At 38.8% G+C, this 144,179-nt stretch overlaps 5 protein-coding genes across 12 annotated transcripts; 2 read left to right on the top strand and 3 right to left on the bottom strand.

The window, feature by feature from the left end:
• The first annotated feature begins 34,841 nt into the window (after positions 1-34,841).
• glis3 (GLIS family zinc finger 3) lies at positions 34,842-64,173 on the top strand. Its single transcript, XM_053515673.1, has 11 exons — positions 34,842-34,965; positions 36,723-37,116; positions 38,265-38,442; positions 38,593-39,766; positions 49,242-49,403; positions 49,501-49,611; positions 51,840-51,972; positions 52,049-52,154; positions 56,433-56,581; positions 57,105-57,284; positions 61,798-64,173. Exons 2-11 carry the CDS (start codon positions 36,765-36,767, stop codon positions 61,935-61,937), a joined length of 2,685 nt encoding a protein of 894 aa, XP_053371648.1. The 5' UTR covers positions 34,842-34,965; positions 36,723-36,764; the 3' UTR covers positions 61,938-64,173.
• A 1,562-nt stretch (positions 64,174-65,735) lies between these two features.
• On the top strand, positions 65,736-81,510 carry rfx3 (regulatory factor X, 3 (influences HLA class II expression)). Of its 5 annotated transcripts, XR_008365861.1 has the most exons (18): positions 65,736-65,919; positions 70,646-70,773; positions 70,860-70,948; positions 73,177-73,444; positions 74,277-74,351; positions 74,798-74,979; positions 75,075-75,194; positions 75,352-75,476; positions 75,562-75,677; positions 75,832-75,947; positions 76,036-76,190; positions 76,534-76,631; positions 76,974-77,123; positions 77,251-77,459; positions 78,051-78,204; positions 78,825-78,867; positions 78,991-79,842; positions 79,927-81,510. XR_008365861.1 is itself a non-coding variant. In XM_053515618.1 (17 exons), the coding sequence occupies exons 2-17, from the start codon at positions 70,651-70,653 to the stop codon at positions 79,230-79,232; spliced, it is 2,265 nt and encodes a 754-aa protein (XP_053371593.1). In that variant the 5' UTR covers positions 65,736-65,919; positions 70,646-70,650; the 3' UTR covers positions 79,233-81,510. The 5 variants fall into 5 exon arrangements, 4 of the variants coding, with proteins under 4 accessions (XP_053371593.1, XP_053371596.1, XP_053371594.1 ...); XM_053515618.1 differs by having other exon boundaries at positions 78,991-81,510; XM_053515619.1 differs by lacking the exon at positions 65,736-65,919 and adding an exon at positions 66,335-66,424 and having other exon boundaries at positions 78,991-81,510.
• A 2,787-nt stretch (positions 81,511-84,297) lies between these two features.
• On the bottom strand, positions 84,298-96,874 carry smad4a (SMAD family member 4a). 4 transcript variants are annotated; one of them, XM_053515624.1, is made up of 12 exons: positions 96,548-96,874; positions 94,308-94,660; positions 93,639-93,807; positions 93,511-93,540; positions 90,426-90,635; positions 89,993-90,115; positions 89,638-89,745; positions 89,497-89,547; positions 88,277-88,460; positions 87,183-87,351; positions 86,807-86,945; positions 84,298-86,349 (listed from the first exon to the last, which is right to left on the bottom strand). In XM_053515624.1, the coding sequence occupies exons 2-12, from the start codon at positions 94,545-94,547 to the stop codon at positions 86,138-86,140; spliced, it is 1,635 nt and encodes a 544-aa protein (XP_053371599.1). In that variant the 5' UTR covers positions 94,548-94,660; positions 96,548-96,874; the 3' UTR covers positions 84,298-86,137. The 4 variants fall into 4 exon arrangements, with proteins under 4 accessions (XP_053371599.1, XP_053371597.1, XP_053371598.1 ...); XM_053515622.1 differs by having other exon boundaries at positions 93,633-93,807; XM_053515623.1 differs by having other exon boundaries at positions 93,633-93,807; positions 96,829-96,859.
• A 6,930-nt stretch (positions 96,875-103,804) lies between these two features.
• LOC128505577 (bone morphogenetic protein 10-like) lies at positions 103,805-106,118 on the bottom strand. The gene is made up of 2 exons (XM_053476084.1): positions 105,658-106,118; positions 103,805-105,196 (listed from the first exon to the last, which is right to left on the bottom strand). The coding sequence occupies exons 1-2, from the start codon at positions 105,998-106,000 to the stop codon at positions 104,208-104,210; spliced, it is 1,332 nt and encodes a 443-aa protein (XP_053332059.1). The 5' UTR covers positions 106,001-106,118; the 3' UTR covers positions 103,805-104,207.
• A 23,523-nt stretch (positions 106,119-129,641) lies between these two features.
• Positions 129,642-134,025, bottom strand: npffr1l3 (neuropeptide FF receptor 1 like 3). The gene is made up of 3 exons (XM_053475910.1): positions 133,650-134,025; positions 132,862-132,961; positions 129,642-130,593 (listed from the first exon to the last, which is right to left on the bottom strand). The coding sequence occupies exons 1-3, from the start codon at positions 133,978-133,980 to the stop codon at positions 129,642-129,644; spliced, it is 1,383 nt and encodes a 460-aa protein (XP_053331885.1). The 5' UTR covers positions 133,981-134,025.
• Between the last annotated feature and the right edge of the window lie 10,154 nt (positions 134,026-144,179).

Raw genomic sequence — 144,179 nt, forward strand, 5'->3', positions numbered from 1 at the left:
GCAGACGAACAAAACGGGGTCATGGGAGTTATAAAAACTAGCTTTATTTCTCTATATAATTGTCTGGAACGCTGGCCTCCCAGGAACTCCTTTAATGGGCCAAACATGTGGAAATGGCTTGGAGCAAAATCAGGACTCTGGCAATAACTTCTAGCCGAGTTCCTTTAATGTACAAGTGGTGTTAAAGAATAATTGTGTGTACAGTTCTCACAGACAAGTTATCTGTCTTTTTATTTTTTATTTTTTAGGATCAAGCATTCCACTCGCTGGATGACCATGAGTACATTCCACAAGTGGGCTCAGAGCCACATTGTCCCAAATTCAGGCGTCATTCAGGAATGTACAGGATTCTTTAAACTATTCGTACCATTTAAATGGTTTCCTGCGGTTAAGTTTTACTCGATTTTACGCCGCCTTCTTCATTCATGTGAAATATCATGAAAAATCCCGGTTTGACTTGAACGAACAATGTAATATTGTGTAGTAGTGTGGGATCTCCAGTAATTAGTGATTAGAAAGAATGTTTTAAAGTGGCTAAAGTTTTCGTATTGGGGGAAATTATCTCGACTTGCATATATAAAAAGTCACCTCGAGAAAGGCCACTTTAATAGGAACATCAATCAATCAGCCAGTCACATGACTTGGTGTCGGGGTTCAAACTGGAGCTGGGGTTGTTATTGCTAAAGCATTAGCAATAATAGGTGTTTATTTTTTTACCTTTCTTAAACACGGGCAATAAAAAGTAAAAATTTGCAACTAAAAAACTAAATAACTTTATCTGACTTATCTTCCAACTGAAAAGCGGTGATGACATTTGATGCTCTGAAGCCGCAGAATAGCGCACAGATGTATTAAGTTATATAAACAACATGAAGAAAATAAAATAAAACCCTTGAGCTGAGTAAAAATACAGATAAAGCATACTATTAAAGAGTCAATAAAAGTCAGCTTAGATGCCATGTGTTAATTATAAAAAAAAACCTCTTAGAAAAGTCGCTATTTCAAGGCCGGCTAGGAGCTTTCTGGTTTCTTCCCGCCGATCTTTTCTGAGCTAAGTAAACTGATTTATTGGAGTATTGACTCTGTGACATTATTGAACTATGGTTTAATGAGGCAGCCAGCTTTGGTAGCTGGTTTGCTGAAAATTGTTGTTTGTTAATGCGAAAGGAAGACCGTTTTCACACTAGACCACTAGCTAGCACTTCCGAGAAACTCATCTATAACCGTCGGTCTGTCCTTGCCTGTGAAAGTCCCTTAAGGGCCTGGCACAAATGTCACTTTCATTCCAGTAGCCTGCACACACACCTACGGAAAAAAACACACGGACACACACACACACGCAGAGAGAGAGGGAGAGAGACACCCAGGAGGTTAGTAAGGATATGATACAAAAGATGCCTACGGATATCTCCTTCGTGATAAGGCAGCATCAAGGTTATACGTCCATGCTTCAGAGGACTTTATCGTAAATCATTGTGAAATTGCTATGATGGGTATTCACAGAGGCCCGCTCTCCTGCCCGTTTGTGTGTGTGTGTGTGTCATAAATAACGCACCAACCTGACCGTTTCATCCATTATATTATGACTTGTGTGTCTCCGACATCTCTCCTCATTATCCTCCATCTCTCTTTCCTCATCAGTGTACAGTACGTTTCCTTTATTAAGGAGACACGCTTTTGTTAAGCGGTACTGTTGGGATTGATGGCGACGATGGAACAAAACAAACCTGGAATGTGAATTTTTTTAACTCTGTCTGAGCGCGATCCATGTGATCACCTTATCCATTGCCTTAGTCCATGAACACCCACACACTCACACACACACTCACATACTGTATACTCACCTGCCCTTATGTTTCGCAGCAGGGAACACCCGGTTACACTGGCAGCACGTGTGAGGCAATGACAAGGCGATCACATTGCACGTCAAATATAAATTGCTTTGACCCGTTCCCTCTCAGGCTCGTGGCACCGTGTCAGCAAGGGGCAGTTTTAATATGAACCAAAAATAGCGCTAAAGTCTGCAAAATATTAGCCAGACGAGGAAAAAATAAATAAAATAAGGTGCGCTTCGCCCCCAAACTCGTACACCCCGCACAAAGTTCACCTTGAACTATAAAATTTAATGCAGCATCAGCCAGAAGAGGATAAACATTAAATATGGCGTTATATATAATGAGAGAAACAAGAAATAAACAAAAAGAATTTGCTTACCAAACAATACCAAACCAATTAGAGTGACCGCAAAAAAAAAAAAAAAAAAAAAGGGAAAACAGTTTATTGATAGGCTTTGTGTCCAAATTGGTGGAGAGCACTTCTCCAAATGAAAGGCCATTTATTATGTATCTATATAGATCTATATTCTTTTCTTCTATTCTTATGAAAAATGCTTGCCCTTGATTTCCAGTCATATTCTCCTGAAACGAAGTCGCGTTTTAGAAGTCCATCGATTTGAGTGCTAGAAAAAAAGAAAAAAAAAGAAAATCCAATACTAGGCTACATGTTTAAAGGCTGCTGGAGAAGCCTTGAAAAACCAAGCGCACAATGTACAAATGGGCCATAATTTAGGAAATTGCAAGCCTTAAAACCTCTCGCAGGGCCATGATAAATTTTTATACTTTTTTTTTTTTTGGTCCGTTGTTTTGTGTTTTGGGTTATTCATGTGAAATTGAAGAAAATGTCAGACTAGGGCTTAAAAAGTGTCGGGAAAAAACGTTTTGGAAATCATTTAGGTTTAAATCTTATATTTGCAGCCGGGACTGAAAGAACAGAAATGTTGGTGAATAGGAATGACCTCTGGAACCTGGCAACAGAAACTTGCGTTAGCCTACGATTGTGACTGGATTAAATGTTCTGAGACGAGCTGGAATGTTGAAGCCTTGGGCGCAGATGAGACGAGCGAGGCAACGACTTGCCCAGGTGAGCCTTCTTTATTTTTTTTATTCCGAATCGTAATCCTCCATAATTAATACATAATACAGTACGTTGCTTCTGAAAGGGAGTCCGTCATCTCTTCAGACGAAGAGTGATTAATGCGCCACTTTTCTATTGAAGTCTTTTTTTTTTACTCTGATTACCTCTGATTAACTCTGATTTTACGCTTGTCTTCGTCATGTTCCAGGAGCATCTGGTATAAATTTGGCAGCAGAGTTTAAAAGAGACCAATAACAGGTTTCATCACGACGATCGCCAAATGAAGATTTAAAACCAAACTTTACCTTTCTGGTTCAGACTGAACATCGTAAGCCTCCAACGAGAACGTGTTCGAGTCAAACTGGGACTTGTGATGAAATTTCTTGTGAATGAAGACGTAGAAGCGATTGACATTTAAAAGAGAGTTCGACCACAATATGGTGATGAGACTCTTAGACGCAGTAAAACATCTGAACAGTGTAAACGATTTTAAAGGAGACTGTATCTCTGTAAATAACAATCCCTGCCGAAGTGGCTCGAGGCCCACTGCAGTCGTTCCAGTGAACATTCAGTGAGTGGAATTCCTGACCTCACTCCAAGCAATTTCCACATGTTTGACGCATTCCAGGAGTTCCTGGGAGGCCAGGGTTTTAGGCGTGAAGCATTCAGTACGATCATGGATCCAGGATACTGAGAATCTTCTACCTTGATTGTATCTAAGCACTAGAGAAACATTGGGATAAGTGCATTAGTGTAGCAGGGAATTACTGTATATAGAGGAATTATATAGAGTAAAGTGTTCTGTTTGGACCATTGTAGATCTGCTCTCCATTTCGAGGACGTACGTAATTCCATCAGCAGTGATTTCTTTTACTACCAAATCATCCCTTTCCATTCCACTAAAAATAAACACTAAACAAAGATTTTATATCCTCCATTTTACTGTACCTTTCTGAAGGTTGTAACATGTAGACATAAAAGAAAGATCCAAGTGCATTAAATCATCGTGGCTTCTATTTCAGTGAATCCAAATTCCAGGCAGAAGAACAGACAGACAACATAATCCAAGAGTAATCCATATTTATACATCAACGACGTGAAAGCAAGGAAGTAAGATACTGGAACTAGGAACGAGGGATCAGAGACGCACATTAACGATGACGTGACTTTGCAATAATGGAAACATGGGTATATAAATAGACAAAACAACTCACGAGCTAAACACAACAAGAAAGACACGAGAGCATGTGGTCAGACACTAATGCATGAAGGAAGACAAAACGTTGAATTTTTACATTTGTGACCACGGTGTCACCCAATCACTCACTCATCATCTATCCCACTTTATTCTGTGTCCAGTGGGCCTGGAGCCAATCCTAGGAGACTTAGGCTATGAGGCGGGGCACACCCAGGACAGGGAGCCAATCCATCCACAATGCGTGATCTTGAAATGCCAAGCCGCCTAATCTGCTTGTTTTTAGAGTGTGGGAGGAAACCGGAGTACCCAGAGGAAACCCAGCAAGCATGGGGAGAACATGCAAACTCCATGCACACAGACTGGAGGTGCAAGGCGACAGTGCTAACCACTAAGCCTCCGTGCCGCTGCATTTAAAATTTTTTATCATTAATGCAGGTTTTAAGTGCTTTGCATATTGGATAATTATGCTATCAATCGCAGCTCAAGATTTAATGCATTGCAAACTTATACAGTAGTTTAATTGTCGAGATACTGTATTAATAGATATTTCATTTCAGTCTCTAATATCTTGACCGGCTGTCACTGCACTTACGCTCTCCGTGCTCTACAGTTTGATATAATCTGCCAGTGTGTAGTGCTTTATGGCTAACAGACTTGACTTCACTAATGAAACATTGCAGAAGAAGAAGAGAGGGAAAGACATAGTGCACTTGACCAGTGGATGGCTGTTAAAGTGGCCATCACTCAAGCCTGGCTCTGCAATTACTAGTGTAAGTGTTGTTTTCACTCCCGAGCCCCTGTCCCCGAATACACAGCTATGCTTTTTCCCTCAGACATTTGTTCCATTAGACACAGTGCATACTCTCTTCTCTGTAGAAGTGCAGAAAGCTTGTGTGTTTTTTTTCTCTCTCTCTCTCTCTCTCTTTCTCTCTCTCTTTCTCTCTCTCTTTCTCTTTGCCATGTGTTGCCATGCCAACATAGCATCCCTCAACAATCTAGGGAAGATAGATTTGTGTAGAGTGTTTGGGCTGTGAAAAAGGTTTGCCTGCAAGGACAGGAGAAGAATTTGGGGCATTTGGTATTCAAAAAAATTATAATAATAATATTACGGAAAAGACACTTTCCTTTGGTTACTTTATTTGGATTTCACTCGTCTTTGTCACCATTGGGGGGAAAAACACGATGCACGATTTGATGTTGATATTAATGACACTCGCTTTGTCATTTATTGGTGTCCCCTTCCAAGTACCTCGTTACGACCAAGTTTAAGTTACTTGGTCATATAAGTCAATAAGACCGCGTGAACATTTCAACTGGCATACAGTAAGTAGCCAACTTAACAGTCCAGAAGGCCATGACAAGAAAGTCTTCAACAAGCCAACAAGTGTTGGCAGCCAACTCGTATCTTAAACTTTTATTCAAAGTCTCGTAAAGCTCTGACATAAGTGCACTCGGAGCCTTCTGTGGCCATCTGGTCCAGACGCCTCGGTATGAATCCATCCAGGCCTTGCTATGGCTGACACTGTATTTATCAGCTGCGATTACTGCCATGGCCTTATACAATATTCATGCAATAGACCAGACAGACGCCGTTGCTCTCTCTTTCTCTCCCTCCTCTTCTCGTGTTGCAGGCAGTAATTGAAATTTCTGAGGTGAAACGTGTTTAATAATGGAATTAATTTCCCATGAAAAGACTTCAGACTGACAGTCAAGAAGAAAAAATGCTCCCTAGACTATGCAAGGATTAGGAAGAAGCAGAGACATGTAAAGACTTTTGTGTTTTCTTCCCACCCTGTGATGATTTTTTTTTTTATGATTTTTTTTTCCCAGTCAATATTTTATAGCAGGGTTTCCTCATAAAAGGGTCAGAGGATGGACTTTAAGTGAACCATTTCTTTTCTTTCAACTTTTATTGTGTTAGCCTGTCTGCTAGGAAATGCTCGGTTCAACCTGGGAGTTTAGTGCGGATTTGCAGACAGCACATTAATACAACAGAATTTATGGTGAGTTCATCACCTGCTCACTCGCATCAAAAAGAGTCTCTTTAAAAAAAAAAAAAAAAAAAAAAACTGGGGCACAATGGAAGCATTCCCTCACCTTCACTCTCTTGTTGCTCTCTAGATGAAGATCCCTCACGCACCAGAGATACCCATGGGGACGCTTCAAAGACTGTAACACTAACTCTGGATACTAAACCCAGGATCTTCTTTTACTTTGCTCATATCGCACACTTCCATTGATCTCAGCAGCCACAGAACCGAATCCGATCTCCTAGTTACCCATGACCTCACGCTCACCAACTGGCCGTGTGACGAGAGACATCAGAATGTGAAATCTGATCTGATGGATAATCGGCGGCTAATGTAATGAGCGCAGGTCAGAATTTATATAAATGATGTGTTGAGGAAAGCTATGACTATTTCTTGAGCTTAACATTTTTGTGTTTGACATGGCTTACAGGATAGCACGCAAGGCTTTTCTGGAAACGGAGCGATTCTGCAGATAGAATATTCCTACACCTAATCCACACCAGGGCTCATGTTTGTGTTCATTTTTTTCTACTAACAATGGCAAAACGTGTCCCAATTCCAGGCCCCCAGTTAATCAGTTTCATCCATGATATATTGTGATGTAGGACTTAACCTCTCAAATACTCCACTCACAGTCCACTTGTTTCCATCCAGATTTTTTTTTTTTTTAGTTTAATTAAGTGATGGGAGGTGATGGGATGTGATGCGGTTTGTGCATTGGACTACAAATTGGAATGTCTCAGGTTCAAACCCCACCACCACCAAGGTATCACTTTTGGGCCCTTCAGCAAGGACCTTAACCCTGCTCTGGTGTAGAAGTCGTTCTGGATAAGGGTGTCTGCCAAATGCTATAAATGTATTGCATCATAATCATAAATGAATGTTTAATGAAAACCAGTGATTTGTCATAAATTATTAAAGCGTAAACAGGGTTGTTTAGATGTTCAACAAATTCTACATAACTTTGTACAAAGCTTGTATTTTGGCCCAGGCTTCAGCCAGCACATATTACTGTATAAGCGTCAGTAATGTACTCCATTTAAATGCCTTATGTAATGAGGTTCCTTATTTAGCCACAGATTGAATTAATGACTCATGGCTGTTTGAACAAATATGTCATTACTGGTATTCATTCGTAAATCTATTGTTCAAACTAATTTGCAAGCAAAACAGAATTCAGGAATGTAGCTTAGGGGGTCTGGCTTGTGACTCATTAGTGGCTCACTGCCAGTGTTAAATTAGTAAAGAAACATTAATGCCAAAGTTCTGTGATCTGACAATTGCAGCATTGGTAATAACACGATTTGTTGTTTCTGTTGATTTTTTCGCCCATTTTCTCCCTGATTTGGGTTTGGCCAATTCTCATCCACCAATCAATTTTCACAAATGCACAACATCTACCAACTGTTGTTTGGGAGGAAGAGGGCTCACACATGCTTCCTCGGGGACATGTAAAGCCAGCCAACAAGATCTTTTTTGAACTGCTGCTCATCTTGCATCACAGGAAAACAAATTATGAGGAGAAAATAGAAGCCATCCATCCATTCTGCCCAGGGTGCATGGTCAGTTTTGCTCTTTTGGACTCCTTGCTATGGTCAAGTGTGCTATTTCCTGGCTTCATTTTTATCACCTTTAGATTTTGATTATACAGTGTTGCTTAACAAACAAAAAATCTAATATAACTGGTCAGGTTGGAAATCGAAGTATAAAAACCTGCCAAAAGTTTTTCAGGACCTTATGAGAGTAAACACTAGCTTTATTTCTCTATACCGTGGACAAGTGCTGACTCACTATCTCCCCTGTTCACACACACACACACACACATTCTGTAGCTTTTATTTCTGTGAACGCTCATGGTTTTGCCCTGAAGTTTAAAAGTGATTCCTTTTTTGTTCCTGTTTAAGTTCTAAAGCTCATTCTATGGACCAGCAATTATGGTTTTATCTCTTGCTGACTTTATTGACACACAAGGGCTTCCAACAAGGCATGTGCAATGGGAGAATGACACAGTATAACCTGCTGCAATTACGCCACAGTCTCAGACAGGAACGAAATGAATAGAGATTCATTTTAGGTCAAACACAAACAAGAAAAAGAAAGAGATATTATAAGATTTAGCTAGGCTTATATATGCCATGGCTAGATCTTTGTCACTTTGAAAGCAGATAAATATTTCTTTGGTTGTGACTTTCTGTGGCGGGAAATGATGAGGCGAAATCCGAGAAACATTCTGTGTCAATACTGACACTTCTTATAAAGCTCAGAAAGACATATCGGCGCAGTTTTCATAAAATGCAATAAAGTCGACAGATATTTTATAAAGGGTGTTCAAGTCGAACCGGGATTTTGGCTGTGCAGGATATAAGGACACAGTTATGGGAGTAAAAACAACCCTAAAACATAGGTGATTTTAATGTTAATGTTTTAACGTTATGGCTAATATACAGTATACCCCACACTGCACCTTGTTCCCTCCGATCCTCCAGCACTGCCCGACTGGTCCCATCATTTCTCAGAATTAGAGGAAGACGTGCCATTCTATCACCTAGGTTGTGGATTTAACATCCTCCAAATGTCTGTACTGTACAGCTGAGTCACTGATAATCTTTAAGCAGCGACTAAAAACTTATGTTTCTTTGATATTTGGATTAACCCCCTACCCCCCCATAAAACAAACCCTTCCCAACAGTGTTTGACCGATGGTACTTAGTTTAGTAACCTAGTAAACAGTGTAAGGATCTATCCAATGATGGAAACTTCAAAGCACTTTTGTAAGTCGCTCTGTATAAAAGCGTCTGCCAAATGCCTATGCAGGGGTAGCTCAGTGGTTAAGGCATTTGACTACGGTTCGAAAGATCCCAGGTTCAAACCCCACAACCACCAAGTTGCCACTGTTGGGCCCTTGAGCAAGGCCCTTAACCCTCAACTGCTCACATGTGTGAAGAGATAAAAAAATGTAAGTCGCTCTGGATAAGAGCGTCTGCCAAATGCCCAAATGTAAATGTTGATACTGTATACAGTACCGATGTTAAAGGCTCTATACTGGATAAAGTATTTTTGCAAATTATGGTGGAAAATAAGTATTTGATCAATAACAACATTCCATCTCAATACTTTGTTATATACCCTTTGTTGTCAATAACAGAAGTCACATGTTTTCTGTAAGTCTTCACAAGGTTTTCACGTTTTGTTGCTGGTATTTTGGCCCATTCCTCCATGCAGATCTCCTCTAGAGCAGTGTTGTTTCGTGGTTGTCGCTGGGCAACACGGACTTTCAACTCCCTCCAAAGATATTCTATGGGGTTGAGATCTGGAGACTGGCTAGGCCACTCCAGGACCTTGAAATGCTTCTTAAGAAGCCACTCCTTTATTGCCCGGGCGGTGTGTTTTGGATCATTGTCATGCTGAAAGACCCAGCCACGTTTCATCTTCAATGCCCTTGCTGATGGAAAAAGGTTTTTACTTAAAATCTCACGATACATGGCCCCATTCATTCTTACCTTTACACGGATCAGTCCTCCTGGTCCCTTTGCAGAAAAACAGCCACAAAGCGTGATGTTTCCACCCCCAGGCTTCACCGTAGGTATGGTGTTCTTTGGATGCAACTCAGCATTCTTTCTTCTCCAAACATAAAGTTTTATTTTGGTTTTGTCTGACCATATGACATTCTCCCAATCCTCTCCTGGATCATCCAAATGCTCTCTAGCAAACTTCAGACGAGCCTGGACATGTACTGGCTTAAGCAGGGGATTCCAGGATTTGAGTCCCTGGCGCCGCAGTGTGTTACTGATGGTAACCTTTGGTACTTCGGTCCCAGCTCTCTACAGGTCATTCACTAGGTCCCACGTGTGGTTCTGGGATATTTGCTCACATTTCTTGTGATCATTTTGACCGCACCTGGTGAGATCTTGCGTGAAGCCCCAGATCGAGGGAGATTATCAGTGGTCTTGTATGTCTTTCATTTTCTAATAATTGCTCCCACAGTTGATTTCTTCACATCAAGCTTCTTACCTATTGCAGATTCAGTCTTCGCAGCCTGGTGCAGGTCTACAATTTGGTTTCTGGTGTCCTTTGACGCTTCTTTGGTCTTGGCCTTAGTGGAGTTCGGAGTGTGACTGTTTGGATTGTGGAGTTTTGGTAGAGGACAGGTGTCTTTTATACTGATAACAGATGCCATTAATACAGGTAACGAGAGGAGCCTCTTAAAGAAGAAGTTACAGATCTGTGAGAGCCAGAAATCTTGCTTGTTTGTAGGTGACCAAATACTTATTTTCCACCATAATTTGCAAATAAATTATTTAAAAATCCTACAATGTAATTTCCTGGATTTCTTTTTTCTTATTTTGTCTCTTATAGTTGAGGTTTACCTATGATGAAAATTACAGGCCTTTCTTATTTTTGGGAGAACTTGCATAATTAGTAGCTAACTAAATACTTTTTTGCCCCACTGTACATATACACGTACACTGATTGTAGCAGGTTTCCATATTAGGCAAATACAACCTCAGACATACAACATCATATAACTTTTATTTTACTGTGCCATTATTAAGTTCTAAGTGCGTAAAACTAAGTGCCTCATGATTCAATAGCTGGTAGATTCATCATTAGCAGCATGAACTTGAAGTTATCATTTACTGTATGACTTTATAAGTGTCTCACATAGTTGTGGAGAAATTTTGGCCCAATCTTCTTACATAATTTGGGTATTCGCTTATGCGCAGACGACCAGAGATTTTCAGTTGGGTTGAGGTCTGGACTTGAACTAGAATCAATAAAAGGATCAAGGGTTAGGAATGGTCTAGTCCAGACCTCAACCCAACTGAGAAGCTGTCTAAGGTTGTATTTGAATTTATATTATGTTTTTACACCAAAAAAAACTAATGGTCTGGTTACACACTTTTAAAAGTGTGTATGTGTGTGTGTGTGTGCATGTACTGTATACTCTGTGTGTGTGTGTGTGTGTGTGTGTGTGTGTGTATATGTATATATATATATATATATATATATATATATATATATATATATATATATATATATTGTATATACAGTACACAGTGGAACCTTGGATTACGAACATTATTCGTTCTGGAAGTGGGCTTGTATTTCAAAACACACGTAAACCAAATTGAATTTTCCCATAAGAAATAATAGAACCTAAAAAATAAATACATAAAAATAATTAACACTAAATATGAAGTAAAAGTCAAACTTAAACTGCACTTTACCTTAAAAAAAAAAAAGTCAAAATAAATCCCCACACATAAGTGTTACCGTTTGTGCGTGCAGGCGCTGTGTGTGTGTGTTTGTGTGTAAATCTAAAGTAAGCTCCCCTCTCCCCTTTCTCGACTTACACAGTTACCCTTCCTCCACTCTTTTCACAAACATGCGTGCACACAGCGGAAACACTGTTTTATCAGAAAAATAAATCTCTCTAATGACACTCGATTAAGCGACACACTAACGGAATCCCTGCTGTAAAGTAAAAAAATTAAACAAATTAACCTGCACTTTACCTTTCTGCGACAGAACAGTGTTTCTGTGTAGAGCAGAGAAAGTGTGTCTGTGTCTGTGTGTGTGTGTGTGTGGGGGGGGGGGTGATGGGGGGGTTTCACGGTGTCCAATGCATTTGGTTATATACAGTATATATGTATACATATATATATATACACACACACACATACGTTTGTACACACTTTCCTGTGGGTTTTTTTTTTTTGGAATATATATCACTTGCCTAGAAGCAATTCTTATGCAAAAAAAATAGTTATGTGAGAGAAAGCTTGCTTTGGTCCCCCACACCTGAAGCTAATAATCAAATTCACTTGACCTTTGAAATAGTTAATTCCAAGCAGCTTTTTTCTTCTGTGTGAGTGCCTGCGTTAAGTACAGTGCAAATTAAAGAGCATCAGCATCCTGCCAAGAAAAAGGAGTGCAGCCTGCGAAGGCTCTCAGCACAGCATGGTTTCTGAACAGAAGAAAATTCTGAGAGCAGATTGAAGAGGGTCAGGACCTGGGCCTGGTTTAAAAAATAATAATAAAAAATAGTACGAAACCTGGAGAATCAGTCTGGGTTCAATCATGTTCACGCCTTAGCTGGTTGGGAACCAGAGGAGGGAGGCTTTTTTTTTCTGCCTTTTGTTTGGTCACCACCTGTTATTTAGCCCCGATGGCTCGCCTAATGTGGCAGCATGGTTAAGCGGGCAACGGAGAAGAATAGGTTCCAACTGGGCGGTGTGTTCACAGCACTCTGATCCCGCACAGATATTAGTTTAATGAAATGTGCGCAGATTGTAATTGTGGTAATGGAGGGGCCTTGCCCCGAGGCGGCCGGGGAGACGAGGCAAAGGCGCCCATTCGGAAAAAACAAGAGATAGAGGGTGGAGTAGATATTGTGAGCATATGTGTATATGTATGTGTGTGTGTGAGTGTGTGAGGGAAAGAAAGCGAGAACGGATGTGAAAGTAATGCTAATGTACTGTAGAGAGTTTATTAACACCCTGCAAACACAATCAGCGAATGAATCATCTTGCTGGGATTCACCTATCACAGATTAATGCGAGGCACATGTAGAGAGCTCGAATCAAGTGCTTTCTCCTCGGTATTAAGATCTTTTGGCTTTAAACGTGAGCTTTTCACACTCAATTGAATCTTTTCTTAATGTTTAATAAAGCAGAGACGTATCTGATGTTCAACACTTGTCAGGGAGTAATAATAAAAGCATGTCGGCTTTTCTGGCTTTCTACAGCTATGGTACTGTACAGTACATGCCACAGTTTAAAAAAAAAAAAATAGTCGATGCTTGTTTTTTGTTTTTTTCTACACAGAAATGTGTTCTAAACACTCCCACACTCAGATTCAGTTAATGCAATATGGTTAATTTTTTTAATTAATTCTAAAAAAAACAACACAACATAGTGTATAAACCAGTATTGGTAGGATGAGGTGGAAGAAGTGGTGCAAAAAAAAGGGAGGAAGAGGGTGGGAAAGGGGCTGCGGGGGAAACACAAGGGCGAACCCGGCCGCATCCGAATGCAACATGATTGCATCTCTTCCTAAAATGTCAAGTGCATTTCCATTTAAAGTGCTTGGCTAAACACCCATGAAGTGGGACACACACACGCACACACACACACACATTTCCATGCATAAAAGCATTATTATGGAGTCTCTTAAGCCCCTGATGGTCATAAGCAAATTACCACTTTTCCCCTACTGAACAATGCCTGCTAAAGTTGCACATCTCTTTTAAGGTATATGAGGGAAGGTTCGCACTCCCGGATGCTCAGTGGACTGAAAGCAAATGACTAAAAATGTTCAGTAAATCTAAAACACAAGCACCGAGGGCAAGCTCTCAATCCGAGATGAATCATCCGTGTTGATTTTGTCACCCGGGGAAAAGGACATCTGTGGTCTTAAAACCATCTAACAACAAAGAGAACGGCTGGCACTGGGTCCGGGTCTGGTAAGGAATTCCATGAAATACTAGAAGCGTGACTGGAGACATATGCCGTTTGAGTAACAGTGGCTTAAAACAACTGCATTTAAAGCAATCAGTAATGCATGACATTAAACGCCCAGTCTTAGATCACGTGCGTCCGGAATGCAAAAAGGGCCTCGTGTGCCATCCATCACCCCACAATGTCCTTCCACCTTCCCTCCTGCAGCCCGTAAACAACATAAATAAGGCGCCATATGGACACATCATAATAGAGATTTATTCAGTGACACAATTCAGTCATGCATCAGCATCCTCGTTTGATTCGTTCCATTTAATTAGTTTCTGCGTGTAAGAAAATGTCGGGTGTAATGAAAAGGTAAAGAAGAGCACGCACGGGCTATAAATAAGGCAAATGGGGCTAAACAATGACAGGAGTTTAATGTTCAATTAGGTTAAAAGGCTCTGAGAAACAATGGCAGGATGGTGACGATGTAAGCACGTCGCTCGATGAGGCCCTGAGCGCCATTGATTAAAAGCTAAACGGATCCATTACTACCATCAGCGCATTGCTTATCAACACTCTGTCCATCTTAATCACCATCTTGCTCACATGTCTGCTGTGCTTCTGAGAAAGACACCGAGCTCTGCAGTAACGCTTTAACGCCTCGGGATCCCTTAAAATTTTGTAGCCCACGGAAGTAATTAACGCGCTCATCGACATGACTTCAGCGTTTTTAGAGTTTCTGGCAAGTTTGGAGGCAATCACAACCGCTTTATGAAAAGGGAAGGAGGTTGCTAGTCAGAGCTTTTGTTCCCTGTTTTGTACGCCGTGGTTCCCATGTGCTCGTGTTTGTTTTGGTTTCGGTCCTGTCATTGGTTTGCTGTCTGATTGTGTGCACCTGTTTTGTGTTAGTCCTTGATTAGCTTGTCTTTTATATGCTGTCTGTGTCAGAGCTTGTTTTTAGAGATTTGGGGCTTTCCAGCTCTCCAGAGTTTAATGCTGGACCGATGCAATCAGAGAGAGATCGTGGAAAATTGAAAGGCCTCGTTCAGAAAGTCCGTCGCCGTTCAGTACAGAGTGGAACAGTGTAGGAGAAACTGTAGACATGAAAATACATTTTTAACATAACCACAATTATAGGAAGGGCATTCAAATCAAACCAAGACTTTTGATCATGCAGAATAACTGAACACAAAGTAAAAACTACCTACAGTACATTAATGCAGTTTTTCCAGAGTTTCACTACTTGGATACAGAGGTGGGATACGAGTTACACTTTCTGAAAGATTTTACTTTTTACGAGTAGTTTTACTGCACCATTTTTTTTTTACTTTTACTTGAGTAGATTTGCGAAGAAGAATCGCTACTCTTACTCCGCTACCTTCGGCTCCACTCGACCCGTTACTGTTCTAAACATTTATTCTACACATTAGATGTTTTTTGTTTTTGCCAGAGAAACGCTGCATATAGTGGGGGGAAAAAATCTGTAGCTGTGGAAAAAGTGAAGGTTAGTTTAGCTGTTTTATTTAATGTTGCAATGTTAACATTTATAATTAGCAAATAAGCTAGGCTAAAACATATAAGTTTCTTACATTTGTTACACAGTTTATGGTAAAGCGAGAGATTTGGAAATTTGTGTTTCTTATAATTAAGATATTTCGTTTTATAATTTTTTAAAATTTGGAAATAAAATCATAAAATGTACATTATGTCATCATTTTGTCTGGCTGCTTACATAATTTCTAAAAAAATAATAATAATAATAAATCGGACATTATAATGAAACAGTTACTCAGTAGTTTTTTCATCGAATACTTTTTTATTCTAACTTTTTTATTTTCTTACTTGAGTCATATTTTGGATGACTACTTTTTATTTCTACTTTTGTAAGAGTAATATTATTTTGAAGTGCAGCTACTCTTGCTTGAGTACAGTTTTTGGCTACTCTACCCACCTCTGCTTGGATGCCATCAAGGTAGAAAGTTTTCTCAGGACACAAGAGCCATGATTCGACTGCCTGCTTCACGTCTGAAACCCTGGCCTCCCGGGAACTCCTTCTAATGACCCTTTGCTTAACACAGTATTAATTGAATTCTGCCTGTCTGCGTTTTGGCCCACGTTATGGACAAATAATTCTTGGATTTGCCCCAATAAATCATCTCTTGTCTGTCATATTTCTTATTAATTTTGCATGAGATCGACTGCATTCGCAAATATCTCTGCTTGTATTACATTTTCCAGCTATTGTACAACATATTCTCATTAATGTTCTGACCTCTAAGAAGTAGTGTCCTCTCCAGCGGCCATGGCTATTTCTTTAGCTTTCTACAACAACTTCTGAAAAAGAAAAAATATAAAAATTCTGTTTCTTCACATGACGTTAGCCTGCGGCCATTTCCCTCCAACAGCCACAGTCCACCAATCTGGAGGGTCAAGCTTGAAGCAGCTCGTATCGAGCATATGTCCCTCACCAGGGTGATGGGAAAGGAAATTGCATGGCCAAGTCTCTCTGCCCCTGCTCCTCCGGCTCCTCCGGCTCCGTCAGTCTCTTCTGTGCCCCTGCTGAGTGATCGCTGCCTCCCTGGTGCGGCCTGTCAACACCTCCCACTAATCAAACGGCTGCCTGCACTTCTCCAAGGAGAGCGCAGAGGAAGTGGACAGCATTTCCCAACAGCTCGGCAAAGGTGTCCAGAGCTTCCGCTGGGAGAGAGCGAATGAGCTGTGGGGTCCCTACAACGAAGAAGCTGATGACACATGTTGTGCTAACACATACTGCGCAGCATCTGCTTTAGCCCTGGAGGTAGCCTACAAGTTGATTAGAGAATTTCTGTCAGAAGTAGTCTTTGAAATTTGGGTCTACTTCCAAGCAATATCAATTATTTTTCTTTAACATAAGAAAATTTCTTTATTGCTTAAAAGCATTACAAGTTCTTACTCAGTTTTTAGTACCTTATCAGTTTAAAAGGATCAGTTCAAATCATGTTAAAGTATGTTGAGAGCATATATAGCTGTTACAGATTGTTTCCCCTTACTGGCCTCCTTTTGTCTTCATGACGTCCTTAATTCCTAATTACTTAGAGATGTTTTTCCATGTTGACATGATCGCATCATGAGACTCGACGTTTTTCCAATCTTCTGTCCGATTTTGACAAGCTCATGTAAATTGAACCCTCAGTTTCCTGTTCTTACTGACAGGCGCAACACCAGTGTGGTCATCTGCTACTGTAATAAATCTGCTTCAAGGTTTGACGTGTTATGGGTTCAGAGATGCTTTTTGGCATACCTGGGTTGTAACGAGATGTTATTTGAGTTATTTGCCTTTCTATATTATCTGCTTGAACCAGTCTGGCTGTTCTCCTCTGCCCTCTGGCATCAACAATGCATTTTTGCCCGGAGAACTGCCGTTCACTGGATATTTTCTCTTTTTAAGACTGTTCTCTGTAAACCCTAGAGATGGCTGTGTGTGAAAATCCCAGTAGATCAGCAGTTTCAGGAATACTCAAACTAACCGGTCTGACGGCAAATCACTTAAATCACCTTCCTTCTCAATTCTGATGCTCAGTTTGAACCTCGGCAGGTCTCCTTGACCATGTCTACATGCTTAAATGTATTAAGTTGCTGACATGTGATTAGCTGATTAGATATTTGCGTTAACAAGCAGTTGATATCTAAGGAAGTGGCCAGTGAGTGTTTTTATGATGTCCTGTGATGGATTGGATCCCAATTTACTCAAGCTCACTGTTCCCTTGGGTCCATCACCAGGATAGCCCTGACCAGTATAAAGCATATAAAAGAATAAATTAATCAAGTAATATGGTGTATATGTAACAAGGTAGACTCAAAAGAGGTTTTAAAATTCATGTGCAGCGGTTAATTAATTAAATTTAAAATCGCATAAGCTAAGAGGAAGTCTATTGATCAATATCATAAAGCCATAGACAAATCCAGAATCCAGGGAGTCATAATATGTGCTGGAGGAAGCAAGTTTAAAACCCAGGTAAAGCTGAAAAAGACCTTCCAGCCTTAGCACTTACTGAATACAGAGCCGAAGCTTTGTGTGCTGTTTGTGTGCGGGGGTGTGAAGTGAATAAACAGACCTATGCCTTATTATAAAAAAATAATATGGCACTGAGTATGCCAGGTGAATTGTATTTCCTGCACACAGGTTGGAATAAAAACAAAACTCCTTTATTGCTGTTGCTTTATAATAAATCAATCCAAAATATCACTTGCAAACAAAATCAAAACATTCCACCTTACTTAAACCCACATACATTGAGTTCTTATATCCATAACTTATATACAGCATATGGTTTAAAAAAACTGACCCTACTGTAGGCGTCCTTAGATCTAGGAATCCAAGTGCCACAGACTTGCGTAATGTCATGGCACACAGTGGTGTCTCGTTTTTGACGCTGTAAAATTGTGATTTGCCTTCCCTCAGTGAAATGATGAATCACGTAGCAGGTGTTTAAACTCAGCATTGGAGATGGTTGCAGACAGGAGAGAGGGAGAAGGAGAGAAGGATACACTTTTACTATGACGTAAGTAAAGTTGAGTACTTTTGTACTTTTACATAAGTATAAATATAAATAGAGGACTTCTACTTAAGTAATATTTTACCTAAAATATCTCTACTTTTACTCAATTATGGTAATTGCGTACATTGTCCACCATTGGATTAACCACAGATTGGGTCTGGTTGGTTGGTGATGGGAGTAAGCTGTTCCAGTGCCAGAATGTAGTCATGAACTAAGATCTGACCATAACAGCCTCACTCTTAGCTTAGCATGAGATTTGGGATAGTGACCACATGACTGAGGTCAATGAGGTAGAATCACTCTTACAAAGGAGTTCTGCAACAACGAGCCTGAAATATTTAACCTCATTCCAGACATTAAGAGGAGACCCTGTTTTGATTGGAAATTTCCTTTGTTGGGAGTATATCTCCCAAGGAGAAGCTGGGAGAAGTTTCCAGGGACAGATACATGTATAGCTGAGCCTTCGTGCCTCCATGACCCTAAATAATATTGGTTTGGAAGATGGTGATTGCTTGATGATCACAAATTTGAATAGCAACAGCTGGAGCTCAAGAGAGACATGCTGTCTAAGCAGGAATCATAATAGTGATGCTATCCAGTTACTGATGTCCAGTGGCAAAAAGGGGCTCGAGCACAGCCTTGGCTCACCAGGATGTAGTGTGAAAGAGGAGACTCATCCAGAGAGAGCCGGGTGGAATATTGGGGAATAATTAGCGAGCATTAAACAACATCCTTCTTTTCCTAAACCAATCAGTATTGGACTTTTATTAGATTATTAAATTAGATTATAACTTGTTATGCTTATAAGCTCAGAATCAGACATGAGCTATGAAGCTTAGAGATTCCATCATTTACACACCAAAGCATCACCATGGCAGTGTCTCTATGCATACTGTAAAATGGCATAAATCCACCAGGGTAAGATTTTGTCTTCAACCATGCACTTGCTGCTGGAAGTGCGTTGCATGTTCAAACTGCACCCCTGCATTTTTACATGTTTCCCGATTTAGACTACAGCCGAGCATATCTAATGGGACTTTTCTCTTTCCTTTTATCAGGACCTCGGCAATGACTCAAATTTCTAAAAATATCCTCAATCGTTATTAATTTTGTCATGTCAGAACACGAGCCCTTGGCACGAAATGAAATAACTCATTTCTAAAATTACCCCGTGATGAAATGTCTCATTATTCAAACGGATGAGTGTTCTGCGCAATGCCATAATCTTCACTTCAAAAGCAGATCTTCGCAGGACCCGGTACCAGAAGAGGCGAAGAGAGTTCTCTAATCGGGATATTATAGTAATTAAGCCACACGTCCCGTAGGACGCTCACTAAACAGTGCTTCATTAAACAAGCAACCTGGGCTCTGACGTGTCAGATCAATGCACAGATGCACATCATCTTTTTCCTTATGATTACTCATAATGGATATAAGAGCTGCAGGGGGACCTGTAGTACGGTTTAAATGCACCGTCAGTTAATTATTCCTGGTATAACAGCCTCATAGATGGCTCAAAACTACTTGTTAATAGCTGTGGAGGCTGCGGTGTGAAATGAGAATGTTGATTCAGTGAAGCACCTCCGCTGGGTTAATTACCACTCTTGCTTTATTCATTTCATCTCAGACAACAGGCCACTTCATAAATACTGTAAATGGCTTCCGCAAATAGCGTCATAGCGATTTTAGGGCTTCACTCGCAATCTTTGAGTGACTGGATAATTCAAGATGATAGATGAACTCGGATCCATCGGCACAACCTATTAAAGAGGCCTAGCACTCTTGAACTCGCATTCATCATCAATCAAACCTCTGTAAAGCAGCATGTGTACGCAGACAATTATACACCAGAATAATCCCTGTGTGGAAATAATGGTAAACGAATTGCATTTCATACTCCTGTTTGTTTCTTTAATGCCCTTGAATGAAAAATCATAAGCCGTGAATCACAAATGCCATCTCCTAATCAAAAATCCTGTCTTGTTAATCAGGCCTGACGATCAGGCATAAAAGACTCATTTCGCCGCGGGAGCAGAAGAAGGCAACTTGGGGATAGGAGGCGTCTTTGAGGCCTGCTAAAGCTCCATAGGGGATATCGAGCGTTTGAGATGGAGAAACGCGAGATTCAAAAGCCGGGAGGGGGAAAAAAGTTAATTACTCAGGTAAGCCTGGGGGTAAGCGCTAAACACCCGTGGCCGCGGGAGCAGCAGGCGGCGGATGACCCCGAGCTACCACGGCACTGCTTACCAAGTCAGAAAATTTGATTGCCTTTTTTTTTGTTGTGAATTTTACTACAAATGTTCTTATTTTAGCTCTGGGACATGGAGTCACGCAGAACATATTATAATAACTGCATGTTTCTGAAGTGGTCTTGGCGAAGAAATGGGAGAGCAGTGCTACTGTACAGTACCTTATGTGCAGGAGACGTGTGATGGGAATAGCAGTAAAATTGCAGTTATAAGGGAATAAAAGACAATTCAGAAATGTCAAATCAATCAGGATGTTCAATTTAATTCGATTTGTGTAGCTCTTTTAACAATGGTCATTGTCGCAAAAGGAGCTATACAGAATCAAAAGAAAATGCTGGATATGTTTATGAAATGCGAGAGCATGTGTATGAATCAAAATAATCAGATCGTCAATGATGAGCAAGCCGAGAGCGACAGTGGCAAGGAAAAACTCCCCGAGATGTCATTAGGAAGAAACCTTGAGACTCAACAGGGAACCCATCCTCATCTGGGTGATAAGGGATAGCAGGGATTGATCTGCAGTCATACTGTGTTAGTAGGCTGAAAGTTCAATGGTACAGTGGAACTGTCCCTAGTCACCACCTAGACCACATGTTCGACAGTATACTACATATTCCAATGCTTGTGTAATATATTGATTTTATTGTTTTACATCAACAGGAATCTAGGCCTATCCCAGGGAACTTATGCTATGAAGCAGACTATACCCTGGATGGGTTGCCAACCATTCACACACACACACTACAGGCAATTTGGAAACCCCAGTCAACCTAGATTTTAGATTGGAGAAAACTAGAGTACCTGAAGGAAACCAACCAAGCACATGGAGAAGGTGTGAGGTGACGGAGCTACCCACTAAGCCACTTTGCTGCTATCAATTTAACTAATCATGATTTTAGTATATTCTTTGTACTCTTAGGTGGTGCCATGGATGCAAAATGACTTACATTCTTTCTAATACATAATGTATTATGCTCAAATACGGGAGTGGTAGCTCAGAGGGTTAAGGCATTGAGTTACTCAACGGAAGGTCGGCGGTTCGAGCCCCAGCTTCTCCAGGTTGCCGCTGTTGGGCCCTTGAGCAAGGCCGTTAACCCTATCTGCCCCAGGGCGCTGTATCATCGCTGACCCTGTGCTCTGACCCTGCAGAAGAAGGAATTTCACTGTTCTGTAATGTATATGTGACAAATAAAGGCTTAACTTAACTTAACAAATAGGCCTATTAAAGGACCATGACCAGCAATAAGGCAATGATTTATAAGGCGAGAAACGTTCACCAATAAACCCTGTATGAGTTGGAAAGATATTATTTGTTGTGTAATTTATTTTAGCAAATGTAACTATTCAACACATAGAACGTGTTTTGTTTTTAAAAACAAAGAGGTATTTCACATCAAGGAGAAACCTGCCATCATACCGTAATGCGCTTCATCAAACCCTACTGTCATGAGTTCCTTGATTCACACTAAGCAACAACCGAGGGCTGAAAAAAATTCTAGTCAATATCCATTTCTTTGAGATGAAAACCTTTCTGCTGACGCCATGTCAGTGGGAAAAAAAAATTATTACCATTGTTCATACCCACAGCCACAACTTTTTTTTTTTTTTTTGCTGGAGAAAGGAATAATGGTAGGGCAAAATAAAAGGAAAAGAAAAAAGATAGCAACACGGGTAACAAATGACTACAGGCCGATTTGAACAGAAAGCTTTTCTTAAGTGTTTCCATTGCTAAGTCCATCTCATGAAAAAGATAGCAGTCCATTTCAGCCAGCATTGAAATCCACATTTAAGGCAAACACTTGAGGCAATCGCAAAATGATGGATGCAACGTGTAACCGGTGTAGCTCACATCAGCTTTGTATAACAAGAGCCTAAGCTGCTAGAGTATACAGTATATCTAACCTTTGTCTGTTTTCACATGTACAACAATATGATTCGAGTTTGATATAAATACATTTATACAGTAATGTCATCATATGCCTATGGGTGATGTGAGTAAAAAAAAGAAAGGAAAACTGATAGAAAACCACATCTCCTGGATGTGAAGGTTTCATCCTTCTAAGTTCTGTTTGGAACGTACCTCCTACTGCTCGAGATTCCCACAAGGCACTCAAAAGATTTTCACCTTCTGTAAAATCCTACCCTTGATTTAGTGTATGAAGTTATTGTACACCTGTAAAAGAGCAATGATTGATAATCTCAGTATCTAGTGTCACCAAGAAGAAGGTGGGTTCCCTATGAAATCCTTTCGAGATTTCTTCTTAACATCATCTCTGGGAGTTTTTTTGTTCGCCTCTGTTGGCCCTAATTTGCTTAGTTCAGATCTAGTGTAATCTGATGTAACAGATCTTTTCTTTATTTATCACAATAGATGTGCAACAAAAAAAAAGATGATGGGAAGAAAGCTTGGTGACTCCATTGCAAGTTATACCAAATGTTTGCACCATTGGTTCTAAAAATCAGTAAGAGAACACCAGATCAAACCCTACATAGGTTGACCTTTAGCTACTTTATATGTCAACTACTTCAACCATTTATTCTGTACCTCATAACTGGATGTTAACCATCCGTGCCACTGTGTTTATGTCTATGAGCGTGCCAGCTCTTGGTTGTCAATGTGACCCTACAATAGTTTTCCAGACATGTTCCTCAAACAGTACTACATAGCCAGGAGAACAGCGACTTGGATCTGTCTTGTCAAGCGTTATCAATTCTGAAAAGCCAAAGACTTCACATGCCCGTCGTCCATCACCGCAACAGTGCGCAGAGCAACGAGCAAAAAAAAAAAAAAAAAACATCAGCCTCATGGCCTCCCCTGCAGTGAGAACACTGACACCCAGCACTTTGGGAAGCCTTAACAAGCCGAGCTCGCCTCGTGCTGACCTCAAGAGTCTGTCAGCTTCTCTGGGATTTAAGCGTCACTCACTCGGGCTAATGCAGAGAAAGTACAGAGGACAGACTTCCATCTGCTGTAAACTAAAATAGCTGATTAAGATGGAAAGCTGACAGCAAGGGCGCCTCGGTCTCCACCGACTTACTGTATGATTGAATAAAAGAGAAAATCAAAACAGAATGCAAGCCTTCCAGGAGCTTTTAAGCACTTGCAACATTTGTAGTGATTAGTAGGAATGATTGAGGCTCAGCTCTCCACAAACATTTTGACATACACTCACTGGCCACTTCATTAGAAACGCAGGTGCACCTGCACATTCGTTGATTTATCCAATCAGCCGGCAGCACAGTGAATAAAACCCAGAGCTTCAGTTAATGTTCACATCAAGCATCAGAACGGGGGGAAATGTGGTCTCTGTGACTTTGCCTTCTAACTGTTTTTTGGACATTTTTAGATTGGTTTGAGTGTTTCTGCAATAAACACTCACATTAAAAACACAACAACAACAACAAATGCATCCGGGATCTAGCAGTTCTTAGGACAGGAATGCCTTTTTGATGAGAAAGGTCAGAAGAAAATGGACAGACTGCAGGTCTGAAGGCTGCAGTAAATCAAATAACCCACTCTTTAGAACTGCGATAAGCAGAAAAGCATCTCAGAATGTACAACGTCAAACCGTAAGGCAGAAGGTTTGTAGGACGGGTGGTAGGATATACGACGGTGACATATCTGTAATTGAAGGAAAAGCATAAATCATTGTAGGTGAGATGTAAATTAGCATCACGTTATGCTGACCCCGGAGAAGACTGCGGTCAGGCCAAACTGGGCAAAAAAGCAATTAGTCTTCCAGAAAAAGCCAGAGTTGATGAGTGAGGTGCCAAAAAATAGCATTCATTTAGCCATTACTCTTCAAGTATTGCCTTCACCCTGTGTGAACAATGTACTCTCATGGACTGGAACAGCCTTAGGGCCACTCATCATGCCTTAATTCAGTTCCTGCCCTTTCAGCTGGCCTCACACACCTGCCACACACGCAAGCCCATCAAACAGTAACAGAACGAGAGTGTGATCGAGATCAGAGATAAGAACATTATAAAATCCATCAGAAGACAGACAAAGTCTAGACAGACTCTATGCGCTTCCGTTAAGTCGTATAAAGTCTGCTTCTATCACTCATCCCCCTGAATTACAATAATACGGTCAAATTTTTACACGTCAGCACAAAGACAGGTAGATCAGGGTTTTTTTTTTTTTCTCATATATTTCCAATATTCTAGAAGACAACTGTGACTAAATGAAAGCACACCGCACTACATAATGTAGAAAGAAAATCAAGGCACATTATATCAAATTGTGTGTAATGTGTGAAATGGTTTTACACCACAGCGCTACTGAATTCATGAATCTTATTGGTCAAGAGTTATTGATTCTTTCTCTATGACAGCGGCGCGGGCTGTAATGAAAGTCACAGGCTTATATTAAAGCCTTCAGTCTAATACGCCAGCATTTCTATAGTCGCAGCTCATTCACATAGACTTGTATGGTGAAACAAATTTGAAAGAAATAGTTATTTAACAATATCTGGAAGGATAAAAAAAAAAAAAAAAGCCAAGATAGTAAATGCTGGTACAAATAAACAAAACAATGCATCTTTATAGACTGGTTGTTTTTAGTAGGATTTTTAAAAAATCTGTAATTAGCATGATGGCCATTTATGTACCACTTTAACTAGCATCACGGAGCGGTTTGAGTTTAGCTACTTCAGTGACAGACTTTGTGTAATGCTAATAATCTAGCTACATTACACTATAATAGCTTCCACTCTTCTCGGAAGGCTGTCCACCAGATTCTGGAGCGTTTCGGTTGGAATTCGTGCCCATTCATACCGTAGAGCATTTACGAGGTCGGGCACTGATGTTGGGGGAGAAGGCCAGGCTTGTAATCTCCGTTCCAGTTCATCCCAAAGGTGCTTGATGGGGTTTAGGTCAGCGCTCTAATTCAAGTTCTTCTACACCAAACTCATCAAACCATATCTTTATAATCGTTGCTTTGTGCACAGAGACACAGTCATGTTGGAATGGAAAAGGGCCAAACTGTTGCTAAAAAGTTGTAAGCATAGCATTGTCAGTTATGTCTTGGTATGCTTGGTATGCTAAGATTGTCCTTCAGTGAGGTTAAGGGGCCTGACTGAAGCACCTAAATTCAATAATAAACAGGTTCGTCCAAATAATTTTTTGTCCATATGGTGTATATTTAAGAGCTGTCACATTTGATGGTGTTATTAGCTATCTAGGTAGCTAGCTACTTGGTCTGGCAAGCTAGCAAGCAACATTTTCACAGCATTTCCAAAGCAACAAAAGTGAATGGACATTCTATAATGGAGCAGTTAAAGGTTAAGTGCCTTGCTTAAGGGCTCCGCGAGGGCTGCTTAGCAGTGCTGGGATCTGAACTTTCAACTTAATCACTGGGCTATAACCCGACAAACACATGCCACATTGTTTTCTTTCTAACACTGTGACTAGCTCAGTCTAAACAAACTGGATTTTTCGAAGCATTAGATTACGTACTTCAATGATACACAAGCGCTTATTTCAACTCTAGATAGTTTATTTAATAGCTAGCGGTGTTGGAACATAATGTCTGTTCAATACCACATGTGTTAATGTAAGTGCAGTTTCCATAACAATGATGGTGATTTCACCCAGTGGACAGGATCTACAAACTATTTACCATGTGGGGTGATGACCACCATAATTACCACCATCTAGGACCAAATTGATCAATGTAAGGGCTACTATATATCACCTACCAAATGAGGAAACTGCCTAAAAACATACTCTTCCCATTCTGTTTTTTTGTCAGATAAAGGAAGTTGACATTTTCTGTGTACACTTGAAAGGTCATAAAAGGTGTTTGACTTCATCTTAGCATTCATAAAACCATGCTTGAATCTGTTTAGCAGTGCGTACACTACGGAGGCATTATCATATTGAAATAGGGGAACAGCATGTCTGGCAGAAGCCGGTGTCAAGTCAAAAAGTGAAAGATTTCAATGCAGGTTCTTGTGCTCTTAGCTACGGCTTTTACAACGCGCCTGTATGGGGTTTCCGAAACTGAATTCCTGGCATAAATTTCAGCTTTGAAAATGAACCGTTTTTATCAGGGCTGAGTCACAGAGGTCTGGATTCAATATCATCATTATTTCTGAAGCTATAATTTTGTGTCATTTTCTTAAGTGACCATCTATTCCTGTCATCTGTTCGGGTTTTCTATAGACTCAAACCGGCTTTTTGCTTTGTTGTATTAAACACTGACAGTTTGGATCATTTTGCAGCGTTTTTTTTTTTTTTTTTTCAAATTACTATTATCTTTTTTTTTTCTTTTTTTTTTTTTTAAATAATAGAAGTTATAGCTTCTTACTTGCAAATTGATTGTCAGATAGCTTGTACAGACTGCTAATTAGCAGTCAACCCTGTATGACTCACCTGATTAGCCAGCCTGTAATTATGATTTAGCTACTTGGATCTTAGCACATTTTCTTTTATCATGTTTTAATTATTTTTTTTTTTTATGAACTGACAGAATGCAACTTTACCAAATGGAAACTTTTGATGATTATAAACGTTTGCATATAAATATACAGTAAAGTAAAACAATACTAATCAGCTCAGATATCTTCAATATTAGATATTTAGTAACCTAGTAACAAGCATAAGGATTCATCCAATAATGGAAACTTTAAAGCACTTATGTAAGTTGCTTAAGATAAAAGCATCTGCCAAATGCCTAAATGTAAATGTAAATGTGCGTGGTCCAATAAGTAAAGTTTTTACATGGTTTAAATGAGTCTAACACTCTGGCTCATGTGTCTGCTAATCAATGTTCCTTGGCTATGAATCCTGATGTACTTATACAAAACTGTATGGCTGTTGAATGTCTATGCAATATGTCACATGACCAGTATGCACATGACCTGGTTCCCAATTTATCCTAAGCGATTACCACCCCTAAATTCAAATCTGCCCCAAAGGTTTGTGGAGACAACAAGTTGTTTTGGCATCAGGTCAAAAAGGTGCATGTGTGTGAAGTCCACTTGCATTCCAGCGGTGATATGCCATGGTACTGCAGCGTTCTTGGGGTGACGTGTGACCTCCAGGTAGTGTCTCCTGGCCAGAGCGGACACGTTAATGACCATCTGCTCAGTAAGACCCAGTCAACATCTCTTTAATGAAGACGAATGGAAGGACCAGGAGGCGTCCAGCAGGGGGCTAATGACGCACCCTCAGCTGATAACCTAACTTGGCAATAAGGAACAAAAACAACAAGGCATGAACATTTAAAAAAATAGTCGAAGGATTAATAGGGCTAAAGAAGAAATAAAAACGCATGGCAAAACAAACACATGGAGTAAACTTAAACACTAAAGAGACAGGAATCGATCACGACACTTCCAGTGTAAGCGTGACCAGGTATTTTCCCGGCCTTGTTGTGGAATTAAGGTCATGATTGTAGGAAGGGCTTGAGGTCAAAAAAATTCTGTATTGCAAAACTACATGGTTTGAGTTGATGGATAAAGAACCAGCTGGCTAAGAATAGTGGTGGGTGTTTCAAACCGAACACGTCCTCAACATATGAACACAGCTGCTTTGCTTTCATGTCATTTTCAAACACTATGTTGATGTCGGAACACAGGAGTAGCAATTGCAAAACATTGTTACAGCTGGGTGCAAACTGATTGATTTTTTTTGTATTATGATTATTTTATTTTGAGCACCGGTTCACAGATTTGTATTGTTTGTAAAATAAACAAAAAAGAATCAATTGATTGCGAAGGGTGTTTAAGTCAAACTGGGACTTTTATTTCTTTATAAATATAATCCCCTACTACACTAACGCAATCATCCCTGTATTTCACTGGTGCTTGGATACCATCAAAGAAGAAAGTTTTCTCCGTAATGGCGGCGCCATGAACAGACTGCATAGTTCACATCTGAAATGCTGGCCTCCCAGGAACTCCTTTAATGGCCCAAATATATGGAAATGGCTTGGACCAGCGGAGTTCCTGTAATGTGCAAATGGTAAATAATTCCACCCGCTGAACCTTAACAAGAACGACTGTGACCACCTCGGATGGAATGGTTATTCACAGACGTACGGCCTTCTTTAAAATCTTTGCTCCATTTGAAATGTTTTGCATGATCATCACAAGTCCTGGTTTGACTTGAACGAACAGCAAAGAACTATTACATATTGCTGATCTGAAATCTCAGTTCAGGATGCACTAGCAACACTAACAATGTGGTCTGCGACACGTTTAACTAGAAATTAAAGAAATGAAATAGAGAGAGACAAAAAGGGATATCACCCCCCCACCCACACACACGTGCACACACACACACTATCACACACACAAACACAGATTCCCTATCTGTCCCATTTAAAATATCTGTCGACTTTATTGCATTTTATGAAAGCTGCACTGATGCGTCTTCCCGAGCTTTATGAGAAGTGTCAGTACTGACACGGGATGTTTCTCGGATTTCACCCTTATCGTTTCCCACCACAAAAAGTCACAACCAAAAAGTGACAGTGATCTAACCGTGGCATATAGAAGACTCGCTAAGTTTTATGATATCTCTATGTTTTTCTTCTTTTCGTGTTTGTGTTTGATCTAAAATGAATCTCTATTCATTTTGCTTCTGTCTGAGACTCTGGCGTGATCGCAGCAGGTTACTGTGCTATTTTCCCATCACTCACGTGTTGCTGCAAATCCTTACGTGTCAATAAAGTCAGCGAGAGATGAAACCGTAATCGCTGGTCCATTGAATGAGCTTTAGAACATAAAAATGGAGGAATTACTTTTAAACTTCAGGGCAAAACCTTGAGCGTTCACAGAATGAAAAGCGACGCCAGGGAGGCAGCACTTGTCCATCGGTGTCATACACTCGGGCAGATAAACAAAAATAATACATTAGGGAGCAAGTATAAGGGGATAGATATACGCCTTCATCAGTATGTCTTTTCACTGTGTCCAAAGACTGGCTGTTGTGGTCAGAATATATATATATTGATTAAAGAAAATCCTTCACCCTGACGAGATGCTAACAGGAAAGTTTGCAGAATGTAAACTGGATCGTATTACTTCTGTCTTTATTATCAAGCTTGTATTTTTCTTGCAGACTGACAAAAAAAGGAAAAGGCGGAGAAAGTTCCTCGTTTCTGTCTTGATGAGAATCTCTGAACAGAGCTGCTGCTGCTCATTACCTTGACATTCACACAGCGGGTGACATTAGCCATGGTAGAGAGAATTAAGCTCTCTGAACCTTTAAAAAGCGGGGGTTGCTCGTACTGCTAATCACTTTGAAACCTGCCGCTGTTTCTTCTTGAGAAAATGGTGCATCACAGCCACGCAGGTAATGAGGAGGAGACCTTTGGTTGCGAAAGGCCACGGCTTTAGACGGCGGTGATGGGGGACGTTGGAGAGGTCACTCCTGAAATCCACGGAGAATTTCACACACAATCTCTGTGATGAATCTCGGCGACACGTGACGCTGTCGGGAGCACGTTTCGGCGAGGGCTCCCAGCTCAGGTGCGATGAAAGAGAGCGAAATGAAGAAATTAATGAAACACAGAAATTGATTAGCCGCCTCGCCTCTAACGCCACATGCCCCCCAAAATAGACAATTTTTATTGTAACAATTTGCATTCGATGCGGACAGCGCTCCGGACTGACAATTTGCACTTGATGTGGACTGGGAAAAGAGGTGAATAATAACAGGCTGCAATTCTTGAAGTGAACTCCGCTGTTAGACGTGCCTGCCAATCACCAGGGTTCGTTTTCATTAGCACAGAAATAGATGAATAAGATGATTGGCCACTTTCAGAAATGATACATTAGCCGTAATGACCTCTTGCTGTCTTCGCCTTCGCTGTCTGTCACCCTAACACAATCAGAGCACCGTCATCCCCTGCTGAGGCATACGTGGAGCTCGGGATTAGACGCTTCAAAAAGCGATCCCAGACATCCATCTACAATTGGGCTGGTTTCTGTACTTATACTGCACTCTGCTGGACAAGGCCTTCAGTATCATCCTTCATATCCGAAGCCATGTAGACGTTAACGCCTCAAATGGAAGGAGTCGAGACATTTCATGATCTAGAAGTTTAAAAAAAATAAATAAAACAGGCTTCTGTTTTCCTACAACAAAGATTAAATCCATGTTTAGCAAAATTACAGAGAAAGCCTGGAAAACACGATTCAGCCCAGTGTAATCATAACTTCAAAGTAAAATCTGACAGCAACATGGCATCGCCTAAGAAAACCAACCATGAATCACTGCACACATAATAAACATTGAGCCTGGCAATTTCCACTAGAGGTCACCGTTTATTTCCAACCCATATCATCTTCAACAACATCATTATCATCATCATCATCAACTCTACAAGGCTTCAGGAATCCAGCACGCACATAACACGACTTTCTCCTGCAATCACGCTCGTCAAACCTCCTTCATATCAGTTACGTTGCCATGACGAGCCTGCGTTTGAGATGCCGGATTTTTTCTTTTTTTCTCTCCTCAAGATTTTTCACAGCCTTCGTTCGTGAACAAGTCCTCCCAAATCACCCTAGAATAAACAATGAAGTTGCCATGACAACAAGGAGCAGCACTCACTGTGCAAACATGCAGAAAGGCAACAGCAGCAGAAAGAATAGGACCGTTAAACAGGTATCACTTATGTTTCGCACATCAGTTATGCTTGGGGAAAAAAAATAACTTAAACAAAGCATGCTCAGAAGATTCTGAATGCAGTATGGTGGAAGAATATGTGACAGGTTATGAAATGTACTGTGAACTTTGCTGTTATGTTAACCATTAAGCACTGATGTGCAATGGTCTCTCGTTCAGTCAGACTTGAAATGTTTACATTAACTACAGTGTTGAATCACCACCCACAATGTTTATCTACAGTATATACTGTAGATCTATACTTATATACTGTATGACTAAGTGTATACTGTATGACTGAGTGTTAATTCAACTGTCTTTAAATGTCTCAGGCTATCAAACATTTACTCAATCCTTCATTCATCTTCAGTAACCTTTTCATCCTAGTCAGTGGATCCCAGAGTCAAGGAAAGATGCTTCCATTTATTTATACACACGCACACACACATTATGGTTAGCACTATGCCGTCACACCTTCAGGGTCGAGTGTTTAAGTCCCACCTTCAGGTCTGTGTGCAGGTTCTCCCTGTGCTTGGTACTGTAGGTTTAATCCTGGTCCTCCGGTTTCATCCTACAGTCCAAAGTCATACTGTTTAAACTAAATGGCATTTCCAAATTGCACGAAGAGTGTGGGTGAGTGTGTGAATGTGTGCATCCTTGTGTGTGTGGCCTGTGATGGATTGCCACTCTGCCCAGGGTGTTCCCTGCTTAGTGCCCCAAGTCACCCACGATAGGCGCCATATAACAATGCTATAACATTAAATCCACTTGCTCATTGTTTGGGTCCCCCTATGTGCTGCCAGGAAGACCTCTGAAGGTGTGCTGTGGTATCTGCCACTAACACAGTAGTAGCAGATCCTTTGGGTCCTGAAAGTTGCTACTGTATGTACTGTAGATTGTGACCAGCAAATCCCACAGATACTGAATTGGATTGAGGCCAAGTCAACACCTTGGGTACTTGTCATGTTTGTCATTATCTTTTTGAATGAGGCTACTCGCATCATAAAGGGGTGTACTGGTTTAGGTAGGTGATGTGTGTCAAAGTTAAATCCACCTGAATGGCAGAACATTACCCAGAGCATCACATTCCACTACTGGTGCCATCACTTCACCAGGTAGGCAACACACACACAAACACACGTGGTTGTCCATTTGATTTAAAAGAAAATGGTTTTTTTTAATAAATCAGACCACCTTCTTTCACTGCTCCATGGTCCAATGGTCCAGATATAGGCCCTTCAGCGATGTCCATGGACCATCATAGACACCCATGACCCTTTGAGTGGTTCACCAGCTGTCTTTCCTTTTGGAAGGTGTTATCCACTGCATATCTGAAAACCCAACAAGATTTGTTTCAAATCAAACAATTCGGCCATTGTTGAAGTCACTGAGCTCCTTACACTTCCCCGTTTTTACCTGCTTTCAACAACTTTGAGAGCTGCTAACATGCTCCCTGGTACAGTATATCCCACCCCCTGTCAGGTGCCAGAGGAACAACTTAGTCAATGTTATTTACTTCACCTCAGTGGTTATACTGTAATGTTATATGGGTTAGATGTTGATGTTACTTTAATACATACCAGCTAATTAACTACATCAAGTACACCATTTTGTGGCAAATGTATTCCCTAAAACCAGTGGCCTCTTTCAGCAGGATAATACACTTTGCCATGCTGCAGAAATTGTTCAGGAACAGACTGAGTGAGGAACATGACAAGGAGTTCAAGGTGTTGCTTTGGCCTACAAATTCATCACATCACAATCTGAGTATCTGTGGGATGTGCTGAACAAAGAAGTCTAACCCTTGGAAGCCCGAGCTAGCAACTTCCTGGACTTACAGGATCATCTGCCAGAAAACACATCACACCTTTCAGAGGGCTGCTGGAGTCCAGGCATTGAGGAGTCAGAGGTGTTTTGGCAGCACAAAGTCGATCTACACAATTTTAGACAGGTTGTTTTAATGTTATGACTTTGGTATATATTTATGTTATAATATATAATTCAGAAAATAATAAATTAAGACACATATAATGTGTGTGTGTGTGTGTGTGTATATGTATATATATGTATAGATATATATATATATATACACACACTACCGTTCAGAAGTTTTAGAACTATTTCTACATTCTACAACAATACTGGGGATTTCAAAACTATAAAATAACACATATGGGATTAGGTAATTACATAACAACAAGAAAAACAACAGTTAGTTGTTATTTTAAGACACAGAGGTCAATCTTTCTGTAATAGTTCTTGCAAGAACAGTATTGTCGAGTGCATTCGCAAAATCCGTCAAGCACAATAATGAAACTGGCTCTCATGAAGGCCGTCCCAGGAGGGCGAGACCAAAACCTACCTCTGCCGCAGACAAGAAGTTCATTTAGAGTTATCAGGCTGAAAAATGACCAATTAATAGCACCTCAGATTAGAGGCGTTATGAAGTCTTTACAGAGCAGAAGTAGCAGATACATCTCAATATCAACTGTTCAAAGGAGATTAATGCATTTTTTGGATGCCTTCAGTATTCCTTTACAATGTAGAAAGAAATAAAAATCAGGAACCATCATGGGGTTAGAAAGTGTTCTAAAACTTTTGAACGGTAGTGTATATAATATTAATGTTTTAAATTAGGAACATTTAATATACTGTATAATATACTGTATAACTGGATATTATTTCAAGGGATTTGGGACACAAGGCAGTTGGCAGGTGCCAGTTCATTGCAGGGCACACACACACACACACACACACACACATTCACTCATACACTATGGGCATTTTGGAAACACCAATTAGCCTAATCTGCATGTCTTTGGACTGTGGGAGGAAACCGGAGTACCTGGAGGAAACCAAGTACGGAGCGAACAAACTCCACGCAAACAGACTGGGCTTGAACCCCTGACTGGGAGGTGGGAGACCACAGTGTTAACCATTACACGAACATACTGCCATCAGTCAATCTTATAAAATAGACAGAACAACAACAACAACAACAACAAAATGACAATTGAGGCAAAAGAAAAAAATTGATGTCGGGTTATGAACTGAAATGTCATAAATTTGGAAACAGTGTGGACATTGACACACTTTCCTTTGGGTTCACCGGTTTCTTCCTACAAACAAAAAATACAAATAAATAAATGAAATAAAAGAAATAATAATAATAAAAAATAAATAACAATTATAAATAAATAAACAAACAAACAAACAAATAAATAAATGCAGGGCAGGTGAATACTTTGGCGCAAGATCCAACCTGACTCTGACGATAGATAGATAGATAGATAGATAGATAGATAGATAGATAGATAGATAGATAGATAGAAAACAAAAATAAATACATTTTAACAAACAAACAGAATAAAAATCAACAACTGAGATGTGACTAAGTAAAGAAAATGAGAAGCTAAACACAGGAGGTGCTCTCTTGGTTTCCAGTTATAGAGTAGAATTTATTTTGCAGCCTAATTAAATGTCAAGCATGTAATGCAAAAAATAAAGTTTTGCGGGTTAATGAAATAATAATAATTATTATAAAACACACACACACACACACACACACACACGTGAATGTCATTGTTAATTATTGAAAGTAGTGAGAATCAGTGAGACTAAACGTGTGTAAGGTGTGTGTACTGTAGAGTGTCCGGAGCGTCCGGAGCTCAAACACTCAACTCTTTACCCGCCCCTGGCAACGGCGCGCGCTCCCGAACACACACACATACACGAGCGCGCGCGCGCGCGCGGCTTAATGTTTCATTACGCGCGACCTCATCAGAGTTAGTCATAAAACAACGGCAGAACTTTTCCTCCTCCTAAGTTGCGCTCGTGTCCAAAGACGCGCCAGGACGCCAGTAACCGGCCGCATCATAACCACAGAGCGGAGCAGCGGAATGTGCCTGAGTCATCATGTGCTCTCACGCGCTGTCACTGCAGCTCCAGACTTCCTGAAGACTTTCACAGGTGAGACTCTCTTTGTTTGTTTGTTTGTTTGTTTTTAACCACTAAACTGTCATACAGTATGATACATGCATGTGTTTGTATTATCTTCTACAATCTCTTAAACATTAAGGTTAACTTATACCAGCTACTCATTATGCACTTCTTTTACCTGCCCTGCTAATGTACAGGTTTGGACTGTTTGGACATGAAATTTCTAGTTTCTTAAGTTCATTTTTTTTAAAATGAAGAAATCAAGCACAGGATTCCTGAAACTCCGTGGAAGTAATGAGGCACAGCGGGTGGTGTTGCTTCACAGCTTCAGTCCTGAGCTTGGGTTACTATCCATGTGAAGTTTCGCATGCCCTCCCACATGTTTCCTAGGGCTTGTCTGGTTTCTTCAATGATTGTGCGCATCATCCTCCAGGGTCTAAGTTCGGTTCCTGTGCTGCGTGCATGGAGTTTGTTTGTTTCCTCGTGATTGATGTTTTTTCTCCTTGTTCCTCTCACAGTCTAAAGACATGCGGATTACATTTAGGCATTTGGCAGATGCCCTTTTCCAGAGCAACTTACTGTACATACTTATCCCATTATACATCTGAGGAGTTGAGGGTTAAGGGCCTTGCACAAGGGCCCAACAGGGACAACATGGTGGTCATGGGATTTGAACCTGAGACCTTCCAACCCGTAATCCATGGGTGTGTATGTGTGCAGGGGTAGCTCGGTGGTAAGGGCGTTGGCCTATTGATCGGAAGGTTTCACGTTTAAACCCCAGCATCACCACCACAAAGTTGCCACTGACAGGCCCTTAAGCAAGGCCCTTTACTCTTAACAGCTCAGATGTATAATGAAATGAATTAAAAATGCAAGCCCTGATTCTCCTGAGATAGGCTCCGGGCCCAACGTGAACCAGTGCACAGGATAAGCAGCATAGAAGATGAATAAATGAATGTGTGCATCATGCCCTGTGATAACCCTGTCTCCTATCAGTGTGTTTTTCTCCCAGGCGTCCATGGAATCTTTCCTGTGACTCGCTCCAGATCCACCTGATCAGAATAAACCACTCACTCTCTCATCTTCTATACCGCTTTATCCTACATTCAGGGTTGCAGGTACCTGAAGCCTATACCAGGAGGTTTAGGGCACGAGGAGGGGTATCCCCTGGACAGGGTGCCAATCCATCTCAGGGCACACACACATGCACTCACACATTACAGACAATTTGGGAACGCCAATTAGACTAACCTGCATATCTTTGGACTGTGGAAGGAAACCGGAGTACCCGGAGGAAACCCACCAAGCACGGGGAGAACATGCAAACTCCACGCACACAGAGACAGGAATCGAGCTTGACTGTGCTAACCACTACACAATCTGCCGCCCAGAATAAACCAGTTCCTAAAAATAAGCGAATGAATGCACAAAATCATGATTCATGATGACTTTTCCTTATGTAAATATTGCTAGCAGGCATGTACACGCTAAATATATTCATTCATTCATTCATTCATTTTGGTCAGGGTCATGTTTGATTCGGATCCAATCCCAGAAAACCAAAGTGTAGACAGTCCAACTTCCGTGATGTTTTGAAAGGGGGATCTGGAGAATCCAGACTAAACCCAAGTGGGTATGAAGAAACAATACAGAACTCTGCACAGACAGTAGCTTAAGTTTGGGAACCGTGAAGGTGTGAAGCTGAAATGCTACCTGTTGCATCTTAAAATCACACCAGCATGTGCTACAATCACTGCTATTCTAACCATGCTGACCTGTGTTTACAGCAGGTCACCTCAGGCCCTTTGCTTGAAGCAGATTCGAGAGAAATGAATGAGAAATGCTGCAACCTGCTGGTCTCTCCCACGAGCGTGCCAAAGTCTTTGGGTGCTATAACGGGACAGCAGGTACCTCATATCCGAGTGCATGCTGGTACTTCCCGCTCCTTCTCCCACCAGCGAGCCACAGGTCCCGGAAGTGAAATGGTCACGGCAGATGTGGAACCAGGAAGTACGACGCTTCTACCTTCTCTTAGCCTGCGTAGGCAAGTGCTAACCAATGGAAAGCATCATGGCACCTTCACCATGCCACGATCATCATGGGAGCAAGGGTCTTCCCTTCCTGTGCCTCCTGGCAATTCCATTACAGCAAGATTAAATGGCACACAGATTGGCATCAAAGGTAATGACCTGAAACAGAAATGCTGCCATAAACATTCCTTTTACACATACTGTATATATGACAAGTTTTGTGAAAAAGGGGCTACCCTTACAAGTTTTCCCATTAATGATCAATGATATTTCTACAGGTGTGGTCACTTGAAAGTGTAGCTGATGTTCATAATTCATGCAATTCATTATTCAGCTGTGTGTAGTTTAAAAGAAAATTTGCAATTTTTCAGCCTTCACTGATTCCTCGCTGTTTCCACATTTCTCAGCCCAGTGATCTGGAACATAAGCCTTGATGGTCCCTAAGAAATACAGGACAGTTGAACATCCTTATCATTTTTTTTTTTAACAGCATAACTTTGCCATTAAATATGTTCCATAATAGAGTGCAACATAAATGTATGTCTGGCCACTGGCAAGCATGGTGGCTGACAAGCTACAGTTCAACATGTCCCGGTATATAAGGTTTGGAATGAAAATGTGCTAAAAAGCATTGAACGCTATAGAAAAAAAAAACATTGATATTTCTGCATTAATAGTTTAACTGTGGTTTAAAACGAGCGCACTTTTAAGTTACATACTTGAGTTTATATTTGACTTCACCTTAATCTTAGCACATTGTCCAGCTTCTTCTGCTCAAAATACTACGTGTCAAAGCTAACCAAGCAGAATGCCTTCTCTGTTTCTTCTCTGAGAAGGAAAATTGGTTATTGATTAACAGATCCGAAAGTGTTTGCAGGTTCTACAAGTCTGGGAATCTCATGTGTATTTGGGTTTCTTTTTAAACTCAAAAAGACATTTCGCCATTTAGAATTTTTTGCCAGTAACATTTATTTAAAAAGGAAATGAATAAAATACTTCCTGTAGCTGATTACCTTTTTTAAAGCCGGGGGTGGGGGGGTTTGTGGGGGATTGGAGTGGGGGGAGGGGGTGGGCGTAAATGCCTTATCCATTACTTTTGTAATGAAGATGCTTATTAAAAGCTGATGGTCGCATTTTATTTTAGGTGCATTAGGTTTATCATTAACTTCAATAGAACTACCAGGTTGTTTTTGTTCTTTATTCGTCTGCATTTTTAATCATTAATCTCTGGAAAGACAAAAAAAGGATGACCAAAATGAATATTGTGTGCAATAAATACAACTCCTCTGTTGCTTTCAGGTTCCCACTCATTGGGGACCAGTAGGAACCTGTTGAGCGAGTATGGCAGATCAAACCTGCAAGTGACAAGCAGTGCTATGGTTGTACAGAGTGTGAGTCCAGCGTCCACTATCCAAACCTGTGCTTCGCACTGTCCTGCTCCTTCTCTGGGCCTTTTTGTGCCCTTCACAGATGCCAGGTAAACTAGTTTAAATAGTAAAGGGATGTCAAAAGGACTAGCAAAAATTCATATTTTAATTGTTAAACCATATTCAGGTTATGAACGGAAGATCACTCATCGATGTAACTGAGGAACAGAGATTAAACTTGTGTTAATATGCTGGTACAGGTCTGTGTTGTCCAGAGAGTCCTTGGCTTCCACCACCCTCAGCATCGCAGAGAGCCAGTCAATAAGAAGCAGCAAGTTGGACTGGCCTTATGGTTACCGTGTGCTGCCACCCCTAGGTCAGCAGAGCAGCTTTAGCCAGACAGCTGAAGGTCCAGAACTTATGAGCCTCCCACCAGGTACCGCCATGTCTGGAGCCACCAGTGGCTCCAATCCAACTTCACTTCCTGCTTACCTGTTTAAGGACGACATCAACAGCCCCCGCCAATCCAGCCGTTCCAAAAAAAGAGCCCTATCCATCTCTCCTTTGTCTGATGGACTTGGCATTGACTTAAACTCCATTATTCGAACATCACCAACCTCTTTGGTGGCATACATAATCGGTTCCCAAAGTTCTCCGTTATCACAGCCAGCTCCATCACCACTGCAGTCTGACGTATGTGGGCATCTTTTGGGAGTTCGCGGAAGCTGTATCCCCAATCCAAGCTTTGTTTATCCAGGTCCCAAAGCCAGTTCCACTCTTGGTCAGACCTTAACAAGAAATCACCATTCTGAAAAAGTGAGTCTCTGCATGCAGAGATTAGAAGAACATGGTGCTAGTGATGGCCAAATAGGAGGAACTAATCTAGTAGTGGAGCACCAGCTTTTACCAAGACAGGAAATCCTGATAAACAACACTGCAGCAGGAAATAATGTTCCTCATTACAGTGTTGAAAGCAGTACACACCTTCAGTTTGAAATTTCAGCTATTGTTAGGTCCACAAGCCCACCTAGGGGACCTCCACCACCCTATCACTCCCACCATGTACACCAACTACCAGGTGGCCAGCTGGGATGTGCTCAGAATCCTGAACGTGCTCAGAACCCATCTATGCCTTCTATAGACAAACCTGGTGTTCTGCCTCTGGCTTTATGCCCAATGTTAGAGGAAGAAGAAGGAGAACTTGATGATTTTAATGGGGGACACTGTTGCCGTTGGCTGGATTGTAGTGCCACATACGGTCACCAAGAGGAGCTGGTCAAGCACATCGAGAAACTACATATTGATCAGCGCAAAGGAGAGGACTTTATTTGCTTCTGGGCAGGGTGTCCACGCAGACACAAGCCTTTCAATGCTCGTTACAAACTCCTTATCCACATGCGGGTACATTCGGGGGAGAAACCTAACAGATGTACGGTATGCAGTGTTAATAGAGTATTAGCGGAACACTTGTTTAATTCTCCTTTTCCTATTATTCACATTAGCATACATCAAGCCACAGATCCTAAAGATATCATGTGCAAATTTACTTTTAATGTCTCTGACTCATGTCTCTTGGAAAGGAGTTTAGAAATCTGACTTAAAAGGGTTTTTTTAGAGTTCTATTTTAACAGGGCTGCCAAAGCATCTCAAGGGGCTTTTATTTTAAATGAAAGTCTGCCACTCTACATCATTTAAGATGGCAGTTTAAAGTCCATTGTACACTTTGAAGTGTTGTCAGTGCTGGGCTCAGTAAGGATGATGCTTCAAATGTGAAGGTATTTTCCTCATGTAATTCTGGCCGTCAGCTTATTAAGAGCCTCTGCTAACTGACAAGAGAGTTTTGGCAATTATGTCATTATCCAAAAAAAAAAAAAAAAAAAAAGCACAAAGGGCCTCCACTTAGGTGCTGGCAGAAAAATGGTCTGCTTCCTGCTAGCAGCTTCTCTCAGCTGGATAAGCCGTCAGCAGTCAAGGGGCTTCCAAAGGGCGTGACACAGCCTGAGATGGACTGTTAGGTACAGTGCTAGTGTGAGGTTATGTCTATGACCGTACTTACTTGCACACTTTGAGTAAAAGCCTTGCCAAGACACTGGAGATTGACCCTGTAGCTGAGTCCCTGCTGTGACTGTCCACGGGGTCAGGTTAGGAAAGTGGCAATCTACAGCCGTTCCTTTTTTCGTCTGATCTTGGTAATCATTAATGCACATACCTATGGTCGACCTTTCACTCCAAACACTTACTCATTACTTAAAACTGTTCCTGTTGCCATGGAGCCCGGAACAGTTGAATGGTTTTGTCGGGCACGTAATTATAGACCGAAGAGGTAAAAAAATACATGGTCACAGCCAGTTCTTTCGGAAAATCTCAGCAAGATTTCATATCTGCCAACCTTGAAAACTTTTTAGAAACCTACTGCAACATGACTACATTTATGTAAGAAAAACAGTAAGTAATAAGGCAACAGGTTAAATATGATATTACTAACAACAGTCATGTCACTTGGCCTTAAAAGCGTTTCAAATGGCGATGTGGTCAGTGCACAAGAAAGGAGAAAAACATTCCACATACTGTACCAAGAAAAAAAATTGGTTGGCAACATAATGGGCATTTAGGTAAAGTTGAGTTATGTATTATTAAAAGCAATAAATACCAATGTATTTCCGAGAACACCGAACAGGAAAGCTTTTATTTCCAGTGCCATTTTGAGAGATTTACAACGAATACCATCTGTATTTTCAGTGTTTACTCTAGTGGTTTTGTTGCCAACAGGAGAATAATTATTCGATCCTCTGTAGATTTTGTAAGTTTGCCCACTTACAAGAAAATGAATTTCTATAATTTTCTGCTATAATTTTGTCTAATAGACAAAGAAATGTCTATTATTTTATCATAGGTTTATTGTAAAGGACAATAAAATAAAATAAAAATCCAGATTAAAAAAACACATTATATAAATGTTCTAAATTGAGTTGCATTTCAGTGAGGAAAATTACTATTTGATCCCCTACCAACCAACAATGATTCTGGCTCCCACAGACTAATTATGTGCTCATGTGGTACACAGATTAATTTAAAATGGTGCTCCTAAAAACAACGTTATACAGTATGTATAAAAGCCATCTGTCTACAGAATTTCTATCTTCTATTCAAGCCTCACCACCATAGGCGAGACCAAAGAGCTGTCAAAGGACATCATGGACAAGAGTGAAGACCTACACAAGGCTGGAATGGACTACAGGACCATCACCAAGAAGCTTGGTGAGGAGAAGACAACTGTTGGAGTGATTATTCGCAAATGGAAAAAAAAAAAAAAACATCAACCGTCCTCGGTCTGGAGCTTTTACATCATGGGGTAAGGGTAATCATGAGAAAAGTGAGGGATCAGTCCAGAACCACACGGAAGGAGCTTGTGAATGCTCTTAAGGCAGTTGGGGTCACAGTCACCAAACAAACCATTGGTAACACAATACACCTCCATGAATTGAAATCCCTCAGTGCACGAGCTCGTCTGAAGTTTGCCAATAAGTAGGGAAGATTTGGGAGAAAGTGCTGTGGTCAGATGAAACTAAAATTGAGCTTTTTGGCATTAACTTGACTCACCGTGTTTGGAGGGGAAAAAAATGCTGACTATGTCCCTAAGAACACATGTTTCTTTTGGGGCTGTTTCTCTGCTAAAGGGATAGGCCAACTTTGCCACATTGAGGGACCAATGGACAGAGCCATGTATTGTAAAATCTTGGATGAGAACTTCCTGAAGACGGGTCATGGATGGTTGACAATGAACCAAATCCTACTGGCAAGGCAAAGTGGAGTGGCACTCATGGAGTGGCCTAGCCAGTCTTCAGACCTTAATCCTATGGAACATTTGTGGAGGAAGGTGAAACTTCAATTTGGAAAGCGACAGGCACAAAACCGTAAGCATTTAGAAAAGATCTGTAAAGAGTAGTGGGCCAAAATCCATCCTGAGATTTGTCAAAACCTGGTAACCAGCTACAAAAAACGCCTTACATCTGTGCTTGCCAACAAGGGTTTCTCCACCAAATACTAAGTCATGTTTGCTTGGGGATCAAATACCTATTTTCTCATTGAATGCAAATCAATTTATAAGATTTATATTATGTGTTTTTTCCTGAATTTTTGGTTGATATTCTGTCCTAATCCTTTACAATAAATCTATGATAAAAAAAAAAATACAGACCATTCATTTCTTTGTAAGTGGGCAAACTTGAATCAAACTACAAAATCTGCAGGGGATCAAATAATTATTTTCTCCACTGTATACTGTATAATTAGCTTCAGAAAACAACCCAAACAACATCTGCAACTATCATTTAGCAGACTTGGTTTCCCCTGTATGGTGCCTTTTAATGTCTCCATGATAAAGCTATTGCATTTAGGTGACTATAAATTAAGAGGGCATGACTATAACTACTGCGAGCTTTCTTTTGCTCTGGAGCCAGAAGTTGTCATTGCACATGGCGATATGTTCATGGTTTGTCAATGTTATGCAAGCTGCTAATGATAGACTTGCGATAAAGAAAATTGCTGTGTTCAGTTTTACGTCATCAATCAGCACCGTACAGGCTCCTGCTGAAAATTGAATTGCACAAACCAAAACATTTTCAAAGTGGTCTTAATGTAATAATAATGTTTCTTCTGTCCAGTTGAATTTTCCTTATTTTCCAACTCTGTTAGTAGCTGTCCCATGAGTTTTGCATCATCAAATACAGTACCAGTCAAAAGTTTGGACACACTTTCTAATACTGTGTTTTGTTTAGTGATTTATTTTCTACATTCAAGAACAAAACTGGAGATTTCGAAACTATAAATGAACACATATGGCATTGGGTAATTAAGTATTTATATGTGGCATTAGGTAATTAGGTAATTAAGTAACAACAACAGTCAGTTGTTATTTTAAGACATGAAGGTCAGCTGTTCTGGAACAGTTCTTGCAAAAACAGTATTGTCAAGTGCATTTAAAAAATCCATCATGCACCATGATGAAACTCATGCTCTCATGGAGCTGCAGTTCGTCTAGATTCACCAGCCTCGGAAATCACCAAGTATCAAACAGCACCTCAGATTAGAGCCATTACGAAGGATTTACAGAGCATGAATAGCAGAAACATCTCAATATCAACTGTTCAAATGAGATTATAGCATATTTTGTATACCATCAGCGTCACAGAAAGCAAACAAAATCAGGAAAGACCATTGAATTAGAAGGTGTGTCCATACTTTTGACTGGTACTGTACCTTAATCTGAAATTTTTGATCCTGCCAGAATTTCGTTGTTGTCTGTCACGGATGAAAGGCACTAAACTGGCCTACACTGAGCATGTTTTAAGACCCGCCTTAGAGCAACAACTTGACCAAAGAATTTGTTCACGATGAGAGTTTTGGGTTGTTTTTTTTTCGTAGATGTACAGCAAAAACGAAGCTTCAGTCAGCCGGTAGCATTACGCTGATTGATCTGCTTTCATTTTCCTTCTAATGGGCTCAGTGAAGACAATAGGTTGGAGATGCAATTCGCAGTAACTAGATTTTAAATGACTTCAGATGCGTGCGTGATACTGTAGAAGACGCCTGGAACAACTTGCACTGCCCGGACAGAAAACATCAGACACTCTATTATCGAATTTGCCTAAATTTAGCATTGACTATAGCACATGCGATGGCCAGATTATTTGTGAAATTGATTCCTCGTGCTTCCAGAACCACTCTTTCACTATTTCTGGAGCCCTGAAATAACTCACCTAATAGGATTAACTGATATCCTGATGTGATAAGTTGGTCATTCAGTGCATTCAGGTCATCAGCTAACTTTAACCATTGCTGAGCCTACACCTGAGCAACTTAAGCAACCCAAGATCATAACACTGCCTCCAGAGGCTTGTACAGTGGGCAATACGCATGATGGGTGCATCGCTTCATGCGCTTCCCTTCTTACCAAGGCGCGCCCACCACTCTAGATTAGGGTCAGTCTGAACTCATTAGACCGCATGACCTAAAGTCCTGTCTTTATGCTCCCTAGTAAATTGGTGTTTTTATGCTTCTCTAGTAAATTGGTGGCTTTTGTCCAATTAGTCTTACTAACAAGTGGTTTTTTTATGGCCACACAGATGTTTAGCTCCAACCTTGTTAGTTCTCGTCAGATTGTGCATATAAAACTCCAAGCTGATAATTTGGCCCTTCTGAAATGAAAGATTTTTTCTTCTGGCAGTGTACCAGTATATTTCCTTATATACAGTAACTTGATAACCTAATACAACAAACCCGATAGTATATTTTAGTATTATGGGAAAAGTGCAAATTTTATTGGTGGTGTAGTGGTTAGCACTGTCGCCTTGCACCTCTAGGGTCCGGGTTCGATTCTCTGTGTCTCTGTGTGCATGGAGTTTGCATGTTCTCCCTGTGTTTGGTGTGTTTCCTACAGGTACTCTGTTTTCCTCCCACAGTCCAAAGACATGTAGGTTAGTCTAATTGGTGTTCTCAAATTGCCCGTAGTGTATAAATGGGGGAGTGTATGTGAGTGCCCTGCGATGGATTGGCACCATGTCCAGGGTGTACCCTGCTTCGTGCCTTAAGTCTCCCGGCATAGCCTCCAGGTCCCCGCGACCCTGAATACATGAATAAGCGGTAATGATTATGAGTGAGTGAGTAATTTCTTTCCAAAACATTGGTTTTGTGCTAAATAGTAAAGTCAGTTCTCTGAAGTTTGAGTGACAGACAAAGGCTACACGGAAGGCCAGACAGATTTACGGATATATGAGCTTTAGGATCATGGTCAAACAGATTATATTACACTACACAATTGTAGGGAGGCAGGTAAAGCATGTTTCAACTTGCTCTCAGCCGCTATGTTTTTTTAACCGTTTTTCCTACAGATGCAGTTTCCGTGTATTTCTGTGTATTAGGCGTGTGCACGCTCCGTTCTCTCCTGAATAGATTGTGGGGTTTTTTTTGCACTTTTCATTACTTTTACAAGAAACTTCTTTTTTTTTTTTTGGAAGGTGGTATTTAAGTTGTAAAATTATACATTCCGTTCACAGCAGAAATATCATATTAGTTATTATATTTGTTCCGTGTAGCCTTTATGAAATTATAGTGCAGCTGACAATAGACTGTAGTTAAGAACTGACAGCTGGAGTTTTGCACCCGAAGAGCAGGTATTCGTGTTCAGAGTTACCATAGTAGCAGGGAGAAACTCTGTTCTGTCCACCAGAAATAGCAGAAAGCAAAGATCTTTAAGGATTGCTTTTAAGTTGTTTGTCTCTTCCTGGAACTCTTATACTGAGTGCCTTGTGGATTTTTATCTGTCTTTCATCACTCTCAGGAGCTGTGGTTAGTTCTGTTTCTTCACCATTAACAAGAAAGAAAGCAGTCTTGCTTTTCTCAAGATTGCTAACCATAAAATATTTGTTGCAATGTTCCAGCTTTAGACACTTAAAACTCAAGCCCTGTTTGAAGTACTGAATACACTGATGATCATGTGACCTATTGAAAGTTTTGGCCGCTTTAAACAGTCGTACGGCTGGATGGTGAATGGCATCAACAGACGACGTTGTCCTTTTTGTCTCTGTAGTGATACGGGATACTTTATGCTCATGTCCGTGTTCTTCATTACACCAAATGTACTGTGAATGAGACAGCGTCCTTATTGTAAAATATAAGACTCGACTATTAACGTCTGGACAGTTCGACTCATTGTAATAGTCAGAATTTAAACACGAGCACGCAGTTATAAAAAAATAATCAGTGGCAGTGTGGCGTCTGTGCGGTCCGACATGAAGTTAGATGTTCTTGTTTAGACTTCTTATACTACAGCAATTTGTACAGCAGTTATACGTTTTTATCTATTTATATTATAACGTTTGTTTCAATTATCACATAAATGAAGGCTGGTTAAATATATCTTTATTTTAAAAGTAACAACATAAAAAAATCAGTTTGTAACATTACTGAGAATACATAAACAGAACAAATAAAAAAAAAAGGTTCTTGCGGTGGAAAATGTACCATCAAGTGCTGACACTGGATTTTAATTCCTTATAGAAAGCTTCACAATGACGGCTTTCTTTGTTAAATTGTAATAATAAAAGGAAAAATAATAATAATAATAATAATTATATATATATATATATATATATATATATATACACAATATACAGTGTATATTTTTTTTATTATTCTTAGATTATATATGTCTAAGTTCTTGAGAATTAAGATAAAATAAGATAAAACTTTATTAATCCCGAAAGAAATTCTTGTGCCAGCATTAATAAATTAAATAAATAAACATCAGTAGAAAAAATTAATGAAAGATGATGTGAATTAGCTGTTACTATAGAAACTCAAACTTATTATTATTATTCATGACAATTAAAGATCTAGAAACATAGAAAAAAAAATGTTGTTGTGACAGTAGAAAAAGGAGGAGAGGGAGAGATGTGACCAGGCCCGCTGCTGGCAGAAAGATGGCACTGGCATGGGGATGGCTCTGGCATTGTGTGGCAGCTTGTGGCCGACTGCCACCGTGTCTTGACCGACTGCAGCTTTGAGAAGACACGCTGCTGTCTTTTCAAACCTCCATTCTCTCAGAGGAGCCAGCACGGTCCAGAGCTTTATTAAATAACCCTGAAAGCCTACTCTGAGTACACATGTTTGTTGTCGCATCTGTTCTTGGCCATAGCGGTGAGCTGAATGCTGACCGATTTAAGTCGTTTTTTCTTCCACCTTGTGTTCCACTTAGGCAAGATGTGGTAGGAAATTGTGATTTAAAAATGTCAGTGTTGTTATTTCTATTCCTGATGCCATTTGAGGGATCTTCGAAAGAAAGAAGAAAGAGGTTTAAGAGACTTTTTTTAATATAGGTTCTTTAAATGTTTTGTTTTCTGAACATGTTATTTATTCAGTTTTGCAAATTAAACAGTTTGCAGTTATTATTTAGAAGTAGAGCTCAAGCACTCCTTTTCTTTAGCGGTGCTTTAAAAAATTACTGTGAAATAGCATGGCCTTTTCTTCCCTTGGCTCCTCCGATGACCAAGTGTTTAATCCTGGTCCAAGACACTCGGCTTCTCAAACAAACAGTGTAACGAGAGGCTGAGCCACAAGGAAAGGCTAAACTAAAAAAAATAAAAATGGCAAGTTGTCGTAGTACCCAATTCACATTCAATGCGCACATGGTGCTCAGTTATTATTTAATGTCAACAGCACAAGTGCTACTTTAAATCTGAAAATGTTGCACAATGCCATTTCTTTTCTTAAGGAAAAAAACAAAACAAAAACAGTTATGGACAACAGGATAAATGGATTATTCTTTTGAGTTATAATACAATTCAGGGTTAATTACTAAGTACTAAAGTAATTAAGCGATTATTCAAAGCTGTTGAGATAATAGGTGGCCAAAGCTATTGGTCTACTTTTGGCAAATGTTACAGAAAAATCTCACAAAAAGGTACAGGTGGATGTCAAGAGTGGCTCTGCTGTGTTGTTTTCATTTGTTCCCTTGGAGAGAAGTTTCAGTTCAAATCAGTGCAAACGTTTTCTAATTAATGGATCATTTCCATTCTGATAGGGTTGGTACCCTCCTATAGACTCCGCCACCTGGGTAGCTGGGTAGATCACGAGGGCTTACTTGTTGGGGTGCTGATATGAAACGGGCTTTAGAATCTCCAACAAGGGACATTTGATATTACCACCACCAAAAACTATAGGAATTATGGGAAAATCCTTTTGAATGATGGTGTTCGTCACTCCAGGAAATCTTTAGAAAATTGTAGAATTGACATCAAGAAGCATTGATGCTGGTTAGCCAACATGTAGTTTCCCAACACCCAAGTGTAGTTATGGTAGATTATGTTTTTATTTTTGCGACTCAGACAAAGGCCAATGCAGCGTCGAAGGTCCGTTGTCACTATCAATATATTAAATCGCAAAATAAATGAGGATTTGCAGAAATCTTTGCTGTGGATCTATCAGGATGTCTACGCGGCCTTTTAAACGGCTGTATAGAAATTAGCTTCGCCAAATGGGATTGACGGTTTCCAATCTAATCATGGTTTAAAGCCTTTCAAATCGACTCCAAACGTCAAACTGTGGTTTCTAACCCAATTACATCAACTAAATTGTATCTATCAGGACAAGGTTATTTGTGTCCGCACCAAGGGGATTAAGGATTTAATGCCATCGTTTGAATTTTCTCATTTCACCACACTCATCACAGTCGCTCGTGCTGCAGCGGAGTCTCGCATTCCAGAGTACTTGTTTATATTTAGCTCTCATTCTTATGAAAACAGGAAATCAAGAATATTTGACAAGAGATCAAAGTCCAAGCGAGCGACGACCGTGTAACGAACGAATGAGGAAAGAATCTCAGGCATCCTAAATGTGTCAGTGCGTATATTTAATAGCAGTAATGGTAATAGTAACAGTAAGTTCTGTTTCCATTGAAAATCTTAACATGGTCATCCATCCTCGAAAGCTTTTATGCACTCTCAGCCAAGTTAATAGACATTCCAGACTTGACCACGAAGAGGACAAAGAGCAGAGGCTTTGCATACCTTAAGGGTGAGCTCACTGCAAAATAAAGCGAATACCAGTTAATACTGTAGGCTATTTATAAGGAAAGGGAAAATCGCCAATGAGTTACTTGCATTAATGATAAATGGTGGGGTTTTTTATACAGCAAATCAGCAGATCTGTGGGAAGGGGGTAATAAAGTCAGTAAAGAGAATTGCAGAAAGACAGTTAATTGATTTGAACAGTAAAATACTGACCCCTCCTGGTTGAAGCATGTGGAGACAACAGTGGTGGTTGGTCCTCAGGTGAAGTACCTGTTCTGGAAAAAAACTATCCAGTTGCATTTCAATTGATATCTATGTTCTCATCTTGTTTTTATGGCCAGTTTGAAGGCTGTCAGAAGGCGTTCTCCCGCCTTGAGAACCTCAAAATCCACCTACGGAGCCACACAGGAGAGAAACCGTACGTGTGTCAGCACCACGGCTGTCAAAAAGCTTTCAGCAACTCCAGTGACCGCGCCAAGCACCAGCGCACACATGTCGACACGGTGAGTCTGCACTCGAAATACAGACTTGACTACTCTAACATTTCAGGTGGTGCAGGGTCACTTGTGAATTTCAGCATCTCCTGTCTGTGTGTTCCAGAAACCTTACGCGTGTCAGATTCAAGGCTGCCAAAAACGCTACACCGATCCCAGCTCTTTGCGAAAGCACGTCAAATCGCATTCCACCAAGGAGCAGCAGGCCAGGAAGAAGGTGAGCAAATGATCTAGGGGAATATTGCACCAGTGCTGCACGTGCTAATCAGACAAGTCAATCTGGACAGAATTCTTCAACACTAAGTAGATCTGTAATAAAACATGTTGGCCGTTGCCATATGATAATCTGCTTTTTCGTACTTTCTGCATGCGTTTCTTTTAATGTGCCATCAAATGCTTATGATCCATAACAACCATTTGCAAGGGCAGATTTCGAACTCGTGTAGGAGCTGTGCTCATTATCACAGAAAGGAAAAACAAATGGTATCACCATAGATACGGCTACTTAGGGTATGCTGCTTTTGGACTGGAAGCGAAAAACAAGAGCGATTATTTCATTTTTTTTCTTTCTTTCTTCTGTAGCATATGTTTTCTGCGGATAATGTCAGCAGTGCGCTTGAAATAGCCTGTGTTAATTCTAGCACGGATGCCGTGCCAAATGCCAAACTGTTTCTTGTAACCTATGCACATGTCAAACTACTGTATGAAAATTTTAAATAGAGCTTAGGAATTCATGCGGTTTATCATTTAAGTCTTAAAATCAATCCTATTAAGAATTAAAGTCCAGCGTAGGCAGTTGTTCCTCAGGGTCAAAATTGTGCTCACTTTGTACAAAGAAAAGCATCAGGCTTCACGCGAGCCAAACACTATCTATTCTCCAAAGAGCTTGCTGCGTTACATATTTGAGCGCTAATATCCCCTCGATCCTTCTATTTACTGTTTAAGGCTATAAATCAAATGTTCTCACTATTATCTGCAAAGAGCTGATATGGATTTTCATTCCAACCAAACAGGAATCTGACTGGAGTAATACACTTTTGAATATCAAGGTCAGTTAAGTAAATAAGTGAAAAAGATGTGGCTGCTACTAGAATGAAAATGTACAGCTGTACCAGCTCGGCCTGGATACTGAAAATCCTTGATGTCAAGGAAGAGCAAGCTGGGTGAATCTCAATTACTTTTGATTGTTGAAATATCTCCTATTTCATTTTTTGACACCATTTAAAAAGATTTTACCTGTTAAAGTGTAAGTTTTTTTCCGCGGCAGTACCGCTAGCTTTTGTACCTAGAAAGGTATATTGTATATACCTTACAGTCCATTTACATGTTTTAAATAATGTTTAAAGGTACACTGTATCCAATAGGGGCTTCAAGTCAAACCAAGACTTTTGATGGTGCAGAATAACAGAACACAGTCTTGACAGTTCTTCTCTATCCGCTGCTACACTAACACACTTATCCCGAGGTTTCACTAGTGCTTGGATACCATCGAGGTTGAAAGCTTTCTCAGTATGCCAGAGACATGATCGGGCTAACTGCTTCATGTCTGAAACACTGGCCTCCCAGGAACTACGTTAATGGCCCAAACATGTGGAAATGCCATAATGTGGGGTCGGGACTCTACGGTAGCTGTGGCAATAACGATGCCACAATGATGAATGATCATGTGTAAGGTTCCCACAGACACCTGCGCCTCTTCTGCAAGTTATCTGTCTTTTTTTTTTTTTTTTTTTAAGGATCAGGCGAATGTTCCACTCAGCGAATGTTCACAGGAATGACCGCAGTGGGCTCAGGTCCACCTCGGCCCAGGATTATCGTTCATCGATCTACAACGTCCTTTAAAACTTTTGCACCATTCAAATTTTAGACTGCGGCTGCTTGACTTCTTTTTTTAATGTCAATCAGTTTTATACGTTCATTCACAAGAAATCTTATAACAGTTTGACTTGAATGACCCTTGAATCTCCCACAGGTTGATTTCGTTAAAAAAAAAATTTTTTTTTTTAAATCCTTTTTATATAAGACATGTCAACACTTTCACACTTCTATACCCTGAACAATTTTTATATGATATTTTGTGCTTTTTATCTTTACCATTTTTCTGGAAAAATATAAAAAGGGAATTATCTCATTTGCTGTAACACTGTTCACATGGATCCCTGTCCAAACTGCTATCAATTCATCTTCTAATTCAGAATCATGTTATTCAGAGTAGATCGGGTTCTTGAATCCTACAGCTCAGTTTCGTCATACATTATGTAAGAAAAAAAACAAGCCCTTAGGCTGTCAATATTAACATTTTATCTTCAAATAAACTCCTGTTGGAAATGTAGTATGTAAAACTGTATAACCTGTAACCAATGATATCCAGAATTTAGTTTTCAAACCCATTAAGTAGTATACATCTATAGAATATAATTAGATTATTTAATTTCCATATAACAGCTGAGAGCCAGCACTGAGATCTACCAGGACGGACTTTCTGAGTGTTTAACTATCCAGCCATTGCAGCCCAGCCTGTCACCTTTGGAGCTGATTGAAAGCCGTTCTCCGTCTCTTCCTGCTGATATGTACACAGGTACAACAGTTCTGCTCACAATGTGACATTTAAATTGTGCTGTAGGTACTTAGAGTGTGTGATGTCTGTTCGCTAGATGTGTTCTCCATAGACCAGGCCAGCCAAATGACTCCTGGTCAGATTCAGCATTCCACCCATGGCTCTCATGTCCCATTGTCTGCACTACCTCCAACGACCAGCAGGTAGGTCATCATTTTAAAGGAAATATGAAGCTTTCTCTTTAATAGTCATTTTGTCATTGCTTGGATATTGGTTGAAATGGCATATCTGTTGGATTCTTGAATCTGATTGATTAGAAAGTGTTCTATGGCAGCAGCTCTGATATCAGGAAGTGAAAGCTGAGATTCAAATTGTGTTTATTTAAATACTTCTAATACATTTCTTTAGCACATCATCCCGGAGACTTGAGTGATAGACTTTATACATGTCATTATTCAACAAAAAGGTATAATTGTTGATATGGTAATAAGTTTTTCTTAATAGGCAAGAGATATCTAGAGATACTTGCCACTTTAATAGGAACGTGAACTGATCCATTCAATTAATGCCTACATAAATGAATATGAGTATATATTCTGGTGTTCCTATTAAAGTGTCACGTGAGCATAAGTATTAATCTAACCCAAATGCAGCACGAAGGTGTGTTTCAAATGGGCTGAAGTACCCTGCGAAGTTTACTAAACGCACAGTGTTCAGTAACTAAGTGTGATTATAAACCGCAGGGAGCGAAAATGTTCAGTTCAAAGGGAACTATGAATGTTGTAGAGAACGAGTGAACGAAAAGGGAATGAAAAAATTCCCATTAGTCATTGCGTCTCGCTGAAGCATGGAAAAAATGGACCTCGAAAAAGGATTTATATATTTATTATCATTATTATCGAGCATGACGTCATATTAAAAGGACACAAAAATTTACATTTTAATTAAATCTGGAAATCCTTAGTATTATATAAGCTAGTAATCAGTACAAAAAAATAACTCTTCGTACATCTTTAATCAATTATTATTTTAATTATTCAATAATTTATTTACAAGTTATACACATTTGAATAGTATATGTTTTATAACGGTTTCAGTTTTTGTTTTAAGACATATTCAATATTTAATATCCGTAGTGTGAAATTTTAGCAGCAGTGACCGGTTTTCGAGGTGCTTATATTACCATGGTAACACACGGAAGAAGTGACGTCTGCGCCGGTGACTTCGCAATTGTGGAGTTTTGTCAGGGGGAATTTCCCTTGACCGACATTCCCTGCAAACGGAGCAAGGAGTAGGGAGCACCCTGTGAAGTACACTTCGGAATGGAACGCAGCCCAAGTTTTTAATACACCCACTTGCAGTCCAATTTATTTGCAGTTCAGTCCTGCCTTTGCTTGCATACCATAGTTATAGCATAGTTATAGTTAACCTTGATAATTCTTATCCATTCACTGATAACACAGGGATGAACTATGTCTCTAAATTACAAAGATTTCTGATAAGAATAAACTGTGAGGGAAAAGGAAATTTGGTATGAATCAAGGCTGTCGCTTACAATTAACACTCTAATGAGGTCACAAATTATTCTAACAAAACAATGTGTAACAGCTTTGAATTCTACCCAAAAATTCATTAATTTGTTCGCTCACTTGTCTCCAACAGGAGCAGCAGAACATTTCCATTCACAGTGGCCATTATGGCAAATGAACAATAATGAGGGTTTTAAAACAAGTACTCTAAACCGTAGAGGTTGCGTTTCTCCTAAAGGTTCCAGCTGGGCTAAAAACCGCCCGTTGCCTCGGAGAGAGAGGAAAAAATAAACTAAAAGAAAGAAAAATGTAAAAGAAAGAGTCTGCTCACACTAAATGGCATCAGGTACATGTCTTTTTTCACTCACCAGATTAGAGCAGACAGAAAGAGAGAAATTTTAGCCACCACACTAAGCTGGCATTACTTCTATACACTTGTGTCTGTGTCCCTTTGCAATGGGTGATGAATTGGTTTGTATAATCCTTGTCTTTCTCATCAGTGTGGTATGTTTTTTTATCCCACCCCTCCCCGATACTATGTTTTGGTTCACTCTCAATGAACAAATCTACCATGGACAGAATTGTTATTTAGTTTGCATTCTTCTTGCGTTCACCTTGGCAAAGCAGGTTGCTATGACAGATTGAAATGCCCCAACAATCTTTCTCTTTCTCTCTGATCTGCAACAAAGTCCTTGGTCATTGGTTGTCATGGATTTATGGCAGCAAACTCATAGTTGGAATAATCTGATCAAAATAAGGTGCCATTTTTCTGCCCTGTGAAAGACTCCAGACAGGCTTTTGTGAGTCGAATGTTTATACTATGGCAAAGTTTTTTTTTGTGTGTGGGGTTTTTTTTTGTTTTGTTTTGTTATGAAGTTTACAGTTTAGGATTGCCAGCCGGTCCATAGAGATCTATTTCTTCAGTTCTTCAATTCAAAAGCAATGAGAGGGAACCATAGCGGTATTACCAGGGCCAAATGTTCATGGTTACGCTCAGCCCGCGATTGTTGATGCACCAGCGGTACTCATGCCATGCAAAGTGCATACCAAAAGAGAATGGGCTGGTAAGACCAAACTGTCCTGTGCTTCATTAGTCTTAAGATTACACTTTTATTGAAGCTATCGCCATCTACCAAAGGGAAGCCGAAATTCATCAGGAAAGTTAGTTGAGTTAAGCAGATTGATGTAATTGCCACTCTGTGTGTTCAACTGTTAAATTCTTGGGGTTCTTTCTTTACTACTGTCCTTTTTTAGTTCAGATCTAATTAAGTAGGTTTGATCATCCACGGTGATTAAAGTCAAATACAGATTTTTGAAAATCGTCTCACTCTGACATTCATCTTATGACAATCTCTCATAATATTTTCTGTCTAAGATTATTTCAAGTGTTGTAGACTCAATGACCTAAACCTAAGAAATATGAGTCTTCATTTTAAAATTAAAGGGAAGTTGCATTGCTAGATCAAATTGCTGTGGTGTACTGTATATATAAAGGATTAAAACACAAAAAGGTGTGCTGTTATGGAAACGTATTTAGTGACGGCCTGGTGTGGTTCTTTCGTTTTATGCATTAGTAGTGTAACCACCTGTCAATTATGGGAAAAGCATTTAAAAAAAAAATAGCCAATCAGCTTTAATGTAATCGGTGATATTGTTATTTCAGGTTAAAGCCCTCATACATGTTTGCCTGTTTTTGTGTACAGCAGGACTCTCTGCCTAAATTATTAATACAAAAAAATAACATTTTGCTAGGTTGATTATCTTTCTTTTTTTAGATTATTAAATCTGGCACATAACATTTTGTGCCCACTTTGTGCCAGCTTTTACTCAACATTTTTATTTTACTTATGGTTATGGTTAAACATCAGGCAGATATTTAAGTATTGCAAAAGATTTATTAAATTCTGTCCAGTGGTAGATTTAAGACGTGGCCACAGTTTGACGCATGCGCAATATGCTGTCAATATTTCCGTTTATAATCTGACACATAACTGCTTATAACTTCACTTATACCAAATATTTAGATTTCATTTATGGTGCAGATTTATCTTCAAGCAGATACCAAAGTACTGCCAAAGTTTTAGAAAATTTTGTCCAGCCAGTTTTGCGTGATGCTGTGACAAAATCTGGCTGGACAGACATACAGACATACAAAGTTTTTCTGGGACTGGTTTTGGTTCCTCCAATGTATGAAACAAAAAGATATCATTGAAAGAGAGAGTTCTGACCAACGTAGAGACAAAACCTTTCCTTTATTTATATAGATTGTGTATAATGGCATGTTATACTACTGTATAATGGCAGATTTATAGCTACATATCTTTGGTTGTGAAAAATCAACAAAACAGTTTACTTCCTGTTACCACTGATGTCATAACAGCTATAAACAGTTGTTGTGTATTCTCATGAAAACTCTCTTGTGGTGGAAAAACTAGAGGGCGCCACAAAGCCTTCACACTGGAGACTCCTTTCATGTTTCAACTGATGCAAATTTGAACAAATATTTATTTTCTTTGAAGTGCTTGTGATGTAGAAATGCTCAAGTATTAGAACAAAGACATTAATAAAAAAATAAATCTGTAGCTTATAAGAACCCATGGTGACAGGTGTAACAAACCCTTTATATTTTAATATAAAATATTATATTTAATAATATACTTTTATACTTTAAAATTGTCTATTATCTAGCTAACTATAACTATCTCGAACTAATTAATAACATTTATGTAATATTGCCGTGACATAGGTCTTTAACCATACAATCGTCAGGGAAAATGCCATGCCAAGTCTAATTGTGCTCTATGTGGTCTATTTGCTATATGTTACACCCCCCATAATGTCTCTTATTGGAGAAATGGGTCTGAGCTTCCCCCGCTGAGTGTCAGAAAATAATTGAAAAAGCAATATTTTAACAGTGACATACAATTTATTTAAATATTTTTTTTATTGTAGGTTTGATGCTCCAGTAGCACAGCTTCCAACCCCCCAGGCCACACCTGCAGTTTCTCATTCACACCGCCACATGGTGGCAGCGCAAAAAAACAGCAGACTTCCAGGATACCCTGAGCAGACTGCAGCATCCCTAGCTCCTCCTCAGGATAGTAAGCTCATAGTCAATATTACTTCTTTGTAATATTTCTTTCATATGCTATGTTTATCCTTTACGTTTCTTGATGCCAAAATGGCATTTTGTAAAAAGAATATTAGTTGGCATTGGTAATATTTTTCAACAAAGATTCTCAGTGACCGTGGAGGGTTTGCACTGAGACTAAACCAAATACATATGCAAGACAGCATTTCCTGATGCATATTGACTTTTTACTGCCAGGCCGAAAAACTCCGGCTGAATGATTCATGAATCCGTGCTTCCATTTCAGGAGCAACAGATGGCTGTCTGTTGGGCAATGTCAAAAATAGGTCTGTCTGATTCAGACCTTATCTTGTGTTTCCAAGCACAAAGGAAATAATCTGTTCAAATTCCATGCCACGCTTGTGCTGATTTGAGAGGCATGGCACAGCAGTGGTTAGATAAATTATAATGAGCTGTTTAAAGACCGGCTTTCAGCTCCAAAACACTGTGTGTGTGTGTGTGTGTGTGTGTGTGTGTGTGACAACACTCCTCAGGTTTCCCGAGTCATGCCCAGACGGTGTGCTCACCTTCATATACTAAGTCGTCGCAGACAGGAAAGCAGATTTCTGCCTGTTCTATGATGCAGATCCCGATGTTCCAGAACAGTCTGGGTTCCTCAGGCACAGCTCAACAGGAACCCGAGCTGATCCACCAAGCTCTGTCAAGCATCGCAGGTGCTTAGTCATTTAAGCGTAATCCCATAGATACACAGATCAGCGATACCATTACCACCACTGACATGTGACAGTGAATATTATGTTACAATAAGATATTTTAGTCAGCAGGTTACCCAACAGTCGGTTCTTAATGATGTGTGGCTAGCAGGAGAAAGGAGCAAGTGTAAGAATCCGAGCAACTTTAACAAGAAGGTTTTGATGAAAGTTGTGATGACTAAATAACTGCTGACTGGTCAGGGTGCCCATGCTTTCCCTGTACAGCAATAAAAGAAGGTGGGCTGGTCTGCTGAATCATATTTTCTTTATATCAAATGGATGGCCAGGTGAGTGTGACACTTACCTGGAGAAGAGATTGCACCAGGATGGACTATGGGAAGAAGGCAAGCTTGTGGAAGTACTGTAGTTTGATGCTCCGAGCAATGTTCTGCCTGGAAACCTTGGGTCCTAAGCATCGTTGTAGACCAATGACACCACTTCATGACAAAGGTGTTTCCTAAAGCCAGTGGCCTCTTTCTGCATTATAATGCATCCTACCAAAAGGTGCATGTAGCCAGGACAAAAAGTTCTAGGTGTTGACCGAATGTCCAAATCCAATTCAATTCAATTTTATTTATATGGTGGTTTTAACAATGGTCATTGTCTCAAAGCAGCTTCACAAAAATGAAAATAAAATAAAATAAAATAAAAATTACGGAATTGTGTATGTGTGAGAAAAATGTGTCTAGATAATAATGACCAAGATGAGCAAGCCAAGGGTGAAGGCGACAGTGGCAAGGAAAAACTCCCTGAGATGGCAATAGAAAGAAACCTTAAGAGTAGCCAGACTCAATCAGGGAACCCATCCTCATTTGGGTGATAACGGATAGAGATTATATCACATCATGTGTGTTATGCAGCTGAAAGTTCAATATAACAGATGTTATTTAAGTCCAGTTCAGCACAGGGATGAGTCAGCAGGTGCAGAGGGCAGATGAGGTCTGGATCACTGGGAGCACAGGAGCAGGATGTGTAGCTCCAAACCATCATGAAGCAGAATCCAGCTGGAGCTGGTCCTTCTCTGGATGGCCTTTGTCTACTGAAGCTGGCACAATCTCAGATGCCTCGGAAGGGGTAGAAAAATAAGGAACAGGTGAAAAGAATTAGCGTAGTTGCCATTAAGGATAAATGTACTGGAGTATGAAGTTATAGGATAAATTACGTGTATGCCAGATTAAAGAGATGCGTCTTGAGTCTACTTTTAAACTGGGAAACTGTTTTTGAGCCCCAAACATTTTCCAGAAGGATTTTCCAAAGCTTTGGAGCTAAATATGAAAATACTATTTAATAAATGCTAATAAACATTTAATATGTTAATTCGAAACTGAACAGCTACCCAGTGCAGAAATTATAATATTTGGGTTATATCATCATAATTTTTTGATCTAGTGAGAACCCTGGCGGCTGCATTTTGGACAACTGTAGCTTGTTTATTGAGGATGCAGGACAACCACCTAGTAGGTCATAAATGCATAAACTAGCTTTTCTGCATCAGATACGGATACATATTTTTGCTATATTTCTACGGTGAAAAAAGGCTGTTTTTGTGATATTAGAAATATGATTTTCAAAAGACAAGTTACTGTCTAATAATATGTCCAGGTCTTTCTCTGTCGAGCTGGTAGTAACAGTACATCTTTTTAAACGCAAGCTGAATTGTTAGAGCTGTTGTGTACTGGTTTTTGGGCCAATAAGTATTATCTCTGTCTTATCTGAATTTAGTAAAAGAAAGTTATCAGTCATCCAATGTTTACCTCCTGGACACACTTAGTTAGTCTAGACAACTTGGGTATTTCATCTGGTTTTGTTGAGATGTATAACTAGGTATTATCAGCATAATTATGAAAACTAATCCCATGTCTTCTAATGATGTTACCCAAGGGAAGCATGTACAGTATATTGAGAACAGCAGAGGTCCTAAAACTGACCCTTGTGGGACCCCATATTTCACTGGCATTACACCAGACAGTTCTCCATTTAGATCTACAAAATGGTATAAATCAGACAGGTAGGATCTAAACCATTTTAATGCCTGTCCCTGAATACCTGTGATTTTGTAAGCGATCTATGAGAATATTATCCATAGTGTTGAATGCAGCACTAAAAGATCAAGTAAGACTTGTATTGAGATGCAGCCTTGGTCCGAAGGTAAAAACAGGTCATTTGCAATCTTAACTAGTGGAGTTTCTGTACTATGATGGGGTCCGAACCTGACTAAAATTCTTCGAGGATATTGTTTTCCTGCAAGAATGCGCATATTCGAGCTGATACTACCTTTTCTAATATTTTTGATATAAACGGAAGGTTTGAAATCCGTCTGTAATTAGTTATTTCATTTAGAATTTATTATTATTTTAAATTAGATTTTTTTTAAAAGAGGCTTAAGAAACTGCCAACTTGAAAGGTTTAGGGACGTGACCTAGATATAATGAAGAATTAATAATGTTTAGAAATGGCTCTCCAACCGTATGCATCACCTCTTTTAAAAATCTGGTTGAGATTGGATCTAACATGCACATTGTTGATTTAGCCGAGGTGATAATTTTATACAGCTCTTCCTGTCCCATACCTGTAAAGGACTGAAAATCTAACAGTGAAGCTTTAGACTGGACTGGATCATGAAATGCTATTAGGGTTTGAACCTCCGTTATTTTCTTCCTGATACTTTAGATTTTTTTAATTAAAGAAGTCCATAAAGTCTTCATTTCTAAACTGCAGGCATCATAGGTTTTGTTAGGCGAGCCACCGTACTAAATAAGAACCTGGGATTGTTTTGGTTTCTTGCTATCAGTCGGCTCAGATGCTCGACCCTAGCAGCTTTTAGAGCCTGCCTATAGCTGCACATACTATCTTTAAACGCAATTTTAAAAACTTTTAATAGTTTTTCCCCACTTTCGCTCGAGGTTACTGGTTGTTCTCCATTTATATTTTGTTCAACCCAAAAAGAATTTAGCAAATCCATAAATGTGAGTGCTAAAGCATTGTTAGCATCATCTACATGAATGTTAAAGTCTCCTACTATCAACACTTTGTCAGAGTTAATCAATAGGTCTGACAGCAGATGTCCAAACTCTTTAAGAAAATAAACATATGGCCCCGGGGGTAAAATATAGCAAGGGTTTATTATGTACTGTATTTCACTGAGTGCAACATCAATGATACAGCAAGCACTTTAAATGAGTTAAACTTGGACCTTGTTTTCTGAGTAACAGTGAGTACATCATTGTAAATAGTTGCAACCCCACCACCACGACCAGTTTGACGGGGTTCGTGCTTCACAATTTCTATAGGACAAGCTATGTGTGCGCATCTATCAGTATGGTGAGATGTAATGTGGCTAACATGATTGGAATCTAAGGTATGACTTAACGCCAGTCAGATGGTAGTGTCCTGGAGATGTTGTCAGAGAGGACTGCTGCTCCAGCTCTGCTAGGGTGCAGGCCATCAGTGTGGTAGAGCCTAGGACGCTCCCAGAAAACATTCCAGGGTAATTTCCCTAGTTGACACCAAGATTGCAACCATTCATTAAAGGCAAATAATCTACTGAACCTATTGATTCCTCGTCGAAATGTGGGAAGCGGTCCAGACACGATGATCCTTGTCATAGGTGATGTGCTACGGACCTTCTCAACCAAGCTCCTAAAGTCCTTCTTTAGGATCTCTGTCTTTCCTCAGCCTGGTGTCGTTCGTCCTTGGTGCGTTGGACCTAGGCAGAGAAACACGCAGGGTTGAGGTCGTTTTTGAATTTGTGTCATGCCGAGAATTTACCTGGGACAGGTGAGCGTCAGCCCCTGACGATTTCAGCGCGGCTTTCCGCTGCTGTAGCTGGGCCAGCTTCACCTGTAGGTCGCGGATCTGCTTCTCCGTGTCCTGCATCTCCAAATCCACCGGGTGCAGCTCCAATGTATCCTCACCTGCACTCAGAGGCTGGCACATAACCGACATAGTGTTTAAAAACGGAGATAATCGTGTGTGAAAAAGCATAGGCAAACTTGTAATAGCCGGGCTAACAGGCTAGCGATGCTAATGAGATAGCCGGCTAGAAGCTGTGTGCTGCAAAACAATTAAAACCTAATGATATAGCAGACATTTTCAGTGAATATATTATAAAATACTTATGTTATATGTTCACTCTTCATAAGAGGACGAAAACATTAGAAAGTTTGAACATTAAGCTCGTAAAAAACCATCTCTGTCTCAGCGTGTGAGTTCTCTCCCTCTCAAATTAACATCTGTGAGATTTGCAGGAAAAAACAAGTCAGATCCAATGAGGCCCATCTCACCTCTTAGAGAAACACAGCAGACCTTTAGAGAACTTGGTGGAGTCCATGCTTTAAGGGGTCAGAGTGTTGGCACAAAAGGACTTACACAATATTAGACAGGTGGTTTAAATGTTATGGCTGATCAGTGTATACAGTATATAGTATGAGTGTGAATGCTTTCATCTTAATGACCCATATGTTTGTGACTCCAGAGTTTGATCCACATGGCAGAGCGGAGGATTCTTTATGCCATCGAGAACATTCGGCATCAGACGATAACTACCTTCACATATGTCCGCATGACATGGACCGACACCCAAGTCAGCTCTCATGCGTCTACACGGAGGGGTGAAAAAGATACAGCTTTAATCATACATATATCTATACTGATGATTTATTCTGACCTTTTTCTAGTTTGTGAGTCATGAACTTACAAAAAACTGAACAAAAAAGATGTGAACGTGTCTGAATTCTCATCAACTGAATGAAGTAATATACAGGCTTTTGTTTTGGATTGTTTTTCAAACTGCTAAGGTTTTATATGTTGTAATGTTTTATATCAAAATTCTCAGTCCTGTAAAAATCTATTTGTGATTTTTAAAACAGGAAGACAAACAAAAATATGCACTTTTTGTATGAACACTGAAAAGCATGGGCACCAAGCTAAAGCTAGCTATTCACTAGGACTAGCTAGTTAGCATATAGGGGTATAAAAACATTTTGGAATATTACCATTTCTCCCAGCTTATATCATAATGTAATGAGATAAGGTGTTTTAGTGACCAACATTACAATACAGTTTAGCCTTGAACTTTTAGCATGAACAGCTACCTGAACTGCCATGGGTTGCTCTCAGTAAATGAAAACGTTCTATCACGTATACCAAAGCAGCAGACTGTGAACTTGGTTTGAACATAAGAAAAAAAAAAATCACAAACATAAGATTTAACTATGAGGAGCATTTAAGTCAAACCAGGACTTTTGAATGTGCAGAATAACAGAACACAATTATGAGAGTAAAAACTCCCTTTATTTCTTTATATAATCCCCTGCTACACTAATGCACTTATCCCAGGACTTCATTAGTGCTCAGATACCATCAAGGTAGAATGTTTTTTTTTTTTTTTTCAGTATGCTGGAGCCATAAAACACTTGCCTACCAGGAACTCCTTTAATGGTCCAAACATGTGAAAATGGCTTGAAGTGAGCTCTAGCGATGTAGCTCCCACCCAAATTCTTGTGATGTGCAAGTGGTGCTTATGAATGATTGTGTGTACAGTTCGACAAGTTATTCATAGATATTCATGGATCAGGAGTTCAACTTGTTGAATGTTCATGACTCACATTTTGAACCACATCACCTGGGATCGTCATCTATGGATGAACGGCCTTTTTAAAAATGTTTGCACCATTCAAATGTTATTTACTTCGGCTTAGGATCTCAGCACTAAACTGTGCTTAAAGTCTTTTGTAAATGTCAATTAGTTTTATGCCTCTATTCACAAGAAATTCCATACAAAAAGTCACAGTTTGACTTGAACATCCCTTGTAGATACCGGTCTGAATATGTCTATAAACTGCAAAATCACCTTAGAGCAAATCCATTACATTAAGCACTAATCAAGTGCATAATGAAGGCTTTAAATATAACTATTCTCTTTTTTTAAAACTGCAATCATACAAGTACTGTTTTTTCCCCCCTCAACACTAGAAAAAGAGGTTAAGGGCATGTGGTTCAACTAAATTACACTGTGAAAACCTTAAATGCAAATGTCAACAGTGACAAAATGAAATTGCATTTAAAAGCTCTAATTGCAATGTTTTGCATAACCAGTAGCATTTGAGTCAAAACCTCCATTATCTTGGCTCACAGTGTGGGATATCGGTTGCATCTGGAAAAAGAAAAAAAAAAGCATTTAATGGTGTAATCATCAAGAACGCGGATGCACGGCAGTGTCTTGCGAGGTCTTGTTTTGCTGAAGGGTAATTCAGTTGGGTAATTTTCACATCATGCGCTTGCACACCTTATTATGAGTCAAATAGTCTGCGTGTTATTCTGTGCAAGTGACCAGAGGTTATTTCAAATTATACAAAATCTTTGTGAGGTTAGAACTGATTAGACCCTAATGCTGGGATTTTGGAGGGGGAAAAAAAACTGTTAGTACTTATATACAAAAAATTGCAGGTGAAGTGAATTCCTGTCAACGAGAGCCCCTTTCAATCAATAGTTGATGTGTTATATAGAAATCTTGATGATGATGATGATGATGGTACATTAGGTCATTTGAGTTCTTTACAGGACTGTTTCATATTGCTGTCTTTATTCACGTATAGGAAGCACAAATCCATCACAACTAGCCATTGCCTTCTAGTCCACAATAAAACAGACTGCGCCACAGCAAACCTGTGTTTAAAAGCAAAGAAAATATTTTTTGTCATTTTAATTCTAAGAAAGTCCAGAATTCCCCATGCTTATTTTACTTTTGTTTAACATTTGTAGCTTGTGCAATGACATGCTAGTAACCTATGTATAAAGCACTATATAGGCAATTTATCAACCTGCTCCAGTGTCACAAATTAAAATCTGTTCAAGACTGCAAATCATTGATGTGCAAATTTTTGTCATCTGTGTGTTTGTGTGTGACTTTCTCAATGATTTTAAACTGAACCAAGACACATGACGGTTTTACTTTTGATAAGAGACTGTGTTTTTTTCCATATATATGATAATCCCATTTTTTTCAGAGCATCTGTTGCCAAATTATGCAAAACACCAGTGTCATGATAGCGGCAGACATATAATGACAAATTATGTCCTGTGTTCATTTGCATAATAAGTGTTGTTTCACTGTGTCACGTGCACTTTAGAAAGCATAGCTCAGCACTCAGTATCTGATTAATGCAACCATACAGTAACCATGATAATACTAATACTCATTATTATTATTATTATTATTATTATTATTATTATTATTATTATTATGAAAACAGGTGTAGAGGTTTGGCATTGTGGCCTTGCACCTCCAGGGTTGAGGGTTCGATTCCCATCTCAGGTCTGTGTGCATGGAGTTTGCATGTTCACCCTGTGCTTGGTAGGTTTCCTCTGGGTACTCCGGTTTTCTCCCACAGTCCAAGGACATGCAGATTAGGCTAAATGGCATTCCCGAATTGCCTGTAGTGTGTGTTTGTGTGTGTGCCCGGCAATGGCACCCTCCAGGTGTACCCTGCCTCGTGCCCAAAGTAAATTATTTGCTAAGTTTGTTTAGAAATAATAATTATGGTAAAGGACAGAGATTTGTGCTGCTCAGGTAAATGTTAAATTATTGTATTTGAAGTTATTATGTATTGTTTAAATGCTATGCTTGGTTTTTAAGTGAGAAAGGGAATAGGTTACATTTAATTACACATTAAAGGATTAAAATAGTTATAGAAAATTTAATTGGCATATTTATAAAAATCGTGATACTATAGAATCATAATTTTAATTGGCTCCTTGGTATCGCGATGATGATGTATTGGGAGGTGAGTAGTGATTCCAATCTCTAATATCTATGTCCATCACATGATTAGAAAAAGGAGTTGAGTACAATATTTGATTGATGATTGACGTTTCCTGCATGACTACAGGTGACTAGGCTATTTTGTTTACTCTGACAATTTCTTTAAATATATAAATACACACTAATGTACAGTACTAAACCACATTCACGACATTATTTTAGTGTCCGTTCCTTTCTCTGTTTCCTCTATCAAACTTGATTATGGAGATGACGTCGAAAGCGAGGTCCCGCCCTGAATTTCTTAATTAACCGTTTCCCCAAAATAAATCAAATGTCCTTGTATATTCGTTTAATGTGCTGCAGCTAGGACGAATAAATAGTTCTATATTTCTATTAGAATATTTAATAATTTAGGCTAAAATTACTGAACAAATTAGAATAAAGTAAAAAATAATAATGATAATATTAACAACTCCTTAAAAAAGTTTTTTTTACTATTATATTTAAAATAATAATATCGGCTTTAACCGAGCTCATTTGTCAACAAATTATTCGAAAATTATTCTCACTCTCATTCGCGTTTTTGTTGCTTTACTGTGACGTAGTCCCCGCCCCGTTTATGACGTACCACCGCTCGACTCTAAGGTTAGGTTGTGCCAAAACGCGCGATGCGCTTTATAGCAACCGTTGCCCTGTGATCCGGCGCCATAGTCACCGTAGTCGTGGCGACTGTAACCCACCAACAACAACAACCAGCACCTCGCGCTCCATCCTTTTTTTTTTTTTTTTTTTAACCTCCTCTGCCATCCTCATCTCCACACACACACCGTTCAGGTGAATATATATTTTTTCCTCTTTCTGTGTACGTGTGTTTTCTTCCCTATTCACGGCTTGCATTATTATTATTATTATTATTATTATTATTATTAATAAAACACCGTCGCTTTGCTTGGACAAACGGATACATCATCGGTATTGTAAAATTATCTCTTTTCGAAGGCGCTAAGATGCTAAGTTGGTTAGCGACGCGGAGTGGGAATGATTTCGCAGCCGCTAACGCTAGCTAGCTTAGCCGCGCGCGGATACGTCCGTCCCGTGCGTCTCGCGCGAGCGCTTTTTTTGAGGAGTAAGAAGGGGGTAAAGGAAAATTAAAACAGCTTTTATTATTGTGTTTTTCTTCATATATATATATATTATGACGAACTATTGTACTGAAAACGTTTCCTGACGTGTTCGGTGGCGTATTGTTGTTCCTGTGGAAGTTACACGAAGCTCCCCAGCATCATTTCGCCTCCTCGAGGCGCAGAAGGAGCAGGTGTTCCTGAGGCGCTCGGCTCCGGTAAGCTAATTGCTAAGCTAGCTGAAGTTTAACCGACGCAACGTTAAAGGCTCGTGCGAAGCTGCTCGCGACCTTAAACCCCATTTCTCTAAAAAAAAAATGGATCCGTTTGTGGTTGTAATAAAGACCAAGACCTCTTATTAGCTGATATTCTCTCCAGCAGGTGTCTTAATAAGGGTAATGTATAAGGGACGAGTTTGACAAACGTTCGCTGGATATTCATACATTCACACACACGAATTGATATGAAATGATATTAATAGGAAATAGATTCTGAGTCAGAGCAATGTGAGGTTTGAGAGCCGTGCCTCAGGAGGTTGCTCGGTGTCTATTGTTAGAGCGCTGTCCTGTAGCTGCTGTTAGCTTAGCATAGGCTAGCCTAGCTTTCCAGAGTTCACCATTTGGTCTTTTGTTTTTTGGTGCTTGAGAAATAAGCTCGTGTTCTTTCAGCACTCCGTGACCTAATCACCACCAGTTTCCTCTTAGCTGAAACCTCAAAGTTTACTTGTGTGTTTGTTCCACCTCACAAATGATTTTTCATAGCCTAGGGAAATACATTCGAATTTCTGGCTTTCTTGTATTATTGCGTGAAAGCTGTTGTACATCTGCACAACAGCTGGGTCATTAAGTAGCATCGGTTTTTTTTATTTATAATTTTTTTTAGGGGGAGCGTCACATCATTTGTTTTCCTGGCAGTGGGTGGAAAAAAATGCTTTTGAAGTGTTTTTTGCATAAATCTTCCGGGTTTTGATTAGTGCTCGTCAGTGACAGTTAATACCGAAGTGAACATCTGGATTATTTGAAGGTATGATCATTTATTTTAATTGTTATTATAATTTGTACAAACAATCTTCAAATATATCCAAAACTGACAGATTTACCTTTTTAGCCTGTTGAACTTCTAAACATTAACAAAAAAAAACTTTTCTGCTTCAAAATGTGTTTTGGATGTGCATTCTGTCAATCATTTTACACACTTCTGTTTGGATTCTGGGGGCGGAGCCTTGAGAACAGTCAAACGTCACACTTTATTATAAAAGACTAATCCTATCTAATGCACATTGAAATAATTCCACAGTGTGCAGAAATGGTGCTCATACTCTGAGTTAAATTAGTCAGCTGTAACTGTTTTGTGCAAAAATTATAAAACAAGCATAAAAATGTCATCGTGTACCTGTTGAGCACTCGTTTTTGCAACATCTCTGGCACCGGGATCAAACTTTCCCTGCTTCTTGGCTTGACAGCTCCTGATCCCGTATTGCAAGCATTTCCGTTCACCTTTTATTACAAATTTTTTTCCCTTATTTTTTTTAATGGTTTCTCAGTGTTGCATCAGATTTCTTTGCGAGCCTTGTCGCCAACTCTTCTGTGCCCCTGTTTTCTTCATTAGGCGGAGAAACAGCTGTGCATCACGAGTAGATTGCACAGACCCTAACATGTGCTCGCTTGGCCTACGTGGAAGGGAGACCTTGCAAAGGAATAGTTCAGACCCATGATTTAAGTGTGATGCTTGATTTTCTGTAACTGTGTTAATCCCTGTGGAGTGGCAGTCATCAGATTTGGGGACTAGAGATAGAGTGCAGAATAGAATCTTGTACATAAGGTAAAGAATAGCATTCTTTCTTTCAGATTTATTACCTATAGCAGGTTTTAAGGTAATTTAAGGATTTTTTATTTATTTTCCTTTTTTATTAATATTATAATTTTTTTTGCATGATTCAGGTTTTTCAATGCATTTTATTTCCCAATATGTCCACAATTGAGGACAGAATGTCAGAAAAGGGGCTAGTTATCAGATCTCATTACTACTCGCCCAAAGGCAGACGGAGAGCAAACGAATAGGGCCGTGCCACCTGTTCTTGCTATCCTGTTCGTATTTCCAATCACTTTAAAAGCCACAGAGAGGGTTAATAATTCATATTTATCATGTGCTTACTTGTTTTTGCAGGACTGGTCATAATTTGAAAAATATTATCTTGGATTTATCTGCTCGCTCGTAACAAGGTGTAAGAAAAACAATGGTGCACTTGGGTCAGTTTAAAGGCGGTTGTGTTTAACAGGGGCTCTTGTGCTGGAGTAAGAGGCTAATGACGTAAGAGCATTCAGGACAACCTTTCCAGCAGCGGTAAAAATTGGTCTAGGAAGGGGGTTGCACATGACGGAGCTGTGCGAGAGAGAGGGAGGAAGGGAGGGAGAGTAAAAGCGAGCGCTGCCCTCCTCTTAGCCCTTTGTTAGCACTTGGCTTTTGAGACAGGGTGAGTTTGGGACTTAAGTGGGCCACAGGAGAGCACATGAATGCACGGAAGGTGCAGAGGGCCTCGGGGGGTGGGGGGGTGTGGTGTGGTGGGGGAACAGAGCATGCTGAAGAAGCCAGGCAGGTGCCTGTTTGTGGCAAGTTTTCCATCGCTCCTCATCAGGGTAAGCCAAGGAGCAGGTGGCCTTTGTTTAGAGGCTCTAGTTTATTGTGCGTGAGAATTCTGCAGGACTTTGCTTTCTTGCAAGGTTTTTAACAGTGTTGAAACGGTTTGTTGTTTATTTTATTTATAGGAGACTAGAGTTCAGGTTTATGCAGACTCCAAAAGACCGAGTATAAAATGATTTCCTAAGGCATAAACATGCGTCTGAGCACAACAGCACCTGCATCCTCCAGGTAAATGATAAACAGGAGGCGAGGAGGAGGTGCAGAGAGACGTGTTGCCATGAGCTCAGCCTCTAGGGAAAGTCTTTCAGGCTGTCGTTAAGCCGAGGGGATAATTAGCCATGAGAGACCTTGTATGTATTAAGTCTTTCCAGCTTTATCCTGAACTTTATTTTGCATGAAACTCAGGACAAGCCTGCAAAGCTTTACGGTACACGCACACCACAGGTCACAAAGCTGTAGCACTGACCAGTTGTGATTGCAGCATCAGTTTTGGACAGTGTATGGGTTCTTTGATAATGTATGACAAAATAAATGTCTTTAAATATAGACTTAAACAAAAACCTGCTGCAGGCAGCGTACAAGTCATGCGAGGTGATATCCATGCAGCACACATGTCCCTCCTGTTCATTTCCTCTCTCTCTTCAACCCCTGTTGTATTTGTATTGGTGTGGCGGGCGTCTGAGAGAGACTGTCGCTCTCGCATGAGCGCTTCATCGAGGTGAATCATGAGCCAGATTTTTCATACACCCTGTACGCAGTGGGCTGATTGATGAATCACGGGGCTTTGTGATAATCTTGGATTCTGTAGATGTGTAATTTCGGTTAGCCCGCAGCCACTTAGAGCGAAGGTTTAAAAAGGCGCAGGCTGGTGCGTGAGGCCCGAAGTGCGGAAACGTTTAATTATTAACCATTTTATTACTGTGGACACTGCGACAGGCCACGTTCAGAATGTGTAAAACAGCCTGGTTTGTTCACAGCTATTTTATCCGCGTTCTAATTCCTCACATCAGCTCTCCACGCGTCGGTTCTCGTCAAAACCGAAACATGATGAAATATTTCACAGCTTGAGTTTTGAGGCTGTTCTCGCCGCGTAATGAGCGAGGCGCAGTTAATGCCGCACTCATGTCACACAGCTGGGCCAGGTGTCTCAGTAACGTCACAGATGCAGCGATTCTTCAGGGCTTGAGCAGATGGACGCGAGCTGATAAGCGCTTTCTTCTTCTCAGCCATCCTGCGTTTCACGCTCCTTCTTTCTTTTGACAAACATTTGAGGTGTAGGTAATCTTTATCATTACATACGCTTAATTTGATTTTGGCTACAAACTTGCAGTTGTTTTTACTGATATTTACTGTTAATGGAATGGGTGAGAGTAAAAAAGAGATGCTCAGGGTCGTGCCCGAGTCAGGATCTCTGATGATGGGGTGTTAGATTTCCCATCATCACATGAAGGAAGAGGATTGAGCTCAAATTTTAGATGCATTCGGATGCATTTATTTAATCATTAACCTTCTTGTTTAAATCATATGATTCCCTTTTTCTGCTTAAAACACTGAAAGGTTATTATGGCACTTATTAGTAAATTTGGACCCTGCAGTTAACCTGACAGGTAAAATACAGCTACCTCTCTTAATTTGCAAACGTGTATCATTTAACAAGCACTGGATGATTTCCATAATCATTTAAGACACTTGTAGGTTTCTACAATGTGGTATGTTTTTGTTTTAACTTTAAGTCATGTTGAAACATATTTAATATTTAAATGTAATTGAAAGCAGCACTTTTTTTAACCCCAATGTAGGCGCCATGCAAACCCCAGAGGCTGGCGCTGACTCCTCGTCCACAGTGCCCCTCCAGACCAGCGTGCCTGTGCAGCAGCCTGCTGTAACTACCCAGCAGGTGCCCACTCAGGTGCCCATCCAGCAACAGGTCAGCTGCTCTTACCACAGTGATGAGTTTTTTTTTTTTCTTCCTTTTTTCCCTATAATTTAATGTACGCTCTGTGATTCGTGCAGGCGCAGACTGTTCAACAGGTGCAGCATGTGTACCCATCCCAAGTGCAGTATGTGGAGGAGAACAGCGGCGTCTACACCAACGGGACCATGTGAGTGCCGAGACGTGGCAAAAACACTACATCTAAAAAATAAATGATTAAAGAGTGCAAACTCCTCATATGTATGATTGATACAGTTCTGGGTTGAACAAAGATGCAAAAATGTTTTGAGTAACTTAATGTAAGGAGCTAGGTAAATAGTAAATAGTGCTGTTAATACATGCTAAGAAAAAACAAATGAGAATATGATCGTGTAGCTGAACGTGTTGACCTCGTTGACAAAATAATTTTTAGGTTTAAATTTGTGTTTAATGTGATATGACTAGGACAGAGATGGATATTTAGTTAAAAATAACATCTAATGCCTAAAGACAGATATGGAATCTCTGTAGTCACATCTGTTTTCTCTCATAATGCATTTTCACACAAAGCAGTGTTTTTAAGCTTACTTCTTACAAACCTGACTCATCGGTTCACCACATAGTTGGATATTTTTTCTGCGTTTCCTTCACCAATACACCTGTGATAATCACATCATGTCTTGTGTCCGGTATTAAATCTGGCAGAAGTAAGGATGGGCAAGCATCTGTTTCTGTCAACGAACACAACACCAAGTAGGGTCGTAACCAAAACCCCACAACCACCACTTGGGGGCGGGGGTGGGGGTGGGGCGGGGATCCCAAGCTTAAGTTTGTTCGGTTGCCCGACAACAAAAGAGACACATTTCACCCTGTTTTTTTTCCTGAATGTCTGGCCTGGCTTTTTGAGCTACAGGGATGAGGAAGCCGAGAAACCGTCTTGTCACAAAAACATGTTGGTGCTGATGGCACTTGAGCCTCAGGGGTGTAAATTGTGTGCAGTCACCTGACAATGACTGCAAGTTATTGGCAAAAGGTCTTACAGAAGGCATCTTCTTGCTGTGCTGTGCTGGAGAGCACTTCACTAAGCTTGCACGCATGAAGTGAAGGACACGGACCAGACAATGATACTAATTCAGTAAATGACATCTGAGCACTTTATTTTTTTCTTTTTCATTTTTATAGTCTATATGATGTAGCACACGTCTCATTAGTTTTATTTCACGTATTAAAGTCACTGGAAACCTGTCAATTATGCGCCTTTGATGAGATTAGTCCCGAAACCTATAGAAAAAGATAGATAGATAGATAGATAGATAGATAGATAGGTAATAGAAAAAGAAAGTAAAAGCGTAATGTGAGATAATGACTGTGACATGGTTCATAATGAAATATTTGTACTGTAATCAGTTTTTTTATTTAAATATTATGAGCAGAAGGTCTACTTAATATATTTAATCTAAAGCCATGACAAAGAACAAAATGTCATTTTGGATTTTGGACTACGGTATTGGCATTGGACTACGGTTCAGAAAATCCCAGGTTCAAACCCCACAACCACCAAGTTGCCACTGTTGGGTCCTTGAGCAAGGCCCTTAACCCTTAACTGCTCAGATGTGTAATGAGATAAAAAAAAAAGAAAAAGTAAGTCGCTCTGGATAAGAGCGTCTGCCAAATGCCTAAATTTAAGAACTTTCAAAGAGGTGAATAATTAACAAAGCTTCTATGAAGTTACCGTTAAGAGTGAGGTTTCAGGTTTTATTTTATTTTTTGTCGCTTTCACACATTTTTTAAATTATTATTGCATCATCCTTATCATATTGGGTGAAAACGGTGTCCAAACCAGTAGTGGGTGGTAAACTGGTAGAAAAGGGATACCAATTAAAATTTGTCAGCTGGTTGAAATGTTCTGCTGTAGTTGTGCAAAGCTACAAGGGAACCTCATGTGTGCTCTAAAATGTTACTTGGCATAGCAGTGCTGTTGCAGAGAGCAGGCATCGTGACTGTTTTGGCTTGTGCTTTTCACATTAAGAATCACAAAACTGTGTGGCAGTCACATAGTCCTTTTTTTTTTTTTTTTTTTTTTTTTTTTACATTATTCTACTACTTTATGCTGCATTACGTACAGTTTTCTGTATCTGTGCTACTTTTAAAATTCTGCTTACTCCCAAAAGTGAAGAGCAGGAAAAAAATTCTAGGCTTTAAGAAGAGAAGCAAACGCCCACTTGGACAAATGTTGGTTAGGGAAGAAAAGAACTGGATTACATTTCCATAAAATCTGTATGATTTATGTATGCAGTGTTCAGGGGATTTCATGACCTAGTCATGGCTGGACTTGAAAGTGATGTACAATATGTAAATCCTCACAAAAAGATGTTCATGGCTGCTTATATAATTGTGCGCGTGTGTGTATTACTTTAGACGCACATACTCGTACTCCGAGCCGCAGCTGTACAGTCAGAACAGCAGTGGAAGCTACTTTGACACACAAGGTGCCGCACCACAGGTGAGCACGGTGGTAACGACTCACAGCTTGACCAACAACGGCAGCACTAATGGCGGCCTGGCTATGGGCCTCACGGGGGGTCAGATCATCAGCAGCTCAGGGGCGTACCTGATCGGTTCCAATGCCATGGACGGCTCTTCTCCTCACACTGCAGCGCAGACCACCAGGGCCTCTCCCGCTACGGTACAACAAAACTCAGTCATCAAATCCTTGTTACATGCTTTTTCTCACGGTGAAAGTTCAACACTTAACCCTCATGTTCTGTTTGAGTTAAAATAAATAGTTGACACTGTTGTGCTTTCTTAAGTAGATATAAAATGTTGTATTTAAGAAAATAATGACTGGAAAGGTTTTTAAACAGGACTTTTCTTGTTTCTTGTCACGGCTGTGTACACGAGCACAAGTAATTTGTGTCTTAAAACGTGGCTAATTAATAATAAGTAATTGATTTTAATATTTTGGTTATTTTATACACAAGTATATAGTCATAAACACTAGTACTAAACAGAACATGAGTGTTAACCAGGAATTTCTTTTGAACATTTTCTTCTCAAGCAGTGAGCTCTAAGATGATGAATAGATCTGTTTTGACCTCTGGTGGTAAGGTGTGGTAGTGTTCTCTAAAAGACCAGTGTGTGCTGCTTTGCAGAAATGTTGCATGGTTCAAACCTCTGTTTCAAAGGAGCATTTCTCCCAAACATGTCTACATGAATAAAACTATTCCTTGTGGTACTATTCACATTTTTGGGAGAATTATTTCTTTGAATCGAGTATACGTGAACAGTTTTATTTATGTGAATCTGCTGTGCTGTCTTGCTCTGTGTCTCATTTGGTGGTCGGGAAGCTTGACGCAGTTTTTATTTTCTGCAAATCTGTACTGATTACTGCAGATCTTGGTGGTTTTCAGTATGGATCTCTGTCGCTACAGCTTTTGTTTTATTCCCCCTCCCCTTTCCCCTTCTTTGTTTTATTTCCCCCCCTCCGTTTTTTTTCCTTTTGCTCTTTGGTCTATCAGATTGAAATGGCGATTGAGACGCTCCAAAAGTCTGAGGGTTTGTCCAGTCAGAGAAGTTCACTGCTCAACAGCCATGTAAGTCATAAAAATATAATGATGATCCCTTGTTCTTTTTCTCACTGTCCACCCTCATTTTTTGCGCTCTGTCTGTTTTATCCCTCTTTAGGTGGTGGGGCTTAGGCAGCTTTCTCTGTATTATATCTAAAGATCAAAGTCTTGCAAGTAGCTTTGGGCGATTATATGAATATAGGACATTTTATAAAAAAGAATTTAATAAACGTAAATTTGATTTATAGATTTCATGCATGATTATACAATTACCTTTTCCAAAACTTTTAAGGATGTTGTGATATATAAAAAGAAATCGCACAGCCCTACTTGCAAATGTGAAACTTCAATATAATCAGTGTCACTAGAGTTTCAAAATAATGTTCCTCCCTTTTTGTGCTTTCTAATGTGGAATCCTTTACTTTTGTGAAGTCACAAAAATAGTTAAACACCATGATCGTGCTGTTCTACAGCTGCAGTGGCTTCTGGATAACTATGAGACTGCAGAGGGGGTGAGTCTTCCTCGCTCCACACTCTACAGCCACTACCTGCGCCACTGCCAGGAGCAGAAGCTCGATCCGGTCAACGCTGCGTCATTTGGGAAACTCATCCGCTCCATTTTCATGGGTCTGCGCACACGCCGCCTTGGAACCAGGTTTTTTTCCTTTTTCCCCCCATTAAACATGTAACTTTACTGATCTTTCTGCATTAATGAGTGTCTCACAGCTATCGTTGTATTTTGAAATACAGAGGGAACTCAAAGTATCATTATTATGGGATCCGTGTGAAGCCAGACTCGCCTCTGAACCGGCTGCAGGAGGACATGCAGTACATGGCACTGCGGCAGCAGCCTGTGCATCAGAAACAGAGGTATATTCCTCCTCCCTTGTAGAATTTTTCTGATGTGCTTTTTGTATTGGTGGATACTTTCCTGAAATAGATTTTTTTTTTATGACGTAAATGCTATAATTATGATACTGCAGAAGTCCCAGATAGAGCTTTTTATTAACATCCTGTAATTTTACAGGTTCAAGTCTGTGCAGAAGACAGATGGCTTTTTAGGAGACAACTACTCAAGCAGCGGGCATCATAATCCCAATGCTGCCGAGCAGACAGTCCTTGCACAGAGCCAGCACCATCAGCAGTTCCTGGGTAAGGAGGCTGCAACGGAGCGTATTATAAATATGTGAGGTTTCAATGATGGAATGATTTTAACCAACATAACTCCGACTCGCAGACGCATCTCGAGCCATCCCCGAGTTTGTAGAGCTCGATCTTGGAGAGAATGCGGTGGACGGTGTTAGCACTGAGGACATCAAAGCTCTTCAGATACTATACAGGGAACACTGCGAGGTATTTTTCATTTTCTAGGATCTATTTCTAATATTTAAACTTGACATTGCTGTTTTCATTCACGTGCCTGTAAAATTTTATTTCCTTCCACAATTTAAATTTAGGTTTTAAATTTTAGAAGATAAATTCTGCTTTATATTCTTTTGGGTGACAGGCCATCTTAGACGTGGTGGTAAACCTCCAGTTTAGCTTAATAGAGAAGCTGTGGCAGACGTTCTGGCGATATTGTCCTTCCAACTCGATAGAGGGCATCACCACGATGGAAAACAGGTGCTTTGCTGTTCATTACTACCTCCAAGCACCAATAGCCCAAAAATCAATAATTGTTTTAAAGCAAACGGGGGTTATTTGTGTACAGCGGGATGAGTGAGATTGAGGGGCGTCTGCCACGTGCCAGGCTGTTGCTGCTCTGCCAGAGTGAGGCCGTGCTGAAGTGGATGAACACCTGCGATCACCTGATGTACCAGGCTCTAGTGGAGATCCTCATCCCTGATGTCCTCAGACCCATTCCTAGTAAGCAGAACTCTTCCTTATTACAAAGGGTGTCAAAAATTCTTGCATCCAGGTACCTCTTTAAATGTAAATTTAATTTGTCATGACATTATTGATGGACCTGTTTGTTTTAACTGTAAATGTGTTTAATCCAAATAATAATTCATACAGATGTCACTACATAAGTTTAACCATGCTGAAAAAGGATCACCAATATGATTTTTAATATTATTAATAGTACAATGTCTCTTTTCTTAAATCGACTACTAATGTAATTACTATGTTATTTTAGATTCTATTGTCCAGTTGCTGTATTATTAGCCTGAATTGGAGTATACAGTTATACCATCTTCCTCCTCTCCAGGTGCCTTGACTCAAGCCATCCGAAACTTTGCCAAAAGCCTTGAGGGCTGGCTGACCAACGCCATGAGCGCCATTCCCCAGAAGATGATCCAGACCAAGGTCGGCTAACACTGCTAACAGCATGTGCTTTGATAAAACAAAATCCTTTTCTCAATTCCTTATACTAATCGGCATAAATGCTGCAGGGTTGAAGACTTTTTGTTTAGTCATTTGTATAGTTTGTATTAAGTGCCTTGTCTAACAAAGTTTATTTAGAAAAACAAGGATTTAAATGAAAGTGTTTTGGTATGGGTAAATGATTACCAACAGGGTGGTGGGTTGGCTTTGCCCCTTCATTTGCAAAGATGTATATTTCTCCCCACACACGTAATCATTTAGCTTGCATTAGGCCAGCAGCCAATTACATGACACTGATGTGTAACATTGTTTTCTGTGCGCCAGGTATCCGCTGTTAGTGCCTTTGCGCAGACCCTGCGCAGATACACGTCTCTGAACCATCTGGCTCAGGCAGCGCGAGCTGTCCTGCAGAACACCTCACAGATCAACCAGATGCTCAGTGACCTGAACCGTGTGGACTTTGCCAATGTGCAGGTGAATCTCAGTTCACACTTTATATTCTTCTGCACAAGTCCGTCTTTGTGGTCCATTTTTCTTGTCCCTGTCAGTCTTAGACTGTAGTGGCAGCGGTGCCAATACATGTGCGTGTCATGTTGTGTAGGAACAGGCATCGTGGGTCTGCCAGTGCGAGGAGGGCATGGTGCAGCGACTCGAGCAGGACTTCAAGGCTACACTGCAGCAGCAGAGCTCCTTGGAGCAGTGGGCCGCATGGCTCGACAACGTGGTCAGTCAGGTCCTTAAACCATATGAGGACAGACCGAGTTTTCCGAAAGCGGCCCGACAGTTCCTGCTCAAGTGGTCCTTTTATAGGCAAGCTCCTCTCTACTGTTCCTCTATTGTGTTGTTATTGCCACCATTTTTCTGTTATGATTGAGTTTAACAGGGCCTCTTATGGAGGTGCCTCAAGCCAGTTTTATTGAACATATAACATTAGGGGACTTGCATTATACTGAGGACTATAAAGGACTGTTTTATTACCATATCTCAGGTGCCAATATCTCACAAACAATTTAAAATGCAGGAAAATGGTCTTTTCTCTCACTTATTTCTGCACTAGATGTAGTTTGCCTTTTGGAAACATGCATACAATTTTAGGACTGATCTAAAGAATGGCAAATGTGTTTTAGGATTATATGTAATTTTGGTATAAGCGAGGACTGGTAAGATTGCCCTTCCTATCTGTAAAGGCAATTTCCTCCAGTAGTGGCGATAGATATGAAAATAAATAAATGTTATTGTAATTCATGCTTTTAACAATTTTTACAATGTCCAGTTGATCAAGGAAAGTATTGCAATTTTAATCATGTGTTACTTGTTCTTATTGAATATTCTTTGGCTAAGCCTATGAGTTATAATGAGTCTTATTACAAGTTTTAAACATGTCCTTGTGTTACCTTGTAGCTCAATGGTGATCAGGGACTTGACCCTACGCAGTGCTGCCAGCTTCGGCTCCTTCCACCTGATCCGGTTGCTCTATGACGAGTACATGTTCTACCTAGTGGAGCACCGTGTCGCCCAGGCAACCGGAGAAACACCTATTGGGGTTATGGGAGAGGTATGGAATTTATGCTTATCTGAAAAATCAGATGCGTTTTCATCTGAAATAATATCGTTGCCAAATTAAACTCCATGTGGACTGAGGTTTTGCAACTTGATTAACTAATTAATCATTAGCTTCAATCATATCTCTGCACATTCATGAATATAATTGGTCAGAAGGTGTTAATTTTCTTTAACATCAGCTGTTTAGAGTTTCTCCCAGTGAGCTCATTCTAATATGGAATTGTTTTTGTAGCCTACTGAACATGACACCATGGGGTGTTTTATTCCTCAAATGGTACTTACGGAGTGCTTTATCAGCATAGGTCTGCCAATAAGCATATATTGTGTCAGAATCCCTGATGTGCAGTTTAAGGCGAGACACAATGCCTGATTGGGCAGTTAATCATTTACTGACTGGGCTGTTGGAAGACATGTTTTGGTTGGCTGTATGAGCTGTCTCTTGAAAAGATTTAATTTGTTGGCAAGCAACACCAGGTGAGTGGTTGTTTTGGCTCATTAGACAGACCACTCATTGCGAGCATGTACATTTTAGGCTTTCCTTACATATACAGGACTTTCAAATGTACATTGTGGAGTTCATAATCCAGATTCAATAGTGTTTTTTTTTTGTAGTTTGATGACCTGAATACCATGTCACCTACCAACATTGATAAAGGTAATCGTGGCCTACAGTTTGTAGCTTTCTATATATTTTCTTAGTAGGAACCTAATTGTGAGGTAAAGTTAAAAGCTTAGTGTAACAGTCACCATACTAAATGAAAACATTTCCATCTATCAGATGAAGTAAGCGAGATGGACAGCGAGCTGGATGAGGAAATGCAGGACGCAGGCGAGCCGCTGACCAAGCAAGAGAAGGCAGAGGCTGAGGTTATTCAGGTTCTGCAGGTGGGGACTATGGAGGATGGAAGCAGCGCTGTGGTAGGCATGGTCCAGCCAGAAATGTTGAGTACATTGGTGGTGCAGCAGCAATCCACAATCCGTCACTGCGGTGGAGCTGGCAACGCCTACGCCTCTGTGTGACACTTTCACCAGCTCTCAACTTCTTTTTTTCTTTTTTATTCCTCCACACAACACCTCTTCTTTAGTCATATTCATTTACATCTCATCCTTATTTGTCAACATGTAACACACCCATTTATGTTCAGCAGGGTCTGATCACAACACTATATCAGCAGATGCTTCAGTCTTGCACTGCCATTTTATGAACTTCATTGATGTGATCACCCTATTTGATTATGAGCAACCCATGAAGGAGAGCAGGTGCTTAACATTGATGGTCTTACACTGATGAGGATGGGTAATATTCTTTCTTTCAGATGACGAAGGACTCAAATTCAAGCCACTGGATTCACAGGAAAATCAAACACCACCGAATCTCAATGTACTTGTACTTTTGGTCATTGTTTACGTTGTTTTTGTGTTTATTTTAAATTCCCACCCCCGTGGCTGTGTGTCGGAGTCGGAATTCTTGCTGTGTATTGTGCTGCTAAAACCTCAAGCGAGCTGGCCAGAGATGGGACAGCCTCGTCCTTGAGCCGTTCTCCTTGCCTTCTGTTTGTCGAATCAGTCTCTTGGTCTGGTCTTAGGAGAGGATTTGTTTTACATCCTCTACATATCTGGTGCAGACCTGGTGAGTTTTGCAGTTTTGGTGAGGTATGATTTGGACCAAAAAAAAAACAGGAAGTGTTGATTTTCTTTTTTTTGTCTGTTCCAGGCTGTCCTACAGCTTCACGTCCTCTCCTGTGTTGTGTCGTAAAAAAAAAAAACAAGCTAATGTCAGGGATTTAATGTACCTCGGGTTCATGCTAGTGCCTTAACCCAGCAACAGCTTTTCTGTTTCTTCGAAGCTACCGCATCGCACTGAGGGAGGCAGTTTTTTTTTCTTCTTTTTTTAAACTAGAACACTGATATCTTACACCTGATCAGCATGAGTTGATTGTTTAGTAAGGGATTTGCTTGCTTGCGTGTGTCTGCGTGTGTATGAGTTGTTTGTGTAACCGTCGCCCTACCTCACACCAGTGGTGCCAGCCGTTGGACGAACGCCCCACAAGTTTTGATGTGCGTTGCGTCGTACTGTTTAACCTTGTCAATTTCATCAGTCATTCCCTTTGTTCCACACTGGATATCTGTACAGGGGACCAAAACTTGCTATTTGCTATGGTATCGTATAAATATAAATAAATATATATTGGTATAAAAAAAGTATATATATGTATATATAAAAATACAGACGCACGTGTGTATATGTATTATATATTTATACCAATATTTATTTATTTATATATCGATCCGTACACTGTCTGTGAAGAGAGTTCAGACTGTATGTCATTTTGATATACAACATTTGGAGATTTGTGGGGGTGGGGTCATCCAGTTAATCTGAGAGAGAAGGATTTATACATGTATAAATATATTTAAAACTGGAAACTAGTGTGTAGTGGTAAACGCTGCAGACTATATAATGGACTACTTTAATGATTATTTTGGTATTTGGACTTAATGATTGTTGCATAATAGGAAAAAGTTCACTGGAAAACAATACTGTCTTAACTACTGACTTTTTTTTTTTGGTAACATTTTTGGATATGATTTTTCTGCACAATATTTCCTCTCATCACTAAATCTTCTACAGGGAGGTCAAGTGTTAATCATGGTCTTGTGTAGAATGATTCTTGAATTATCTGTCAAAGTACCTGAATCATGACTGTTTCTTTGCAACTGAGTGCAATCTGTGATCGAGTATGAAAAGTAAAAAAAAAAAAAAAAATCACTCTGTACGGCAAAGAGCTGCCACTAAATCTGACCAAAACTGAGGCAGCTGCCAGGAAATACAGAGATTGTGATACTGAGGTGCGTAATTCTCTGCCACTTTTTTTCCCCCTTTTGATTTCTATTTTTATTATAGTGCCCTTTGTATGAATGTGTGAATTGTGTCGAATCCTCTTGTGCCTGGAGTGAGAAGAGCTCTTAGCCATTAGTTTTAAATCAAAGTGCTTTTTGGTCTTGCATGCTTTTTTTTTTTTTTATTATTATTGTGCTGCTACTAGAATGTCATGGTTTTGCAGTTTTTTTTATATATATATATATATTGTGCCAGTGCACAAGTTTATTCCTTGCCTGTTGAGTTTTTGCCATATTAATGAGAAGCCTACTGTTTTAATTAAATTAGCTATTAATTATTTATTTGACTAAAGACCCCAAATGCCCTACCCATTTTTTTATGTCGCACTGAAGAAGTTGGCCTTGCTAGATTTGATGGCTATGTCCCAAATCACAAACTACTGTACATTTAAACTCATTGGAGTGTTTGTTTTTTAATAGAGACATGGCTAATGTCTGAGGAGCAGCTGTAATTTCACTTGACACACAAAATAGCTGTATAGTGAACTATGCAGTTAAGCCATTTAAGCTTCAATCTCAAGCCGCATCCCAACCGCCATATCACTAAAAATATTTAGTCACTTTTCATCTCTTCAGAGCCTTAACATTTTAAACATGATTTAATTTTATAGAATCTCTTATCCTCCTAATTCTAATTAATAATTTTTCACAACATTAAAATCCAGTTAAACGTGTATAAAATGCTCAGCATGGACCATAGAAATGTCAGATATTTTTGTCCACATGATAAAATAACATTATGCTGTTTGGAAAGTGGCTGATCTCTGAACTGGACCTTTCTTTACAGTAAACGCTGTTGTGTTTCTACTCCCTAAATGTTAGAATTAGATGTAGATTGCTCAGCGTGTGTGGTTTTTGGACAGAGCCAATCCTAACCGTGACATAAGGTGTGCATCACTTAAAGGCTGTGAACAACACATGACTTAAACATATCAAAACCCCTGAGCTGGAGTGAACAGGAAAAGGCTCTTCTAGTTCTAGCAAGGCAGCTTCACTGGGAAAAAAAAAAAAAGACTTCAGTGCCTTCAATTTCACCAAGACCTCCAGGAGCAGACAATGTGTTTGCCCACTTCTGCAATTATTATAACCATAAGAGCAGCACAGTCAAGTTTAAGCTGTGTGCTCAAAAGAAGGTCTACACTTACACATAGTTCAGGTGTCCCTACTGTCCAACATCCTTTACCATTAATGCACTCACATACACATCTACCCACAGATATGCACACTTAGAGGCACATCCATGACTTCATCTCACGGCTGTGGTGACTGACACCTGTATTAATCTCTCAAATTGGGAAACATAGAACTCTTGAGGAGTCTACCAATAAAACTGCACTATCCCAGTCATCACAAACATTCTCTTTTTTCCTTTTCCTCCTTTATTTTTGTAGCGTGGTCGTGGATGTTTTTAATTTCTTTTATGCTTTCGGAATATTTTAAGTGCCATTTGACAGTTTACGTAGTGCGCCGTGGCCTGCTGTAGCACGTTCTAATGCAAGCACAAGCGTCGTGGTACTCACGAACCGCTCTGCTCTGGAAAGCAGTCTTAGTTGTAAATATTGAGCTAAATCGGATGGTTATTTATTTACTCACCCTTTCTTTAACCACTAAAGTGTACATTGTGATTTTTTTTTTTTTGCACCCTTTCTCTTTTTGGATGACGTATTGTACTTTACATATACATACAATTTGCATTTTCTTTTTTTTGTGTTGCTCCAATTTCTCTTAGTAAATTATATTCTCTGAAAAATTGGTAAGAGCTAACCAATATGTGTAGAGTGATTTGTATTGTGTATTTTACATGAAGGATGACAAAACTGGGGAACTTTTATATTTATAAAGTCATATATTCACATTTTAGTGTGTCGTTCACAAGGAAAAATAGAAGAAATATCCAAGACACATGTAGTTTGGTTTTTCTGAATATTTCAGACTTGAGCTCAGGCTAGCTTCTTAGTGTTGTTTACTTACTTGTGGCTTTTCTTTCAATTAATAAACTTTTCCTTGTTGAAAAGACTTGTCTCGCCGCTGGTGTTGCTAAGCTCTACCCATGCTTAAGTTGCAGCTTTTCCTGACAAAATTTCATAAACGCTACACAAACAATATAGAAATAGATTTAGATCAAAATTGCTTTTCTGCTTACCATGGATGTAAAGAGTAGTCATGTTACCATAGCCTTCCTGACAGCTTGGACCAGTCTCTGACCTCTCGCATAATTCCCACTCAATCACCTTTTCCTGACTCTGTGCAAACTCTACAGCATATCAGATGGTAAAGTCTTAACAATGCTCAAGTAATTTTTCCCAATCTGATCTATGAACATGAATAAAACCTAAATAACTGAAGCTTTTCACCTGCCTCTTGCTTGGCTGACAGAGATAGCTAAATTAATGAACATTAAACTGGGCAAATCTAGTATTTGACTAAACAATGAGCAAAGCTAAATTTGTTGTATCACAAGGAAAAAGATATTCGTACAGCGGTACCACAGCATACCAATTTAATCCGTACTGGTGGCGAGTTCTTAAGGTGAAATTTCGCTACAATATAAATGGCTACTCAGATCATGTACTTCGATTTAAACTGCATAAGTACTTATTTATTTTTGTAATTACACATTTTCCCATAGGAAATAATGTAGATGCAGATAATCCGTTCCAGCCACCCAAAATACCAATTTCCAACACTATAATTATATTTTTGTGTATAAAATCAATCAAAACACTTGATATGGAAATTAAGTCAAATATAAAATAGAAACCTCATTTAACCTTAATTTATGATTTCTCTTGGCACAGGCAGCTTAAAAAAAAAAAAAAAAAGAATCGCCTAATTTTTGCTACCGGTCTTGCTAACATTCTTGAAACCCATGGTGCTATATCTTCACTAAATCTTGTGCACAGTACAAAAAGGAAACCACAAAAAAGTTAACTCGATTCGTCTGGTTTAGCAGCTCGGTCGCACATGTGGCGAAAAAGCTTCATATAGCGGAAATTCATATGCCAATGGTACCACTGTACCTGACAAGTCACCGGGGGTTCACTTCAAAATCTTACATAGAAGAAATTTAATATCTTATGACCAAACCAAAAAGGGTGTCTATAAATCTTTGTATAACAAGAAGTGTGTGGAACCAAACCAAAGTAGTTGATTTGAATGACAAAAACACACGAGACAGCAGAAAATTGTTCAACATTCTACTTTGAAATATATTTCAGTTAACTGATAAAATCGATTATCTACCTGAAAGAGCAAGTGTTCCTATGGAAACTGCAATGCCCTTTCTCTTTTCAATACAAATTGCTATAGAAGATATTAGGCTGCATATCGTAAAAGTAGCAAAAGGAAACATTCTAGGTAAAGCCCGGTGAGACGGACCATTCCAAAAGGATTGTCTTAATTCAGTCTGTTTTTACTTAAAGCAAAAGGGAAAAAAAATCCAGGACAAACAGGCTTTAGGTAATACTGATGTAATACTCTGTTCTCTCATTTTATATGGCTTCGTGGTCACATAGAAAACCTGTACATTCTAATTAAAACATCAATGAGATTTATTCACTGGATAGGATAGGAATTTTAAAAGATGAATTTAGAGAGAGACAGGTATTTTTTGAGGCTTGCTTCAAGGCAAAGAAATTTGAAACCATAAGCCCTTTCAACATGCATTTACACAAACATCCGACAGGAGTATGGGTATCTCAAAAAACAAAACAAAAAGAAAAATAATATTGGGTCATGAAGCTGTGGAAAAAAACATTATGAGGGTTTAATGTCCCAATCATAAAACATTAACGTGTCACGGGTTGTAAGAGCATGGTTGTGCTAAATTTTAGAAGAGAAAGAAATTTAGGAAAGGAGATGGAAAAAAATAATAAAGTGCTATATTAACTGCTAATGATTTAGCTAAAGAAAAAAAAAAATATTGCCCCCTGTACAAATAAATTTTACCCTGACTATTTTAACTGCTTTATTTTGCAAAGTATGCATTTATCTCTTTCCTATATAAATTACTTATCTCCTGCCTGTAATTCGATCTGTTTACTTTAGCAAATAACTGCTTACAATCTCTTTACTGATCTCCAACAGGAAAAAATATATAATTATAAATGCTACATGGTTTAATAAGCTATGGGATGGCTCAAGTTATGAAACAGCAGTTAAAGATGCAGTCTGCTGCCAAAACGTTCAAACGTTACAGACCTGTATTTTCTTTTACAATATTTTCGAAAAGCTGCAACTTGTCAGTGTTTTAGGCTTTTGCTTACTCGTGTGAATTTAACTCTTAAAAAGGTAGAGGGGGGGGGGGTCTTGGTTTGGGGGAAGGAAGACAGATAAAAGTAAAAAAACAAAAAGGCAGAGATTTACAAACTGCAAAGAAGGAAAAAAAAAAACCTAAGTGGTTTTATAATGGTTAATATGCAAAGCCCAGTTCCTGCACTATATTAATACACAGGTCAGTAACTTCATCATAGACCAATGCAGTAATTCTTTAAACATTCCCCTGCAAAGAAGTGATTAGTTTCTTGTAGCACAGACATGCACAAAATGTCCCTGAACATATTTATGCGTTGCAGATTGTGGAAACTACATCCATGAGTTCGCGAAAAACACCTTGAGCAATGATACAGAGAAGCAGTTAGATCCATTATTCACTTCCTGGTGTATTATGTCTTCATATGAAGATCGTAAACCGTGTTCTTTTTCAATTTAATTCCTTGTTTCTTAATACATTTTGTGCACCATTGCTGGAGCCTTGAGAAAAACAATAAGGTGTTTGGATGAAATCATGGAGCATCTTTCCACTGTTACTACTTATTCAAAAGTCAGACTTGTGTTTTGCCAACATCCTTGAACTTGCCTTTTGTTTAACAAAAGGCTTAGAGTCAGCCTTCAACTCATCCAAGCTGTCGCACAGTTCATCGGCATTAGTTACCTGATTGTGGAAAAAAACAAAACCTCGCTCAGTTCAGTGCGTGGCTTTAACAGGGTGAGAGAGAGAGGGGGGGGAGGAGAGAATGTTGCGCTCAGTCCAGCGGTTGTGGGTCAGCTATGGGCATGGTGTGCAGCACCTCGTCCAGGAGCTGCAGAGCCCGGTGCAGGTGGATCTCGATCCAGCATGGTGTCTCCTTAATGCTCTGTCTTGGGTAATCGGGACCCCAACCTTTCACAAAGCTCATGCGCAGGATGCACAGCCTGCGCAGGTCATCCACACCGATGCCAGCGGCTGCAGACAGACCTGAAGCAGAGCATGGTACGCAGTTATGCATGCATCAAAATTAACATGAACGATTTCGAACATAATTATGATTGGAAAAAAGTGTCAGTGTGCACTTTGCTGTTTTGGCATTTCAGGTGAAAAAATATCCAAAAATCACATTCAAAACAAATGCAAAATAGTTAAGACAGGTGAGGAAAGAAAACAATTTTCAAATTTGGATAAGTATGACTGATATCACACTGGAAACATGAAACAGGTGTGGGAAAACTCCTTTTTAATACATACAATTACAAAGTGAATGACAGTTTGTGTGCGAGCAATAGTGCTAATAATTAAAGAACTGCTTTATGTAACAATTTAATAAGAGGAAGATGAGCATGCAGGGTCTGCCAACCAAGCTTTTTTTATTTTCATACATATATGTTACCAAGCTTTACCTTATAACCATTTTAGAGAATCTGGGGTTGTGACTTACTGATTGCAGGGGCAATGCCGCCCACAGATCCAGGCCCAGGGATGTTTCCAGCCACCGCCGCTGCCTGAGCAGCAGCCGCTGCCTGAGCCGTAGCTGCCTGCTGCTGCATCTGCCGGTGGCACTGACGCAGGTCAAACACCTGTATAAGAAAATCAAGGTAATAAAGCAGTGGCCTAACTATTGAGCTGCTAGAAATGTTTTACCCAAGTCATTTTCCACATCTGTTTAATAAACAAGAGATTATTAAAGAGACTTATTATAATGAGATGAATGCCACTCATCACAGACAAATAAACGAATCTGAGGTTAAACATCCCTAATGAGTTGATGTTTAAAAACAAACAGGATACCAGTGTACAAAACAATTCGACCTCACCTTGATGTACGCACTCGGGTAGATCTTATGCACGGCGTCTCCGGGGGCACGTCCAGCCTCTCGATCCAAGTAGTAGCTCTGCACAAAGACAGCGTGGTCGCTGAGGCAGCGCACCCACACATCACCTTCGCCCTTACACTCCAGCTGGACGCCCTTACCAATGTGCAGTCTAGAAAGAAGAAATTTGTCTTGAACCTTTGTTACCTCCTGCTCAGGTCAAAACAGCGCATCTACATTTTTCAGTGTGGTAGAACAAACTTGATTTGTACAACATGAATGATGACGATGACACTAATCCTGGTGATTAACTGCACATCTCTTCCAATTACAAAGTCTCATCCACAACTTAAAAACATATCGGACTTGTTCGTAATTTGTCCGGAACTTGTTTGTAAGTCCGACAAAGTCCCCAAACTACCATTATGTGACCAAAAACCATAATTGCATGTAAGGAAATTAATCTCACAAATGCAACAAGTGTTGTCTTTGCATCTTTAAATGGTGGGGGGAATTCTGGAGGCTATTGAGTTGTTTTCCACTGCATTGGACTGTGAACTCTGTTTTGTTGAGGATTTTCTGAAATTAGGATTATTTACCATTAGGACAGCTTTACAGGACAGCCATTTTTTATTATCATGCTCCCGGACTAATTAATTGAAGCTGGTGAGACCGATTCATTTCTCCTGCACCTCCACACATACAATATACCAGACTTTAGACATTTTTTACACTCACACTGAAAATATTGTATATAGTTGTATCTGGTGCATTTTTGTACAATATATGTGAGCTACTTCTGTGATAGAACCAGAAGTAGAACCGCGGTTCGTTCGTATCTGCAGAAATTCTTAACTCGAATGTTCCTCATAATTTGGAAACTACCTGTATTTAAATTCTTCTCTGGTTTGTTTCTTGCTAACATGAATAACTTGTATTCTAAATCGCCAAAGAGGGAGACTAAATCAGCCAGAAGTACTTACAATTAAAACAAACATTTCACCAACCTGATAATGAATGGTCAAGAGAACTTTGCAAAACAAATGATAGTTGGTGTGTTTGAAAGTTAAAACAACAATAATAAACATTACTCAGACCTTGCTCTTTCAATGGCCTCGGTTCTGTGCACATTGCTTAGCTGGCCCAGACAAAAGCGGTCTCCTCCTGATGGGTCCACATAGCCATCCACGGTCACAATAGGGCAGTTTGAGGGAACCTTAAAGGTCTCGCCGACCTGAACGTCCATCTCAAAATAGGCAATGGAGCACCAGTAATCAGGAGCTGGGCAAATTTATAAAAAAGAAAAGAAAAGAATATCAACTCAATATAAATATAACAAACGAGAGTGACTGAACTTAAATAACCAGGGATATGTTTTACTTCTACTTCCAGGGGTTTTACATTACTTGTGGAATAAATCCATTTAATATTACAGAACAATCACAGTAAGGACTGGACTGAGATACCTGAAATTTGATTCCAGTTCAGAGTGGCATGATGTGATTATTCCTTAATCATCCTGATTTAGCTCGGTCATTGATTTCTATAGCTTACATTATGCCTTTTTCCTAGTTCATCAATCATGAAAAAATCTTGCATTCAAATAGAGTAAAACATTGGATTGCAAGTAACTTAGTTTGTGAGTGTTTTTCAAGACGAGCAAAAATTTCTAACAAATTTTGATTTTGAAAAACTTGATGAACAAGTGAGGTTTTGCACCACGAGCAGTATGTACACACTTTGTCTCTCCCTCATATTCTTCACACCAGCCACCGTTCTTTTCTAAGATAAAGAGCAAGTTAATTTGTTTTCATATTACTTTACGTATTAATAATTTTAATATCAATATTTTTTGGTTGTGGAACAATCATAGTTTTCATTATTTCTTATTGGGAAATTCACTTTGATATACAAGTGCTTCGAATTACGACCATGGTTCTCACAATCCAAGGTTTTTCTTCATTAGAATAATTTTTTTTGTTAAAGCATAATCTCTCTAATCAATAGAAAAAAAGAAACTATTACAAATTAAATTAAACTAAATAGAACTATTATAATGTTAACCATTCTCAGGTTATTTTTCAGCTTATACTGAAGGAAAAAAAAAAAATGGTATGCTACTCCTAAATCTGAATAAATTAATGTTGCAAGCATATCCTATGTATGTTTTTTTTTTTTTTTTATATGTATTACAATAAAAATCTCTGGTAAGAGTGGATTACTTTACTCAACCCCTTTTCATAGTGCATAAAGCCAGACTATCTAACGTGTTGAACACTACAACAAAAAAAAGTAAACGTTTACTGGAAATGCTTACCTGGGTGGTTTGAAATAGGTGGCTGAAATGCTATTTCATTGTGTACAGGCCCTTGGGGGGAAGAAAGAAAAAATATATAAACAGGGCTGAGCTGGAGATCCACTAGATCACCATCATCTGGATTACTAAATCTGGACTTACAGTAGTGTGCTGGATGGTGCATGGGTGGATGATGCTGTATATGGCCATTTTGTTGTGGAGGCACACTGGGAGTAAAACTGCTGCTTCTTGTCCAAGTAGAAGTTGCATCTAAAAAGCAGAGGTGAAACAAAAATACTCTTTGAAAAAGCAGAATTTTCTCCAGCATGTGAGTTTTTCAGCTACCTAAGTCACCAGGAAAATCAAAATGAAATTTTAATTATAAATAAATTAACAAATAAAGAGAACAAGCTTTTGATTGTGTATAAAGCAGAGGAGAGGAAATACAGGGACACTGGTATACGGAGAAGCTCGTAAAGGAGATGCTGAAAAGCTTTCTGTTCGGGAAAACGCTTACTGTGGTGATAAGTGGAGGAGTTGCCTGGGGGGAAGCCATTCTGCTGCGTCCCCTGCCCTGTCCCAGAAGCAATCTGTAGCAGACCCTCGCTGCTACGGCTCCCTGAGAGAATACTGGGCTGAGCTGAGGAAAGAGAGTGGGATTTTATTTCTTGTTTATGGTTTAGGCCCAAGAAAGATGTCTCAATAAGTCGCAAGTAGTAGAAAACAACTAAAATATAAACAAAAAAATAAATAAATAAATAAAAAACCCACACACACAAGGCAAGACCAAGAACCCCATCCATCCTAATAAGAAAGCTTTTCAGCATGACCTCCACCCCTCAGTGCGTGGGAGGAGCCAAAACAACAAAACGAGAAATGTAAAAAAAAAAAAAAAGGAGAAAAGGAAGTGAGAAGCACCCAATACGAGGTGTCAAATACAAGATTCTTACTTGAGGACCCAACTGGGATACTGGAGAAGGCAGAAGTGGAGGCAGAGCTGCTCCCTTCTGCGGAGGGGAGTAGGGTGGGACTACTGAAGGCTGGCTCTGGCATGGGTCTGGTAGGAGGATGCTGGATAGTCTGGATGTGACCCTCAGAACTGGGTAAAGATGATGGGCAATCATAGTCATACTCATCTTTCACCATGAGGCCAGAGGAACCTGGAATGTATACAGACATGTGCTGTTAATACAGCTTTCATTTATAATTAGGGACTAATCATTTTGATTCATACACATTTCATACAAACTTCCATTATTTCTTTTGATTGTGTAAAGCTGTTTTGCGACAATGACAATTGTTAAAAATGCTATACAAAAAAATTAAAATTGAATTAGGGATGATGAGGCACGATTCTTGTCAAAATATGAACTGCAATTTTTCTCCATTATAATTGAGATCATGATTCAATAACAATTCTTTTTCCTTTAGTCTCTTTTTTTTTTATTTTAGAACACTTAACGTTAATAAATTAAATGTTGTTCAACATAAATTTAAAAAAATTATATTTATGACAAAATATTAATAAACCACCTGTGCTTTTTGAACACAGCAATCGGATATCATTGTATGGGTTAGTTTATTACATTATTTTTATCAGTGCAAATATGTAAACATTAAATTAAGTACATTTATAGTTTGCAGTGTATAATTTATTGTTGTCAAAGACTGTTCATCAATCATAGCATCCTTCTAGAACATATCTCTGTAGCTTTCGCTCTGATCTCAAAGCCTTTGCGTAACAGCTAGAATCAAACTAAGTAAATTATATTCCAATTCGAATTGGACATAAATGTCTCTGATCAGACACTCAATCATCGACTATACCGCTTTATGCCGTATTCAGGGTTGCAGGGGCCTGGAGTCTATCCCAGGAGACTTAGGGCACGAGGCAGGGTAAACCCTGGGCAGGGTGCCAATCCACCACAGGGCACACACACACACATTACAGGCAATTTGGGAATGCCAATCAGCGTAATCTGCAAGTATTTGGACGGTGGGAGGAAACTGGTGTAACCCGGAGTAAACCCATCAAGCACAGGGACACTGCAAACTCCATGCACACAGAGACGAGAATGGAGGCTGGCCGGGAATTGAACCCGGACCCTGGAGGTGCAAGGTGACAGTGCTAACTATTACTCCGCCTCTGATCAGACATTAGTACATATTTTTGTTTCTAGTGTGTGTGTGTCTATTAGGTATTTTTTCCATATGGTGATGTATGCAACGCATGCAAAGAGTCACGCAAGAACAAAACAAAAAAATGTAACAGCTTGTATTGTCCCTCCTTTAGCCTCTAATTGGCTGGAATTGAGCTTGCACAGGAGAGAAAGTGAAAATATATTTTAAACATCCCTGAGTAAGAGTTTGACCATACAAATGAGAGTTTAAAAAAGCAAAAATAAAATCAAAGCACAAAACACTTATGCTCAGTTTTTCGCCAGGATAATGATGTCATACTGTTTCAACTCAAAGCATAAACATAAACTGACCAGTCTGTTTAAATCTGCTTCCGTGTTACACTTCACATGAAGGAATGAGGACGCAAGATGAGAGAAGTGATAGAGTTGTATGACTGAATCATTCCGGCCTGACTGGTGACTTCATAGTGTTTTGTTTTACACTGCGTGTTACCAGCGAGCATGACTGATATAGCATCTAAGATTGTTGTCAAGTAAATAAGTGAATGCTGAATGCAGAGAAATACACGCAACTGAATCGCCATCATTCAGAAATTAAATCACATGTATATACAGTGAGGTCAATAAGTATTTGATCTAAATTGGGTCTACAATTTTCACAAAAGGTGCATTTCCACTGTGAGAGACCAAATCTAAAAAGAAAAATCCGGACATCACATTGTATGATTTTTTTAACAATTTATTTGTGAATTACTGTGTTAAATAATTGTTTGATCACTTGCTTATCAGCCAGATTTCTGACCCTTAAAGACCAGTTATTTTGTTTTTAAATAGTCCAGCTACACTCTGCTCATAATTCTAAATGAGTAGCACCTGTTTGAGGTCGTTAGCCGTCATAAAGACACCCACAATTAGCCAAAGTCTAAGTAGATACATGGGGTATCAATGATGATGAGAATGGTGAAGAATTAGCCCAGAACTACACGAGAGAAGCTGGTCAATGCTGTGTAGAGAGCTGGGACCATCATTTCCAAGGCTACTGTCAGTAATACACTAAGACGTCATGGTTTAAAATCTTGTATTACACGGAAGGTTCCCCTGCTTAAATCAACCCATTTCCAGGCCCGTTCAAAGTTTGCCAGTGACCATCTGGATGATCCAGAGAAGTCATGGGAGAAAGTCCTGTGGTCAGATGAGACCAACATAGAACTTTTTGGTCTCAACTCCATTCGCCGTGTTTGGAGGAAGAAGAATAATGAGTATCATCCCAATAATACCATACCTACAGTGAAGTATGGGACTGGAAGCATCATGCTCTGGGGGTGTTTTCCTGCACAGGGGACAGGACGACTGCACTGTATTAAGGAGAGGATGAACAGGGCCATGTATTGTGACATATTGGGCAAAAACCTCCTTCCTTCAGGCAGAGCATTAAAGATGGGTTTTGGCTGGATCTTCCAACATAACAATGACCCAGAGCACACAGCCAGGAAAACCAAGAAGTGGCTCCGTAAGAAATATATGGACTATTTAAAAGCAAAATAACAGGTCTTTGAGAGTCGGAAATCTGGCAGATAAGCAAGTGATCAAATACTTATTTGACACAAATAAATTGTTAAAAAATCATATAATGTGATTTCCGGATTTTTCTTTTCAGATTCTGTCTCTCACAGTGGAATTGCACCGATGCGGAAAATTGTAGACCCCTCCATGATTTCTAAGTAAGAGAACTTGCAAAATCACAGGGTGATCAAATACTTATTGACCTCACTGTATGAATCAAGATTATGATTTATTATTTTATTAATTGAACAGCAATCTTTCCACACAATAAAACTCCATTAAAAAGTGAACCATGAAATAATATAAACTTTCAAATAAAATGTAGACTCACCAGTACCCGAGAGAGTAAGTCCAGACAGATCTGTGTAAGAGAAACACAACGAATGAGCCCAACACACGTATAGCACAGACACCAGACCACGGCATGGCTAAGGCGTGAAACCTCTGACTGACCTATACCTGGTGAAACCACCCGCTCGTAGTGGTAAGGGTTCACGCAGACGCTGTCACACTTCAGGTCGAAGGCGAACTGGCAGTATTTGACGTGCTTCAACTCATTCTTGTGGAGGTCGGGCCACCGCCACAGACGGGCGTAGATCACGTGAGGGAAACCTTTACGTCCAGCCACCTTAAAGACAATAGAGAAGTCACTTGAGCTTGTAATTTAATACTTTGGAGCAACAGAAGGACAGAGTAAACACAGATATAGAATTACAAGACGCATGTGTTTTAGTATGCTCTGGACAAAAAGACCGATATTTTGTTATGGGGGGAAAAATGGTAAGTTTATTGTACATCACAATTTCTTTTTTTTTTTTGTGTGTGTTTTCTAAAGACACCAGCTAGGCTGCTACATGGTACAACATAAATTACATGGACAGAGAAAATACATTTGCTACACTATATTGACTATAAACATTTAAGCAAAACACTATGCAAGGATCTTTGTCTTTCTTGGTTATGTTTTATTTATACATAAACCATCAGACCCTTGGCTTGAACAGCTACAAACAATTTAGGAAAAGCCATTTGATCTTTGAATTGCCCAAAAGATTTTTTAATCAGACAATAAACCCAGAACCTATGCATCACCCCATAATGGTGGGGTCATCATGCAGTGCAGCTGACCTGAAGTCTGCCATCCAGAGTGCGCTGGATAGTCACACACTTGCTGGGATGAGCCCCGTTGGTGGTGATGGCTGTGATGAGTGAGTCAAGTTCATCCTTCTTCTCTTTTAGTTTTTTCACCAGGCTCTCAATGGCTCGCTTGGCAAAGGTCTCACTCTCGCCGCCCTGCCTGTGGCACATCAGGCTGTGCACGATGCTCAGGCAGGCATCGTTACTGGTCGGCGTGTTTGTGATCGACATCCTGACTGACTTCTGTAGTCTCTGCGCCTTTTATTTAAAAAATAAAGTCTCGCCAGACCTTCAGAGACAAAAACTCATCAACAGTGTCCTGGTGCATCCATTCAATTTCTGACCTGCAAGAAACTTAAATTAATATACTGATAACTGTAGCACAAAAAGTAAAAATAACAAGACACCACTGAGATTTTGCCTAGATTGATCAGCATGCTTTGCACTTCATGAAAATGGTAACTGATGTGACATGGAAGGGGGAAAAAAAAAATAAATAAATCCATCCTGAACCTCATGCATGGAAACATTTATAATTAAACTGCGAACATCCTTCTTCAATTAAATTTTATTGTCAATGTTAAAAATAAAGTATAAATAACAAGGAGATATCATTAGGCATCATCTTCCTGGCATGTAATAAAGTGCAACAGCAGGTGCTTGTCTATTTTTATTTTGGTTAAAATGTTCCTAAATTGAATAAATTGTTGTTTAACTATCTGACACTGTTATACTGATTTATGCTGCTTTTGCATAAAGGGGGGGGGGGGGGAATGCCCCTTCAACTACCTTCAAATACCATTTGTAGGTCTGGCAACCTCTGCTAACTTGTTACCAAAACACAAAAATGTTTATACACGCATAATGTTTATATACGCACAAGATGACAATCACATAATTCTGAATTCTATCCGAGATATAATCGAATGCAGCATTGCTCCCCTGCCTCACCTCTACCTCGAGAATGCACCACAGACAACAAAACAGTGACACTTTATTCTTTATTCCTTTCCATCTTTCTCAAGTACACATTCTCTCTCTACACCAGGAATCACTAAAGAGTGATCATTTCACTATTCTACTGACGCTTTTCTGATAAACCAGAACAATTAATATACCAGTAATCTAGCTTTTATTTAACTTTCTCGGGGTGGGCGCAGCATACGCATCACTCAACGAGGTGTGTTGAGTATGGAATGTGGGCCATGAAAATTTAACCTTTAAAGATGAACGGACAGATAAAAATATGTTTACTCTTACTTAAAACCAGTTCGCCTTATAAGTTCTGAATCTGTGGCAATTACAAATTAATCACTACATAAACTTTGTTTTTGTATTACGTACAAATACAAGAAAATACAAAAAGCCATGAAAAGATCAGACTGTACACGTTAACGTTACTACAAACTGGCCTTTTTGTATTATCGAAATGCTATGGACGTTTTAAAATGCTCGTTTTTATAGACTTACAATGACTATGTATATGTAGAGATCTAAATCCTAACACAAACATGAAATTTTAGACCATAGCTCAAAAATATACAGTATGTGTTTATTGACCTCTGAAGCTTAGTTACATTTTAGTAAACACTGCTTAAACAAATTCTCATTAACATGAGATTGCTGGGGGAAAAATACGATCTGACTGCAAAGTAGAGTTTAATATTAAACGCGTGTAATGCGTTTCAAGGTGGAGTTTTGAGTTGATTTAATATCGTGAAATACCGCGATATTTTTAGACTCGGAATATCGTGAAAAGTTCAGACCGCTACACCAAACAGGGATGTACAAGTCATAACACAGATTAGTTTAACTGAGATGAAATTAACAAATATTTGTGTGGCTTTATAAGTTTGATTATTCTTCTAACGTTAAAGTGACTTTTTGCTTAGAAAAATCCAGAAATAAATTGAACACATTTCTCTAGAACGTTCGTGTAGAATAGATAACATTTACGTCCTTAAAACTACCAATTAAATCCCTACGGAAATATTAAAATGAGCCCCTTATAGGATAACTTAAAATATTTACAACATTGTCCATCCAAAATAATCTCAGTTTCCACAAACACTCGCTGCTAGCTATCCGCCCACAGTGCTAACTGCTTGTAGCTAGCTAGCAAAGCGTTAGCTAACGTCAATTAGCTGAGCCGTTACACAAACTTTATCAAAGTAATATTCCTTAACACAATAAACCGTAATAAATGTTTATTGTTAAGTCAGTAACGTTACCTTGATACTCTGCTGCTGAGTGAGAAACAAGTTAGCTGGCTAGGCTCAACTAAGCTAAGCTGGGCTAGGCTACGCTAGGCTAGGCTATGCTAAGCTGGATCCGTCCACTCTTTCTCGCTCTCTCCAGTTAGAGGTAAACCCCAAACACGTCGTCTAAACGAAACGCGGCCTACATTTGCCTCAGAAATAAATCCCGAATATGTATAAAATAATATTAATAATAAAACTATATGAGTCTCAAGGGAAAACCATATTTCACTTCTGAACAAAAATAAACACACAAGCCTCGGCGCTCGTGCACCATCTTACGCCCAGCAGCTGCTTTGATTTTTCCTTAGCAATATGGCGAATTGCGCATGCGCACACAAGACTGGAAAAAAAAAAACTAGCTGTTGAGTGAAGAATCATAACGCTGTTGATCGCTAGAGGGCGGTCGTGTTATAGCGCATTAAAAAAAATAATATCAATTGCATGAAGTCTTGGTTCTAAAAGTGGGTTCTTATGTAGGAAATATACATATAAATATAAAATAATGCAAGGATTATACAATTTCATATAAGTGACAAAGAAAGAACTTGAGAAATTGAAATTATATCAATAGATATATTTGAGTGAGCACTATTTACATTTACTCTGAACCTCACTCAATTATTGCCTATACCACTTTTTCCTGTTTACTACAGGATAAAGGCAGGGTACACACACACACACACACACACACACACAAACTATAGGGTGCCTAATCTGCATGTCCTCTGACTGTGGGAGGAAAACTGGAGAAAACCCACCAAGCACAAAGAGAACATGCAAACTCCACACACACAGAGTTTGAGGTGGGAATCGAACCCAAACCCTGGATGTGCAAGGTGACAGTGCTAACTACTACACCACCATGCCACTTAATCTAAACCTAAATAACCTAAAAGAACAGTAGGCCTATAAATGATGTTAACGTGAACCTCATGTGTTCTGTCAGTAAGTATGAAAATCTCTATAGAATAAACAAATAGGCAGAATATTGGCTAAAAAATGTTTAAATAGTGGTTCTTATTGACAAACTAGACAATAAAAGTAGGCATAAAGAAACAAAGGTTTCGTTAAAACAACATTAGTTTTATAATGAAATAATAGCATGGCCAAATGTATGTGAACAGTACAGAATGTGATTAGCTTAAAATTACACTGTAAGGCTGAAAGTACAGTACACCTGACCCTCACTCTCACGTGGGCCTTTCTGAAACTGTTGCCATAAAGTTGGAAGGATGCAACTGAAATAAAGCTGTATAATGGCTTGTTATATTAAAGCCCAACCTCTAATTAAAATAATCAATCTATGAATTACATTAAAATATTGATCAGGCTTATCACTTGGTATTACAGCAACATTACTCCCAAGAATCATAAATACATTTTTTTTCCTATGACTTTCTTATGATAAACCATATATAACCTACTTCAGCTGCCAGATTGAAACAAAATTCATGAATTTGTTTGTTTAGTTTAAATAAGGGTCATGGCACAAAAGGCTTATTGATGTTTCCAAGGAAGAAAAGTTTGGCCTGTCTGGTCTAATCCAAAAGAAAAGTAGTTGTAGCACAAAATGCTGAAAAAACTTAATGCTGGTTATGACATAAAGGTGGCAGAATACACAGTGCATCATTATAGCTTTCTGTTTATGGGACCGTGTAGACAGAATTCCCATGCAGAGGCAGTGTGATGCTGCGGGCAATGTTCTGCTCTGTTCCAGCAGGATAATGCAGACTAATGCACTGTAAAAAGAAAAAAAAAAAAGAAAAAAAAAAGTCCAGGAATGGTTTTGAGAAACATGACAAAGAGTTGACTTAGTCTCTAAATTCCCCTGGTGTCAATTCGACAAAGAAATCTCCACCTCACAACAGAACGGATCTGCCGCTGATCACCTTCTAATTCAGTAGTGTTTTCTGATTTTTATTTATTTATACCATGTAAAACCACACTGAAGGCATCCAGAACATGTAATATTCTCTTCTGAACATTTGAAATTTAAATGTGTCTGCTTCTTTTGCTCTGTAAAGCCTTCATAATGATTCGTTATTGCAGAGGGAAGTTTTGGTCTCTCTTTCCTGGGAAGGTCTTTATAAGAGCCAGTTTCATTGTGGTTCCTGATGGGTTTAGCAAATGCACTTGACAATACTATTCTTGCTGTTCCAGAACAAGCTGATCTTTGTGTCTTAAAATAACAATCTTGTGGAGTCTCAACCCTCAGTGGATCAGAGCTGTTTTGGAGGCACCTACACAATATTAAGCAAGTGATGTAATGCTATGGCTGATCGGTGTACTGTAATTAAATTTCTTTCAAGCCAGGTCTCTAGGACTCAGGGGATCAAGCGAACATGTTGAATCCTAGAGAGAACTTACCCAGAAAGCAATGACCAATTTAAAACAGAAGGCCTAGTTTTTGAAATCAGACCTATATTTTGGTCACAGACCAGGTGTACTGAAGGTCCATGATGTTGCAGAAACCAAGCAACATAATGATACAGAGGTGCTTGTTTAGTGGTGTTTTTTTTTTTTCCTTTAATTATTTAACCCCACCACTAATAAATCCTCAATTGTGAGCATTACAGTGCAAATTTACTTCCGGACAGTAGTTCCAGTTGTCAGGTAGTGGAAACGTTTATTTAATGGCCTTCCACTAATACATCATCGTTTCTATGGCAACAACTCATTCACTGGGACTTGTAATGCAGAGCTCCGCATAAACAAGATTAAAAATAAATCTATTAAAGAGAGATTTATTTAAAACTGATCTTTCAAGTCACTGAACAATAAGCATTTAATGTCCTTGGCATTAAATCATATCCCGATAATACTGCAGGCTGGCTGAAAAAAACCTTGAACGGCGAAGGCTGAATGATCTTTATTTGATACTTAAACAGTGATTTTGTAGATTGACTTGCATTTCTGTATAACCCAACCACCACATTGGAATAGTGATACACTTAAGGGAAGAGAAAGGGTCAGAACATTGGATCAGCCTTATCACGCTTAAAAGCTTCTTCAGCTGGGCATGATAGTGTTGGGTAACGCGTTGGAGGAGAGAGATGGAAATTTATGGAGAGGAAGTGGTTATAGGTGTGAACACAAGTGAAAAACACACTGGAATTTGACGGCTCCGTGCCCTGGCTGGACCCCACTTGGACCGAGGTTGTCATCTTGAGTGATGGCGTGCAAGCTGCCCAGATCTGACACCTTCTTATCACAGCCTTGTGAAAGAGAGTGTGGTAGAGGCTCGCATGGCATGTGGTGCTTCGTGACTATGGACAGCCTGGGTAGATTATGACCAATCAATCCATGGAACGAGGAAGAACCTGAATGTCAGGTTGTCTTGTTTTAAGTGTTTCAACAGCATTCAGATTATTGTGTCCCGTTAAGAGAATTCCTTCACCTTTTTGCTTTGAAGATTTTTTCCCAGTACTACATTTTTGAAATTGGAATTGATGAAACAAATAAGAAATAAAACACGTACTTTTGTGTAGTCATAGAAAAAATAAGTAAATGACCGGGTAGTGTGTAGTGGTACGACAAAAAGCAGAGGGACTGGTACCATCAATTATTTCCTTTTAATAGCACCTTTCCAAATAATTTCCAAATAGTTTGTTGATGTATTAAAATATCATGTGTTATCCATTTCATTTATTTATTTATTTACTGGGGATGAACATCTTTGAGATCATCTATTTTCTGTTATTAATTTATTTACTGTTACTGTTATTTCCTTCATTATTCTCGCTCTATATAAAATCTTATATGATTGAAATTTCAAATCCTTTGTGCTAACTTTATACTATAATCCAAATGATTGTTGTAACTATAATTACAACAATCATTTGGATTACAATGAGAATGACATTACAACAATTAAATTGGATTATAACATTTTAAATTTTAAATCTTGAATCTTGACACTAGGGTTTCCATGGAGGTTTGACTTGGCTTTGGGTCCTCTCAGGCTTGGGTTCCCATGATCCTGTTAACAGTTTGCTGGTGCATAATTGATAATCAGTGTTAATTAGTTTACCTGGCAGTGGTGTATATACACCAATCAGCCATAATATGAACAAAACTGGCAGGCGAATTAAATTAAAGTTTTACATTTTCATTTTGGTAAATAAGTTTAAAATCGCTATTACATATTTAGGATTATATGTATACTATTTATGTAAAGTCATCAGAACTAATAAAAAAAAGGCATTAGGATTATAATTTATCTGACCTCGATTTTAAAACAGAGTGTATTCCCCATGTCATCTTTACCGAGGAGTTATAATTCATAATCATAATAATAGCATAATAATAAAAGGTGTCAAACTATCAGAATACATGATTAACATTTTAGTGTTTGCACTTTACATTGTTCTTTTATACATTATGTTTATGTGTATGGATTTTTACCCTGCATACTGCATAGTATACAGTATATTTATGGTATTATGAGTGAACTGTAGTTTATGTCATAGCATTTCACAGTATGATTGATTTTGCGTAACTGCATAAATGTGAGTTTTTTTCCCCCTGTCAATGCACTTTTTTCCCCCACACACTTCCAAGAAATAATCATGACCTAGAATTTTTCAGCATACCCTCAAATTTATCAGCGTAATTGCTGAAACTTGGACAAAATTAAGTGTTCCAACAGCACAATGGACAGCATGGTGGTGCAGTGGTTAGCACTGTCGCCTTGCACCACCAGGGTCTAGGTTTGATTCCTGGCCAGGCTCGATTCCCGTCTCCGTTTGCATGGAGTTTGCATGTTCTCCCTGTGCTTGGTGGGTTTCTCTGGGTACTCCGGTTTCCTCCCACAGTCCAAAGACATGTAGGTTAGGCTGATTGACGTTCCCAAATTGCCCGTAGTGTGTGAGTGTGTATGTGTGTGTGCCGTGCGATGGATTGGCACCCTGTCCAGGGTGTACCACGCCTCGTGCCCTAAGCCACCTGGGATAGGCTCCAGGTCCCCGTGACCCTGAATACAGGATAAAGCGGTATAGACGGTGAGTGAGAAAAGAACACAATGACATCAAACACCCATCTGGAACACAAATCTGAATGTACTGTAGAATGGATAAATCAGGTTAACTTTTCAGCTTCAAACCTATAAAACACTTGAAGGTGCATAAAAGTCGGATCCATGCCAGTAAACCATCAAATGTAAATAAACACTGCCAAGAAATAAAAGGGTCAAATATCTAAACGGAATTCTGCCAGAAACTTCTTACTCTCATCGCTTTATCCTGTATACAGAGACACGCAGGGCCTAGACCGTATCGCAGTAACTTAGGGGACGAGGTAAGGTATACCTGCATGTCTTTGGTTATGGGAGGAAACCTGGAGGAAACCTACCAAGCATGGGGAGAACATGCCAACTCCTTGCACACAGACCCTGAGGTGGGAATAAAACCTGGACCCTGGAAGTGCAAGGCGGCAGTGCTAACCTACGCCACTGTGCCACCTCTGCCAGAAACTTGTGGATGATTAAGAAAAGTGTCAGCAGGAATGAAAGCAAATGGTAAAGGACAAATATTAGGTGTGCTGTGTGCATACTATTGACATTGTATTAATAATTTTAATGATGCTTTGATTTTAGAAAAAAGCTAAATAAATGAAAACCTGTCTGCCAAATTCATGGGGTTTTCTTCTACTAAAGAGAGGAAATCCAATTTGCGAGCCCAGCAACTGTATCTGTCTATGAACAATTTTCAATTTTTTTCATATCGGAACAATTATGTTAAATTATATAAAAAAAAATTAATTACCTGCATTCACAATTCTAAACATTCCGTAGCACTTTTTGTAGTTTGTACTGTTGTAGTTATAGTCTAGAGTGCCAGTTCACCAGTGACCTGAAACGTTTATGAACAGCTGAGGAAAAACTTTGTGCAATTAAGAGAGCTAAAGAAAGTTTCAGATGAGCAAATATGCTGTAAATGTAGGACTAACCTTGAAATGGCCTAATTGCAGCCAGTGATTCATTTCATTAATTTGGATATAATTCCATGTTGTAGGGTTTGTGGAGTCACACTGCCAAGTTTTACTTGTTCAATTAAAAACATGCTTATATTAGTAAATCTTTATATATTATTTATCCTTATCATCAAATACTTGTGATACAAAGACACTGTGCTGTTTTATGTACATTGATTTCTGAACATTCATATTTATATATATTTAAAAATAGAATAGTGTGTATGTAATTATAATAAAGAAAGAAATATGTTAAATAATAGAGCACTTCGTCAAATCGGAATTATAATTTGGGCTGTCTTTCTTAGATAGATCCACAGTCTATTCACTATACGCTTAAAGTTTGGCTCAGGTTGGAGAGGGATCTGTCTGAAACAGTTGTTAGTACTGTTTTACTGATCTGTATGATGATTTCCACCATACCACAACACTGTTCTCAAATAATAAAGTGTTCTTTTAATCGATTATTTATCATCATTGCGGCGGTAACCTTTGATTTCCCGTGGTCCAGAGATCATTGCTGTAAGGATTGCGAAAGACCTCAACCTCTTGCAACCTGCAGATGCATTGCACACACCCTACTGTGAATTGGTAAACAGCTTCATGTCTTTAGACTGTTGGGAAAAACCAGAATAGCCTCAGGAAACCCACTAAGCTTGTGTAGAACGCATCTCCATGGTCACAGACGGGAGGCGGGATTTGAACCCCCAACTCTGGAGGTATGCAGCAACAGTTCTAACTGATAAACCATGGTTTATATGAATGCACTAATTTCTAATTGTTGATGTGGTCAAGCTGTTTTTGAAGCGGTTTCGAATGCAGCAATCAGAGGTAACTTTTCTTACACTGTAAAATCTTAATTTCCTTTTTTTTTTTTTCATTAGTTACTATGAGAACTAAAGGGAGCCTAGGAACTGGTAGCTCCTATAATGTAAGAGATAATAAGAACTAACGTTTTATTATGTTTGACCAGATTAAATATAGCAATAACCAGATTAATGTAACTATAATAAGATAAAAAGTATGTTGTGTCATTGATTGTTGCTGTATAAGAGGAATAAAACACTTCAGGATTTGCTTTTATAGGAAAAGATATTGTGGTGGTAACAGTATCTCAACTTATTCTATTATTTTCCTACAGCAGCACATCCGAAGTGTTTTATTCCTTAATTATTTGTGCACATTCGAATGGTTAAAGTGTAGCATTTCAGGAAAATAAAGGCTGTTAATCTCTTGAGTTTTAAACCAAGGTTATTTCTTACTTTATTATACAGTAATTATGATTATAATTCTAGACTACAGCGAGTATTTTTGTACAATAGAAAAGCACTAGTCTGCATTGTAAAAAGCAGATATACATTAAGTGAAAAATCATTAATGTCTCTGTTTCTCCATGAAGTCCATCCATTCCATGCCAGGTTACAGTGTCTGTATATTTCACATAGTGGCATGCTACTGTGTTACTCACAATACATTTGTTTAAATACTTCTACTAAGAGTTGCTAGAAACGTTGTTAATTATCACACAAATGTAGCATCGTTGTTGATCATGGTACTCATATTTGAACAATCACATCATCTTATCATCTCATCAGGCCTCTTAATCTTGTATTTGGGTGGTCAGCTGGTTTAGGAGAGAGTTATTGAGAGCTTAAGGATCTCATCTGCATCCACACTCTGCCACCACCATGCCCTCGTACTTGTGCTCTAAAACCACATGGCCATTCTCATTTTCATACAGCAGAGAAATTGGCTCCAGCTTGGTGGGAACGCAACATGCTTTTGAGACCTTTTGAGGGCTTTTCAAATTGACCAGTGTTTGGATTATGGCGTGCTTGGTAGGCGTGACTTGTGGAAGTAAGGGATAGTTGCATTCCCCGCGGCATGTGTAGGCCTCAAAGCCTGGTGGTGCGACAATCCACGAGTCCCAGCCGATGTCTTTAAAATCCACATAAAGGGAAGTCCTCTTGCATTGGTTTCCTTTGGCATTGCGGCGAGTTCGTGGCGAGCTGTCGTAGATCATGTTAGAGCGCATTTGCATTAAAAGGGCCTCGTTTTGTTGCTTGTCATTGCCGTCCATTTCATCCACCAACAATTCATTGAGATCTAACAGGTCAGCGTTGTCTTCCGGGATCTCCTTCTTTGGCTGGTCCTTCCATTCACTTTCATTGTCTAAAAAGACAATCAACACTGGTTCATACTTTCCTCCTGTATTCCTTTCAATGTCCAGATTGGCAAAAAGTCCACTCTTGTCTTCATCCTGTAGCTCAGTCTCAATTTCAACCTGCAGCTCAAGCCAGTGGCTGATACCCTCCAGGTCTCCCCAGAGCAGAACAGCATCAGTCAGATCGAACACTTCCCATCCACTCTCTTTACGCTGACCGTGCCCTACCACCAGCTCCTGCATTCCAGTCAAATTATTCTCCCCAGATCCGCCCTTAGAATGCTGAAGTGAAGGACCACTTTCTACTTGCCTCTCAAAAACCGTTACCTTCCAGTCAATGCCATTTTTGCGTAGAGGATCTTGATGTACCAGCATGTAGAGGCGGAGCTCAGCAGTGATAACGCGCTCCTCACGTGGGACAGAGACATTGAACATAAGAGGGTGCGTCCTCACACCTCTTCTTGTCACGCTATAAGGGGAGGAGTCTGTAAATAACACATTGCCACTGATTAGTGATAGGGATTGTGTTTGATTCGAATCAGAATTTGGTATACCTTTGTGTAAATGGAATTCAGTTCATCATCACGGTCAAAACAATAAATAAATGTCTCATGGAAAAGCGGACAATGGTGAAGGAGTGAAGAAGAAAACATAGTGACAAGACTAATGAATAAATGTTGGCAAATGTGCCCTTAAAACAGCAATTAATCAAGCAGAAGTGGATATTAATAAAGTCTGCTGTGGAATGTCAATTAAGATATTAAACAAGCACAGTTCAATCTAATATGATTAATGACAATTTATTACAGATGAAAAAAAACACTGTACTTAGCAATTACTTAATATGATAGATAAAGGGTTTAAAAATAGTATACAATTAATATAACCAAAATAAATGTATTCATATTTTTACCACTAACAAAGAAACAAATATTACTGAGCATACCTTCGTTTTTGAAACTCCGTACAATATTTGCTGCAGGTCTGGTGCTGCGATCCTTCGTGTACTGGTTGTAAAGCTCCAGCATGTACTCTGGTGGCTCAGTGCTGGCAGCCCGCGGCCTCAGCTTTGGCTCTTGCTCGGTTACATTTACCATGTAGAAGAACTGACCTAGAAGGGCCTGAACGTCTACATTATCATCCTGGTCTGGCAAAGGAGCATCAAGACTTCCCGGAAATGGCTCCTCCAGGGAAGGAATTGGACTCGTTTGACCGCGGCAAGGAAGCAACAAAAGGCAAAGGATTAGACTCCTAACGTACCGAAGCGTGGACATCTCTGAGACAGCCATCAGTTGAGCTCAAACCTTCTCCTCTAGGTGGACTATAGAGATAAGGCGAATAATCCCGGGCTCCTGGGCAGACTTGTGAACTCGTCCCAGGTTTTCGGTCCAGTCTGATATGTAGAGAGAAAGGGGCGAACAAACAGCCTTGTCCTTGTTGATCTTGTGATCTACCATAGAGGGCAGGTCGTTGCTGTCAGCCTCATCGTGCTGACAAGTTTCGAGATGTTGCCACTCGCTTGGGCCCTGGCCCTCTTATAACACGGGTGGCGAGAGCCGTAGAGTTCACCACTCATCCTGTATCTTCTTTCCATGCATTCCTTCTTCTGAAGCTTTTAGCTCAAACCCACCAAAAAAACTATAATAAGTAATAAATAATCATTTCAACCTGCTAAGTTTTAAATGTCCATCACAGAAATCACCAGAACTAATCATTTTATAAAAATTAGTTTGTTAATATCTGTGTATTGCCCGTCTTATCAACCTTTTTGTGTTTGTGTATTGGTTGCGTAGGCAACTGCAGCTCACTTATGAACAGCTCACGACATAAAAACAATCCATGTTCAAGCTTGCAAACTAAATGTCGGTAGCGTAAGTGTCATTTCTATTACACATTCACATAAATATAGTATGCATAACAGCTGGAAAGTTCCACCCAAGTGATTGATATTATTTTCCCTTTTTTAAGAACTGAGAATGATTGGTCTCAGTTGGATGGAATGCCTAAAAGGGCTTAAATTTGATATCTTTCTTCAAAAATTTGGTATCCCTAACTTGTGGGAAAGGAAAGTTTTATAGTTATTTTTTTAGGTAAAGAAATCAGAATTTTAATTTGCAATTATCTAAATTTCATTTCTTTATTTTTACACGTTTTGCAAGATCAGATAATTCACTCTAGCCCCATTTAGGCATTTGGCAGACGCTCTTATCCAGAGCGACTTACAAAAAGTGCTTTAATGTTTACAACATTGGATACATACTTACACTGGGTTAACCAGGTTAATAACTAAGTACCATTAGTCCAACACATCTGAGAAGAGTTTTTTTTTTTTTTTTTTTTTGGGGGGGGGGCTTAGTCCAAGTATCATCAGTATCATCAGCCCCAATGAAAAGCCTCCTAAAATTGTAGGCCAGCCTTGCTCCCACTTAGATGGCCAAGACAGATGCATCTTTCCAAACTCTCTACATTATGCTTGATTTTGCACAGTCCTTATTAAGTCACCGAAAGTGAGCTGATTGTGTTTCTTTTCTGCTTCAATCTGGTTTAATCTGGCTGTTTAATCTGCTGCACCGTCCAATCCAGTGGTCTGCATCTTCGGAGCAAGTGTTTGGGAATGCATGATGGATCCGTTCTTGCCTCAACACCAAACTATTTAAGCCGTGATCATCTGATGACTTGTTTAACAGTCTCCTACTGATGGCAGTGTATTCAATAATTGTATAATGTAACCAATATTTATAACTATAATATTAATCATCCTTTAAACTGTTGGTCAGTGCATACATATTAGGTTCAAGCTAAATAGTCGGGCAAGATCGATCTCATTTGTCTCATTTTTACTTAAACAATTTCACCAATTAGCATCAGTCTCTATCCGCATCTACAGTTTAAGGTCTAGAATGAATTCATGTATCATGGCACACTCTGTAGGCTTGGCTTATCCATTTCCTGTTAAGGAATTAAACACTTAGTGGCCTGCTGTATAGACCCTTTTACAGCCATGATTACGGCTGGCATCACGGTGTTTGCTGGAGGCAACACAACAGAAAGCTGGAAGCAAACACGAACCTCCTCAGGCTAATCAGCTACTGAACATATTGTCTCGCTGTGTTGTTGTGCGCCAGATATTATCCAGAGGAGTAATGTCTCTAACTTAAAGTTATATCACGTATCAGCTGCCACTGTCATTAAAAATACATTAAAACAGTTTGGGTTAATAAATAAAACAAAGGAGGTGATTAGCAAAAAATACGTTAACGTCTGCAATACACGTATTAAATAAATAAATAAGATTAAATAGGTGTTATAGGTGAATACATGTTTGTCATGACAACCAAATGTTAATCAGAAATCGAGGAACTGAGTGAGATAATGTTAAGTGATATCTCTCATAACTTGAATGATGCGGCTGCTCCGATAAGACTGGATTAGCATTATGAACATTACTTTGTAAGATCAGGTTTATACCCTTACTAGCGTAAGTACCCGTCATTGTAGCTTATTTTAAAGTAGATTATTAAATCCGGCACATAACTCTTCATAACACCGCTTTTACTTTTGATTTCACTTATGGTGCAGTACAGTGTTAAAACTTCCAGTTTCTAATCTGGCACATGACTGCTCATCACTTCACTTCTACTTAGATTTCATTTATGACACAGGTTTAACTTTAGGCAACTGTTTTATTGAAGAAATACAGACAAACAGCCAAAAAAATTCCTGAAACTGGTTTTGGGTCCTCTAATGTAAAAAAAATGTAATGATATCAAAAAAAGACATTGAAAAAGCAAGTTCTGACCTATGTACAGTCAATGTTTAGATTTATATAGATTTAATGTTTAGAGGAGTTTCAGGTAGGTATAAATGTCTATGCATTCCACAATAGGGTCCAGGGTGTACCTGCCACGTCTCCTGGGATAGGCTCCATGCCCCCTGCGACCCTAAATGCAGGATGAAGCGGTATACACGATTAGTAAGAGTGACTGAGTGAGTGATTTACTGCGGTTGACAGACGCCCTTATCCAGAGCAAGTTTCCTTTAATAAATACAGTATATCCTAATGTTGGTTCACTGGGTTACCAACTACTGTAGACTGTTGGAAAGGATTATTTTTATTCATTTTATTATTTTATTTTTGTTAAAAAATTAAATCCCATATTAAAATGAGTGTATGTCAAAAAAAAAAGTTAAAACTGTGATTTAAAATAATCAACACTTACAGAACAATCAGAATCAAGATTTGAAAAAAGTGGAAGTATTTAACATGGGATTAAATGAGGTTATACTATATAGGCCTATGCATTTTTTTTTACATGCTTTTGTCATCTTGCTTGTGTGTCGGAAATGAGAAGTGAAGTTGATTTAAACTTGTCTGGCTCTGATTCATTACTCCCTCATTAACCATGAAGACAGGGAAAAATCATTTCTTAACAGACATTCATCACATTTCAATGCCATTTTAGGAAGGCATTTTTAAATAATCGGTTTTTGAGCACCAAACACAGCATGACTTAAGCTGAAAGACAATAATGCTGATCTTGGAAACAGGGAAAAAAAAATCAAGCGAAAAAGCACTCAAGAGCAACACATCAACAAAGCACAATGTCCTGGCGAATAGGAGAGCTACATCATGCTGACAGCACTTGAGACTTAATGAGAAAGCACTTCATGCAAGAAACGATGGTGGTCAGCGCGCAGCAATTTAAACGCCCCGAAACAAATAAGCGAGCGAGACGACCAAGGTGCTCTTCCTAATCCTGCCTTGGTACTGTCTGGCACTGATAAAATGGAATAATTTTCACTCGGGCTCTGTTACTAGCTTTTATATTAGTTTGCTAAATGCTTCCACTGTCTCTTTGAAATCAGTTGTGTCATCTTAAATTTAAATAATCACAGGAGGTGAGTGATATTAATATCATTCTAATATGACTTCCTCTCTCAACATGTCCCTTGAAAAAAAAAGGTTTATTAGATGACCATGTAAATGCTTGGGGATTATTGTAGAACATGTCAACGCGCTTGTCAACTGTATAAAATTAGATTAGAAAAAATAGAAAAATCCAGTACAATTAAATGAAATAAGATTTTGTGTTTAGCAGATTTAAATGTACTACCAATAAAAAGATTCTGAGCAGAAATTGTTGTGACAATTCGAGTTTATCTATAATTGTACAAGTATGATACAAATGCAATGTGCAAACTAATACACAAATACACCCAGGTAAAATACTACTTTCAAAAAGTACTTACCTTAATATTTACTTTATATTATTCTTACTCTTTTTTTTATTACTCTAATTCAAGACTGTAGATGTCCTCTTTTTGTCACTGTCACTGTTAGGAAGGAAAATCATGTAATAAAATTACTAAACACTTTAAACACCACTTTAAAACACCATGAATAAATGTAGTGAAGAAGAAAGTACAGATATTTGTTGTAGGATGTAGTGGAGTAATAGATACTGAGGATAGATAGATAGATACATAGATGGATGGATAGATGGATAAATACTTTGTTGGTAAAAAAAAAATCCAGAATTAATTAAATACAGTTATTAAGTATCTATTTATCAATAAAGTATCTATCTATCTATCTATATATATATGATATATATAAATGTGCAGTATTACATAGAAGAAGAATAGATTATTCAGTTTTTTTGTCACATGTACTTTACAACACAGTGAAACGTCTTCTTTGCATATCCCAATTAGGAAACTGGGGTCAGAGCGCAGGGTCAGCCAGCTTACAGCACCCCTGGAGTCTGAAGGTTAAGGGCCTCGTTCAAGGGCTCAACAGTGGCAACTTGGCAATGCTGGGGCTCAAACCCCTGACCTTCCGATCAGTAACTCACAGCCTTAACCGACTGAGCCACCACTGCCCCCAGCTTGTGTTAAGAAAATGTTTGCCTTACATACCTTACAACACAATGTGCATTCTTTTGACAAAATGACAAAAGACAAAATGCATTATATTACCCTTAAAGTAAATACCTACATTTATTAAATTATCCCAAAAATTAAACAAGGTTAAGCGATTAATTGCAAAATCAATTTTAGAGCAAAATCTACAAAAAATCACTTAAGGCATCATGTTAACCGGAACTAAAGCTCCAAAGTGGGCTAAAATGACCATATTCTGGCATTCTGGTAACCATAAAACACAAACAGCTTGTTGGTCGTTGTGAGTTATTACTTCAAAAATGCAGCTGATTTACTGTATTTTTGTAGGATCGTTACAAAACAATGTGATCATGTGACCAGCATGCACTCTGTTGGTTGCACAGACTTTGACCCTTGGTATTCAAGCAAACGATTGCAGAAGTAATTATCCTAATTAGAATGAAAAATTTCTTTAAAAAAAAAGCAAACATGATGTTTACAAAACATAGGACTGACCTGTTTTTGTTGATGCCAAAGTGCACAACTTGCTAACTAAAAATGCCAGCAATTTTCAAAACCCACTCATATCCAACACACAATAAGTATTGCCTATATGTCATTATAAACTGGTGAGAAAAAATATACAGTATGCATGTAGAGTAAAAAGTGTATAATTTTAAACATTAATACAGTGTCCAACAGAACAAAAACCTATATATTTTAGGAAAAAAAGCATTAATAAAACCATAGAAGCATTTTCCCTGCCTGTCCACACCGACTATACTGTAATTATGATCTACCTTGAAATATTATCATTAAAATACTTTAACATCCTTTTTCATGAGTCATCCACTATGAAGTTATGAAAAACATCAATTTGGGTCCCACAGTATTCACTTAACCCTGAAGCCAGACCATTTTGGTGAGTCATATGCTCAACAGGAAGTTGCATCATCCTAATTTCCTAAAGATCCCAGGCAGAAGAAAATTAATTTCTTTTTTCAAATTTATTATCAGTGATATCGTGATAATGAAAGATAAGATCACTTTGACCGTACAGCGCTGTTACCCAAATTAAAAACTGAATATAAATTACTTTTAAAAATGTAAGTTAATTATTTGAATGTTTTATCGAACGCTAAATGAATATTACTAACATGGATTTACTTATTTAAGAGCTTAATGTAGTCCTTAAGTGAAAAGAAAATGTTGCCTGGGCTGCATGAGCACATTTCTGAGAATGGCATAATGGCAGAGGATGGTTCATGACCAGAAAGAACCTACACATTAACAATTGGATCTGAAAATACAAATAAATGTATAGACAATTATTTAATATTATACAATTAAGTAATTTATTTTAGATAGTCATAATCAGCCTACGGTACTTTCATCAAACAGGATAATCAATTTAATAACTCTTATGACACCTTGTGAATGAGCTTAAACCTTCTTCAGGACAATTAAAATAAATTTGCTGTGACATTTCAGAAGATGGTCAAGGCTCCGTGGGTAGATGTGAGTCCAGCATCATGTCTGTCTATGACTTTCATTATATCTCATACTTTTTAAAATGTTTATACATATTTCCTTATACATTTATGATTGTACATTTTATCATAACTTCCATCATTTCCTTTTTGATTCTCCAAAGCTGCTTAGCAACACTGACTATTTTCAAAAAGCGTGATATAATAAAACTATGTAATTTTTTTTACACTTGAAAATGTGTTAATGAAGTCATACGGAATCAGTTTTAATGTGCGTGATGTGAGATCTATAATTTGCGTGTTTAAATGGCAGATTTCGAGTGTAGTTGGAGCACTTTGCCATCAGATGACTTGTGACTGTGGTGTGACTGAATTGGAAACGGGAAATGGTTCATATGGCTCAACGGTTTACTTGAGTTTGCTTGATTTTGCTTTTGAAGAAGAATAGGAAAAAACACACCTGAATATGACAGTGGTTTAGGCTTCATAACGCTAAATAATACTGTAGCGTTTGTGTGTTTGAACGTAATCCGCAGACACAGAGAGGTGGGTGATGCCAACAGGTAATACCTGTGGCTCATTATGCAGTTTATTTATGTGTTGTTGTTTTTTTTTTTTTTTTTTTTTTTTTTACAAGCGAGAGACACAGAGTGAAATGGAGAGAGAGAAAAGGAGAAAGAAATGCTTGGAACAGAGTGCATCGCATGTGTCCTGAATACATTTGCAAAGCAACATTAAATTCACAGGTTAACAGGTACACCAATGAAAGTTGTTAGACTCAGCAAGTCTGCTTTCAGCCCTTTAATTCCCTGAACATCTCAGAAGTGTTACACTTAATAAAAATATCCACTGTATTTCTCACTTTCTTTATTTTTATGCAATTTTGGGGGGGTCATTCCTATGTTCCCAGCGCATTATGCTCCCAGATTTATATGGTATATAATGGAACATATCAAATGGTTCTGTTTCCGAATCAGGTCCAAGAATTAAAGTTCACTGTCCTACAGTATGTTCCCCTGGTGTATACAGTATACTGTATAGCACATAATGGAAACCTGAAAAAGATTTTCCCTGGCTTTTTGTTTGTTAGATAAACTTTTTTCTAATGATCTCCAAAACCACAATAACCATTCATTTTGTTGTGTTTAAATGGTTTTGAAGCCTTGCTCACATAAAATAAACTCATAGAAGAAGAAATATTGAACAGTATTTTAAAATGGGTCAAATTTGGCACAGGATATACACTGGATGTTATGGTGGACGAGAAGTGCAAAAACAAAACAACAAAACCGAAAACAATAACAACACAGAAAACAATATAACAAATCAGAAAACACAACGACATATCCAGACACAAAATACCAAATGAGAAAACACAACAACAATTCAGTCAAACTGGAAAAGGTAGGTATAGTCTGCGAATCAAATTCTAATCGCTGATTGGATGAGACATCTGTCAATCAAGACATACAAGAAGTACTAACAAATTACGTCAGAATCATTTCTAAAGCACATTTTACACAACTTAGTTGACCAAAGTGCTGTAAAATACTGAAACAGGTATAATCCTAAAATAAAAATACTTCTAAATGTCTGTGTAATTGCAGTACTTCATATATACGTACTGTATTTTGAGTGACAGATGTCTCGTCCAATCAGCGGTAAGAATGACATTCTTACCGCTGATTGGACAAGGCATCTGCCACTAAAGATCAGCAGCAAGAATTTAATTCGCAAACCACACATAGGCGTGTTGATTCTTAACGCTGATTGGACAAGACATCTGTCAATCAAAATACACAGGAAGTACTGCAGCCACACAGACATTTAGATGTATTTTCATTTAAGGATTCATTTCAGTATTTTAGGATTATACAGCACTTAGGTCAACTAAGTTGTGTAAAATGTGCTTTAGAAATGATTCCAACTTCACTTGATAGTACTTCTTGTATGTCTTGAGTGACAGATGTCTCATCCAATCAGCAATAAGAACTTAATTTCCGAACTATACCTACCTTTTCCGGTTTTAATAAATTGTCGTTGTGTTTTCTTATTTGGTGTTTTGTTTCTGGATATGTTGTTGTGTTTTCTGATTTGTTATATTGTGTTTGGTTTTATTATTTTGTCTTCAGTTTTGTTGTTTTGATTTTGAATTTGTTATTTTGTTTTCAGTTTTGTTTTCATTTTGTTATTTTGTTTTTAAATATGTTATTTTGTTTTTAAATATGTTATTTCGTTTTCAGTTTTGTTAATTTTTTTGCACTTCTGGGCTTGGCACTGGCACTGGGCGTTCTTTCATCAGGTGGGGTGAAGGGTCACATACAAAGGGAACATACGTCATGTAGACATGCTCTCACTTTGAATGACTTGGATGTGCATCAGTAAATACCAAGTAGATAGTAGCAAGAAGGATAGATTATCATTAGGTCCTGATGTACTGCTAATATGAGTTTGTTGGAAATTAGGTATTTTTTTGTATGAACCACTAAAAGACATAAAAGAAATTTTCCTGTTTCTCCTTTTTCAGTTTTGAAACACTGACCCACAATCTTTTCATCATTCTCTATTTTTATTTATTTATTTATTTATTTTTTAGGCCATAACTGACCACATTTTCTAACACATTCACAAACCTACTATTATGGCCCTGTCAGTTCTTTTTCTGGCACAAGTATGACCTCTGCAATTATTTTGTCAATTCACCAGCTCCAGGAAGATTGCAAAAGTGGTCTCTGCTGTTAGTGAAAGTGATTTTTTTTTTTTTTTTTACTCAAATTGATTTGGTGGGTTTTTTTTCTCTGTGAAGAGAAAATATTCCTTTCCCCCATCAACCACCATTTGTATGATCAAAAGGTAATGGAATTCTTCGGTCATGAAGACTTCAGCATCAGGATCAGTCGAAGTTTGGGATTTTCTCATTAGGGACTGCATCGTCTGAACAAAAATGAAACAAAAATAATCATCATTTTAAAAAAAAGGAAATAAGATCTGTACTTTTTTTTTAACCACCAGAATAATTCCCTACACCCCTTTTCCAAGAAAGCCAATAATTATAGCTTGTGATGTTTATACTTATTGTGGGATAATTAAATAAATACAAATGTTCAATATACTACCAATGTTTTATATTTTTAAATAATATTTTTCTTTCAAAGCGGATACACACGTTCCTAACCAAAATACAATTGTATCCAGCTTTATTTTAACTGACAGCACTGACGACCTTTGTTTCTTTTTTATTTAATTTGTTTATTTATTCCCATCGTATGCTATGACAGAGGGGGCGTAGTCCAGCGGCGTCTGCAGATGGAGAGAAGCAGGTGAAGCCAACAAGTAGCACTTAATGCTTTCCACCTCTGGCCCATTATTAACTATTATATAGTTTTAATTTATTTGTTTTTTTGTGTCAGCAGAAACAGAAAGACCTGTGACTAAGGTACCAGCGCAGTGAGCTGAGAATGTGTGTGTACTGTGTATGTACACTCACTGGCCACATCACTATGTACACCTGGTTCTAGGTTGGACCCACTTTTTGCCCTTAGAACTGCATTAACTCTTTATGACATAGATTAAACAAAACACCTGGGAGAGATTTTAATCCATAATGCCGTTGCTTTCTTGGCTTGTGATCTGGTGACTGTGGAAGCCGTTTGGGTACAGTGACCTCATTGTCATGTTTAAGAAACCAGTTTGAGATGATTTTAGCTTTGTGACATGGCGTGTTATCCGGTTCATTAAGGAATGGACAACAATGATACTCAGGTAGCTGTAAGTTAATACATAGGAGCACAAAGTGTGCCAGTAAATGATCCTTTACACATTACGTCACCACCACCAGACTGAAACTTTAAGAAAAGGCAGGATGGATTCATGCTTTCATGTTTTTTACGCCAAATTCTGACCTTACCATTTGAATGTCGCAGCAAACCCTGAGGCTCATCAGAACCATACTAATAGACGCACACACCATACTAATAGACGCACACACATAGCTTGTACTATAGAAACTGTGTCTATTCCCCGATTAGTGAGAAAAAAGAATAAATTCGTTAAATCCAGCCAAAACAATCTGGTAACCATTAAACCAGAAAAAGCCCAAATAAGTAATCGAAGTCTACCTCTAAAGTTTGGACTTCTCAACATTAGATCCCTTACGCTAAACCAACCGTCTGCTAGCTGCATAGAGTCGTCACTCAGGGTTCACTCTATTGAGACTGTGTCTGTTCCCCGAGCTAAAAACAAATTTAGAAAGACTCAGAAAGTCTGTTTTAGTAATTTAATTAGCATAAAGACCACAAACTTGGATCAGACTGAATGCGCAGCCGGCACCTCTGATCTGAAGCTAGGACTGTTAAATATTAGATCTCTCGCATCTAAAGCAGTTATAGTTAATGAAATTATCACAGATCAGGAGTTTGATATACTCTGTTTAACAGAAACCTGGATTAAACAGGACGAGTATGTAGCTCTAAATGAAGCTAGTCCTCCTGGATACAGCTACATACACCAGCCTCGGTTAACTGGTAGAGGAGGAGGCGTCGCAGTTATTCACAATGATAATTTGACTATTGTACAAAAACACGGACACAAATTTAATTCATTTGAAATTCTTTATAGTAACATAAGTGTATTTAACTATATTAAGTCAGCTCAGTCGATCCCGCTAATTGTCATTTACAGACCTCCAGGGCCGTACTCGGAATTTCTTAGTGAATTTGCAGATTTCCTCTCAAACCTAGTCATTTCTGTAGACAAAGTGTTAATTGCTGGAGATTTTAATATTCATTTTGAAAACCCAGAAGACCCTCTGAGAACTGCATTTATGTCTATACTGGACTCGGTAGGAGTAAATCAGTGTGTAGTAGGACCCACTCATAAAGCAGGTCACACTTTAGATTTAATAATATTATTTGGATTAAGTATAAGAAATTTATTCACAATACCACTATCTGAAGTTATCTCAGATCACTATCTTGTCTCATTGCAAGTGTGTCACAATAATAATGTACACACAGCGCCGCGCTACCGTATGAAACGTACATTCACATCAACTACCAAACAGAGTTTTATCAGTAATCTCCCAGAGTTCCCAACTTCGATTAGATCACCGTCTGACCCCACAGAACTCGATCAGGCGACTGAATATTTAGAGTCGACATTTCGCTATACCTTAGATAATGTAGCTCCAGTTAAAAGAAAAATTATTAGAGATAAAAAACTTGCTCCCTGGTATAACGATCACACGCGCACTTTAAAACAGACCGCTCGGAAATTAGAACGTAAATGGCGTCAAACTAAATTACTAGTATTTCAAATAGCATGGAAGGAGAGCATCCTGAACTATAGAAAAGCTCTTAGTGTAGCTAGATCAACATATCTCTCCACTCTTATAGAAGAAAATAAAAATAATCCTAGATTCTTATTTAATGCTGTAGCCAAATTAACCAGAAATAAGACCACTGCAGAAATCTCCACAACAACATCATGCAATAGTGAGGACTTCATGAACTTTTTTAATAATAAAATTGTAAATATTAGGCATAAAATTGAGGTTTTGAAACCGAACAATGTAATTGATGCAGATGTTAATCTAGCCATGTCAGACCAGAACCTAGAATACTTTACTCCCCTTGAAGAGAATGAACTAATTTCACTCATCTCTTCTTCAAATTCATCAACCTGTATATTAGATCCTGTACCGACACATTTTCTTAAACAGATAGTACCAGCAATAATAGAACCCCTGTTGAGAATAATTAATTCTTCACTCAGCATTGGATATGTTCCAAAATCTTTTAAATTAGCAGTTATCAAACCAATAATTAAGAAACCTGACCTCGACCCCTGTCAGCTGTCCAGTTACAGACCAATATCAAACCTCCCCTTTATCTCTAAGATCCTGGAAAAGATAGTAGCGGAGCAGCTATGCTCATATATACATAGGAATGGCATACATGAACTGTATCAGTCAGGATTTAGGCCTCATCACAGTACAGAGACAGCGCTCGTTAAAGTAGTAAATGACATTCTTTGGGCCTCTGATCAGGGTTGTGTAACTATGCTTGTACTACTTGACCTCAGTGCAGCTTTTGACACTGTTGATCACGCTATTCTTCTTCACAGATTAGAAAATGTAGTGGGAATTAAGGGTACAGCCCTCTCCTGGCTCAGATCCTATCTGACCCATCGTTATCAGTATGTAGACTTAAATGGTGATTATTCTGCATGTTCTCTAGTGGAGTTTGGCGTTCCGCAGGGTTCAGTTTTAGGTCCACTGCTTTTTTCCCTTTACATGCTTCCTCTGGGCAACATAATCCGTAAGCATGGTATTAGTTTTCATTGTTATGCTGATGATACGCAGTTATATGTCTCAGCAAAACCTGATGAGAAAAAACAGCTTACTAAAATTGAGCAATGTGTGCAGGACATAAGAAATTGGATGCTAACTAACTTCCTTCTGCTAAATCCGGATAAGACAGAAGTTCTAGTCATAGGACCGCATACAGCTAGGAGTAAAATTTTAGATCATACCGTAACTTTAGATGGCCTTTCTGTTCCATCAAATGCAACAGTGAAAGACCTTGGTGTGATTATTGATTCCAGCCTTTCATTTGAAGCACATGTAGATAATATTACCAGGATAGCATTCTTTCACCTCAGAAATATTGCCAGAATAAGAAATTTATTGTCGCTAAACGACGCAGAAAAACTAGTTCATGCTTTTATCACCTCTAGGTTGGACTATTGTAATGCCTTACTGTCTGGTTGTTCAGCTAGATGCATAAATAAGCTTCAGCTAGTCCAGAATGCAGCAGCGAGAGTCCTCACCAGAACCAGAAGATATGAGCACATCACCCCTATCTTATCTTCACTCCATTGGCTCCCTGTGAAATTTCGCATTGATTTTAAAATACTACTCTTGACATATAAAGCATTAAATGGTCTCGCGCCGCAGTACCTGAGCGAACTGCTAGTGTCTTACGATCCGCCACGCCTACTTCGATCAAAGGATGCAGGCTGCTTGTCAGTACCGCGTATTATGAAAAATACAGCTGGGGGCAGAGCTTTTTCTTACAAAGCCCCAAAGTTATGGAATAGTCTTCCAAATAGTGTTCGGGACTCAGACACAGTCTCAGTGTTTAAGTCCAGGCTAAAAACCTATTTATTTAGCCGAGCATTTTTATAAATAGATTTGCCATAGGTAAAGGAGCAGATCTGGGGGACTCATGGACGTAGAGTATTATGGTGAACTGGTATGTTTGGATGCTGTCTTCCTCACTCTCATTAATCACTCAGGTTTGCTGACGGTGAGGTGATTGTTTGCTTTACATGTCAGGAAGCCCTCATGTTTGTGTTTCCTTCTGGCTCTCCCTTTTAGTTATGCTGTCATAGTTAGTCCTGCCGGAGTCTCTGCTTGCACGCTACAGTTAATATACATTCACATTATACATTGTGTGACTGTGACCATACCTAACTGCCATCTCTCCTCTTCTTCTCTTTCCCCCCCTCTTTCTTTTTCCTCTCTCCTCCTGTCCCCCCCTTTCACTCTTTCTCTCTCTCTCTGTCGAGCTACACATGTCGTTCCTGAGCTGCCAGTGATCCAGACTCCCTCTGCCCTCCGGACCTGTCTGACCCATCCTGGTGCCCCGCTTCTGGCTGAAGATCTCGTCACATGGATGCCCCGTGTGTCTCTCTGGGATGCGTCTGGTGTCTGGGAATGATTCTCTCTACCTAGAAAATGGTTCTGGCCTTGACTGGTGTTGGCAACTGTTTCTCTGGGGACTTGACAGTTCGATAGTTCATGACTGGAACTTCTTACAAGTCTACCTGGGTCTTCAATAACTACCTGGACTCCATATTAACATCAATTAACATCAGCTATTATAGCTGAACTGCCTCCCACCCTACACACTGTATAAATGCAGATCATTTACTGCTTTTTGTTTCACCCAAATGAGGATGGGTTCCCTGTTGAGTCTGGTTCCTCTCAAGGTTTCTTCCTCTTACCATCTCAGGGAGTTTTTCCTTGCCACTGTCGCCCTCGGCTTGCTCACCAGGGACAAACTGACCATTTTGATTCATACAAATTCACATTTCATACAAACCTAAATAATTCTTTTGACTATGTAAAGCTGCTTTGCGGCAATGAAAATTGCTAAAAGCGCTATACAAATAAAATTGAATTGAATTGAATTGAATAGAACAGCTGAGCCCATGTGAATTGTAGTCTCAGTTTCTTGTTCTTAGCTGACAATGCCTAAATGCATGTGAGTGGCTGGTTATATATTTGCGTTAACAGTCAGTTGAACAGGTGTACCTAATGAAGTGTCTAGGTGACATTTCATTCCTAATGAGTACCAGAATAAAAAGTACTAGACTTTCTAAGCCTGCTTTCAGTCTTTTATTCCCTGCCATTTCAAGAAAGGTACATATGTACGTAAGTGTACATCTTGGCGTGACTAATCCAAAGGTCTGTTGGTGCCCACAGAAATAAAGGTTTACTGGTGGATACTAAAAATAGCCTAGAAAATGCACTCCATACAGTACGTCATCTGTAAAAGCCTAAATGTTGGATACATGTGCCTCTTTCTTCACGTGTGTTATGTTTTTTCGTCCTAATGACTGTTCAGTCTTAAATTGGAGAATGCACATTGCAAGACATAAGTAAATGTTTTCGAAAAAATTACTTTCCAAAAGAATCTAGATGCAGGCTAGATGTTAATGATTAATTGACTAATAAAATTTGTCATTTCTATTAAGAGACTATAAATCATGTCATTTATGTATTTAGTGATCACTCCATGATTAATCATTGTAATTTTTATTTTAATTAAATTTAAATTATTATTATACTCATTGCAATTATTATTATTATTATTATTATTATTATTATTATTATTATTAATAATAATAATTTGTTATTTTTATTATTATGCACATTGAATATAATTTAATTGACTAAAATGTGTTAACACACACTTAGAAAAAGATATCACATTTTTATTATTATTCTTTGCTGTAACAAGGTTGAGATTAACAGGGTTGAATCTTTTTTTTTTTTTTTTTTTTTTTTACCAAAAAATGTGGTTAACTAGGATCTGTGAAAATAGCACAAGAGCATTAAGAAAATTCTAATGATGTGCTTTAAAGTGTAAAAGAACAACTCTTTGCATTGATCATTGTGCACAGTATGGTGGCAAATTCATGTGCAAAAATTATTCCTCACGTTCACATTCACAATATGAATCCTGGAATATAGAAAGATGTGGCATCCTGGTCATTTTATACATTCAGGTTGTCAGCTGACTACATTTTATTGCCACATAACGTTGCAAACCCGGACCTGACCAACTGAAGCAACGCCAGATCATGACACTGCCTCCAAAGGCGGTTACAGTCGGCACTATGCATGCTGGGTGCAACCCTTCGAGCTCTTCTCTTCTTACCCTGGCACGTTCATCGCTGTGGAATAAGATCAATCTAAACTCATCAGACCACATGACCTTTTTTCAATCTCTTTGTTCTGATTAACCTCACTAATCAAGTGGTTTACTCAATGCCACACAGCAGTTTGGTCTCAACCCTGTGAGTTCTCTTACTTTTACTATTAAACATAGCTCTGATTTTTTTACTGTCATTTTTAGCATGTGTTATTACTAAGTGTTCACATGATCTCCATTCATGCTTTTTCCTGACCACAGTTATTACTCAAAATTGATGGTCCAGCACTATTCTTCCAGGTTTTGATAACATTTATTTAAGGGTTAAAAAAAAAAAAAAGATTTTCAGTTATTTCAATGCCCTTAATTGTTTTAAGTGCTTGATGCAGCTCAATAATTTAGCCCTTTTGAAATAGACTCTATTTTACCCAGGCAGTTTATATAATTACTGTAATTATATCCTGTAATTTCACAAACAAAAAAAATGAAAAAGAAACCAGCAATTTTTCTTTTCCCCATGATCTTCAGGAAAATGCAAATGATGCTTGTTATGCACATGACTTATGCAAGTCATGAGTTGAGCGAGTCTTGTGTGCCAGTGAAATATTGTTTAGAATTTGGAATGGACAAGTAGGACGGTTAAGCTATCTAAATTACATATTCATATAACATAAAATTTCTTTTACATTTTCGAAACTGTTCAGGTCATAAGTTGCTTATACAGTTCTTGAGCCTGCCCTCATTTCTTCATATTTTGCTTCCAGTGAGTTCTTGTATTTTAATGTAGTCTTGAGGAATAGTTCTCCAGGTTTCCTGAAGGACTTTTTCGTCCCTCATTATCAGTCTAGTCCCTGTACCTGAGCAGATTCAGAGTAATGTTTTTTGGTTTGTTAAGCCACACAGTGACATATAAACTACTCTAGCATAAAAAATTACAAGTAAGAAACAGGTGCAGAAGATGACAGATCAGGCCGCTAGACGAGAGGGGAAATGAGGTTGCTGTTGAGAAATAAGGTTGCTGTTAGGCACTTAACATTTGTAAAACACTTCACTTTTCTTCAATTACTTAAATTCTTCAGTTAATGAATATTAGTTTACACATTTTAATTTAATTTAATTTAATTTAATAGAAAGAAACGAATGGCGGCACGGAGGCTTAGTGTTTTGCACTGTCGCCTTGCACCTCAAGGGTCTGGGGTCGATTCCCGCCTCAGGGTCTGTGTGCATGGAGTTTGCATGTACTTTTCGAGCCTGGTGGGTTTCCTCCTACAGTCCAAGGACATGCAGATTAAACTACTTGCTATTCCCAAATTGCTTGCAGTGAGCGTGTGAGTGTATGTGTACTGTACTGTATATGTGTATGTGTGTGTGCCCTGCGATGATTTGACTTTTGAACAGTGCTGTAGGTCGCTAAGAAGGGCACTTTAACTATATTTAAATGTATCCAACTTTTACACTGCGTACATATTTATAAAAGTAATTCCACAAATTTGGAGCACAAGTGACACCCTGTGCACTGACACAAACTTCTGCACTTAGCACCTCTATACCAAACACTTAAAAAGCATTTAATACTTTCCATGTAACAGCAATTAAAAGCAGAAATCCTGTTTTCCCGTCATACTGTCTTGACGCTACTAGTTTCACACTCACACTGCTGCTCCTAATTGGTCCACTTTCCTGCTAAAGTGGCAAAAAAGAATAACTGAGCCCTGTTTGGTCCCCTGAGAACACTACATTTACTACATTGTGCTTACTCACTGACCCATGGGTTGGACAGACATAGTGCTGATCAGCATCTCCCAAGAGAAACATAGAAAATGGTCATAATTTAGTCCCTAGAAGTCATAACCGATTTGATGGTAATGGCACACACGAGCTTTTCTTGAGTGCGATGTGATGCGACGCCAGTTTGGACCTGATACCTGTCTGGAAAGCAACACATCCTGTTAAACAGAATGAGTTTTTCACATTTCTAAAAGCACCCTTTACGTTCATCATCTCGGTTCTCCTTTGTTCACTCAGGAGTAACACATACTGTAGTAATGTGGTATTGTTACAGTACCTCTCCGAGGTTGATCATTTTCCCAATGTCCTGCAAAAAGGCATCGTTCATTTTCATTTTAACCATTTATGATAATGTTTAATGTGGTGGAACAATTTATTTTCTGTTCTTACTTCTCATTAGCCTTTTTTTTTTTTTTTTGGTTGTAATAAGACAAAAATAAATTCAGCTTATATAATAGACAAACAACAAAGATATTCTGAAGACTATTCTGTGGCAAAAAGAAAAATACAGATTTACCTTTGACAATTACCAAACACTGATATTACAGACTAATTGCTTTCAAATTGCTAAACCAATGTCCTAACAAAACACTTTACTATCTAGGATTACACAGTTGTTATGTACATTTACATAAAGCGACTATTGTACAAGTTCAGGTTTATGTCACTACAGGCAGGATATTTTTTTTCTGTCTGAAAATACTGTCAGAGAGAATTAATCAACATAAGAAAGATATATCTATCAGGTGATATCCTGATAGCAAATACACCATTAAAAATTAAACATAGGTGATTCCCCCCCCCCCCTCCCCCTGTATTAGCATATTTAACACATCTTGTAGTTTCCTGGTGTGTGAAAATAAGGACACACCTTCATCTTGCTTCTGCATTGTTCCGGCACAATATCACTTTAAACTTTAATAAAGATGAATTCTATCTGAACTTTCTCTAGCAATGTGCGACTAGGCTAATGAGACCACCTCCTGCCTTAACACAGTCTCTTATAACAAGGCTTGTCCAATTATTCACCCCTTCACATTCCAGGGGAAATGTTTTAACCCTGTTGTTCGCTGTCAGGGGTAAGCTTAATGGGTTCAGACTGGCAGCGTTGGTGGACAAGCTTGGGGATACAGCACGCGTTGGAGGACAGGACAAGACGTGGTACAAAATTACCTTTTGTTCCATTGCGCTTCGTAGCGGTCAAGAAAACACTGTGCGGATATACAGTATGACACAACATCAAAATCACTTGAGGTTCCTGAAGCATGATGATGTGAATTATAGATCATGCAGCTGATGCAAAAGCAATGAAAACACCACTGAGCTAAGCAGAATGTTGACTAATGTCCAGCCAAGCACAAACTGCCAACCCACAACGAGCATTAAAATCTAATCGCAATGCAACAGCCGGTGTCGCCGTCCAGATCAGGAAATAAACTCCTTTTGAAACAAAAAAAACATTTCCATGTATAACAAGTAAAAAAATGGACATAGATCAGAATCTGAGACACTTGACTTTGGCAAACTCTTGACCTTTGGTCATTTGTTTTATATGTTAACATCGATGCATGTGCTTAAGCTAACAAATTCATACAGAATATAAAATATAATATAAGTATTACTACTAAAATACATAACTATTTTTCATTTTTACATTTAGATCTGTGTCCACCCCACTAACCATTCTCGAGTCCATTTTGGAACTTCTGGGAAATTCTCATAAGTTTCCTTAGAAATTTGACAGGTTTTCAATTGGAACCCTATTGTGAACTAACACACCTTGAGTGTGGGATAGTGTGGCTTGGCTTAGTCACTGATTATTCATGTTATTCGAGTTCCACATGGCGTGGAATGTGAGAGGCTTTCTAAAGATTCTGGTTACTACCTGCTCCTAAAATCATACAGCAGACTGGCAGAGGTAAATTATCCCTTGGTGTGAGATGGACTAGTGTCAATCCCTGGGTACATTCTTGCCTAACACTTAGTGTTTCCAGAATAAGGTCTGGATCCTTCACAACCCTGAGCAGAACAAAGTGCTTGCTAACAATGAATAGGTACAATAATATAATAAAGATTTTTTTTGGGAACACCAATCAGCATGTCTTTGGGCTGCAGGAGGAAACCCACTAAGCACGGGAATAACATACAAACTCCATGCACACAGACCTAAGGTGGGAATCGAACCCAGACCCTAGAGGTACGAGGCAACAGTGCTCTACTAAGCCCCCGTGCCACCCTGTTTGTTTTATATATATATATCACATCATCTCACACAGCCTATCTATGTGAATTTATATATTACATAAATTGTGCAGTACTTCCATCCAGTAGGAATCTATTTGGTTTGTTCAGATCCAATCTCTGTCTTTTAGTTAGCGTTCAGATCTTTGCCATCATTGTGACAACATTCTTGTTGTTATTGTGAAATAACTACTGTTAAGAAACTTGCTGTAAGTGTGAACAAACCTGTTATTTTTTCAAACATAGCTATCATTACTGTGAATAGACCTGTTGTTAGGGTTAACAGACATATCATTAGTGAGGACAAACCTGTCATTAGTGTTACATATCTGTCATTGGTGTGAACAGACCTGATCATTACTGCTTCTTACCACCATTATTGCAATTAAGCATGTCATTACTGTGATTAAATCCCTCATTACTGCAACTAAACCTCTCACTACTATGGACAGGACTGTCATTACTACTAGTACAATTATTCCTTATTGCTGACATAACACCTGTCATTACCTGTCACTACTGCAAAACAGATCTGTCATTACTGCTTCAAATCCCGTCATTATCATGATCAGACTTGTCATTACTGTGAACAGACCGGTCATTACTGCTTCTAACCCCTTCATTACTGAAATTATGCCTATCATTACTGTCATCAGGCCTGTCACTGCTGTAAACTGACCTGTTATTACTGTTATTAATCTGTCATTACTGTACTCAGACCAGTCATTACTGTAATCAGACCTGTTATTACCGTAATCAGACCTGTAACTACTGTGATCAGACCTGTTATTACCGTAATCAGACCTGTAACTACTGTGATCAGACCTGTTATTACCGTAATCAGACCTGTAATTACTGTGATCAGATCTGTTATTACCGTAATCAGACCTGTAACTACTGTGATCAGACCTGTTATTACCGTAATCAGACCTGTAATTACTGTGATCAGATCTGTTATTACCGTAATCAGACCTGTAATTACTGTGATCAGACCTGTTATTACCATAATCAGACCTGTAATTACTGTAATCAGACATGACAGGGCTGTTAAAAGACCTGTCATTACTGCTGTTTAGCTTTTCGTTATTTTGATTAGATCTCTTATAACAGTGATTAGAATGCATCTGTTCACAGAATTTCACAACTATGGACAGAACTGCCATTACTACAAGTACAATTATTCCTATCATTACTGTCATCAGACCTGTCACTACTGCAAACAAACCTGTCATTACGGCTTCAAATCCTGTCATTACAATGATCAGACTTGTCATTACTGTGAACAGACCTGTCATTACTGATATAAATCTGTCATTACTGTAATCAGACCTGTCATTACTGTTAACCGACCTTTCCTTACCATAATCAGACCCGTCATTACTGTAATCAGACCTGTAATTACCAGAATCAGACCTGTCATTACTGTAATTAGACATGAAAGTACGGTTAAAAGACCTGACATTACTGCTTCTAATCCCGTCATTACTGCAATTAGACCTGTCATTACTGTAATCAGACCCGTCATTACTGTAATCAGACCTGTAATTACCAGAATCAGACCTGTCATTACTGTAATTAGACATGAAAGTACGGTTAAAAGACCTGACATTACTGCTTCTAATCCCGTCATTACTGCAATTAGACCTGTCATTACTGTAATCAGACCCGTCATTACTGTAATCAGACCTGTAATTACCAGAATCAGACCTGTCATTACTGTAATTAGACATGAAAGTACTGTTAAAAGACCTGACATTACTGCTTCTAATCCCGTCAATACTGCAATTAGACCTGTCATTACTGTGCTCAGAATTGTCGTCCTACGAAATGACCTGTCATTACTGTGATAAGACATGACAGTACTGTTAAATGACCTGCCATTACTGCTTCTAATTCCTTAATTACTGCAATTATGCCGGTCAGTAGTATGACAAAACCTGCCATTGCCAACACTCGTCAAGTCACAGTGCGTCAAGTCCTTTAGTTCTTGTAAATTACTGTCAATACTGTAAATAGCCTCATGATTACTGCAAACAGAACTGAACTTTGTGTTGAGTAGATCTGTCATTACTGTAAACAGATCTGTCATTATTGCATCCACTTCTGTCATTGCTGTGATTGGATCTGTCATTACATCTTTTATTACTACAACCATTCCTGTCATAAGGATATAATATAATAAACAGGACCTGAGTGTTAGGTGTAAACAGACATGTAATTTGCGTGGAACAGACTTTTCATTTCCATGAGTAGACCTGTGATCATGTCATCTAGTCTAATTCATTATCTGTCAATAGTGTGATCAAGCCTGTCATTACTGACAACATTCCTGTCATTTCTGTCATTAGGTTGCTTATTACTGCAATTAGATCTGCACAAACCTGTCATCATTGCAAACAGAAATGTCATTACTGTATGTACTGCAGCTGTCTCCTGAGTTACACCTGTCAGCCCTGTGATTTGATCTGTTATTAATGTGAACAGACCTTTCATTACTGCAGCTAGTCCTGTCATTACTGTGATTAGACGTTACTATATGTAGACATTTCATTACTCTACATTTGTGTTGAACAAACCTGTCATTGTAATCAGACCTGTCATTAATGGTAACAGACCTGTAATAAAAAAAAAGCCTGAAACATGAAAATGTAATTTTTTCCCCAATGCATATGTTTCAGGGGAAAATGAAAAAACACTATTTAAACAGTAGTGGAACGTGTCAAAGGATTTTAATGATTTATTTAAGAAGTCTGTCAGTCTTCTGGGTTTTAATGCTGTTCTGTTTTGTGATCAGACCTACCAATACTGTGACTAGACCCGTCACGGCTTTGAACAGCGTGAACAGACCTGTAATTTGTATTGAACAAACCTGGAAATACTGCAATCTGACCTGAACAAGACATGTCATTATTGTGACTAGACCTGTCATTACTGCACTCAGACTTGTACACATAAAACGAGTCAATAAGAAACATCAATAACGTGCACGTCTCATAAGTATCCTCAAGCACAACATCAAGAAGTCATATTTGTAGGAATGATCTATTCTGGCAGCCAAGCTTACATCGAGTGAAAACCTTCAGCACAAAGATTATGGGCTGTTCCTGAAGCAGAGAAGGTCAGATTCAGTGCTTTTGTCATTGTGACATTTTCACAGCTTTTAGTAGGACATCTTCGCAAAGGAATATGTAGGTTTAGGAGATGCGCTGGTAGTGCAGTGAAGAGTGATGGAAAAACTTTGCACAAGTTCTGATTTTCATTAAGATTGTATGGCCAGAAACGAAATCTTTATTCAATCTTTTCCCATGTATAAATGTGGGTCGAATTAGTCCTAAGAAAAGAAATTTCGATTTTATACATTAAGCAATTAAATGTGGTTGTTTTTTTTGTTGTTGTTGTTTTTTTTTACTTCTAACTTCCTGACCTTACAGGATCAAGTGTTTGCTCATGTTACAGATTTTAAGCTCATAGACTACGGCATAGAAAGTAAAAAATGGCTTTGAACTATTTTTCAGGCAAAGAAAAGCAACATACACATATACTAATGGTTTTCTGATGCATAAGTAAAGCGAAAGCCATAGCAAAGCAAAAAAAGTGACAGGTTTGGAAATTTACTGCACAAACAAGGCAGAAGCCAAAGAAGCAGCAGCAGACTGTGAATAATGACCCTGGTGAAGAGTATGCTTAGCAGTATATTCTTATATGAAAGAAAATACATTCATTTAGCTGTTATGTAACCAAAGATTGACCGTTTATATTTTCATTTGTGAAACTGAGATTATCTCAATATTTATAGCACGGTAGGAATAATAATAAAAATAAAAAAAACAGGATTGGGAGTCCCATGGTGCTAATACACAATTCCATTTATCCATGGGCTTATTTTCTGTAAGCTGTCTTGCAAATGATGTGATAAATTACCTGCTTATAGGCATGTTAGGCCCAGTCTGATATTTACTCAGCCGATATGGGACTTGTATGGAATACATTCTTCTTCTCTTCTACTAGCAGGAGCAATTTTACTCATAGAAACTTGATGTTCAACTTCGTTAAGACAACGTGCCTCACTTTGAGTTGGACCGGACCACTCAAAGCTCCCAAGCCTGGTATACTGTAGGTCCTGTTGGAGAGATCCTGTCGATGTCTTCCAGGAGATCTCTTTTGATTGCTGTTCTGCTGTTTCCTCCTTCTGCCCCCAAGCTTCTCGTTTCCTTAGACGCTTTTTTGTGCCCCATCTCCAGACGGACGCAACCTGTTAGGTCGTTGTCGGTGTAGATTTTGTTTCTTACTCCCAAGTTCAGCGTGTTGGAACTAAGAGCTTTGTCCAAGGGGGAGCAAGGCTTCTTGCTCCTCTTGACCCTCCTGAGATGGATCTGCGAAGGCTTGACCGAGCAGCAGTATGGTCGCTGCATCCAAGCTGCCTGAAATCCTTGCCGGAAATTTTTGTTGTAGTAGCCGTAGATGATGGGATTGACACTTGAGTTGGAAAAGGCCAGCCAATGGGAGAGAGGAAAGATGTATCCTGTTAGAAGATCCAATTGGTCACCTTCAGGACGTGCATAGTCAGTCAGCAGCATGAGAGTCCAGAGAGGCAGCCATGATAGCATGAAGAGAAGGGCGACAACGATGAGCATTTTGATGACTTTGATCTTCCTTTTCGATATAGGTGACTTCCTTTGGGGAGCGCCTGCAGGCTGGTTCACCTTGCCGTGAAAGGTAGTCGAGTAGAGTTTAGCTCCAATGCGGCCATACATAAGGATGATAAGAATAAGGGGAATCAGGTATATATGGGCAAACAGCACTGTTGTGTACACTTTCCGCATCTCAGGATCAGGCCAGGTCTCATAGCAGGAATAAAGAGGATAGGTCAGGTTGTAGTTGTCACCTTCAACCATAAAGTGATTTTGTTCTTGCTTGACGGTCAACATCAGGGCCGAGGGAAACATTATGAGCAGGGCCAACATCCATATTATCCCAATGATTGCCTTCGCCACAAAAAGTGTTAGCCTGGGTTTAAAAGGATAAACTAAACAGCGAAACCTTGACATGACATGGGGCAAAAAGAAAAACTTGAATCAGTTATAGATTCACTTCTATATTTGGACAAATAGTCAATAATTCAATAGATTTTTACTTAAACAATAACTTTTAAAAAATTTTAATAGTTCTGTCAGATTAAACACAAGCATTTAAAAAATATCTATATTTAAGAGTTTTTTTTTCTCCAAAGTTTGCGAATGCAAAGCAGGATCATTTGTTTTTATTAGCCTATAAAAAAGTCATACATCTTTTTTTTTTCATTGCACGTTTCAGATAAAATAAATGTAATTATTTAGTAAATGAACTTGTCAGAGTTTTTTTTCCAGGCCAACTTCATTTATTAATTTAGGTTAATTTCATGGTCACTTCTCTCACACAATATGTTGGATTAAAAATAGTGTCACTAAGTATTTATTAGTGCTGTAAAAAAAGACCAGAGACAGGAATAATGCTGTTGTTCTTTCGCCCAAGTCAACCATCTTGAGCGGTGGGTTATAAAGCTATGTGGCAATATGGCTAGAAGATTATGCTGTCTTTTAGATTAATTAATAATTAACTAATTACAGTAATTATATATAAAAAAGAATAATTTCTGTTGCATCAGGTCATCAGTGTGAATCAGTGTTTCATATAAAAATCTTCATAAGTTTCAAAGTGTTAAGACCAAAAAAAGATTTCAACTCTTTAACACGTCTCTTAAATCTTAAATTAATGTCTCATTAAATTATTTCTTTTTCATTTGATGTCTTTTTAAATTTAGTTTACATTTTCATTGGTACTTTTTTACTGCTTCATAATAATCATAAATACAATAAAATAATGAAATAATACTGTTTGATGATGAAGAAAAGATCTAAACAAAGCAGTTCTTTTTGACATTTCCTTTTTCTAATGAGGTTAAAGATTCATGTCAACTTTTATGTATTTACATTTAGATTAATTTTTTTAATAATACTTAGCAATATTTAGCATTTCTTATACACTCATACTTGATTGAAACTCACCGGCCTTCCCATTAGGTTCACCTTTCTAGTATATCTAGTGTATATTTCTGAAATAACTTAAATATTTGTTTTTTAATCAGCTCTAAGATTTATCGGCTGCACATCCATGATGCCAATCTCCTGCTCTACCTCATCCCAAAGGTGCTCTATTGGATTTGGGTCCGATGACTGTTGAGGTCATTTGAGTACAGTGAACTCGATGTCATGTTCAACCCCCCCAGTCTGGGATTATTTTAGTTTCATGACGTGGTGCAGCATCCTGTGTTCATAAACGGATGGCATGGTCAGCAAAAATACTCTGTGGCCCAAAGTGTATTAAAGTGAATATCCCCCACACCAACACACCACCATCAACTGCCTGAATCGTTGAACAAGCCAAGATAAATCCGTGCTTTCATGTTGTTTACGCCAAATTCTGACCCTACCATCTGTTGCAGCAGAAATTGAAACTCATTAGACCAGGCAACCAATGCGAACTGTAGCGTCAATTTTCTGTTCTTATTTGAGGGTAGCATCACCCAGTGTGGTCTTCTGCTGCTGTAGCACATCTGCTTCAAGGTTCCACCTGTTGTGTGTTTAGAGATGTTCTTCTGCTGTTGTTTGAGTTTTTTTTTTTCTTATCAGCTAAAACCAATCTGGTCATTCTCCTCTGCCCATTCTCCTCTGCCCTCTGGCATGAATAATGCATTTTTTGCTCAGAGAACTGAGGCTCAATGGATATTTTCTCTTTCATAGATTTTTCTCTGGAAACCCAAAAGATGGTTTTATGTGAAAATCCCAGCAGATCAGCAGTTTCAGAAATACTCACACCAGCCTGTCTGGAACCAACAACCATGCCACGCTCAAAGTCACTTAAAACACCTTTCTAATTTATTCTTTCTTATTATAACATGTCACTTAAGATGATTGTCTTGACCATGTCAACATACCTACTGTAAATGCACTGAGTTGCTGCCATGTGATTGGTTGGTTAGACATTTGTGTTAAAGGGCAGTTGGACAGGTGTACCTAATGAAGTGGCCGGTGAGTGACTTATTCGCACTTATCAAATGCACTTATCAAATATCTTCTTCCTCCCGCCTCTACACTTATGCCATTATGCTAAATGTTGCACTGTGCAAGGATTAGAAGCTTTTAGCGTAAGTGTTGAAAATGACATGTCCAACCACTCATGGCTCCCATTTCTGGTGCCTCAGAAGAAAAAAAAAATTCTGACATTCAAATGATAGTTTCAATTTACAGCCAAAAGCACATGACCACTTACCTGTCCACTGCAATAGCCACCAGCGTGAAGACGGAGGCACAGACAGACATTCCTTGTACAAGGCCACTAAGCTTGCATATAACATTACTGAATGGCCAACCTGTCCAAAGACAAAAGCATTACGAGTTCACTACAAAGGAATAAAGAAAGTACTTCTTTTGCACCTGCTTTTCTTTTTTCAAGGTGCATAATATTATTTCATCTAGATTTCGAAAAAAAAGTGTGTATTTTTGGGAAAACTAACAAGTACAAGTACCATTTCTCTTATTTTATATCTGTCGGGGTTGCAGTGGAAAGGGCATTGGAGAGGGCATAAATGAACCTTGGGTGTCTACCATCCTGTCACCAGTTTACTGCTATATTACTATTAGTGTTAATGTTAGGGCTGATATATACAGTATGTCTTATCCTGTACAGGATTGCGGGAGCCTGGAATATATCCCAGAAGACTTTGTGCATCAGGTGGGATACATATTAATCAGGGTGTCAATTAGCCTCTGCATGTCTTTGGACTGTAGGAGGAAACTGGAGTACGCGAAGGAAAGCCACCAAGCATGAGGAGAGCATGCAAACTCCATGCACACAGACCCAAGGTGGAAATGGAATCCTCAACCCTGGAGTACTAACTACTACGCCACCATGCCACATAACTCTAAAGCATGTTTAGGTCAAATTCAACCAGATGTTCATTTTCATTCACTATTTCAAAAGTTATATGCTTTTCAATTTAATCAGTAAATAAATAAATAAATAAATAAATGCAGTTCTCCTATGTAAAATACACTTGCCCGTTATGAGGTTGTCCACTAAAGTGGTGGGAATGCAGAAGATCCCCACAAGCAGGTCACTAATGGAAAGGTTTAGGATGAAGACATTAGTGACCGTCCACATGTGCCTGTTCTTCAGGACTAGAAGACACACCACACTGTTACCTATCATGCAAAGCAAAAAGATGAACAGGTATGCCAGAATGAACATGGCCGCTATGCCCAGTGAGTGCTGAAAGTATGGAGACAATAGGATGCCCTCTGTGCGACTGGTGCTGTTGGTCATGTTAATGTCGGAAAGGAGATCTGAAGTCAGGTCAATTGTTGTTAACTCCAATGTTGCTCCACCCATATCGGCTTTGTCTCTATAATATTCTTCTATTGTAGTTGAGAGGAGCAAACCTGAACAAGAAAACAACAACAACGGAAAAACTTTCACATACAACAGGGAGAAGGAGAGAAATCTAAATACTGAAAATGCAAGGAAAAATAATTGATCTGCACGAGTTCTGTAACTTTTCTCATTGATTGATTTCATGCATATAAGCACTCACTGTCCACTTTATTAGGAATGCCTAATGTACACCTGTACATTTATTTGTAATTTTTAATCAGTTAAACAGAACAAAATCAGGCAGCTGCCAAAAAATTCTAGTCTTTTATTGTTTTGGTGAGCATGTAGGTTCAGATCTCTATTTTTTCCTGCATAAAGAGGAAATGTGGTCTTCTAAAGTTTGACATATTGTGAGTTTTAACATGCTTTTCCTGGTTGGGTAATACTTTGAATCAATCTAAATGGTGTTCCACCCACAGAATTGCCTCTCACTGCATAGTTTCAACAATTCTAGGAGATAAGCTGTGTTAAAAAATAATAATAATAATAATAATAATAATTACCTGCCCAACATACAGTAAAGAGCTATGCCAATGTCAACATCAATGTTAATTTTAATATTTGATGAACTTTTTTTTAAAGCTCTTGACCTATATCTGCCTGATTTTATGTATTGTGCTGTTGTCACATGATTTATTCATGGTTGATTGGGTAATTGCAGGCGTTAATAGATCTTAATAAAGTGAGTGTATTTCACAGTAAACATTGTGCACTGATGTTCATATAACTGACAGCATGATCATGATACATTGTCAAATTCTTAATAACTCGAGAGGGAGCCCAATCAATGTGGTGATGATAATAATCAGGATAAGACAAACGAATATGATAATCATCAGAACACAAATAAGGCAACAATCAACAGAAAATGGAGAACTTAAAATAACTCAGATTTGCTTGCCTATGCTTTAGAGAATTTTTTTTTTTTTAAATATATTTTACAAGAAAGATCCATAAACTAACAGGGTCTATTTAAACTAATAAATTAATAAGTTATTTTTGGAATTTTCTAATTCCTAATCAACAGGCATAGCCTTGTAATTAACAATGCCCAACACTGTATTAAATGTGACAGTAAGATCAAAGTCACTTTAATTAGAACATCTAAAAACAGAAATCTGTTAAACCACTCAGCAAATGTTTAAACCATGAGTATCTTAAATGCACATAAAGAACACTAACTACCCACAGGATGAAGCCAGAGCATGCATTAAAATAATAATAATAATTATAATAATAATAATAATAATAATAATAATCATATCTCAGTAAATACCAACACATCATTTCTGTAAGATCATGGCGTTCTATAAGATCTCTTTTTAAAGTAACAGAAGTAAACAAAATCAACAAAACAACTATAGCAGTGCTGTAAATAATGATCAAGTATAAAACTGTCTGAAGATGAATGAAATAAAGATTCCTACCTGCGAGTTTTGAAAGAGAAAAGTAAAAAAAATACCCGGTTAGGTTGTTAATAATAATAATAATAATAATAAGTTCAGTACACAATGATGATGGAATCAGATGGCTCGGAGTGCGCGCGCTCTGCCGCAGCGCCTGTTCAGGGAGTGCGCGCTGCGCAAACTCCGCCCACTTTTATCTTGGTCACGCCCACACAAGGTTAAAACTCTTGGTTGATTAAGATGAAGATGAAAGTCTTGCTGCTTCTGATTGTGATGCTCACTGTACGACCACAAAAATAACTACAACAACAACAACAACAACAATAATAATAATAATAATAATAATAAAAGGACTTGTTATATTATTATTATTATTATTAATCATTATAATAATTTATAATAATTAAAATGTATGTTATTATATCATCAATAATGATAATAATAATAATAATACTTGTTATATTATTATTATTATTATCATTAATGATTATAATAATTTATAATAATAAAAATGTGCTATTATATTATCATTAATACTAATAATATTAATACTAGTACTACTTATAATAATAATCATAATTATTGTTATTACTAAACTATTATTATTATTATTATTATTATTATTATTATTCATTTATTTTCTGTACCACTTATTCTGTAAAGGGTTGCAGGAATCATGGAGCTTATCACAAGACACTTCAGGCGAGGTACACCCTGGACAACACACACACACACATACTACATGCAATTCTGGACTGCCAATTAGCCAAATCTGCATGTCTTTTGATTGTGGGAGGAAGAATTTTTTTGTTTTATTGCAGAGGAAACACTCCCAGCACGGAGGAAACACATGAAACTCCACACAGTCCCGTGGTTCGGAATCAGACCCTCAGACCTGGAGGTGCAGGGCTACTGTGTTAACTGATTTTGTTACTATTAAGTGTCAGTACACCTCTCATGTCAGTCGCATCACTCCATTCGAGTCACATTTTTGCCATTGTTCTTGACTACTCCTGGACCAAAGTTATGTTTATGTCCGACTTAGCACTTAAAACTTCCAGGCTTTTAGGTTGCATTGGTCTCATGTGTGTTGCTTTTACATGTGCTTATTTCAAGTGGTTCAGGACACTAGTTTGTTTATTTTGTTTCAGATTCTGGATCTGCATCTGATCTGCTTGCCCCCTGACACCATGATGTGCTATTCTGCAATGGCAGAGCACATCTCAAAGTGTTTTATTCCTCCTATACCACAGCGATATGACAATTATTACTTTTTTTATTTTCTATTTTTTTATTTACAATTTATTAACTAATGACATGTCTTGCTTTTTAACCAGCCTTTTTTTTTTAAAGTTTTAAGTCGTGAAGCGATCTGCAAGACAAATTCATTTCAGTTAGCACTTATATTAAAGCAGCTACTAATAATCCTTAATCACCTTTCCATCAGCAGCCACTCATCAAGACGGTTCATGCCTAGGTGATTTATTTCTTCCAGCACTCCTAAATTTAATCTTAGCCCCCTTTCAATTTTTAAGATAGTGAAAATAATGATGCATATAAAAAAAATAATAAGAAGAAAATTATAATTTAGTGCAATAATGTTACAGTTCAATCTGCTTAGGAACATGACCAGCAATTTCAGGTTTACCTAAGGGTTTATTGTACAGTATTCTTGATGGTGTGACATTACAATTTGATAGAGCAGGCAGCAGCATCGTTTACATTACATGAGTCTAAGAAATGGAGAAGAAGATGTAGTTGCTGAATGGTTCAGGTTAGAGCTGTCGACATTTTTTTAACCACTTTGGCTCAGTTGGTTGATGTATAGGGGAAAAAAACATCCACAAGTAACTGCTGATGTAGGCGTAGTTTGTCGAAGATCAGTTCTGATTTAATGCTTTCACAATGCCGGAGCAATTAAATGTTAAGTTGTTAGATAATAGTGCTTTATGATATATAAATTATCAATTTAAAGCATTCCTATTATATACAATAATAACAGACAACAATAAAATACTTGAAATGCATACTTTTCCAAATTACTTACTAGTAATACTAATATCAGTGTTGACCAAAATATATTTAAAAAATGATTTTATTGCAAGACTACATGTTGTGTTCTCATTATGTTCCCCCCTAAAGGTCTGATCCTAATTTTAGATCCGATCTTAATTTTAGATCCTTAAAGAAAGCCTCATCAATTATACTTTTTAGCAGCTGCAAAATCAATTCTGTTTTATAACAAGTGCGTTATTATAACCCTTTATTATAGCTGAAATATTATAACTGTTGTATAATGCTGATGATACATGATAGCTAAATGTGGCCCAAGAATCTACCATCCAGTCTTACACATGTAACAGTCATGCTGTCTATTTACTGTACTCATCACTAATGAACCAAATTGTAATGTTTTATTACGGTCACAACAGTCGAAACATCAAACACCAGCATTAAATAAAGCTATTGACATTAAAGACATAAGAGGTGCTTTTTGTCATCTCTAAGTTTTCCTGAACGTACAGTGATTATCCAAGATCTCATTAAAATACAATGCAACAAATCAGGCTAGGCTTGTTTTAAACCTTTTTGCAGTTTTCTGGGGTATAAATGAGCACCATCACAGCTGGAACACGGCTTTTTTTTTCCCTTTGAAGGTGACTGAATGGCATTAGTTGCTTCAATAACAAGAAAGAGATTAGATCATAATGAGCATAAAAGTGCTTCTTTAATATATGATTGGTTCTTCATCAGCACAATGTTAGAAGAAAGAAATCTGTAATTGAACAGATCAGGCTTTCTGACCAGATTAATTACAGAGCAGTTAGCCGATGTCCTTATGCAGAGTGGCTGACAGACATACTGTGACAAACATCTCCTCATGCAGGTCCAGCAGCACAGGAAAACCATTCAGTCTAAATGTCTAAAGGGTCTCCAGGGTATTGTAGACCATGTAGCTTGCAAATCTTACAACATCAGATTAACGACTACATTGTTTAACCTACTGCATCCGACTCTTCCTGTATTCATTAACCTCGGGTGATTTTCCTCTTCATGTGGCATCATCCAGAAGCAGGTTCTTTAGCTGTAGGGAATATGGATATCGCCTTGTTATTCTTACACGCCACCAATCTATCTGAATTAAATAAAATAGCTCCATTTGTACAGCCAGTCCAAGACACAAAAGCAAACACACTTCTGCTGCTGTTAGGCATAATAAGTCACGCTGAGTGCACAAACCCAATTAATTTCAAGCCCACACGGGCATGCATTGTTTTAGCCATAATTGTCTGGTCACTTGAGTTGGCCTTTAGATTCCCCAGATCTCAATCCAATCAAGCATCTCTGGACAAACAAGTCTGAGGCATGGAGGTCCCACCTCACATCTTACCAAACTTAAAGGATCTGCTGCTAACATGCTGGTGGGCTTGTGGAGTCCCCGCCTTGACGGGTCAGAGCTGTTTGGTGATGCAATATTAGGCAGGTGGTTTTAACGTCATGGCTGATCCATGTAGTGTAGTTGTCATAGCAAATATAGTAGGCATTAAAAAAAAAAATCTGCTTCAAATCCCAAATCTCGGGATGAAAAAGAGGTGATGAAAACTATACAAAGGAGTGGACATCAGACGAACTTCAAAGCTTCACCTCCAGCTACAGAACAAGCACAGCAGGCAACTGTCACAGCCACAAAGCACTGAGAGAGATTCTGCAAGCTCTGATTATCTAAACTCAATTAGGAGCTTGTTAAGCAGGTCCATGGCCTGACTGAGTGTGTTTAAATGAAGGGACACAGTCCAAAAATGGAGGACATGTAGAGGACCTGTCAGGAAGTGGGTGGGAAGTGTTAAAGATAATTACAATAAAATTAAGCATGACCCAAGGTAAATTCATATTTGGTGAGCAACTACACTACTATGTGACTGTTAAATTGTAATGATATTGGAGTAGTTGAAGACTCTTTCTGATAAAACAATTAGATAAGAAAATACTGCATTTAATATTATTTTATGTAAATATATAAAGCTTCTTTGTCCCATATAATTCACTGCCTGGATTTAACTGAGCTATTAATTAAGAAATTTCCATTGATGATTAAAACCTTTTTTTTTTTTGGCAAAAACACCTGAAAGAGTTTTTTACTTTGAACTTTTAAAAGTTAATTTAATTGTAACTGATGCAGTGAGGAACTTCTCATTTTTGAAACAACCATGTCAGAAGACTTATCCTGTGGTCATGGCACAGCTTTTACTGTTTCAAAAGCATCGAATTATTGCCTTGCATCAAGCAAAGAAAACAACTGAGGAGATTTCTGAAACCACTAAAATTGGGTTAAGAACTGTAAAACGCATTATTTAATCCTGAAAGGATAATAGTGAACTATAATCTTCAGGGAACAAAAATATCCAGAAAAAAAACATCTTGAATAAGTCACATAAGTGACCACTTAAATGCTTAATAAAATCAAAATAAATAAAAAAAATGTGACGAGAACTCAACGGGATTGAGACTAAACTGCTGTGTAGATTTAAGAAAACCACTTATTATTGAGGCTGATTGGGACAAAAGGCTTCAATTTGCTATTGAGCATGAAGAATAGACTGTGAAGCATTGGACATGTGGTCGGATGAGTCGTGTGGTCTGATGAGTCCAGATGTACCCTGTTCCAGAGTGATAAGTGCATCAGGGTAAGAAGAAAGGCAGATGACGTGATGCACCATCATGCCTAGTGCCTACCTTATAAGCCTGTGGGTATAAGGCAGCGTTATTATCTGGTTCTGCTTCTGTTGGAACGGTCTAGGTTCAGCAATGTTATGTACCCAAAAAAAATGAGGTCAGCTGATGGCCTGAATGTACTGAATGATCGGACTTTTACATCAATGAATTTTTTTTTCCCCCTTATGGCACGGGAGTATTCCAAGATGACGATGCCAGGATTCGTCAGGCTCAAATTATGAAAGAGTGGTTCAGAGAGCATGTGACGTCATTTTCACACATTGACCAGCCTCCTGAGAGTCCAGATCAAAACTACACTGAATGTTTTTTTTTAGCTAGGCAGTTTATAAGAATACATTCATTAACATAGTTAATAATCACTTTGTTATTCGTATCTTGATTAATTTTCTAAAACACTGTTTTTTCAAATCATAGTTTATTATACTGTATATACACTTGTTTGCATATTAACCACTAATTCACTGGAACTTGCATAGGTCTAATAATGAAAAGATAAAAAGCTGTTATTTAAGAAAAAAAAACTAAATTATTTTATTGATATGTTAAATATTTCTGTGCCAGGAGATTTTTATCTAATAGGAGTCTGCAGTGTCAGTGCTTTGTAATGGTAATTTATTTTTTCCACCAGCAGGGAGTCTTCAGACCAGAAAAATTTGAACTTTCTGGTTCCTTTGTAAAATATATATGTTTTTTTTTTTTTTTTAAGTGATTAAAGAAGGGAAGGAGAGTCAGTTGACAGCTGAATGACAGTTAATAGCTGCTGCAATATAAGTCCAAATACAGACAAACTTGTCCTAAAGACATTCCATAACGATAACTATAAATGGAGAAAAAGGCAAAATGAATGAATTAATGAATAAATAATGATCAATCACTGTGGTATAGGAGGATTTAAACACTTTGGGATGCACTCTTATTGATTAATAGCTAATTTCAGCATGGTAGGTACAGTAGTAACAAATTTCATGCAGATTGGAGTTTCCTAATAGTCCATACTGGGTGAGTTCACTTGTGATCTGTGATAAGTTCTGTGGCATCCCATCCAGGATGTACTGTACTGTACCTTGTGCCTTAGGTCCTCAGGAATATGCTTCCAGCTCCCAAGACAGGATGAGCAGTATAGATAATGCATGGATGGATACGTAGTAGTTATAGCAGTAGCAGGAGCAGCATCAGTCATAGTACTAACAGCAGTAGGGAATATAATTCATTTAAAATTTCTCACTTTTTCATATTTCTGCTGTTTCCATGTGCAATTTATTTTTATAATTCTAAAGTTTAGCCTGTATTAATAAAGTACTATAATGAAGAAAAGATTATAGCATGATGCAGTTATTCGGGTAACATGCTTGGTACTACTGTTGTCATGGTAACTAGAATGATGGCTATGAAATGGATACCTCCAGCCATGGAACTTAAAGCATGCCTAAAATGACAGCTGTTCCTGAAGGTTGCTTAACATTTCTCTGATGGTTCATATTCTTGTTTTTTTGTTTTGTTTATTCAATTTCCTACTGTGGTGTTCAATTCACACTAAGTAAGAGTTTCAATCAGTAAGAGCTTCAGTCCAATTAAGTGCTAGTTCTGATTATGTTTTGGTTACAGACGCTGTTACTAAAACAATTGCTGTTAAATTTTCTCTGGATGTTCTTTGATTTTCTTTCAGAGACCAGATAAAGCTGCACATATCTTCTTTAATTAAATTTAATGTATCCTTATTCTTAAACATTTTGTGAAAATAAAGTAACTAAAATTTTCATCATTGTACAACAGTGCCATCCTATGGTTACTTATTGCAAATGCAGCACATAGTCTTTATTAGGCATGTGTGCAAATAATACATAGGGTACAGTTTTATTTTTATTTCTATGCTGTGGATTTATGCATGCCTCCTCCTACCTAAGGTAAAAACAACCTCCCATTTGAAGTTCGTGATAAATGTCACAAGCAAGTGTACACTTAACCCTCCTTATACAACAGCGCTGTTGAATGTTCCATTCCGATTCCAGTAAGAAGCTGTTAATCACCTTTTCATAACAGCAGCTCTGGGAGTAGATTTGAAATCCTGTTATAGGAAACTAATCAACTTTGTGATGGTTCGTCTAACATCCTATGTTTTATTCCTTAAATGTGTACATTAGTACAAATGAAATACTCATATGTTACGTACGCTACTTTTGATATAAGACCTTTTTGGGTAGGTACAGCAGCCAGATTAAACTCTCAGCCATAACTTTACCACCACAACTCATTAACATTGATTGTCAATCATAAGCCAGTAAACTGGTCACAGGATCGTGAACACCCAAGGCTCACCCATGCCTGCGGAAATAAAAAGCCAGTCCATAAGGTCCAATTCTGAAGTCCTGGTCACCAAAAAAGTCAATGCTGGCCACCAATCTGGCCTCCAAACTTCCCAATCAGATTCCAATCAGCCATGGGATGCGCTGGACAAACAAGTCCTATCCATGGAGGTCTCACCCCAAATCCCACAGCACCCAAAGGATCCACTGCCAACATCCTGGTGCTGGACACCACAGCACACCACTAAAGGTCTTGTGGAGTTATGCCTGAAGGGGCCAGAGCAACCCTTGGTGGCACAAGGGGAACCATTACAATACTCTGCATAATGTTTTGCATTGCGATGTTATGGCTGATCTTGTCAAAATGGATTTAAGCTGAGTTTAGGATGAGTTACACAGGCTCGATCCTGACAGAATAGTTCTGGTGCCCTGAAATGTTTGCCTTCTTTCTGCATGTCTGGCTGCCTAACAAGCCGAAGGGCAAAGAGTCAAAGTTAGGACTTGGACAGCATGTAATGCATCTGGAACTGGCCTCAGACTGGCTGTACTGTATACCCATAAAGAGGCTCATGGCACTGAACATGTCTTGGGTAAGCTCTGGGCTGGAAGTGCTGGAAGGCTGTTCTGGAGTGCGTGGGCATGTGGAGTACTGAGTTTCTGTTTTTTGATCCTATCAACTGGACTAGACATGCTTGGAACTGGGACCTGCCTGTCTGCGAGTCTGTAGTTGCTCTCAGGCTTGTTTTCATGACTTCTTTGTGAACTCATGGCTGGGTGATGCATTGTCGCAGAGATTGCTGGAAAGAAATTTTCAAGCCTTAGAGATGCTTCATGACTGTGAAGGCTGGAAAGTTGAAAATATTTCTCCAGTTCTTTGTAGTTAGATGTGGCCACAGCAACAGGCCTTATATATATATATATATATACACTCAGCAAAAAAAGAAACGTCCCTTTTTCAGGACTGTGTATTTCAACAATAATGTTGTAAAAATCATAAAATATAACTTCTGTAATATCTGTAATAACTTTACAGATCTTCATTGTAAAGGGTTTAAACAATGTTTTCCATGCGTGTTTAATTAACCATAATCAATTAATTAACATGCACCTGTGGAATGGTCGTTAAGACCTTAACAGCTTACAGAAAGTAGGCATTTAAGGTCACAGTTCTAAAAACACAGGACACTAAAGAGACTTGTCTACCGACTGTGAAAAACACCCAAAAAAAGATGCCCAGGGTCCCTGCTCATCTGTGTGAACGTGCATTAGGCATGCTGCAGGCTAGGGCAATGATGTGGCTAGGGCAATAAATTGCCATGTCCGCACTGTGAGACACCTAAGACAGCGCTACAGGGAGACAGTGGAAGACCACGTGTAACAACACCTGCACAGGATGGGTACATCCGAATATCACACCTGCGTGACAGGTACAGGATGGCCACAACAACTGCCCGAGTCACACCAGGAACACACAATCCCTCCATCAGTGCTCAGACTGTCCGCAATAGGCAGTCCATGAGGAGGAGATGCACTGCAGTACTTCAAGCAGCTGGTGGCCACCAGATACTGACTGGTACTTTTGATTTTGAGCCTCCCTTTATTCAGGGACACATTGTGAAACATTTTTAGTTTATGTCTTATGGTGTTGAGTCTTTTAGTGGTCATACAAATATTTACACAATAAACAAGTTTACTGAAAGTAAAAACAGTTGAA

The sequence above is a fragment of the Clarias gariepinus genome, chromosome 17 (assembly GCF_024256425.1).
Source record: "Clarias gariepinus isolate MV-2021 ecotype Netherlands chromosome 17, CGAR_prim_01v2, whole genome shotgun sequence".
Taxonomy (NCBI): domain Eukaryota; kingdom Metazoa; phylum Chordata; class Actinopteri; order Siluriformes; family Clariidae; genus Clarias; species Clarias gariepinus.

What these genes read in the sequence shown, in the direction of transcription:
- smad4a (XM_053515622.1), bottom strand. Translation starts at nt 94,547, where the DNA reads ATGTCGATCACAAACACGCCGACCAGTAACGATGCCTGCCTGAGCATC. An exon ending in GGTGGTTTCACCAGGTATAG is followed by an intron (nt 93,541 to 93,632) that starts GTCAGTCAGAGG and finishes TCTCTTACACAG; the next exon opens with ATCTGTCTGGACTTACTCTC. An exon ending in TATCCCAGTTGGGTCCTCAA is followed by an intron (nt 90,116 to 90,425) that starts GTAAGAATCTTG and finishes CTCTTTCCTCAG; the next exon opens with CTCAGCCCAGTATTCTCTCA.
- glis3 (XM_053515673.1), top strand. Translation starts at nt 36,765, where the DNA reads ATGAATGAGAAATGCTGCAACCTGCTGGTCTCTCCCACGAGCGTGCCA. An exon ending in GTGCCCTTCACAGATGCCAG is followed by an intron (nt 38,443 to 38,592) that starts GTAAACTAGTTT and finishes ATGCTGGTACAG; the next exon opens with GTCTGTGTTGTCCAGAGAGT. An exon ending in TCCTGCTGATATGTACACAG is followed by an intron (nt 51,973 to 52,048) that starts GTACAACAGTTC and finishes TCTGTTCGCTAG; the next exon opens with ATGTGTTCTCCATAGACCAG.
- npffr1l3 (XM_053475910.1), bottom strand. Translation starts at nt 133,980, where the DNA reads ATGGGTGGAGCAACATTGGAGTTAACAACAATTGACCTGACTTCAGAT. An exon ending in AGTGGACAACCTCATAACGG is followed by an intron (nt 132,962 to 133,649) that starts GCAAGTGTATTT and finishes GTCTTTGGACAG; the next exon opens with GTTGGCCATTCAGTAATGTT. An exon ending in GTGGCTATTGCAGTGGACAG is followed by an intron (nt 130,594 to 132,861) that starts GTAAGTGGTCAT and finishes TGTCATGTCAAG; the next exon opens with GTTTCGCTGTTTAGTTTATC.
- LOC128505577 (XM_053476084.1), bottom strand. Translation starts at nt 106,000, where the DNA reads ATGGCTGTCTCAGAGATGTCCACGCTTCGGTACGTTAGGAGTCTAATC. An exon ending in ACGGAGTTTCAAAAACGAAG is followed by an intron (nt 105,197 to 105,657) that starts GTATGCTCAGTA and finishes TGTTATTTACAG; the next exon opens with ACTCCTCCCCTTATAGCGTG.
- rfx3 (XM_053515618.1), top strand. Translation starts at nt 70,651, where the DNA reads ATGCAAACCCCAGAGGCTGGCGCTGACTCCTCGTCCACAGTGCCCCTC. An exon ending in CCAGGGCCTCTCCCGCTACG is followed by an intron (nt 73,445 to 74,276) that starts GTACAACAAAAC and finishes TTGGTCTATCAG; the next exon opens with ATTGAAATGGCGATTGAGAC. An exon ending in AGAAGATGATCCAGACCAAG is followed by an intron (nt 76,632 to 76,973) that starts GTCGGCTAACAC and finishes TCTGTGCGCCAG; the next exon opens with GTATCCGCTGTTAGTGCCTT.